The sequence below is a fragment of the Malus sylvestris genome, chromosome 10 (genome assembly GCF_916048215.2).
Source record: "Malus sylvestris chromosome 10, drMalSylv7.2, whole genome shotgun sequence".
In the NCBI taxonomy this organism is placed as follows: domain Eukaryota; kingdom Viridiplantae; phylum Streptophyta; class Magnoliopsida; order Rosales; family Rosaceae; genus Malus; species Malus sylvestris.
In genome coordinates this window covers 36,747,799-36,891,977 of record NC_062269.1, presented here as the reverse complement: position 1 = coordinate 36,891,977, position 144,179 = coordinate 36,747,799, and the positions used below count along the sequence as shown (strand labels likewise).

Below are 144,179 nucleotides of genomic sequence, written 5' to 3'. Positions count from 1 at the left end.
TGCTCTCTATACTGTTCACTTTAACGAAAAATCATATTTTTACACTAAAAAGTTAATCTTGATACTATTCATTTTACTTTTTATTTTGTCTTTATCGTTAAAACTCAAAATTTTCAAGTCATTTTCATTAGTTTTCCATTTTTTATATATTGTGTGTGGCGGGGGAGGTGAATATCGTAATGTTAGGGAATGCAATAGACAATGGCTAGCTAGGGTTAGAGTGCCAAATATATATGGAAAATTTTCATTATTCATCACATTTATGTTCACTACTATATATTATTTATTTGAATTACAATAAGAATTTTGGCAATCAAGTTAAGTTTTATGTTAAACTTGAGTTGTAAAGAAATGTTTTCTTCACTAAGGTAGATTAGAATGGATAGCGGGTGGATCGAAGATCAAATTGAAAGGATCAAATCAGGCAATGAAGTTCAATTTTTGTAAATTTAGGTTTCAATGTTTCACATGGGCAAATTCTTCGCTATTTGGAAGTGACATCGTCACATGTGCAAGTGCAACTCACCGCTTTGTTGTGATATAAGGCTTTTCTTAGGCCAAATCAATTTAAGGAATATTTTAATTTTTTTTTCTCTAATTCGTTTCTTATTTGAACTAAAACCTAGGGTTAAGAGGCATTATATAAACAAACTTTTTATTTGTCGAATATAAGCAACCTTTAGACCAACTCCAAACTTGGGCTAAAAGCCAAATTCCCCCCAAATTACCCCCCCCAAAACACTCTCCAACCCATGTTAAAATTTTGGGCTAAATGCCAAATGTTATTTTTGGGCCAAATACCCCCAGCTTTCCCCCCTCGCGCGACTGGACTCGCTAGCCTTTGGGCCACTCTCAGCCCGTTCACGCTCCAATGCGCCCCACTCAGAGCGCCTGCATTTCGTTCCCGACAGCGTGGGACCCAGCGTCAGGGCCATGTCGGCCACTTGCCCGAGCCCAACGACTATTTTCCGCATCTGACGGCCATCGTTTAAGGACCGTTGGTTGATCCAACGGTCCATATTCAAATTTCATTTTAAAAAAATATATTATTTTAAAATACATTGAATCCAACGGTTGAGATTGAATATACTCAAATCTAACGGTAAAAAAAGATCTAACGGTCCAAATTAAAATCTAACGGCTAAAATAATTAAATAAATTTATTTAACACAAAATTTACCCAAAAACTCTATAAATACCTATGTATTTGTTCAAACATCCACACAAAAGTCAAATTTCTCCTACAATTCTTCCAATTTATCTTTCTATCATTTCTTCCATTTCCAAATTGTTCAACATGGCAAGAGAGCATGTTAGAGGTCGTAATTGGACCTTTGAGGAAGATGTTTCTTTATGCTTGGCATGGGTTTCTATTAGTGAAGATGGTGCAGTAGGCACAAATCAAAATAAAAAGGTTTTGTGGGATAAAATCATTGCAAAGTTTCAAGAAAACTGCAACGGTGGCGGGCGGGACGGTGGTGGTGTTTATGATCGGTGAAAGACTATCAACAAAGCATGCACTTTATGGAAGGGAAGCTTGGAGAGAGCCATGGTTGGCATGCCTAGTGAAAGGAGCGCCATAGAAATTGTGAGTTTTTTTCTTGATATTTTATTTGTCATGTACATAATATTATTTTGCAACTAATTATTTTTAAGTATTTTTTTGCATAGGGTGACTAAGCAATGGAAATTTACAAGACAAGAGTAACACCAAAAAATCAAGTTTTTAAGTTGCAACATGCTTAGGACGTCCTCAAGGATTGTCCAAGGTGGGCAACTGATGCAGACCAACAATGGGGAAGATTATTTCAACGTGAAGCCGCATCGAGAAATGAAGGTGTCGATGAAATGACCCCATCTCATTCTTTAGCAAGGCCCTCGGGAAGAGATAAACAAAAGGAAGCAAAGAGAAAAGGGAAGTCCCAAGATTCGACGAGTGGAGACTTTGCTACCGGAATTGCAAAATTGCGCGAAACTCATAGCGGTCGCCAAGAAGAAGCGGCCCGAATGCGTTTGCAAATGAAGGAAATCTCGGATAGGGAGGAAAATAGGTTTGAAATTGAATTCATGATGAAGGACCTCAACAAATACACTCCAAAGAGGAAGAAGTTCTTACGTGATAAGCAAAAGGAAATTATGCGAAAATCTGCCTTAAGGAGTATGTTTCAAGATGATGAATCCTCTAAACCCTATATCCCAACATTTCAACGAAGTCCATCACCAAGTGAAGATGGTGGATATGATTGTTAAGTTTATGTAGTGTATGAATTATGTGCTTTATTAATTAAGTTTATTAATTGTCGTTTGTATTAAATTTATGTTGTTTATTATGTGGTTTATGTACTTTATTAAATTTATGTCTTATTAATTATTGTTTCTATTTAATCTAGATGTCTTCAATAATTGTTGTACTTATTATTCCACACTTTGATGTAGAATAGATGCCTTTATTAATTCAACCTCCATTCAATAAATTATCCAACGTAGTAGAAAAATAACAATATAGTACACTTAAAATTATTACATAAATGCTCAACCAACATCATCAACGTTCACCTTTTCGGCGCCACACATGCTCAACCAAATCTTTGCGGAGTGTGTCATGAATTTGAGGAGCTTGAATTCTATTTAAACGTCTCATATACTCACCCAAGGTGACCCTATCATGTCGGGTCTCATATGTGGTTGGAGCGAGATATTCAACATTTCTTGCAATAGCTCTTGCATGTGTTGGTTGGTCATCATCCACATCTTCATCTGAATCTTCTTTAATTTTGATGTACTCATCTTCCACAATCATATTGTGCAAAATTATGCACGTCATCATGATTGAATGGAGGTCTTCGGGTTGCCAAAATCTTGCAAGCCCTCTAACAATGGCCCATCGAGCTTGTAAGATCCTGAACGCTTTCTCCACATCCTTCCTATAAGACTCTTGCCTCTGCGAAAATAATTTCTTCTTTGCACTATCGGGATGAGAAAAACTTTTGACAAAGGTAGACCAACTAGGATAAATACCATCAGTTAGGTAGTAACCTAGCTCATACCTATTACCATTTACCTTGTATCGAAATTCTGATGCCCATCCATTCACAACCTCATCGAACAGAGGAGAAGACCAAATAACGTTGATATCGTTGTTTGATTCGGGAGAGCCGAAGAATGCATGCCAAATCCATGTGTTGTAAGATGCCACAACCTCCAGCACGATGGTTGGCTTGTTATGACGGCCCTTGAATTGGCCAGCCCAACCAATAGGACAATTCTTCCACTCCTAATGCATACAATCGAGACTTCCTATCATGCCAGGGAAGCCTCTTTTGTCTGCCTTGCGTAAAAGCCTTTTCAAGTCTTCACGAGTTGGCTTGCGGAGGTATGTGGCTCCATAGATGGCTTTAATTGCTTGACAGAAGCACTTCAGGTTCTCAATAGCAATACTCTCCGCAAGTCGGCAATATTCATCAGTTGAGTTAGCAGAGCACCCATTAGCTAGCATTCAAAATGCAGATGTGAGCTTTTGATGAGGTGATAGACTTTGTCGGCCTACGACATCTATCTTCCTTGCAAAGTAGTGGTCATGATTGACAACTGCGTTTAAGATGCCTTAAAAAAGCTCTCTCCTCATCCGAAACCGCCTCCGAAAATCATGAGCAGGAAATCTCAGCCGCTCAATGAAATAATCTTTCATCATTTGGTCATGACACTCTTCTCTATCACGCTGCACGAATGAACGCCCCGTGACAGAACCACGATGGCTAGATTCGCCATGGTGCTCATATTGCATAAACGAGTTTACAAGTTCAGCTTCGACCTTGATCAGTTCTGAATCCTCAATGTCAAGCCTTGCTTGGTATTGTGCCATCTCCATTGCCCTACTACGCCTTCTTCTATCACCCATTGATGAGATTGGCGAATATAGAGGATGACTGAAGGTTGAAAGATTGTGTGATCAACTAATATTAGACTTGTGTTTATATAGAGGATGATTGATGAACGGTTGGTGAAAGTTGAAAATTTGGTGTTGAATGGTTGGTGAAAGTTGAAAGTTTGATGTTGAAAGTTGAAAGTTTGGTGTTGAACGGTTGGTGAAAGATGAACGGTTGGTGAAAGTAGCTTGCTTTGTGAAAAAATTAATGATTTTTCAATATTTATCGGAATTTAATTTTTTTTTAGATTAAAATGTTCATAAAATTAATTTACAATAATCTACATATTTATTTAAAAAAAAATTGATTTAAGAAAAAAATTAGCCTAAGTTCATTCTTTAATAATTTCGGGCTAAAATTTTAGGTCAGAAGGATTGGAGCAGAAAAGATGTTTCTGGGTTAAAAGCCAAATTTTCCGGGCTAAAAAATTTGGCTTTTAACCCAAGGGTTGGAGATGGTCTTAGGGTGGTCATATTTTTTTTTTAAAATTCATTAACTTTAAGATTTTCCCATATTTTCTGATGGATTCTAATTTATTTGTGTTTTAAAGCTATAGTTTAATATTCTCTTTATCAAAATCCGTTCAATTATATTAAACTGTTATATTGAATCATCGATTAGGTTGACCTTGCAAAAGTCGAACAAGTGTGGTAACAAGTAAGAAAGCATTACTCCGATTTCTGGTGTGTATTGACGAACAACTAGTGAAACATGTTGGGATATATTGTACACTATATATGCTAACAATTAACTGCAAACACTACAGTATAGAGCAATATATATATATATATATGGAGATAGTGGATGTTGCAGAGAGAAGACTTGTCAACTAATGAAGAAAATTTGACCGACCGCAGAACACGATTATAATTAAGGCTGGAAAAAAATCCCAAAAATCCCAAACCGAACCAAAAAATTCTTGAAACCAAACCGAAAAAATCCCGAACCGAAATTCCCAAAAATTTCGGTACCCAATACCGAACCGATCCCGAAATTTCGGTACGGGAATCGGTCTCAAGTTTTTGGGATTTCGGTATTCCCAAACCGAACCAAAAAAAAATTATATATATATATTGTTTAATTTTTAAATATATATTTAGATTTTTAATAGCTGTCGGATTCTGTTGAGATTTAATCTCAACCATTGAATATAAATTTGATTATTTGATACCTTGCCCCTCCTTAATAATTCTTCATCTAGATGGTTCACATATGCATTGAGATGAAAGATTCATGTGCTATATAGAAATTTAAGCTGGCGTATTATTTTTTATGCTACAATTGTACTTACTGGTGTACACAGACTTTCTTTTTCCTTCCATCCATTATTAAATCCATTTTTACTTACTGGTGTACACGGACTCAAATTTGTGCACAAATTAGTACAAACATGCCTTGCCATTTGATTGGCAGATTAGTAGAAACAAATTGGCAAATTGAGCTCAAAAGCATAATATGTCAAATTTTAGTCCAAAAGCCCAAAAGCCCAAAACCATTTCGGGATTCTTGATTTGTCCCGAAATCCCGAAACTATTTCGGGATTCCCAAAAATTGGGATTCCCGAAAATTTGGTTTGGGATCGGTATTGAAATTGGGATTCCCGAAAATTTCGGTTTGGGAATTGGGACAAGGGTTTCGGTATGGGATCCCATACCGAACCACCCCTAATTATAATCCCCACATAAAAAACAGGAGCCACTTTATCATACTCACTCTTGAAAGAAAGAAAGATCGGCGACATGAGAGCAGCGGGGGTAGCTAGCAATTATTAAATGGGAGTTTTAACAAAACATTTTCGGTATTGTTTATTTTTAACGAAAAATCACATTTTAATCTTTAATTGGTACTATTTACTATACTTTTAAAAATGACTTTTCGTTAAAAAAGAAGTTTTTGGACTTTTCGTTAGTTTTCCTTTATTAAATTGTTATGTTTTGTAGTCGACAGCTCTAGGGCCGTTTTATATCAAAGATGTTTTGTTTCTGTATTTTGATGTGGGGCTGTGGTATTAACTATATAATTGTTCTTCCTCCTTTTCTTCTTATTATTTATTCATTTCTTGTTTTCTAATTAGAAATTTGTGTTCTCTATAAAGCTATGTATGGCCAAGGAGCAAAATAAAAAAGCTATGGTTAAACATAAAGGAAAATTTGTCATATATTGACCCCTCTGCTTAATTAAGCTTGGCAGATATGTATTAGCTACTTTGATTCTAATACAATCCCACTATCTGTATTATAAGTCGATTAAAGTATTAATCAACGTTTATAAAGGGTGATCCCAAGTCAACAAAAACTTTCGTATTGCAAGGGTCTGAAGATTGTATATCAAGGGAAAGTAAATGATGCAATAATAATCTACACCAGCTGGGAACAAATTTATGGGCTGTGAATATACCCAAATGCAAAACTACAAGATATCATGCTAATATCAAAATCTTAATCATGCAGTAAATTAGTTTTGTTTGTTGTCCCATGCATGAACGGTTAAAAAGATGACCGGATTCACGTTAGCTAGACACATGTTGGCTGTCTGGGAATCCTTAATTTCGCATAGCAGCTTACATGATAAGTTATGGTTCTCAACTTTAATTAAATTGGAGTAATAGTCCTTCAACTAAAAATCTATTACCATTGGTCCCCCAATCCTTCAAAATGTGTAGCTATGGTCATTTTCATCAACTTTGTTAGAATTTTGTCAAAATAAGTTATGTTGGAATGACCATTGATACAATTGGGGTCCCTCAACTCATCAAAACGTGTAGCTATGGTCATTTTCATCAATTTTGTCAGAATTTTGTCAAAATGAGTTATGTTGAAATGACCATTGCTACAATTGGGTTAAAGTTGAAGATCATTGCTCCAATTGTGTTAAAGTTGATGGACTATTTCTTCAGTTGGATTAAAGTTAAGAGACCAATAATAATGGATTTTTATTCGATGGACCATAGCTGCACGTTTTGATGAGTTAAGGAACAAATGATAATGAATTTTTAATTGAAGAACGATTGCTCCAATTAAGTTAAAGTTAAGAGAACATTACTATAATTTACTCAATGTTGTTATTGCAACGTCATGCAAATGATACAAGACCAAGTGAAGGGAACTTACTTATATCATATAATATTATTGACACGAAAATTTAAGCTGGCAGTGTAATCCTTTTGCAAGCTTTAGCTAGTAGTCGTATGGAAGTTAGCTAGCTAGCTAACTTGAAACTTAAAGATGATTTGTCTCTCTTTTATCATCTGCACTACCCTCTGGAAAACCCTAGCTAGCTGCTTGCAGTGTGATTTTACTGGTGAACTGTCATGGTGGACTGGATATGTGTGCCATTTCCAACAATCGGAAGCAAACTTAAATTACTTGATATATACAACTAGGAACGAATACAAAAAATGCAAGGGATTTCCCTTTTCTTTTTATATTGTATTCTCTTCAAAATGGAACTTTGCAAATGGAGATATTTTAGCATTTACTTGGACATTTTTCTAAAGTTCAGATATAAAGTCTGAATCATTATCTCACAAGTTTAAAGATAATTAGTCACGAGATAAAACAAAACTATTTTCCTTTTAAAAAGGTGAAAGATGGAATCAAAGTTGTTTTGTTTGGTAACAAAATTCAAATTTGATAACAAAGTGAATGGAAGTGATAATTTGTAACATATTAGTTATTGATATAGTGGTACTTAATTGTATTTTTAATGCTAAAATAAATTTTAAGTTCGAATCTCACAGCTCATTTTTTTAAAAGAAGTTTATAATTTAATTAGAATATAGTGCTATCAGCTATATTTTTCACTTTTTAAGTTTTCGTTAATTTATAATACGGATCACGAAGTTTTAATTTGTTATATTACATCGGAATAATTCTTCAAATTGATGCCACATGGCCCACATCCGGACAGAAAATACAAATAACATTCCGATAAGAAAAGATTGAAACGACAACGCAAATTACATTTAAGGAAATATGACCAAATTCGTAGCGTTTTCTTCCCTCTGTACACACATGCAGAACATGTGAAACCCACGTGAAACAAAGACTAGAAGCCGAAAACCAGTGAGCAAACATCCAAGGAAAAGGAGTCCTCAAGACGAATAAAAATGGGTCAAACTTCGAAAACAAATAAAAGTAAAAGTAAAGAAAGAAGAAGAAATTCGAAAAAGTTCACAGAAAAATAAGTAAAATAAATATCAATAAAGAAGAAGACTGTAAGCTTGTGGTCGCGTCTGAGTCCGACAACGGCCGCCATTGCTAGGCAGGTGTTGCCTGGTCCTGACAAAGGCCCAAAATCTCAGTGATTGGAATCTCTCTCTCTCTCTCTCTCTCTCTCTCAACTCACAACTCTCAAGTATTTGTGTGTAGCTGCGGCATACACGTCCTTGCTTTCCCATGTACGTCAGAAATTGTAGACAGAGAGATCAAAAGATCAAGGATTCAAGTGGGAGGGAGTACGTAGAAACACGGGCAGCAAATTAGCCATGAGTTGTATGAAGTTTTGTGTGGACTATATATGTATGTGATCCGGGCCGGTCCAAAGATTTTTGAGGCCCGGGGGCGACGTAAAAAAAAAATGCCCTAACTTCATGTAAAAAAATTATTTATTTTCACACATAAGACATCGAAAAAATTATACTTAGAAAAACACTTTAAACTCAATAATTTAGAAACACAGAAAGACTAATTTATTTTGTATTGAGAGAGGGAAACAAAAAAACTGCGGGCTTACAAGTAGATAGATGATGAGTTTTGTTTTCCATTTGAACTTTGAATGTGTTTTTGAATAAATCGTGAGGTGTTTTTTTCTTATTTACTAAACTTGTCAATACTGGACTAAAAAATAATGATGTTTTCGAATCTTTAATTAATATGTATTATTAATGAATGGGTACTAAATTAAACATTTTGATGACACGTCATATAATTTGCAAATTTGGTCTACGTATTATTCTTTGTTGAAGATTAGACTTGAATTAAAACGAATATTTAAAAATAACAACCCACATAGCTACTAGATAGTAACTAAAAATAAATTACCAACCAAACAAAAATTTGTAAAAATTGAAAAGAATAAACATGCATATAGCATTTCGAACTTAGGACCACTTGTTAATTTTAAACAACAAAAATCATTGTTTCTAATTAAACTTTTTGATCCTTTAACCAAATTTTCTAAATTTATACTCTTATAAAAAAAAAATTTGTAAAAAAAGGAAAGTAAATAAGCACACATGGTGTTTTGAACCCAAGACCTCCTTATTATTTTCAAATGACAAACCACCACTTCTAGTTAAATTTATGTGTCTTTGAATCAAACTTTATAAATTTATACTCTTATAAAAACATATGTAAATATACCACCCTAATAATTTTGGTGCCCCTAATTTTTTTGGGCCCTGGACGGTTGCCCCTCCTGCACTGGGCCTGGGCCGGCCCTGTATGTGATGTTAGATATAAGTCAACAATCTGTGATTTAAATATATTTGCTAATAAACAATAAATGCAATAAGAATTAACAGAATATAAACTAGAATACGAATTATAAAAACAGACAACTTGAAGATCGAGGCTTGCGTACCGCAATGTCCTTGAAACAGAAATTTCGTCCCTACTCAGTGCTTGTAGTTCTACGGACGTCTGCTTCACCAGGATTCAACGATCTAAGTCAGAAATTCCAGCACCGGAAAATTGACTTCTGGCGAATATTAATGTGGTTCTCTCAGAAATGATGTTTATGATTGCAGGAGAAGATTTATGATTTTTCTGTGTGTTCTAAATGCCATGCAGATGGATGTATATATAATGTGATTATACCTGTTCGCAACAGGTATGAGGAAGGGATGCATCTGTTGGGAGACATTTGTTGAAAATGGTGTTTTTGTTTCTGCGTTTTCACACTTCAGACTTCATCTGAAAAGATGAGTCTGTTGGTAAAAATAATTAATTAATTTCGAAAGTAATTAATTAATTTAATTATTAGAGCCCCAAGGCCCATCTTTTGACAATTAAATATATATTAATTATATATTAATTATAATTAATTATATATATTAATTACCAATTAATTAGTACACCCCAAAGCCCAACCCCAAAGGTGAGCCCAATTTTAATCTCCAGGTCTATTACTCCAATCACTTTCTATAAAGGACAAAGCCTTATAAAGTGATAAAATCTTTTGGGAATGGCCAATGTGGGACAAAGAAATTTCTACTCAAACTATTCAAATTTCCAACAATACCCCACATTTGAGTTGAAATTTCATTCAAACTCCAATAATTACCCCACATTTGAATGCAAATGTAAATGCAAATGGATGATTAGGCTGCCTAAAACTGAGAGAGAATAGACATGATATGCATCGGGTGAAGTGTCTTTTGAACTTGAACTTACCCTAGTGAAAACATATCGGGCTTACTTGGTGACGCAATGGATGTGGAAGATCTTGAACTGTTCACCGCAGTAGTAAACCGAGACAATATGCTACACACATATCATGGCTGCCACACGTCAATTCATACTGTTGTGTTCATTTTGGCCCTGAACAGATCCCGGATTTCGTAGGAGCTTTAGATAATTTAGCCATGTTAATTCTCATAAATGTGGCCCCATTTACTCCTATATAGGTGACATTAATTAAGAATAGTCTGCCATATTCCTTTTGATAACAAGATATTAATGTCATTAAATGTATAAAACATAACCCCTTAAACATCAACAGACAACACACATTTTATCATAAGAATGGGTAAGTTGTGTGTTCAACTTTTGAATCAAACTCAACCAGTTTGCCTATTGAACCTAGACCATGGGATCTCCAATCAGCTAGGTTAGGTTTCCGTCCAGTTCGATTCATTGAATTGGCTTGAGACCCATTCCCCTCGATGTAAATAATATTTGCTCTTTTGGTAGGCCTTTTGTCAAAGGATCAGCTATATTTTCCTTTGACTTCACATAATCAATGGATATTATTCCATTGGAGAACAACTTCTTAAGAGTATTATGTCGACGCCTGATGTGACGTGACTTCCCATTGTATACATGACTTTTGGCCCTTGATTGTGCGGTCATACTATCACAATGTATACATATATCCGTTACCGGCTTTGGCCACATTGGAATATCCTCCAGAAAATTTTTGAGCCACTCGGCTTCTTCGCCAGCCAAGTCTAAAGCTATAAACTCGGACTCCATGGTGGACCGAGCTATACATTTCTGTTTAGAGGATTTCCAAGATATTGTTGCACCTCCCAAGGTAAAAACATATCCACTTTTCGACTTGGATTCAGTAGTGTCAGAAATCCAATTGGCATCACTGAAGCCTTCTACAACAGGTGGATATTTTGTGTAGTGTAATCCGTAGTCAAGTGTATTTTTCAAATACCTTAACACTCTTACTAAAGCATCCTAATGCTCTTGTGCCGGATTACTTGTATATCTACTAAGCCTACTTACTGCATAAGCTAAGTCGGGCCTAGTTGAATTCATCAAGTACATTAGACTTCCAATTACTTGAAAATATTCAAGTTGAGATATGGCATCACCTTTATTTTTCTCCAACTTGCATCCAGCATCAAAAGGAGTTGCAGCAGGTTTGCAGTCAAATTGACCAAACCTTCGTAATATTTTTTCTGCATAATGGGATTGTGTAAGGACATATCCTTCACTATTTCTCTTAATTTGAATTCCTAAAATGACATCGGCTTGACCTAAGTCTTTCATGTCAAAATTGGAATTCAACATTTTCTTTGTTTTGTTTATGACATCTTTATTGCTTCCCATTATGAGCATATCATCCACATACAAGTAGACAATAACACAAGTTTTATCATTACTCTTAATGTAGACACATTTATCAGATTCATTTATTTTGAACCCATGTGTCAACAAAGTATGATCAAATTTCTCGTGCCATTGTTTTGGTGCTTGTTTAAGTCCATATAATGACTTAACTAATTTGCACACTTTGCTTTCTTGTCCTTTAAGCACAAATCCTTCAGGTTGTTCCATGTATATTTCTTCATCTAGTTCTCCATTCAAAAATGCTGTTTTTACATCCATTTGATGTATATCAAAGTTGTATACAGCCGCAATCGCTATTAACGTCCTAATTGACGTTATGCGAGAAACTGGAGAATAGGTGTCGAAATAATCCAACCCTTCTTTTTGGCGATAACCTTTGGCTACTAAACGTGCCTTGAACTTATCAATGGTTTCATCCGCCTTAAGTTTCTTCTTGAAAATCCATTTATGGCCAATTGGTTTACTACCGGGAGGTAAATCAACCAATTCCCATGTGTTATTTTCCATAATGGATTCCATTTCACTTTTAATTGCTTCCTTCCATAAAGGAGCCTCAGAAGAAGACATTGCTTCTTTAAAAGTTCTAGGTTCATTCTCGGATAAGAAAGCAATGAAATCTGGTCCAAAGTTTTTAGAAACTTTGATTCTTTTTCCTCTTCTTGGTTCCACATCATTTCCTTGGACACCAGAAGAAGAGGCTTCATCATGACTATGATCATGAACCCTCTTTGTATTAGAACCAGATTCCTTTTCTTTGTAATGGAATATATCCTCAAAGAATTCTGCATCCGCTGATTCTAATATAGTGTTAACATGTATGTCAGAAATCGAAGATTTCACAACAAGGAACCTATAAGCAGCACTATTATTTGCATATCCAATGAATACGCAATCAATAGTTTTAGGTCCTAGTTTCGTTCTTTTTGGTAACGGAACTTGCACCTTTGCTAAGCAACCCTACACTTTGAGGGTTTTATAAGTGGGTTTATGTCCTTTCCATATCTCATAAGGTGACTCGTCAATCTGTTTGAGACCATATATGGCTTTGTGAAGTCTGCAAACCTTGTTGGGTTCATTTTCTCTTGGATGACTAGGAGGTAACTTCATGTACACTTCTTCTTTAAGATCCCCATGAAGAAATGCATTCTTCACATCCATTTGGAATAAGGGCCATGCATTATTGACTGCCACAGACAACAATACCCTCACTGTGTTCATTTTGGCAACAGGAGTAAAGGTCTCCTTATAGTCAATGCTATAGGTTTGAGTAAAGCCTTGAGCTTTTAACCGTGCCTTGTGTCTTTCAATGCTTCCATTGGAGTTGAATTTGGTCTTATATATCCACTTACTTCCCACGAACTTCTTGCCATTTGGAAGATCCACCACACTCAATGTCTGGTTGTCATTCAGAGCTTGAAGCTCTTTAGTCATAGCATCTTGCCACTCATGCATGCATGTGGCTTCATGAAAATTCCTTGGTTCGAAAGTGTGGGACAATTTGTTAAGGAAAGAAGTATGAGAAGATGAAAATCTGTGATAAGAAATGGCTGCAGAGATAGGATGCCTTGCAGTGTAAGTAACATACTCTTGTAACCTCACTAGTGGATGTCTATCTCGTGTAGGATTTCTTCTTGGTGCACTTATAGCTTGCTGATTTGGTTGAGCTTCTGATGGTCTAGATGAGCTTGGCACTGCATCAATTACACTCTCAGTGAGTTAAAAATTATCAGTGTTGATATGAGCAGGAGTGACTTCATGAATTTCTGCTGGAATAGGTAGTGGAAATAGGTCCATAAGATATTCCATATTTGCATTAGTCTCAAACCCTTTGTGGAAATAAGGTGAATATTCATCAAATCGCACATCTCTAGAGACTGTCAGCTTCCCTGTGTTAGGGTTGTACACTTTGTAACCCTTTTGAGAACTGGCGTATCCCATAAACACACATTTGGCAGCTCGAGGATCGAGTTTGTCACGATGGAGAGCTTGAATGTGCACATAACAAGTACAACCAAAGGTCCTGAGGTGAGACAAGTTTATAGGTATGCCCTTCATGACTTCAAAATGAGATCTAGTATTCAACACTCGAGTTGGCAGTCTATTAATGATGTATATGGTAGTGAGTAGGGCTTGAGACCAAAATTTCTTACGAATATTCATTTGGATCATAAGTGATCGAGTCTTCTCCAATAAGTCTCGATTATTTCTCTCAGCCACACCATTTTGTTGTGGTGTACCAACACAACTAGTTTGATGCAAAATCCCATGATTGCTCAAGTAATTACTCATGTTATTGGAAGTGTACTCGGTACCATTATCTGATCTTAACATATATAACTTAATGAAAATTGATTGGTGATTAGGTTGTGAAAGTCCTTAAAAGCATCAAACAAATCACTTTTAAGTTTTAAAAGATACAATCAGGTTACTCTAGAATAGTCATCAATAAATGTAACATAATATCTATACCCATCAAAGGATTCTACACGAGAATGACCCCAAATATCAGAGTGAACAAGCTCAAAAAGTTTACTAGTTCTAGAATTAGAGGAAACAAAAGAAAGTCTAGTGGCTTTTGACATTTAACAAGTTTCACACTCCAGTGTGTTTTTACAAAAAAAGGGAAAAAACTTGGTCATCACATGTTCTGAGGGATGGGCAAGGCGTTGATGCTAGAGTTGGTGTTCCTGAAGTTGACTTAAGTTGACACTGAGCTTTTTGACAAAATTGGACTCTTTTGAGAGATAGTAGAGTCCATTCAAGAAAAACCCTTCACCAATCTTCTTCTGAGTAACTCGGTCCTGAAACACAACATTGTGAGGGGAAATATGGCAAGACAGTATAAGGTTTTTATGATTTTTCCTATTGACAAGAGCTGAAAAGGAAAATAAGGTACATAGAGAGCAGTGAAATCAGTATGCTCACTTAGCAATCTAATTTTTCCCTTCCCTATAATAGGTTCCCATTTCCTATTTGCAACAGATACATGAATTGGATCAATAGTTTTTTGAAAATCGTGGAGACTAGATGGTTTATTAGTTATATGATCAGTGGCACCAGAGTCAATAATTCAAAAATCATGTGTAACATTTGCATTAAGAGCAGTGGAAATGGCACTGATAATACCTGAAATATTGCCTTTCGATGTGTTCTCCGAGTCAGCCAAGAATCTAGCAAATTTCCCTAGCATTTCAGTAGGGTTTTTAAGTGTCATTTCATCAGGCTCAGTGCTTCTTTGCTTCTTTTGAAGAAAAACAACAAACTCGTTGATCAAGGACATATGATTTGTTAAGAAATTGGTCATCCCATCAGTTGAGGAACAAGCTGAATGAAATGCTTTTGGAGTGACTCCACCCTTCCCATCTTTGATCATCCCGCCTTCCCTATTAAACTTAGGCTTTAACTCCGGATGAAGAATCCAACATTTTTCTCTCAAATGTCCCTTCATGTTGCAATAAGAACATTTCCAATCTGCTTTCTTGCCAAGCACCCTATCACCAGTTGCTTTGTGATTTGTCGTGAAAACCCTAGCTTTAAAGTTGGATTTGGGCTCAACGTTCGTCACTATTCGTCGAGTTTCCTCTCTCTGGACTGCATGACACACACTGGTAAAAGATGGCAGTTCTTGAGTCATTAACAAGTGACTACGCAAGTCTTCATACTCCGCTCCCAAGCTTGTTAAGAGTTGAAACACCTTGTCTTCATCAGCCCTCTTGAGTAGCACAGCGGAATTAGTCGTGTATGGACGATACATATCGAGTTCATTCCACATGGATTTCATACTTCCAAGGTGTTGAACAAAGGAGTGATCACCTTGCTTTAAACTAGCCATACTCTTTTTCAGTTGAAAGATGCGAACTGAGTTGTTTTGGCTGCCATACATATCTTTGACAAACTCCCATAGGAGAAGGGAAGACTCTGAGTAGCTGAAAAGCTCAGACATTTTTTGCTCCATGGAGTTAAGTAACCAGGACATGACCAGCTGATCAGTAGCATGCCATGCATCGTAAGTTGGTGAAGTGGATTCTGGGGGCTCAAAGCTTCCATTGATAAACCCTAGTTTCGATCTTCCTCTTAGAGCAAGTGACACAGCTCTTGACCAAGGAAGGTAGTTGAACTCGTTTAGTAGCATCGAGCAGAGTCGTTGATTTGGATTGTTCTCAACCCCTTGGGTTAAGTTTGGGGAAGAGGATGAGGCACTGTCGGCACTAGACACATTTTCTTCTACCATCTCTATCGATGATGAGCAAATGAAGAAGTAAAAAAAAAAGAACAGAGTCAGGACCCTATGGTTCCTACTCTGATACCATGTTGAGTTTTGGTTTCAATATTTGTTGTATATTTCAGTATGAAGATTACAAGAGAGTGAAGACAACTCTTATAGAGAGCCAAAAGAAAGCTACAATAGATTGTAGGATAACTACACAAACACAATCCCTAAAATCTACCATAACAAGTGGAAAAGTAAAAACCAAATTACAAGTAAAGAAGTTTTTACAAGCAACTAAGAAAGGTTGATGTAAGGTGAATGACAAGCTATGGAAAGTGATTGGTGAATGACAAGCTATGAAGAAAGGTTGATATAAGGTGAATGACAAGCATGGAGAAAGGTTGATGTAAGGTGAATGACAAGCTATGGTGAGGATGACAACTCATACATACAACCTATTTATACTTTCAATACACTCGTACATGCATGTTCTAACATTGACAATTGCCTAATCTTATGGGTAATGCTAGAGAGACTAAATTTGTAGACCAAATTTTGTAAACTAAATGATATGAAAGTTGATGATGAGATTATTTCTCAAGTGTTGGTTAACGTAGTTATTTTCTATTGGTGACACATCATTTAGTTTGCAAATTTAGTGTACAAGTTTAGTCTACTTAACATTACTCTAATCGAGTGACGTGTTTATTAGCTAAGGCTACACGAATAATCTTTTAGGGTGACATGTTGAACAAGTTAAAAATGATCATTTACAGATGTACTTCGCATCTATATTTTTTGAAATACATTCCTATGATCATTCATCGAAGTACCCAGAATAGAGCCAGAAAACAAACAGTAAAAAGCTTAGTCAGTTGCTATATATGTTATGCAGGACGTCAAATTCTACCAAATTACCAATTCTGATGTCCCAATTTCTCTCACATCCACAAGCATAAATATCAATTGTCACATACCAGGGCCACTCGTTTATCCAATACCATGTCCAATCCCAAAGAAAATTTAATCGAGACTAAAAAAAGAAAAATGGATCACATTGCTTTCCGGCCAGTCAGTGACTACACTTATATCCCGATTGCTATCTGCGGGACCACTATATCAACTACAAGGAATAATGCGTGACTACATGCAGAAAGAGGGACAACGATGGATATTTAGGGTCCTTTTCGTGGAGGATTAAGGTGTCAAGCTCCAATTGGTTCCCCAGATCCACAATGTGACATTGCCTTACTGTGTAATGCACTATATGTCCTCATCCACGTCGAGCCACATCCATCCAACATTCACTAAATGACTATCTGCAAGTCTTCGTATTCGTATATACCCCTAATGCGACAATAAAGTATTAGTGTGTTGGTCTAATCGCGCACAGTCTTTATTATATTGAAAAAAATTACGATCAGTAAGGTCGCATGAACGATAATGGTTTAATAAAGAAAACAGAATATTAATTTTCACTTGTATATTCAGTTCAAATCACACCATCAAGTTTCAATTATTGTTAAAACTAATTGGTACGCTTATGTTGATTATTAAGGGCAGCAGTGCAAAGTGAAAGAACTAAAAATAATGCAGGTTGCAGGACATTTGCAAGGTGGAAAGCATGCGTGATGTCTGAAAACTATATGGTTCTCTAACCTAGCATATCTATAAGCAGATCCCAGAATTAAGGCAGAAAACGAAACACGTTTACAGTTTTACTATGAGATGAACGACAGGAAAAATGCCAAAAGCCATGCCAGTTTAATGAACAAATCATATCCAATAATTATGATAATATATACTGATTAATGCCAATAATTTAGCAGAACGAGCATATCATATTAAAAAATCTAATGCCATCTCACCCCACATTCCAACTTCGATTCCTCCTCCACATAGTTGTAATTAAATGAAAATTTAGGCGGCGCCCATGTCTGAAAGAACAACCCGAAGACAAAAGAAAAAAATTTGAGCTCAACTAATTGCATGCCCTGTACCCACCATATATATTGTATGTATATACTGATATGTTCATGCATGCGTATGGTTCAACTTAATGGTCTTTGCTCCTTTGTTTCCTTGATTTGCCTAGGTATGCAGGGAACTAATATCCAAAGATTAATCACACTAGTGGCTAGGCCTCGGATTTATGTTAGCAGATAACACAGCATGCCCATGTTCATGTGTGACAAGTTCCACGAGAAACATGTTTAAGCATGTTTTTATAAGGATCAAAATCATCATATATTAGTAGGGCTGACATGTTTATCAATTGTTCAGTTTGAAAAACAAGCACTCTCCACTGTTCTTTGCCTCTGAGGGCATACCCGGTTCGACCAATATATTATCACTATATATTAAGTTCTGCGAAATTGTTATTAGCACTCTAGCTAACATAATTATCTTTCACTTTTCATAATTAAAAAAAGATGAAGGAATGCATGAATACTATTTTGGCATGTCAATAACAAATGAAGAATAATAGTATGTATCAAACTTGTTATCCAAATAAGGGAAACTCGAGGTCTCTCACTTACAAATGGAGAATAAATCACTAAACTGTAGTGCTAGTGACGATTTTAAAGTTGATTTTCATTAGTTTGGAAATTAAACTAATAACTATTTTATCTTCACATACGAAGATTTTATAATTTTTCTTCTTCTCAATTTTATATGAGTATGTTGAGATTAGTTGAGACAACTGGAATATAGAAACAAACAAATTGAATAGGTACCAATACCATTAATGTAACCCTATTGGTTAGGCAGTACAATATGGCATTGTTCTGCTACAAATCTAGGCGAGTTTGATTTTGTTCCAACCATTTCACATGGGTGGATCTTGTTGCGGATTTATAAATTATAATACAATTACAATTAATTCACAACAATTTTGCTGAAGGATTCATTTCCCTGATTTTGGGTATGAACATCCACATGAGAAGCAGAATCCCCAGTTGTCAATTTGGCATGTTAATTAGGAAACAAATTCACGTACATGCATTGCAAAAACATGATCGCTCACAAACTTTGTGTATTTCTTCTGGTTAAAGCTAAGTTTTTGATCATTTATATTTGGATGTGATATGTTCAACTGTTAATTGTTAATATTGAATTCCAGAATGAGGAATTGTGCATTCTTTGATTGATCTATTTGTCAATTTGCCTCCCAAATTTGTATAGAGTTGCCAAATTTCCTCCTGAACTTTAACTTTACCCGATTACCCTCTGAGCTTTTATAAATAGTCAATTTCCCCTCTCACGTTACATTTTGAAATTTTCAATCAAAAATTGTACGGAGTCAACTAGCGGAAGAGAAGAAGAAAAAACAATAACATCATTGAAAAATTGACTAATTATAAAAGTTCAGGCGAGCAACTGAATAAAATCAAAGTTCATGAGAAAAATAAGCAACTCCTCACAAAAATAAAATGACAAATACCTCTTCTTTGATCAGGGTTCAGCTGGCCTAATGGGCAAGTCAAATTGAACAAACCAAACCATAGTAGGCCTGTTGCTTGGCCCATCTTTAACATACGGGCATCCAAATAATAAGAAAGCTCATCAAGTTCTTCAAAAACTCAAGGAGTCGGGCCTAGTCCCAAGTTGCCTCAAAATCGTAGCCTCAAGGAGAAAGAATGTTTAGTTGAGCAGAAAAAATTTAAAAGCGCTTCTAGGAGTTTCTGAATGTTACTTTTTTAGGAAACACTTTCAAGTGTTTGAAGTTTTGGTAAAATTTTCAACATACTTATAATAGAAGGGCTAATGATGAAAGTGTTTTCCATAGAAGCAATTTCAAACAAATCCAAAATGTCACCAACAGAACATACCATGAGGAAACAAGGGTGAAAATGTTCACGTAATTTTTCCTTCATTTTTTCTCAAATCATCTAACGACAACATTTATGTCCGATACTGAAACTAAACTACTTGAATTTGCTCGTGTAGTGAAAATGTTTGGGGTAGAATGTTCCTAATTTCAGAGGAGCAATGAAGCACTCACCGAAGATGCATTTTGATGCGAGTTTGATTCCCACTAATCCCCCTCCCCTTAACATTTAATAATTTAACCTAATAACATCGTTTGTCATAAAAAAAAAACCAAAAGATTGGAACCCACAGTCAATTTAGCAATTTGACCTATCTATTACATGGGTAAATTTCAACTGCTAATCCTTAGTTTGAAGCTTCCTACAGGTTAAACGCGATCTTACATGCGATTATGATTAATAAGAAAACCAAGCTTGTACCACTTTGAACTGTTTCAAATTCAGACTACACAAAACTGCTAACAAAGTCTGAAACTAACTGGAGACTGCTAGAAAAGCTGCTAAAAAAGAGGGGTAATTTCATGCTGCTGCAATTACCTACTGGCAGAGCTGCTCAACCGCCGTCACAATCTGGGCAGGTTGAACAACAGTCACTTCCTCCAATGTTGCAGCATATGGAGTGGGCACATCCTGCGAAGACAAGCATATAATAGGGGCATCTAAATAATCGTGGAAGTTCACAGTGATTGCGGCAGTCAAACTAGCACCAATTCCACCCGTCCGCATGCACTCCTCCACAATCAGCACGCGGTGTGTTTTCTTCACTGAGTTCCCGATGGTGTGAAGATCAAATGGCTTCAACGACCTAATAAATCAATCACTTCGGGATCGTAATCCTTGTTCACCAAAGTTTTGGTAGCCTGCATTACATGGTACCTCATCCGAGAATATGTCAAAATAGTGACATGGTCCCCAGGCCTTACCATCTCAACTTCCTCGAGATTGCACACATACTCTTCATCTGGAATTCTATCCTTGAGATTGTATAGCAACACATGCTCAAACAGAATCACTGGGTTATCACTTCGAATGGAAGCTTTCATCAAGCCTTTAGCATTGTACGGGGTCGAGCATGCAACCATTTGGATCCCGGGAATAGATTGAAAAAATAGGACTCAAGACGTTGCGAGTGCTCAGCCGCAAGTTGCCCTCCCACTCTACCCGGGCCACGGATAACTGCTGGGATTTTAAACTGACCACCAGAAGTGTAGTGGAGCATGCCACAGTTGTTGGAGATCTGGTTAAAAGCTAGAAGGAGAAATCCCATGTTCATACCCTCAATAAGTGGTCTGAGACCAGTCATGGCAGCTCCAATACCCAAACCCGTAAAGGCGTTCTCGACAATAGGAGTATCAAGAACCCATCCCCATACTTATCAGCCAGGCCCTTGGTCACCTTGTACGATCCTCCATAGTGGCCGACATCTTCACCCATTACACATACAGTGGGATCCCTAGCCATTTCTTCTTCCAATCCTTCTCGCAAGGCTTCAAAAAGCAGAAGTTCATGCCTACGGAAAGAATGTGTTTATGCTGTTAATTCCCTCCTCAACAATTAACAAAGGAATCAAATAACTAACAAATGAATACAATGAACCTACAATTGTGGTTGTATAGTGTTGTCCATATATATAGCGAAGTGTTATTAGCATTCCAATAATCTCATTCTGCACTCCTCATAAGTATATTTTTTTTCTAGATATAAAAAGTTTGAAATGTAGAATGAGAATTTTGGAATGCAAATAACAATTCTCTATATATACACCTTATGTTCCAAAAGATAAGTCAACCTAAAAGGAAACATCCAGTACGACTATTAACAATCATTTATTAATGTACATTGACCATGATGAAATTAGCGGAAGTCGAGGGCCATTAATAACACGTAGAAATTTACAAGGTTCACTAAACCGAAAATTCAATGAGTAAAGTAGAACGAGTCCCCCAATTCAATTCACTTTAATAGGTGATTATTAGCTCGTTGGAAATCCATAGTTGAGAAGAGAGTCGTTGAAATGCTCTATTGCATACGCTGCAGCAGGGCCGATCGCTGCAACTCTTGTCGGCTCCCACTCTCATTTGCGCCTGCAATACACGTGTCAAACACAACAAGAAAAAGAAAAGAGTTAATCCAGTTTACTATCTTGAAGTTTCTTAGTTTTCAACATTCGACACATAAGTTTTTTTTTTTGTCCCAGTTTAGTACCTAAACTCATAATTCTGGGACACTCTCATACTTCTATTAAGGTTTCCGTTAGAAACTCTGTTAACTGATGTGGACAATAACTGAGCACCACGTGTCAATATGGGCTCACGTGAATATTACAATTTTTAAAAATTAAAAAATTAAAAAATTAAAAACATAAAAAATAAAAACCAAAACTCTCAGGGTGTGTTTGTTTCCCTTCACTGGCCCTCACTGGACTAGACTAGACTAATAATTAGTCCAGTCCCATGTTTGTTACTTCACGGGACTAGCTTTAGTGGGACTAAGCCGGACTCGCCTCGACTACGGACCGTGCTATACGGTCTTAGTGAGAGACGTCGCAAACCATGAGACTAGCTAATCTATTCGATCGCTCTCTACTCGCGTTCTCTCATTTTCTCCTCGTCCCCAACCCTGAATCATAAACAAAGACCTCGATTCAAACTTCAATCGGGGAACTCACGGGCTCCGTTGTCCAATTCACCTCCGCTCACACCAAGCTCATTGGTCGCGCCCTTCGATTGGGCTCCTTCCTTCTAGACCTCAATTTTCGATGGCAAGGACTTCGAGCTCCGTCCTCCTTGACCTCTTCCACTGCTACCTCTACTCCTCTTTGCCCCTCACATCTCCTTCTTCCCTACTTCCCACAACCAGAAAACCCATAAAAATTGAACCCAGGAAACCTAGAAAACCCAGAAAAGGGAAAGGGGAAAGAGACAGTGGCACATATAAAATGGCAGAGAAAGAGGAGAGGGGATGGATGCAGTGGGCATACAAAAAAAATGAGAGAGGAAGATAAAATGGCAGAGAAAGAGGGATGCAATGGGCAGACAAAAAAATGAGAGAGGAAGATGAAATGGCATAGAAAGAAGAGAGGGGAGGGATGCAGTGGGTAGACAAAAAAAAATGAGACAAGAAGATGATTCTAGAAAGGAAAATGATAATTTAATAATAAAATGTTAGTATATATAGATTAAATTAATGATAAAAATATTGTAAATATAAATTTAATAATATAATATATGAGTCATGCTTTTTAGTTCGACACAACACCAAACGCTTCACTAAATCTGTCCAGCTTAGTCTATTCTAAGTCAGTCCAGCTTAATCCCTGAAGCTAATCTAATCCAAGATAGTCCGGTGCAACAAACGCACCCTCAAAGACTCTCACAATTCTCACCCCCAGCATCCACATTTTCAAAGCCTCTTACATCTCTGAGATTTCTTCTAACCCTCTCACCTCTGACTCCCAATTTTTCAAAGCCTTCCCTCTCTCTCTCTCTCTCTCTCTCTATCTCTTTCTTTCTCTCTCTCTCTCTCTCTCTCTCTCTCTTTCTCTATATCTCTCTCTCTCTCTCTCTCTCTCTCTCTCTCTCTCTCTTTCAAAGCTCTTCTACCTTTGTCTCCATTCCAAAAATCTCCTATCTTCAACTTCTATCACCAAATCCAATCAATTTCAACCATCCAAACTTCTTAAATCCACCCCCAGAAAACCCTAAAATTTGAAAAAGGAAAAAAAAAACCCCAAATTTAGAAGAGATGAGGAAGAAGAGGATGGAGAAATTTAGTGGGCTTGTTAATGGCAGTTATGGCCTTTGGGATTCCAGCGCACGTGATGGAATAAGGGATAGAGGTTCTGGTGGTTGTGGACCATGGCGGTATGAGGGGTTGGGGTTTTGGAGGTCGTGGTGGCATAGGGGATGAGGGTTTTAAAGTTCTCTCTCGAAGCTCTTCTCTCTCCTCCGCATCTGTATCTTCTTTTTCTTTTTGGGCTTGTTCTTGTTCGGTGATCCTTAGCCGTTGATTTATGGCTGCATACACAACAGAAGTTTTGGGGTCCAATTTCTTTGATATCTTAACTTGTGGGTTTTTAGAGAAATGGGGGAAGAGAGAGGTGAGTTGGTTTTGGGTTGTGAGGAAGTTGGAATGGCTGTAATGGGTGAGTTGGTTTTTCTTGGGAAGAGTTGCAGACATGCGCATAGCTGCTGAGAAAGTCATCAGCTCTTAACATTTAAAATTTTTTAATTAATAGAGTTTTAATGGAAAACTTAATGGAAATATGAAAGTGTCCTAGAATTATGACTTTAGGTATCAAACTGAGACGAAAAAAACTTGATGTATCAAATGTTGAAAACTAAGAAACTTCAAGATAGTAAACTAAAATTAATCCCAAAAAAAAAAATCAAAACATAATTGACATCAAGTTAACGTCAACCTTGCTCGCTAGCTCAATGTCATACTTAAGATGCTTGAGTTTTGAGCTGGCAATACTTGGCCCACCGTTTGCCCTCATCCTTTTTGGGGTTTGGAGGTTTTATGCGATCATTAATACGTCTCGTCACCTTCGTCTAAAAAAATTAAAAAAAAGATAGTAAAAAAAAATTTAAATATATATATATATATTTCCAGACCAACCAATCCCCTAAAAAGGAAATAAAAGAAAAAACAGAGAAAAATGGCGCGTGAACAATGGAGCTATTCTATCTGTTATGCTCAATCCTCTCCACCTTGCTCACTTCCCTCACTCTCTCCCTCTCTCCCTCAGCCTCCCTTTCCACAATCTCATCTGCCGCTTCTCTTCACGCGCCGCCTCTTCCTCTTCCTCTTCCAGCGTCCTCTACGAAGGTACCGTCTGGCACGAGCGCCGCCCGTCCTGTTCACCACTCTTTTCGCTATGCAGTCCACTACGCGCTCATTGACCTGGACCACACGCCGCAACCTCTCCCCAACCACCTCTCCGCCGAGGAAGCTCGCCGCATTGCCGGCACCGACGGCCGAACGTAATTATTAGCTTAACTATCACTGAGTTTTGGTTAATTAAACTGTTAGAAATTATTGTGTTAGTTGATTGATTTGGTGTGTGATGAATAGTTAGTTTGCTTTTGACAATTCCGCAAAGCGTGGGATATGAACAGAACCCACTGAGCTTGTACTACTGCTATGATTTGGTGACCAGCTTTTGAAAAAGTGCATTGCTGAGGTTTGCTTTTCCACTTTGCTGCTCGATTATGATTAATTAGATATCGCAGATTTACTAGTGAATCACAGTTCGATGAGTGTATATTTATTTATTCGATGCTGATCCTGTTGAATGCTGATATGTATCTGAATTTAGGTAACAACACACCATGGGGAGAAAGAGTGACATTTTTGTTCAACCCGAATTCTGACTTAGGGGCAAAACCATGCCCTTTCATGGTATTTTACTGTTTTTTTTGGTAGTAATTTGGTGTGCCTTACTGGTGTTTGACACTTCTTGGTATTTTTGAACTGATTCTGTTTTGAAATGGATGAAATTATCTATAGCTTTTGTTATAATGTTATGTCATTCGTTTAGTAGTAGCGTTGATTGATTGAAATGGCAGTGTGCTGATTCAGAAGTTTAGATACACAATGGATGAAGGGTGCATTGAAATAGGATCTTTCCACGTTCTGACTAGAGAGGGAAAAGTTAAATATCATATTGCGCAACGAACGAGACTAACAAAATAATAATATTATTAAACGAACGAGAATACCGAAACAGCTACAAAACCCTAAGATATTACATTGTGAATGACTTATTATTCTACGAGCTACAAAGCATCATATATATAGAGAACAAACCTAACCCTAATAAGTAAGAAAACGAAACCCTAATACTAATGGACTAAGCCCAAATTCAAACAATAAAATAATCCTAAATTCCAATACCCCCCGTCAAACTCATGGCGGTACACGTCATGAGTTTGCCAACAAGCAGATGTGGATGCAATCTCCGTTAGGCGGACAAGACAAGACAAACTCCGTTAGGCGGACACGATAAGGCAAGCTCCGTTAGGCGGACACGACAAGGCAAGCGGGCGAGCAGCAAACGAACAATCCATGCTTCAATCAACAAGGCCCAACCAATGGCCTCCAAACAAATCATAATAGCCCAACAGATTGTGAGCTCCATACTTTTTTTTTTCTTTCCTTTTTTCCGTTTTCCTGTTTTCTTTTTTGTATTTTTCGGCTTCTGTTTCCTTATTCCCTTCTTCTATCTGGGCAGTGTTCTCCAGAGAAAACAAATCTGAGTGCAGGTATGGGATCTCAATTCTGGGATTCTTGATGCGATGGGATAGCAGCGGCGGTGAAGTGCTGATCAAAGTGGCGGCGAGGATGCTGGTACGGTGCGAGGGCAGCGCAATCAGTGGTGGGTAAACGATTTCACGGGTCTGGTGCGGAGGTGCAGGTGGTGCGGATCAGATCAAAGGGTGCAGATGCAGTGCATGAAACAGTGTGGTGATGCGGCTTGTGTTGAACTGCAGGTCGGGTTCTGCTGTAGAAGAAGACGATGACGTGATGCAGCAAACAGATTCAATTTTTTTTTTCAAAACTAAACCAACGACAATCTAAACAATGAACAAGACTGATAAACAAACTGATATGAATCAAGGGCAGATTAAATCCCGAATGATCAAACCTACTCTGATACCAAGTTGAATATTAGAGTGCGCAACGAATGAGACTAACAAAATAATAATATTATTAAATGAACGAGAATGCTGAAACGGCTACAAACCCCTAAGAGGTTACATTGTGAATTACTTATTATTCTACGAGCTACAAAACATCATATATATAGAGAACTAACCTAACCCTAATAAACAAGAAAACGAAACCCTAATACTAATGGGCTAAGCCCAAATTCAAACAATAAAATAATCCTAAATTCTAACAAAAAAATGCGCAAAAAGCGCGTTGTGCATTTTGAAGCTGGATATAAAGGAAGCTAGGAGCGGTTTTTGGAATTCCTCACAAACGGGGTTGTAATTCCTGGCTTCTGATAGATGTTATCAATCGGAAAAAAAGTTCCTGAAAACTCTCTGGTCAATTGAATTGTCAACTGTAGTGATCAACCATTTTAACTGAGTATTACTGATAAGTCTTGCATTTTTTTTTATGGTTTTTAGGCTTTGTTCACTATGCAGATATTAACTTAATCCAAAATCTAATAAGCAAGAAGATTTCCAAAATCTATTAAGCAAGAAGATTTTCGCTCTTTTGAGAAACCGCTTATGACATTAAGTTGCAGGATATGTTGGGGAATTGGAGTATCAGAGCAAATGCTCCTGCAGATGATCTATTTGTTTCAATCTCAGTTCAACACCCAAACCTTGGCAATTATTTCACAGCTACCCTTAAAGCCAAAAGGGTATCCTCATCTTTAGCGTCTGATCACGCACTGTTTTTCTGGTTGAAGCCGCATAAAGTTGCAGTGTGGATATATTGGCATGTAAGTATAGTTTGTTAACTTCTTTATTTGGTCTTGCTCGGTTGCTAAATGCGGTTGCTAAAACTTAGGAACTCAGTCAAGATTTAAAATGACTCCCAAATCGAGATTATTCAACAGGATGTGTATCCTTCAACATCAAAACAACTGATGTTTTTCCATTACCATTTCTTTCCCAGGCTTTCAAACTGTGGTGGAAAAATGTGTCATTTGTCCAACATCCAAGGTACTCCAACCCCGCATATAGGGAGGAAGCTTTGGTACGTGATCAAAAACTTAAATGCTGTCAGGCTGTTGGATATGGCGAGGATAAACCGCATCTGCAACCCAAAGGAAGTCGCCAAGGATGTATAGCTAACGGGAAAAGTGAGGCTCGTTTTTGTACATGGAGAGATGCTAAGGCTATCTCCAACCGAAGGAGTACCAAAGAGCTCGTTTTAGCCCTATAGCCTCCAAGAAATTAATATTTTAATGAACAGTGCAGGAATATATTTCTTACCATCTCCAACCGAGGGGCCGGAAGGTCATAGGCCAAACATAACCCTATGACAAAAAATCATCTCCAACCGAGTGCCAAACATAATTTATTATTTTAATTTAAAAACTACTACAACTTAAATTTAAAAACTACAACAACTTAAATTTAAAGTTTATAATCATCATCATCTTCATCATCCGCCATTGTAGGAGTATAGTTGGAGGTAAACAATTGCCATCGGGCCATAGTTTCCCTCTTTTTCCTATCAAAATAAGCCTTACTCATTGGAGTGTAATCCGAAGTGTTCCTTTTGCATATTCTTATCATCTATCTCTTCTTGTATTTGTTTGACTCGTTGTTCATGCCTACGGTTCCTTTCTTCCGCGGCAATGACATTTTGCTCTGCCATTAATCGCAAAAAGGCCGCCATTTCCTGTTGAAAGGCGATATCATCCTTTGCCTTGCCATTTTCCTTCAATTTTCGGGCCTTGTTTCGTCCCATAGCCTCAGGTATGGAACATTCACCTGAAGACGGATTTTCTACCCTTGTTTCTTGAATGATAGGAGATCCATCTTCATCCCCATCTACAGTTAAGGATACAATTGCGAACACCGGCGTAGGACCTACTCTATGTTGAGGTGGATCTTCAAATAACACCCACTCTTTACAAATTTTCCAACAACCGTGATGTTGAAAGGGTTTGAGCTGCCCTCCATATACAATTCCTCCGCTTGGCGTACCTACAAAATATAATTACAAAATTATAGGAAATTAATTTATAAAATTAAATATAATATAATTAAATATTTAAAATAAATTTTGAAAACACTTACTTTGTCGAAGTAATTGGTGCCGCTTTCATGTCTACTTGCGGCTGTTAATAGTGCTTGATGCAATTTATTCAAACTTGGATGAATATGTTTCTTCCATCTTGAAGAACAACTCTCGTGGTTTCGGATATTCGGTGGAATTGTGCCTTCGTAGAACTCTAAGTATTTTTTGGACACAGGAGTCTAAACATCTTCACTTGTTTGAGAACTCCCCATCACACTATCTTTCAAGACCCATCAATAAGGCTTGCAAAGAGCTTCATCTTCTTTTCGGGTCAAATCCTTACCTTTCATTGCAGATGTATGGCCATTTGAAAATTATTGAAAAAATAGAATGAAAGATTATTGGTAGATGTAAGAAAATAGAATGTGAAGAATTGAAATAGAATGAAGTGAGATAGCATGGAATGGTGAAAATTATGTGAGAAATGGTGTAGGAATGGCTTATGTATTTATAATAAAAAAATTTGGCCAAAAACAAAAAAATCAAATCCAACTATAACTGATGTCAGCTATCTGTTGGTTTCAAATTTTGGGCCGGCCCGGGGCTAGCTAGCTGGCTCCTTTAGGTCAGCCGTTTAGCTTGATTCCTCTTTTTTGGCCCTGTGGGGCCCATGAGCCTTTTGGCCTAGCCCTCGGTTGGAGATGATTTTTGTGTCATTTCAGGCTATTTTCGACCATCTGGCTGGATTAGTTGGAGATGACCTAAACCAAAAGAGGGCCAGAGGGCTCTCTTTGGCCCTATAGCCTTCCAAGAAATTAATATTTTAATGAACAGTGTCAGGCCATTTTTCTTACCATCTCAAACCTAGGGTCCAGAAGGCCATAGGCCAAACATAACCCTATGACAAAAAACCATCTCCAACCAAAAGGGCCAAAAGGCTATAGGGTCAAACATAATTTGTTATTTTAATTGAATTACTATGGTTACATAAATTAAATTACCTCAATAATTTACGTCTTGGATTTCGAGTGCCACGTGTCAATGTGTGAGTAACTTTGCAAATTTCTTGTTGCTAAGGAATCTCAATAATTTTACGTCTCAAATTTCGAGTGCCACGTATCGATGTGTGAGTAACTTTGTAGATTTCTTGTTGATAAGTAATCTCAATAATTTTAGATCTCGAATTTCGAGCGCCATATGTCGATCTGTGAGTAACTCTTTAAATGAGTACATGAGGCGCCATAGGATGATACATTCTCGTGCCACAAACAAGTACCTACAACATGATCTTGCTGTACATCTTTGGGCCAAAAGAAGCATGGAGTAGGCGTTTAAGTTTTATGTTGTTAAATGTTTTTTTTTAATGTTGTTTAAGTTCCATGTTGTTAAATGTTTTTTTTATGTTGTTTAATGTTATTTAATGTTATTTAATGTTGTTTAATATTGTTTAATGTTGTTTAATGTTACTTAATGTTATTTAATGTTGTTTAATGGCTTAGGTAGTTATAGGAAAAAATAGAACTTTTATCTTTTTTTTGTAAAAAAAAAAAAATTGTAAAGAAAACAAAAAATTCAAATATAACGGCTAACTGATGTCAGCAAGTAGCCATTGGATTCAAACTGCTAGATCAGCCCGGGGCTGGCTAGGTTGGGCCAGGTGGTTGGGCCTTTTCTCCTTTTTTGGCCCGGTAGGGCCCATAAACCCTTTGGCCTAACCCTCAATTGGAGACGATTTTCATGTCATTTCGGGCTATTTTTGGCCCTATGACCCTCTGGCTTGATCGGTCCAACTAAAGGCTGACCAGAGGGCTCGTTTTAGCCCTCTGGCTCTCCAAGAAATTAATATTTCAATGAACAGTACATAGTCATATTTGTCTCCATCTCCAACTGAGGGCCAAACATAATTTATTATTTAAAAACTACAACTTAAATTCAAATCCAACGGCTAAGTGACGTCAGCATGAGTACATGAAGCGCTATAGAATGATATGTTCCCGTGCCACAAACAAGTACCTACAAAAGGATCTTGTTGCACATCTTTGGGCCAAAAATAGCATGGAGTAGGCGTTTAAGTTTTATGTTGTATAATTTTTATGTTGGTTAATATTATTTAATGTTGTTTCATATTATTTAATGTTGTTTCATGTTACTTAATTTAATTTAATGTTGTATAATGGCTTAGGAAGTTATAGGAAAAAAATAGAATTTAAAAAATATATGAAACAAATTTTGTAAAATAGAAGTTATAGGAAAAAATATAAAACAAATTTTGTAAAATAGAAGTTATAGGAAAAAAATTGTGTAAAAAATATAATAAAATAAAATAAAACTGTAAAAAAAAAAAAAAAAAAAAGGCTAGCTGACGTCAACTAGCCGTTGCATTTGAAATTTGGCCTAGAATATCTGTCATTTATATCCGACAGAAATGCTAGAATTTCTGGCCCAGCCCGAGGTTGGATGGATTTGGCCAGCCAATTGGCCCTTTGGCCCTTTCAAATTATGTGGGGCCCACGAGCCTTCTGGCCTAGCCCTCGGTTGGAGACGGTTTTCGAGCTATTGTCGGCCCTCTGGCCCTACAAGATATTAATATTTTAATGAATAGTATACGGTCATATTTGCCTCCATCTCTAACCGAGAGTCAAAGGGCCATATAGCTTGTTTTAGCCCTGTCACAAAAAATCATCTCCAACTGAGGGTCAAACATAATTTATTATTTAAATTTAAAAACTACAACAACTTAAATTTTAAAAATTACAACTTAAATTTACAAACTACAAATTGGTTAATGTTATTTAATGTTGTTTCATGTTACCTAATTTAATTTAATGTTGTATAATGGCTTAGGAAGTTATAGGAAAAAAATAGAATTTAAAAAATATATAAACAAATTTTGTAAAATAGAAGTAATAGGAAAAATGTCACATCCCGCCCCAGGCCCCCACCACATCCCGGGCTCAACTCCGCCGTAGCACGATATTGTCCGCTTTAGACCCGGACCACGCCCTCACAATTTTGTTTTTGGAAACTCACATGAGGCCTTTTGGGAGCTCACTGGCTTCGGGTTCCATCGGAACTCCGAAGTTAAGTGAGTTCGCGCGAGAGCAATCCCATAATGGGTAACCCACTGGGAAGTCATGCCTCAATTTAGGTCGGGGTGTGTTAAAAAAAAATAGAATTTAAAAAAAAAATATGAAACAAATTTTGTAAAATAGAATTTATAAGAAGTTATAGAAAAAAATAGAAGTTATAGGAAAAAAAATTTGTAAAAAATAAATAAATAAATAAAAACTATAAAAAAATAAAATTCAAAAACAACAACTAGCTGACGTCAACTAGCCGTTGTATTTAATTTTTTTACCTAGCATTCCTGTCGGATATAACCGATAAGAATATATTATATTGCTGTTAGTTATATTCGACAAGAATGCTCAAATTTATGGCCCAGCCCGAGGCTGGCTAGCTGGATTAGGCCAGCCGGTTGGCCATTTGGCCATTTTAGATTCCGTGGGGCTTACAAGCCTTCTAGCCTAACCCTCGGTTGAAGATTGTTTTCGGACGTTTTTTGGCCCTCTTGATCCTTTGGTTGGAGATGGCCTAAGTGGCCTTGGTCTTGACTCCGAAAGTGTGGCAAAGAAGTTTGGTGTTTCTATATCTGGCTACGTATCTAAATAAGTTCAGCTCGCTCCTGAACATGAGCTTCTTCATACTCACACTTCATATGCCATGTACCATGACTCTCTACTTAATCACTCTTGTTTATACCATATTTGACCAATCCCGAAACTACTGAGCACCGGTCAACGTTCTAACTAGGAGGCCAATCGCAGCGCGACACGTGTCGACATCAGAAGCCAATCATATCGTGACATGTGTCAACATCAGAAGCCAATCACAACATAATACGTGTCAATGTCAGAATGAAACTAGAAACTCTCTTCTATAAATAGAGATCATTCTCTCACAATATTTCCGAATGTCATTTGTACTAAATCATTCACTTGTACTCACTAAAGGAGAGTTTAAACCTATGTACTTGTGTAAACCCTTCACAATTAATGAGAACTCATCTACTTCATGGACGTAGTCAATCTGGATGAACCACGTACATCTTGTGTTTGCTTCCCTATCTCTATCCATTTACATATTTATCCATACTAATGACCGGAGCAATCTAGCGAATGTCACAAACTTAACACTTTCTGTTGTACCAAAGTCCTCACTGATTTTGTGCATCAACATTTGGCGCCGTCCGTGGGAACGACACTTATTCCCACTTTCTTCAGCTCTGTCAAGCTGGTTTCCACCATTCGTACACTCTCTTTTAACCAGGCATCCCTCTCCAACATGAGGAACGAAGGAAGCCACAACACACAGAATGACACCCACATCGCACCTGGTGTGAAGCAACAAAAGAAGGAAGGAAAGAGGGTTGCTCTTCAAGCTAAAGTCGATGAGCTAGAATCTCAGAACAACAAGATAGAAATGAAGAATGAGGTCCTTCAGGAGCAGCATGAGAAGCTCTTTGAGACGCTCTACGAAACTAGGCGTACTCAAACACGCGAGCTCGTTACCCTTATTGACATCAACCATCATCTGGATGCCCCCCTAACATGGAGGGTTACCTTCCTTCGACATGGGTATCCCTGATGAGGAGCGAGCTAATCATCAAAAAATTGATCAACATGAGACTTCTTTCAACCCAGCTGATTCGACCCGAAGTAGGAGAAGTGGAAGAAGATACATCCTTACAGAAGGAGTGGAATGATCGAAAGCCGTCTTTCACGACTGTCGAGATTTACTAAAGCAATGTCGAGACAATCCCATCCATGTAAGCTCGAAGATCAATGACCCAAGGGTCTCTGAAAGACTCGGTCCCCTCCTATGCCCCAGGCCGGCTACCAATTTGGGGAAGAGGCAACAAGTCTTAGAGAAACACAAAGGTATAGGGGACTCATAGATGTTCCGACAGACATACCTTGGAAGTCAGTACAGTGAGTCCAAGGAAAAATCACATGCTCTTGATCAAACCTTCATACTTCCAAAAGGAGATGGAGATTTACGAAAGAAAGCTCCAGTGGTACAAGACTCCACTCAGGACCCTCTTGTCCTACAACTTCTTAAGGAAGTAAACAAGTTGAAGGCAGAACGACAAGCTGAGATACCTAATTGGAACCAACCTAGGCCTGGCCCTCTTACAAGGAGGATCCTCGACACCCTCATCCAAGCAAAGGCAAAGGAGAAGCTTCGCTTGCAACTCTATACTGGAAAGAAGGACCCGATTGAACACCTTAACCTTTTTTAGTCCACTATGGCATAACGGATGCACACCGATGAAGATCGATGTCTTCTCTTCCCTTCTACCCTATCTGGTGGAGCTCTAAACTGGTATTGCCGTCTTCCACCTGAGACGGTAGACTCATTTGAGGAATTGAGGAAACTGTTTATTTCTCAACACATTTTCCAGACCGATCGCTTGCACTCTGCGGATGACTTGTACACTATTCACCAGAAGCCAGACGAGTCATTACGTATGTATGCTGGCCACTTCAGCCATGAGTATTCCCGTTGTACTGAGGTAGATGACAAGACTACCCTCAAAGCCTTCATGGCAGGCCTACGTGACTGTTTCTTCAAGTACATGATCAATGCCAACACTTGGAAGACTTACTCTGAAGTGATGGCACAGGCTTACAACCATGCCTCCGCTGAGGCAAGGACATATCAAGGGAAATTTCCCACAGCCGCCCCTTATCAGCAAGTAGGGAATATAAGCCAGATCCAACCAAATGAGAAGACCTCGACCTTCCAAACAGAAGTGGTGCATCTCACTGCCTTACTTAATACTTTGCCAAGTCAACAGACATATCAATCTCAGGGCAAAAAGAAAGATTTACATCCTCACCAGTCTTATTTTAGTAAAATGAGTAAGGGACACTAACGCGATAACCAAAGGTATCGCCATGATAATCCTCGACCCTAGGTAGTCAACACAATAGGTCAAGCATGTCTCAGGACAGCCCCTACCCCGAGGTATGAGGCATACACACATTTGAACGCCACATGCGTGGCCATTTACCCCAGCATAGCACACCTGATTCCGAAGCCAATGCCGAGGCAGTCGGGTTACAAACCCACGAAGAACACAGGCGCGTTTTGCTGCTACCACGAGCATAACGGTCATGACGGCGAGAAGTGTATCACCATTCGTGATCATACTGAAGTTTTGGCACGTGAAGGAAAAATTGATTAATTCCCCCTTCACTCTCCAAAGGGTAACCGTAACCAATGCCAGGTGAATGTGATATATTCCATAAGTGGTGGCACACCCATATCTAAATCTTCTAACAGGGCCATGAAAAATAGTAAACGAGCTTTAAGGTCTGGCCACCAAGTGTTTCACGTGGAAGACATCAGGGAAGGCAAGTATCAAAAGCCTAACTGGGATCCAATATGTTTCTACCCTGAGGAAGAAAGAGGTATCATCTACCTTCACAATGACCCACTAATCGTGGAAGCTCACATAGCCAACTTTGAAGTACGACGAATCCTGGTAGACACGAGGGCTTCGGTCAATATCATGTTTGCTGAAGCTTTCAGGGCACTTAATGTAGCTGAACACTTGCTTGATCGCCCGATTTCCCCTCTGATAAGCTTCTCCGGTGACATCGTGCAACCTTTGGAGAGCATACATTTACCTTTCACCATTGGTACAGGCCCTTACACAGCTACCATTACCACTAACTTCCTGGTGGTTGATTGCCCAACGACATACAATATCATCTTCGGACGCACATGCATCAATGATCTCAAGGCCATGGTATCCACACATATATTGTTGATGAAATTTCCAACCCCCTATGGCAATGGTTACATCAAAGGAGATCAACTTAGTGCACGATCATGTTACAACACTTCGGTCAAGCAACAACATCTGCCTGTGCCCAAGGAAACCCTTTCTATACATGACCAAGTCATAAAGACTAGCCCAGACGAAGCCAACTTGGATCTTTACAGTGGCAACAGTCAACCCGACGACCCTCGAAATGACTCTTTCACCCAGCAAGCACAACTCGCTGAAGAGTTGGAGAAGGTCTCTATCTCAAAAGATTATCCGAATCGCATGGTGAAGATTAACACCACCTTGTCACCACCCATTCGGTTGGCATTGATCTTTTTTTTGCAAGAGAACACTGATGTCTTCGCATGGTCATACGAGGACATGCCAGGCATCTCTCCCGATATCATATGTCATCATTTAATTATTGACCCCAAGATCAAGCCAGTAAGACAGAAGCGAAGATCTTATGACGCTGAACGATACGAGGCAATGAAGGCAGAAGTTGAAAAACTCAAAGGCATAGGCTTCATCCGCGAAGTCAATTATCCAACGTGGGTAGCAAATGTTGTCCTTGTTAAGAAGAATCCGACCAAGGAAAGTCTCCTGCTCCAAAAGGTCTTGTGGAGAATGTGTGTCGATTACACCGACCTAAACAAAGGATGCCCGAATGATAGCTTTCCTCTTCCTCTCATAGACATACTTATAGACTCTACGGCAGGGTGTGAACTCCTGAGCTTTATGGATGCTGACTCAGGATACAACCAAATCCTTATAAACCCTTTGGACCAAGAACACACAACATTCACTACTGACAGGGGACTATATTGCTATAAAGTCATGCCCTTCACCACTGGTCAATTCAATGTTCGCCGAACAGATTGGGAAGAACATGGAAGTTTACGTTGATGATATGATAGTCAAGAGAAAACATATTGACCATCACATCACCAACCTATCTGAAACTTTCACCATTCTGAAGAGGTATCAAATGTGGTTGAACCCCAACAAATGTGCCTTCGGTGTAGGCTCTGGTAAATTCTTAGGCTTCATGATAAGCTAACGAGACATTGAGGCTAATCCTGAGAAGATCAAAGCAATCCTCGACATGAAGGAACCGGTAACTTCAAAAGACATCCAGAGCCTTACTGGCAAAGTGGCAGCCTTAACTAGGTTCATCTCTAAGGTCACAGACAGATGTGCTCCTTTCTTCAAAGCACTTAAGGGAAGTAAAAAGTACATTACATGGACTAATGAATGTGCAGAGGCATTCAAGTTCCGTTCTCATTCGAAAGAATGGTAATGTCGAACGGTCTGTCTATTACGCTAGCAAGGCCTTACAAGATGCGGAGACACGATACTCCAACATTGAGAAATTGGCTTTAGCATTGGTTATGTCTGCTCAAAAACTTCACCCTTACTTCCAAGCACACTTTATCATTGTGCTTACTAATCATCCTCTTCAACAGATACTCCAAAGTCCTGACACTTTTGGGTGAATGATCAAATGGGCCGACTTCACATATCTTGTTGACATTGTTTCTACGCCTAAAGAAGTGGTTTTATTACCCTCGGAAGCCCAGAAAATAGAACCAACAGCCCCAACATGGAGTTTATATGTTGATAACTCGTCCAACCAACAGGGTTATGGAGAAGGACTAGTCCTTACAACCTCTGACAAAGTGGCGATGTAGTATGCTATTCGTTTCAAATTCAAGGCGTCGAACAATGAGGCCGAATATGAAGCCCTTATAGCAGGCTTACGTTTGGCCAAATACCTTGGGGTTAAACGAATTGATATCTTCAGTGACTCCCAATTGGTGGTTAACCAGGTCACTAATAACTTTGATGCTAAGGATAGCTCCATGGCAGCATATTTGGCACAAACACAATTATTGCTCAAGCACTTCCACTACCAGATCACCCAAATTCCTCGAGCAGCTAACAGTCTTGCAGATGCTTTGGCTTGCCTCGCCTCAGTGGTGGAAAACAAGATTGGGAGAAAAATTCAGGTCAAATTATTGGTAACACCAAGCACCATGGCTGCGGAAGCGTGCAACTTACAACAGTGGGATAGTTGGATTACCCTGATTTATAGATTCCTTACTCATGGCACCCTTCCAAATGACAAAGTCCAAGCTAAGCAGATTCGATACAAGGCTACCCGTTACTTTATCATTAATGACCAACTTTACAAGCGGGGTTTTAACCTACCATACCTAAAATGCCTTACACCCGCAGAGGCGAAAACTGTCCTTCGGGAAATACATTAAGGAGTCTGCAGAGATCATGCTGGATCTCGATCCCTAGCACACAAGGCTTTTCGCCAAAGATATTACTGGCCAACACTCCACCAAGATGCCATCAGAATATCCCGCTCATGTGATAAGTGTCAACGCTACGCAACTCTTCCGCATTCCCCTCCCGAGCCGCTCACTCCTATGATCAGCCTTTGGCCCTACGCTCACTCCTATGATCGGCCCAATGCATGTAGGGAAGGGCAAGGTTGGCTATGCAATCGTTGCAGTTGACTACTTCACAAAATGGGCTAAAGTAGAACCCTTGGCAACCATTACTGGGGCAAAAATAGAAGACGTCATATGGAAAAACATCATTTGCAGATTCGGCATTCCCAATGCGATAGTCACTTACAACGAGCGACAGTTCGACAACAATAAGTTTAGGATGTTCTGCTCTAAGTTCAACATCAACTTATGTTTTGCCTCCCCAGCTCATCCCTAGTCTAATGGACAAGTTGAAGCCATCAACAAAATAATCAAGCGAACTTTGAAAACCAACTTGGACAAGGCTAAAGGTTGTTGGCCAGAATTTGTACCCCAAGTTCTTTGGTCATACCGCCTTTGTATCGGACATCAACAGGAGAAACACCATTCTCCAAAGGCAGTTGTCCCAGTTGAGCTTAAGCAAGCAACGTTCCGAGTCCAGAACTACGTGCAAAGTGAAAATGACAAACAACTTACCCTCAACTTAGATCTAGTCGAGGAACATAGAAACCAAGCTCACTTGAGGAATGTCGCCTACGAGCAACGCATCTCCAACTACTGTGACTCAAGGGTCAAACCTCATTATTTCAAAGTGGGGGACTGGGTATTGAAGAAAAGATTACTCTGCGATAGAGTCCCGAATGAAGGAACACTTAATTTAAACTGGGATGGACCGTTTGAAGTTATTGGCATCAGTCGCCCAGGATCCTGCAAGCTTAGAAGCTCCGATGGCAAGACCCTTGGCCATCCATGGAACGCTAATCACTTAAAGTACTATTACAAGTAAACTCACATTGTACAAGTGTTAAGCTTCAGCCATTCGACATTCTATGTAACGAAGACTATTTAGCATGAATTCAATAAAGAGGTGATTTAGACAACTCGGTCTTAATCCTCTTACATTCCTAGCAATGAAACACTCGGGTTCAAAGCTTCAACATGAATACTTCCAACATGAAACAAAGTTTAAGTATATGTCAACAAGACTATACAAATAAACGAGTAGCTTCACAGTATATTCGTTCAATCATACATTCAAACACATTCATACATAAGCTAAATGTGATGTGAAAGGGTTCAACATACTTTGTGTCATTCGACACTTGCTACAATGTGCCTAGACACCTTGCCCTTATTCTCACCAACCAGGTGATGAAATGTACAGAAGAAACTTGTTTTCATGCCACCAACCAGGTGATGAAATGTACAACCCATACTCTAATATCATTTGGCAACTTGCCATTCATACCACCAACCAGGTGAAGAAGGAACTCATCTTCATGCCACCAACCAGGTGATGAAATCTACAACTCGTATTCTCCTTCATGCCACCAACTAAGTGATGAAATGTACAACCCGTACTCTAATATCATTTGGCAACTTGCCATTCATGCCACCAACCAGGTGAAGAAGGAACTCATCTTCGTGCCACCAACCAGGTGATGAAATGTGATGAAAGGTGATGAAAGAACTCACCTTCGTACCACCAACAAAGTGATGAAAGCAACTCACCATTCATTCCACCTACCAGAAGACGAATGGTACAACTTGTACATGTGAACTCCTAGCATTCACAAATAATCAAAAAACCTCAAGCTTGACAACTCAACTAGGAGAGCACTTATGCCTAACAAGAGTTATAGTCACCAACAAAGTCTTATTGCAAGCCAACAACAACTTCAGTGCATGGCATACGAAGATCAAGCTATTCAGCCCTCTTGCATCTGCTTCAGACATTTCCCCTCTGTAACAATGCAAACACTATAACTTGTAGAAAGCTTCACACACTCTTGATCAAGGCAGTGTGAAGTAAAATCAATTTATGGTGCCAATAAGAGCTTAATCAAGGGAGTTCAACCACAATTCTCAAAAGCTTCACACACTCTTGACCAAGACAGTGTGAAGCAAAACCAATTTATGGTGTTAACAAGAGCTTCATCAATGGAGGGCAACCACAATTCTTAAAAGCTTCACACACTCTTGATTAAGACAGTGTGAAGCAAAACCAATTTATGGTGCCAACAAGAGCTTCATCAATGGAGGGTAACCACAATTCTCAAAAGCTTCACACACTCTTGATCAAGACAGTGTGAAACAAAACCAATTTATGGTGCTAACAATTTTTTCATCAATGGAGGGCAACCACAATTCTTGAAAGCTTCACACACTCTTAATCAAGATAGTGTGAAGTAAAACCCATTTATGGTGCCAACAAGAGCTTTATCAATAGAGGGCAACCACAATTCTCAAAAGCTTCACAGACTCTTGATCAAGACAGTGTGAAGCAATACCAATTTATGGTGCCAACAAGAGCTTTATCAAAGGAGGGCAACCACAATTCTCAAAAGCTTCACACACTATTGATCAAGACAGTGTGAAGCAAAACCAATTTATGGTGCCAACAAAAGCCTCATCAAAGTAGTTCAACCACAATTCTCAAAAGCTTCACACACTCTTGATCAAGATAGTGTGAAGCAAAATCAATTTATGGTGCCAACAAAAGCTTCATCAATGAAGGGCAATTACAACTCGTAGAAAGCTTCACACATTATTGATCAAGACTATTTGAAGCAAATTCAATTTATATGGTTCATCCAAACCTTCGACTACTACAAGGTATGACTTGCATCACAATCTCTTGCTCAACAGTGTGGAAGCAAAATTTGTATGTGTTGTCTCTCTCACATTTTCAAATTTCTAATTTTTCAAAAAAAAAAAGGGAAATTGGGAAATTCAACAAATTTCTAGTTTTTCCAAAAAAAAAAAAAAGGAAATTGGGAAATTCAACAAAGTTTCACCACAAAAGTTTCACCAACAAAAGCTTCATTAATGGAGGACAACTACAAATTCTCAAAAGCTTCACAATATCTTGATCAAGATAGTGTGAAGCAAAATCAATTCATGGTAACCAACAAAGCTTCACCACAAAAACTTCACCAACAAAAGCTTCATCAATGGAGCACAACTACAAATTCTCAAAAGCTTTAGACTATCTTGATCAAGATAGTGTGAAGCAAAATAAATTCATGGTACCCAACAAAGCTTCAACTTCAAAGTTTCACCTACAAAAGCTTCACCCACAAAAACTTCACCCACAATAGCTTCACCTACAAAAGCTTCACCCATAAAAGCTTCACCAACAAAAGCTTCACCCACCACAAAAGCTTCACCCAAAAAAGCTTCATCCACCATAAAAGCTTCACCCACAATAGCTTCACCTACAAAAGCTTCACCTATAAAAGCTTCACCCACAAAAGCTTCACCCACAACAAAAGCTTCACCCACCATAAAAGCTTCACCCACAAAAGCTTCCCCCCTTCCCACAAAAGCTTCACCCACCATAAAAGTTTCACCCACAAAAGCTTCACCAATAAAAGCTTCCCCTACCACAAAAGTTTCACCCACAAAAGCTTCACACTATCTTGATCTAGATAGTGTGAAGCAAAATCAATTCACGGTACCCAACAAAGCTTCAACTACAAAGCTTCACCTATAAAGCTTAATATATATATATATATATATATTTTCGGAAATTCGAAAATTCAAAAATTCAAAAAAAAAATGCCTAGGCCTTCTCTTCTTTAGGTCTAACAACTTTCATAACAAATACATATGAAAGAGGAGTTTTGGGCTACCACTTAGAAAGGAAAATGGTGAAATTCTGTTACTTTGGAAACTTGGCTACTAGCAAGACACCTCCTTTGTCAACTCCCTCGACCGGAGACTTTGGGGACTCCTACCATATGCTACTGCACCTTGATACTTGGAAGTCTCACGACCACTCAGTGACTTGGATTTTTTCAAGTCTCCAACTGAGAAGTTTTCCTCACTTGGGAAATTAAGGGAGCACTACCTCAACTTACATGCTTCACTCATAAAGCTTTAACATACAAGTTTCAACAAAAGGAAAAATTCAAAGAACTTAATGAAGAAGGCATTGGTGTATTTAACACAATACGTTGAAATGAAGCAAAACTTGTTTATTGATATTTCCGATAAGTTACAAATACGTACATATACATGAATCAAAATAAATAAACAAGAGGGAACCTTCACAAAGGTTGCTCAGGAGAAGTCTCAGCAGTCGGCAGAGCCCCAAAAAGAGGAGGCACCAGAGGGTGATTATTCAGAGCCTCAGTACTAGGTAGAACCCCAGAAGGATGAGGCACCGAAGGTTGATCATTTGGAGCTTCATTAAGCGGTACAGCCCCAGAAGACGAAGGCAATAAATGTATTTGGAACAAACCCACAAACCTCTGATGATCGAGTAAAATCTAACCATCATATTCCTGCAGCTGGTCGAGCTTTCTCTTCATGTTTGTAGCATAGTCATGTGCGAGCCAGTGCAACTGTTTATTCTCATGCTTAAGCCATCTGATCTCCTGTTTGAGACTTATCACATCAGCCGCCAATGATTCAAATTTGGTGAGTTTGAGAAAATAGGCGTTAGACCATATTAGACACAGAACCTGCACACTAAACACTGAGAGCCAGAGAATCCTTAACAGCCAACTCATCAGACAGTTTGGAAAGTAGTCTGTTATCTTTGAGAGTGAGAAGGTTCCTGGCCACCACCGCAGCGGTCATAGCATTCTTCATCACAGAGTCCCTAACGGTAAGAGGACCAGTAGGGGATAAGAAGGATGGGCGCCATATGTTGTCTTAAGAAGGCATGGCTGCCTCTTCACTAAAGTTCAAGTCAAAACGACGGTCGGATGGGCTAGACATTCTCAGAAATGATGAAGGAGAAATGAGGTGCAATAAATCTCTGAAGTAAGGGAAAAATTCCTACAAGCAATAACTCTCTGAATGTACTTCTTGCACACAATTGGTGCCTTTATAAAAGAAAGGGCAATAGGGTCGTTGGTTCAAAAATCGAAGAGGCGCCACTCTCCGGATTCCGAAGAGGCACCACTTTCCACACGCAACATCAGCTCCTCAGGTACCACAGATAACTTTGCCAAATATCTCTGACAAAGTTTAGACACATAAATTTTGAAGGTTCAGCTACCCTAGTATTACCCACAAGGGTAAAAGAACAACACCACTGCTTGATAACTAAACAGTCCCAATGTGTGTCAACCTCCGTGCTTCGTGGCAAGGCAGACTGGCAAAAATGCCCAACCTTTACTCATATTCGAGAAAACACTCCCAATAAGATTGCTTGCTCAAAAATCAAAGAGGCACCGCTTTCTGAATCTCGAGAGCCAGACTCCCAACAGGATTACGTGTTCAAAAATCGAAGAGGCACCGCTCTCCGAATCTCGAGAGCCAAACTACCAACAAGATTACTTTCTCAAAATTCGAAGAGACACTGTTCTCCGAATCTCGAAAGCCAGACTCCCAGCAAGACTACTTTCTAAAAAATTGAAGAAACACTGCTCTCCGAATCTCAAGAGTCAGACTCCCAACATGATTGCTTTCTCAAAAATCGAAGAGGCACCGTTCTTTGAATCTCGAGAGCCAGATCCCCGACAGGATTTCTTGTTCGAAAACCGAAGAGACATCGTTCTCCGAACTTTGAGAGCCAGATTTCCTTGGATAAAGCTTGTCTGTAATCTTCACACGCAACATCAGCTTTCCAGATACCATATACCACTTTTTCAAAGTGCTCTGACAAAGTTAAAACACATGAAGCTTGCAGCTCCCACTACATTGCTATGACCAAGAAGGGTAAAGGAATAACACTACTACTTGTTGTTAGGGAGACTCCTATATATGTCGACCTTCATCCTCCATAGCCAGGCAGACCTGCGAATAAAAAAAATGCCAACTTTTCTTCACATCCGAGAGGGCACTCTCAGCAGAGTCTCTCGAAATACTCAGCTTCTTTTCCTCCTGATAATACCTCTGTAAACAGGCCACACCAGAGCAAAAGTATCTCATATCATCAGGGTTAAAAGCAAGAGTATCCCATATCATGCTTTTTCCCTGTCTTTTCCTTTGGCCTTGTTCTTACCTGCAAGACAAGGAGAAAGAAAACAATCAGTCAGCACTTGGAATCAAGCTTCCAGTCAGAAATTGACTGCCTGGAACCCCTTGCCTGATTACTTACCTGGCATTGCTCTCGAGTACTTATCTTCAACATCTTATGCTTCCAGAGAAGATACCACATCTGCCTGAGGAACATATAGGGCAAGTAAGAAGGATACAAGAAAGCATGTGGAGACAAGCGTAACATACACGTGCCGATACATCCACTACTTTGTCGACACCAAAAGTATCTCATATCATCAGGGTCGAACGTACTTTAGATTTAATGGACTTGTTTTGACCCTCAAATTCTTGAGTCGGCCTTATACTTTGGAGGAAACCAGAAAACCTTCCAGCCCAGTTCAAGAATAAGCCTGTGGAAAGTTACTTCTTCAAAAGCAAAAGTATCCCATATCATCTCATCTCCATTTGCTTCTCCTTATCCTTGTTGCTGTTTACGACACAAGGAAAAGGAGAACAATCAACCGGAAGCCAAAGTTGAATCTACGATCCAGGTTGCTTGCTTGGAAGTCTGATTGCTCACCTTGTTTGTTACCTCCTTCGGCAAATCTCCTAGCTCGGCGACTTGGGGGACTCCTACTATAGGGTTTGTATCGCACTTGACCAAGCCCAAAACTACAAGTAAGCTTCAAGTGAAATTGATACATTACCTTATGCATCTTCATTGGTTAAAGATACCACCCCTGGATGGAGGAAAAGTACTTCCACAGAAGATGTCACATCTACATATGAGACAGATAAGGCAAGTATAAATGATATCAGACTTCGATATTTAGAAGTTTCGTGATTACTCAATGGCTTGGATCTTGCAAGTCCCCAACCGAATAGCTTACTTCACTCGGAAACTTAGGGAAGCACTGTTTGTACCATACTTAACCAATCCCGTAACTACTGAGCACCGGTCAATGTTATACCGTCAATGACCCAGAAGAGTTTCCCTCCAACTAGGAAGCTAATTACAGCGTGACACATGTCGACATCAGAAGCCGATCATAGCGCGACATTGTAATATCCCTCGTTTAAATTAAGAGTGAAGTGTGATTATAATTGTTTTTATACAAAATTTTAGTCTACTTAGTGTTTATTTGTTTAATAGCTTTTAATAATATACTTTTTATTTATTAGATTTCCTATTATTGTTTAAAAAAAAAATAATAATAATAAAAAAATAATATTCTACAAAAGAAAGGAAAAGACCATCCTTTCATACCTTTCCTTTCTGTACGATGGAAACAAGGAAGCAGGGAGGAGGTGGCCTTCCATATCTTTAGGAAAAAAATCTTCTTTCTTCATACAAAAAAATTGGATAGGGATTAGGACACCTTGTGATAGGTCGACCTTTGATTGGTCAACGGAGTGTGTCATAGAGAGTTGTTCATCTCCTATTTCACCAAGGAGTGTGTTCAGCGGAGGGTGAACGGAGAAGAGACACAGAGGTCTATAAGCAGGAGGTGGACGACCTAGGAAGCTAGGTTTTTATTAGGACTCTGATAGGAGTTAGTAGGATTAGAGAAACTATAAAAGGGGTTGCAGAGAAGTGGGAAAACATCAGAAATCGAAAAGGGGTAGAGAAATTGAGAGTCAGAGAACGTGATTGTGAAGGAAGGATTCAGAGATTTGAAGGGTAAACTTCTTGTTCCTTGATTATTTAGATTTTTCGAATTTAATTTTCCTTAGTTGAATTGAAATTGCCATGAGATATATTTGGAATTCTTAGTTTTAATTAGGGTTTTCTACTGTTCAATGAACTAATCTGAACTTGAATTAGAGTTGGGTAATTCGGATTGGGTGTGTAGATCAATTTTCTTGATCAAGGGTTTGGTTAAAAAAAATCAGTTTCTTGTTAATGTTGAGTCATGTTATATTTGGGTGTTGTATACATGATTTCTGGATTACTTGGAAATATTTTGGGTTTTATTATATGAATTGGAAGTGTACTGTGATGTAAGTTGCAGAAAATTTCAGTGAAAATTCAAGTTTTTAGTGGTCTTATTTTGCTCTAAATTCGTAGGTCTTTGTGTGCTTCTTTGGAGAAAACTTTTATGGTGTTGAAAATATATATGTCCATGATTGTAACCCAATTGTTTTCACTCAGTTCCGTTGAGTTTTGGTTGATCAAAACCTTATTTAAACTTGGGTCGCGAGCTGCCAAACAGCAGCAGAAAACTGGGTTTCCAGTTTCAAGACTCCATTTTTCTCTTAGCATAACTTCCAATTTAGAGCTCCGTTTTCTGCAAAATTTATATGCTTTTAAAGTACATAACACGAACTTCAAAACCCATGTAATATTACACGATTTGGTTTAGTTTTGAAGGTTTGAAAATGAGTCTAAACTTGGTTCAATAGTGCTGTTTTTCTGCAGATTTTGTGAAGATGCAAAGTTCTGTTTTTAGCACACCTAATTTCTTTCCCAGATTCCTTTCTAGTCCTCTTGACTTGATTTGAGTGACATTATTTGAGTTATAAGATTCCAGAATTTATGTACTTTCTTTAGATAATATCAATTTTGTGGTTGAACACTTAGTTTGGTTTCTAATATGTGTTACTTGTATATTTTTGGTTGTATTTTTGCGTTCTGATTAGGTTTTTCAGAGAAGCAAAATTAATCGAATTCAAGGTAGGGGGTTCTGGGAAACCTTCTATATATATATATATATGAATTTAAATATTTCTTACTTAAGTATATATACAAGTTTGATATACATGTTGTTATTGGAATAATGAATGTTCGAAATGAAATTTGGGTCCATGATGTGGGAGTAAAGTGGGATTGTTGGAAAGAACTTCAGGAATCTAAGGTGGTGACTATTAGTTTTGTGTAGTTGAGCCAAACTCTTAGTAGGTACCAGGTCTCAGGCGAGCCCACAGTGCACAGATTCTTTAAGGGTAATTCGGGACTGGAGACGAAGAGTTTAGGCAAGATGACTAACAAAAAGGGGAGTTCGGGGATGTTTAGGGATGGGGGTTAGTTCATATATTTAAACACTCGGGATCAAGTGGTATAAGTACGGAATGGGACGTACAAGGTCTGGGTGTTTAGTTATGTGGATTAAAGGGTATAGTTAAGGCATTTGCATTGCATACTTATGCACCATTCTGATTTTGGTTTTAGTTCTGTTATCTTAATTATACTTTATTATTTTAGTAATGAAGGTATATGTCCCTACTGAGCTTTTTAAGCTCACCCTAATGAAATTTTACAGGTACAGAACCAGAAACCTAAAAGTCTGCTTGCTGTCTTTTGTGTAATTATGTAGAAGAAATAAAAAGATGAGCTTGTTGGCTTTTGCTCTCTTGTTTGAATAAAGAACTACTTTTGTGTGAACTTTGAGTAGTTCATAAGTTGTAATTTTGGCTGAAACTTTCAATAATGAATATGTTATTCAGTTAATTTTATTTCCAAGTGAGTTATACATGCTTTTATTTCATGTCACATTCTTAATTATATTAGTTAAGCTTATAATTAAGGTGTGATTCACGTTCTAAACCAAGGTTTACGTTAATCCTTGGGTTGGGGCATGACAGACATGTGTCAACATCAGAAGCCAATCACAACACGACACGTGTCAATGTCAGAATGAAACTAGAAACTCTCTTCTATAAATAAAGATCATTCTCTCACAATATTTCCGAATGTCATTTGTACTAAATCATTCACTTGTACTCACTAAATAAGAGCTTGAACCTATGTACTTGTGTAAACCCTTCATAATTAATGAGAACTCCTCTACTCCGTGGACGTAGCCAATCTGGGTGAACCACGTACATCTTATGTTTGCTTCCCTATCTCTATCCATTTACATATTTATCCATACTAGTAACCGAAGCAATCTAGCGAAGGTCACAAACTCAACAAATCTATAGTTTCATATTTTGTGATGGGCAGCCTAAAATGCCTTAGAAACCAAGGGTCTTAATTATTCAAAGCAACAAACAAGTGAAAGAAATATTTGAGGAAACAAGTTTATTCTCATTAGGAAAATGTTTGGTTGCTTGTATGGACAGAATCATTTGTCTTTGTATGCAAATTATAATTTAACATGCGTGCATAAACTTAAGAGTTAACATTTTGTATTTTTATCGAGTCTTTTTTAATTTTTTTTTTTTGAAATTGTGAGACTATGGTTGACATGTAACAAGGAATACCTCGTGCAAAGAAGCATTTTCCCACTAAGTGGGGTTAGCTATATGAATCCTAGAACGTCATTGCGCTCGGTTCTGTGTCATGTCATCCGTTAGATCCAAGTACTCTAAGTCTTTTCTTAGAGTCTCTTCCAAAGTTTTCCTTGGTCTTCCTCTACCCTTTCGACCTTGGACCTTTGTCCTGTAGTCGCATCTTCTAACCGGAGCATCAGTATGCCTTCTTTGCACATTTTCAAACCACCGTAACCGATTTTCTCTCATCTTTCCTTCAATTTCGGCTTCTTCTACTTTACCTCTGATATCCTCATTCCTAATCTTATCCTTTCTTGCGTGCCCACATATCCAACGAAGCATCCTCATCTCTGCTACACCCATTTTATGTACGTGTTGATGCTTCACTGCCCAACATTCCGTGCCATACAGCATCGCCGGCCTTATTGCCGTCTTATAAAAAATTTCCTTGAGCTTCAGTGGCAAACAACAATCACCCAACACGCCGAATGCACTCTTCCACTTCATCCATCCAGCTTGTATTATATGGTTGATGTCTCCATCTAATTCTCCATTCTTTTGCAAGATAGATCCTAGGTAGCGAAAACGGTTGCTCTTTGGTACTTCCTGATCTCCAATCCTCACCCCTAACTCATTTGGGCCTCCATTTGCACTGAACTTGCACTCTATATATTATGTCTTTGATCGGCTTAAGTGAAGACCTTTAGATTCTAACACTTTTTTCTAAAGGTTAAACTTCACATTTACCCCTTCCTGAGTTTCATCTATCAACGCTATATCGTCTATGAAAAGCATACACCAAGGAATATCATCTTGAATATGTCCCGTTAACTCATCAATTACTAATGCAAAAAGGTAAGGACTTAAGAATGAGCCTTGATGTAACCCTACAGTTATGGGAAAGCTTTCGGTTTGTCCTTCATGAGTTCTTACGGCAGTCTTTGCTCCATCATACATATCCTTTATAGCTTGGATATATGCTACTCGTACTCATTTCTTCTCTAAAATCCTCCAAAGAATGTCTCTTAGGACCCTATCATACGCTTTTTCCAAATCTATAAAGACCATGTGTAAATTCTTTTTTCTATCTCTATATATTTCCATCAATCTTCATAAGAGATGGATTGCCTCCATGGTTGAGTGCCCTGATATGAACCCGAATTGATTGTCCGAAACCCGTGTCTCTTGCCTCAATCTATGCTCAATGACTCTCTCCCAAAGCTTCATTGTATGACTCATTAGCTTAATACCCCTATAGTTCATGCAATTTTGTACGTCGCCCTTATTTTTGTAGATAGGCACCAAAGTGCTCTTTCGCCACTCATTTGGCATCTTCTTCGTTTTCAAAATCCTATTGAAAAGGTCTGTGAGCCATGTTATACCCGTCTCTCCCAAGACTTTCCACACTTCGATCGATATATCATCTGGACCCACTGCTTTTCTATGCTTCATCTTTTTCAAAGCTACAACCACTTCTTCTTTCTTGATTCGGTGGTAAAATGAGTAGTTTATACACTCTTCCAAATAGTATTCACCAATTAAAAAATAATAATACATCTACCACACGGCTATATAGCCTATATTGTGTTATAAGTTTATTAATATTATAACACATGCATCTATTCATTAATATTTTATAAAATATAAGGACTTGTTTGAAAGTGTTCTTAAAATGATTGAAAGTGTTTTCAGAGAAAATATTTTTAGGTTCCAAAAGCATTTGAAGTACTTCATAGAAAAATCATTAGTTATGTGTTTCTTTCATGAAGTACTTCAAATGCTTTTTCAGGATTCACTTTTGTAACTTTTTACTAAGGATTACAAAAGCATTTTCACAAAAATCGTTTTCAGTCATTTTAAAAACATTTTCAACATACCCTAAATTTACACATTTGCCTATATAACAACACGTGAATTAAAAATTCCATAGCGCCACGATGATCCCACCGTTCCTCTTTTATTTAGAATGTTCATTTATGTATAATATTTAGTTTAAGATTCCCCATAATAATGTTGGTGCATCCAAAAGGAAAAGCCAAGAATATTAGTTGTTTTGGGTGAAACCTTTTACGTATTTAAATGTTATAACTCAAAACATGTTTTTGTTTGCTTTATTAAGCTTATCGTTTGGCTTAAAATGATCATTGTTTGCACTTATAATTATTTAAGGAAACTTTAAAAAAAAAAATATCTATCAATTGTTTTTTCTGTGCTTGAATTGTCCATCAATTGTTAATAGAAAAAAGTATTGTATTCGGAGCCTCTGCTTTTTAAGGTGAGATGCTTTTTACTAATAAATTATTTTCTTCGTGCAAGGTGCTAATTAGCAATTAAAAACTAGAGACTTACTTAACATCAATGGGGGAGCTAGAATTTTTTTACCGGGTGGGCTAGCTTAAAGATTTAAATCTTTATAAGCAAAGAAAAATTTTCACATTATCAGCTAGCTTAAGAAAATTTTCACAAGATGAGCCAAGAATTTTCGTTATTCAAACAAATTCAAACTTGTGCATGTACAAGAAGGGATGAGAAAAAAGATATGAGAAAAATAGATGGTTTGTAAACTGTATTATATAATTAAACCAAGAGAATTCGAATCAATAACTAAATATATGGTGGGCCACATTCGAAAATCAGTAAAAACTACATGTAAAATTTTATTTTCTACCGAAAGCTATCTAGGCTACAGCCTAGGGTAGCCCTTAATGTGGCTCCACCGGTGCTTAACACATAAATGAAGAAATAATAGAAGTAATATAAGAACTAGAGACTTAGGGGGCGTTTGTTTGCCCTCACTAAATTTCCTTGGATTGGACTGGCTTAGCTGGGATTGCTAGCCAGTGTTTGGTGCGAACAAGGACTACCGTTAATGAGACTAAGTCGGACTCGCACCGACTAAGTCTTTCGTTAGGTCGTCTTAGCGAGGATCCCCAATAGGTATGGGATTGCTAATCCCGTTCCCAAATCTGATTCGTTTGCCCGTTGCATCGTCTGCAAGCGTTCTTCTCTGCAACACCGTTTGCCCACCCCCCATATCTGAAACAAAAGCCTCACCCACTGCCTAAATCTCAAAATCCAACCACAAAATTAAAAAAATAAAAAACGCAAAACAATAACAACAACCAAATCCAACCACCAAATTCAAAGTCCACCCCGTGCCAGAAAATTCTGAGATGGCTTTGCAGGCAGAGAAGCCAAATCATGTATCAGATGGAAGAGAGATCCGAAAATTTTTGGAAGAAAAAAAAATGAGGAAGGTGGAGATGCTTAATGGCGGCAAGAGGGTGAAGATGATGAGCTTTTTTTTGAAGGATTTGTGATGAGCTTCACACCTGCGTTGTGCAGGAAAATGAGGGAGAAAAGAAGAAATGGACGGAGCCAGAAGGAGAAAAGAAGAGATGATTCCAGAGTGATAGTTTTCCAAGAGAAAAAAAGGTTAAAAGGTTGATTAAATAATAAAATATTATTATGTATGCATCAAATAATATAAAATATTACAATATATACATTAAATATTATAATATATTATAATATATGCATTAAATAATATAATATTATAGTTTGTTTATTATCCGATTTTATAGTCCAACACTGCACCAAACGCTTCATTAAGTTAGTCCAGCTTAGTCTAGTCTAAGCCAGTCCAACTTAGTCCCAGCAGCTAGTCCAGTCCGAGACAGTCCGGTGCAACAAACGCACCCTTAGTTCGCTAATGAAGATATCAAAGTCAAACAATTTTAAGTGAATGAAACTGAAAAATTCATAGACCAAAATATATCGCTTTCGTCAATTGTTTTCAGCAAAAATTAGCATAGTCCCTCCGCTTGTTCTATTTTTCTTTCTTTTTTTTTTCTTTATATTATTAATAAAATCTAGTAGAGAGGTGACGAGCGCAGGGTTTCTAGGTGCAACGGTTATTTCTCTTTCGATGGAGGGTTGGTGCTTTGCACACAATTGTTAACGAAGAGTTAAATGTCGCCTATTCCTTCTCTACAAAATTCATGTAAAAAAAAAAAGATATGAAAGTCAAAGAAAAGTACAATTAAGATAGGCTAATTATATTAACACTCCACAAATTGTTGAATACACCCCACAAACTTAATACACCTCACATTTGCTTTTTCACTTAAAAATTATCTTAATACACCTCACTTACTTTCCCATAATACCCCCACACCCCACATTCTTAGTATACATCTTATATTTTGTACATACACCCCACATTTTCTTTACACCCCACATTTCTCAAATCTTATAACACTCATTTTTAATTTTCAGGGATTGAATCTAACCATATGAACACTAAAAGATGAATATGAATATAGAAGTTTAAATAATGCAGGAAACGCAAGATTAAATAATTATCGATGTCATCGAAATCACTAAAACAATGAAAACTATGAAGTCTTACCTCATGTGAAACTCCTGAAACATCGATTTCATGTTCCATTCGTCAAAAATAATTTTTCTTAATCAACATGTTTGATAGTTGAGAAGATAAATAATACGCTAAAAGTGATTTAGGGTGTATTTAAAAATCTTTATTTTTTTTTAAAACCTAATAAGGTCAAAATTGTAATTGCATAGTGGAGTAAATAAGTTATTTAATATTAAATTTTAATGTGTGGTGCATTCAACATTTTGTGGGGTGTTAATATAAAAACCCTTAAGATAAGCACTACGTTATTAATCTGTCCTTATTAATATTCTCTTTTGTTAATCACTATATACTAATAAATTATTACGTATTTAACGTTTATCATGTGAATAATATGAATAGTATAAACAACGGTTGATTCATGATAATATTATTAGTCCTCCTATTATGACGTCTCTCTCGGGGATATGATGAAGTCGATAACCATGCCTCAGTATTTTTGGCGCATTTGGCGGAACGTCTTGATCCCACAATAATCACGCTCAAGGAGAATCTTAGATTAAAGTTGAAGAGTATAATATAATGATGTGACTATAAACACTTCCATACACGTTCTCCTCGTTCTAATCTTATATATAAACAAAACAACAAGCTTTTCCAAGATTCCTAATTAAAGATTAAGCAATAGGTCATTCATTCCATTAAATTAAACAACAACAAAGCTTTATACCATTAAAGGGTTCGATTGTATGAATTATATAACTCTATTGCGCTCTGTTTTACACCAAGTCTTCCGTTAGCTTGAAGTACTTTATAATTTTCTTATAATCATTCATAGTCTTCCTAGATTTTCCTCTACCTCTTTTGCTATGAGTATTCGTCACATAGTTGCATCTTCTAACCGGAACATCTGTAAGTCTTCAGTACAAGTATCCAAACAATCTTAACCGCCTTTCTCTGATTTTATCTTTAATTACTCTCACTCCTACTTTAGTTCGTATATCCTCGTTTAATCATATCTTTTCACGTGTGCCTACACATCCAACGAACCATTAAATTAAATTGATGTACCAAAATGTAATTGTAATTTTTTATATAGGAAACTTCATTCTAATCCTTGGCAAATATGACTTTTAAACTAAAACCATAAGAAGATCAAAATCTAATTCTAGTCCCATTATACATTAATCACCTCATTTATTAATTATATTTTGATGTTTTAATTATTTCTCTTTTTCTTCCTAATTTTAATGTATTAATTATATTTCATTTATAATTTTCATTTTCATTTCGTTCATCATAATATATTTTGTTGTAGACATTTAGATAAACTAATTTTTGTTATACAATATATTTCAATATACTTTGTCTTCTTCATTTAGGTACATTAATTCATTTCATATATTTTAGTATATCAATTTCGGTACACACATTTAGGTACATTAATTCACTATATACATTTTGGTAAATAAATTTCGATACTAATATTTAGGTACATTAATTCAATATAATATATTTCGTACTAACATTTAAGTATGTTATTTGAGACTTCAAGTATGAAGAATGTTAAATAAAATTAATAAATTTAAAAAACATTTTTTGGTAAAAAAATAAATTAAAATGTATATATTAATAAGTTCAAATGTTTAATGGGAGACATTGAATGAAATACTCATTAATTAATTTGAATTAAGAACACATCAAGGAAATATAATCAATATGTAATCTAACATTAAATTTTTATTATTTTTCAATTATTTTCAAAAATTGAAGTTAAAAACTCCTGTTTTATATCGGGTCCCATGCCGTACAAACCTTTGCCAAACCATGCCAATTTTAAATCCCACCAAAATATTCTCTTCTTTGCCATTAATTGATTTAAATTAAGAAAAAGAGCTTCTACTTTTTTCATGTGAAATCCGAGTTGTAACAACTTGATGTGTAATGACCAATACAATGATGCCACGCCGGTGATGTGTAAAGACGAATATGATGATGCCACTAAGTTTGGACTCTCTTTTTAGCGTTTATTTTTTTTGGTTAAACGATAAATTTGTTTAATTAGATGTTAATTAGAGAGCCAACGGATTCAAACTGACGTTGTGATACAAAAGTAATATTCATCTTCACTATTATAGTAAATGATCACTCGGCATTATTTTTATTAATTATTTTTAGGATTTGTTTTTTACTAGTTTAATTGAAGATGAGAAAAAGGGCGATATCGTTAGTGGCCACGTGTTGAAAGATTATAGGCTGGCACGAATATGGTCTACAGAACCCACCCCACAAGTTCCGGTGTTTCGTCGAGGCATTCATCACGTGCATGAAAATAACAAGTTGAAGTTGCATTTTATTTAGGTGGACAAAAACGTAAACCGCCATCGTTGGGAGAAATTTTTGATTGTGATGGGAACATAGATAGTACATTACGTGTTCTTGGTGAAAAAATTTATTTTTTTAAGTTATTAACTTTTTAACACACATATCCTACTATTTATATAGTGACACGTGATGTACTACCTCGTGTGCCGATCACATTAAAATATCTTTCGAAGGTTGGCAACTGAATTTCTAGGAAACCTGCACCGCCGCCAACCCATGGTCCAAATCCTCCTGGCAGGTTGGGCTGCACCGCCGCCAACCCAAAGTTGACCGTAAAATTATAACTAAAGCTTTTGATTTTTTTGGATAATGCGAAAACAAATATTTTGTAAATAAAAGTATGTAATAGTATAGTACTCAAATCTTGATACAAGCAACTGAGGTTACTATTCCTTTTTTCAATCGTGCAATTCCAAAAACCATATTACCATGGCAATATTTGAATAACATTTTAGACTATACCAAGAGTTGTTACACTATACCAACAATACTTAGACTATTCTTCTTCTTCTTCCTTCACACAACCTTCATCGATGTAACTTATTCAGCTATTTCCTCCTTCCTCAACACCTAATCTCGAGGTGTTGCCCCAAAATCTTTCGTAGAACCTTAAAAATTGATCCCTCAAAAGTTTAGTTATCGTATTAAACCGTGCCTACTAACTATTTTAGAAATAGTTTTTGTTGTGAAGTACCGCCTATGCCTTTTCTTTTTTCTAGTGCTTTTTATTTTAAGTGAAAGGATAAAAGAGAACAACACCACCATTTTAACATCTAAGGTAAGCTTTAACCTATACCGTTTTAATATCTTAAATCGGTCCCTGCATAGGTTAAAGTTTTTCAAAGTGCAGACCATGTCTAACCACGCAAATTGAACCCGCAAAATATTATCTTCTCTACCATTTAATTCATGCAAAATTGTTGAATGAATATTTTCCACACTTTTCATGCAGAAATGTGTAGTTGATGTAAAGATGGATAGGATCACTCCTAATTAAACTGGTGCCGTCTCCGGCTCAGCACAACTTTATTCATTGAGGATTTTGATCGCGTGCATGAAAATAAGAAGTTGAAATTATATTTTTCTCAGGCTATACACACACATAGATGTTACTAGCTAAAAATCAGGGACATTGCTAGCTAGAAATTTCTTCTAATGGAAGCAACCGGAAAAACAACTACCAAAGTCTTATTATGGTTATACCCAGTATGACAATGGAGATGATTTCAAATGATGCTATATCACAATTTCAATGTTACAAAAGTTTCAGTGTAGCAATGGAAAGAAACAAAGTGTAGAAAAAATAAAATAATACAGAAGAGTTTTCTATTTGAATGTCGAACAAGTGCACTTTTGCTTACATAATGTTTAATATCAGAGTATGTGTGATATTTGATACTTATACTTTCTTCAAATATTGCAAGTGCAAATATATATATCTGTAGTCTGCACCTTGACAATAAATTACTTAAGTTAGAGCATCTATCCCAAGTAGGCCATTGTTTGCTCCCTCCATGCTAAAAACTTGGTTTACCAAAACTGATGCTTAGAGATACAAATTTTCTTTTTTCCGGAAATTGTCTTCCAATTTTTAATGTGGTGATTCTTTTCTTCTGGTAACATGGAAGAAGAAGAAAAAAGAAACACCAAGGAATTAGTCTAGTTCTAGCGACTCCAGAGCAGTCATTTGAAAGAGTTTGAACTATACAGGAAGGAGACTATGCAAACTCTTGAAAATACATCTCACTATTAAACCCAATTTAGCTAAACCACTAACTGCAAAATTACGTTCTCTACGAACATACTGCAAATTACAACTCTAATCCTCTATAATCAAATTTCTGTACTTCAAGACAAAACCATAGAAAGAATGATTAAAGCTACACGAATTATGAATACGAGAGATCACCAAAGCAAAACCATCCTTCACAATATGGTGACTCTTGTGAGAATGTAATGTCACATCTTACTTTAATTTCCGCTACAATGTTACAATGTTGAATTATTGATAATGATGTCGGGGTGGTGGCATGCATAATGCGAAACACATGATATATATGTTCCTCATTTTAGTTGTCAAATTCTTTTAGCTTGTGTCAAAATTTGTTACAAATAATCGGTTACAGCAGTAGTACCGCTTTTTCGGTTTCTGGACCAGAAAGTGGATAATGTTCCCGGATCATTTTCTTAGGAATCCTAGGGATTCTGTGATCTGAATCGTCTATCGTATATCATACGGTCAGTTTTCATTATGTACTATTTATATTTAATTTTAAATTTTAAAATTATTTTTGACCGCACTATATACGATGGACGGTTCAGATCACATGATCTCTAGGAAAAGATCCTCTCTTTTCCAATGTTCATAACATTTCATTAAATACAACAACAGACGGATCCTTTTCTTAGGGATCCCATGATCATATGCATTTATCGTACATCATACGGTCAGAAATTATTTAAAATTTAAAATTAAATATAAATAGCATCTAACGAAAACTAACTACACGATGAATAGACATGACCACTTGATTTCCCGAATCCCCAAAAAAAGGATCTGGCAAGGATCCTTTTCCCACAACAACTATTTCTCCACAACAATATAATCACAAGTATAAATTTTTTTTATTTTTATGTTTTGACTTATATTAACTTTTTGGCATCTTGCAGTTACAATTGATAAAAAAAGTATTCGTTAAAATTTTAATTTGGAACTTCAACGAAAAGTTACCGTTATTGTTCACTTTAATGAAAAACCACATTTTTACACTAAAAAGTCAATCATAGTACTATTTAATTTACCCTTTATTTTATCCTTATCATTAAAACTCAAATATTTTTTCATTAGTTTTCCTATTTTAATAAACTCTGATGTATTTTATATGATAAGATTTTAATTATTAAATTTTAATAATTGAATTGTTAATTAATAAAAAAATCTAACGATAAAAACCAACTGTGTATAACTGCACTATAGCATATTAGAAAATCTCAAAAAAATAGAAACTATTTCATTAAAACTGACAAATAACAAATATAGTATTCAAGAGAAGGAGCCACTTAAACTACGGTACAGTGATATTTCTTTTCTCTCATAAGTGAGAAGGCTTAACTTTGATTCTCGCCAAAGGCAAATTTGAACCAAATCATTGCTAACCATTATGAGACTAAGCCCATCATTTCTCCTTAGTGTAGATAATATTGTTTGTTAAAAACAAAAAATAAATAAAAAAGGAAAAAGGAAAAACGTGCCGCTATTTAGAATCACGAGCTTGATTTTGCATATCAGAGATTTGGAGACACCACCACCTTATGTCAAGCGTGGCCACCAGTCATTGTTATGGTCAAGGGATATACAATTCAATTACATATTGAAGAAAGTTGAGGTGCTATTGTAAAACTAATTGGTAAATGCGGAGTAACCAAATTACTTTTATGCACACTTAAGGCAATGTGGTATTCATACTCTCAACACGCTCTCTCATGGGTAATGACGGAGCTAGGTAGAGAGCTACATTGGGCTCTAGCCTAGGGGAGTTTTATGCTCTAATTTATTTTACCTCATATAATTTTTCATTTTTTTTTTCCAGTTTAGCCACCTCTAGCCCACCCATATTCACATTGAAAAGCTCAATGTCATTGATCATACAACAAACTTCCTTGATCCAAATGAGTTCAATGTTATATATATTTTTTTTGTTTTTATTATCATAAGTTGGTTCAATACTGTTATTCTTTTTCTTTTTAAATTGCTTCATAGTTGTTTTTCTCATTAATTGGACAACAATAACATCTCATTTGATCATTCATTAGTCTCCTTATAGAAGTTAACTTATGCAGTAAAAATAAATAAAAATATTAGCCCATCTGATAAAAAATTCCTGACTCCGTCCTTGCTCACGGGTGGTAAATTTTCAAGTCTAACAAGTTAACAAAGGATGACGTGGATCATGTGTGGTCGTTGGACTTCACATGTGGGATAACCTGCTATGGTACCATGAAGAAAATTGAGATTCTACCATAAAACTAATTGGCAACGTGAGAGTAGTCCAATTACGTAGATCACATGTGGGACAACATGCTTTGATACAATGAAGAAGTTGAGATTCCACCATAAAATCAACTAGCAATATGGGAAGTAGCCTAATTAGTTATAAGCACATGCAAGATCCCTTTTTTCCTCTATGTGGGATTCATACTCCCAACACGCCCTCTCAGTTGTGGTGAATTTTCAAGCCTAACACGTGAATAACACATATTGAGTGACATGGATCACGTTGTGGCCGTTGGCTTCACATGTGGAACAACCTGCTATGATACCATATTAACTACATTGTGAAAAATCAAAGAATGCTGAAGAATTGAGAAAGATGACGAACTAGAAAGAGAGAGAATTGAAGAGGAAAATAAAGAAGAATGAACTTGCTTTTCTGTATTGACTGAATGATTCTTAGTTACAACAGATAGCTCATAAGCTATTTATACAAACATGCTACTAACTGACTGCTTCATAGACTTCGAATTATACTAGCAATCTAATGCACCAGATGATGTTACATGTCACCAAGTCAATTACATCACATGATAACATATGTCACTTAGAAGATTATAGGTTAATATTACAAAAGAAAGAAGATTTATAGATTAAGGTACAAAAAGATAATGAATTCAATACATTATGCACCCTATAATATAAATATATTACTAATTGTTTGTTGGAATGATGTATATGCGTTAATCGTGCATTATAAATCTTCACTCTTCTATTATACGTGCCAGTCCTCTTAGACATGAGTCTAGGTTTATCGTTCACTTTTAAAACAATAATTTGATTTGTATAAAAATAAGGAGAAATTAGGTTTACATCCTTCTTTTTTCTACTCCATTGATTAAAATCCTATTCATTTTCAATTTTTGATCAAGGTCATTGGATATTAATAACATCATTAATTATTTGAATAATAAAATATTTTTATTTTTAAATAGATTCCTTTAGTGTTAAAAATGTTACAATTAGTATATTTATATTTATGGCGAAATTTTTATCATATATTTTTATTTTTAGTTTGTACCTATTTTTAATCTATACCATTTTTTTTTTCATTTTTAATTTGTACCCATATATTAGTTTCTTTTTGTGCCCATATTTTTTAAAGTTTTATTTGTGTTTGTACCCATGTGTATACCGTCACGTAACATTATATATGTAATCAATGATTGAAAAATTACATATGGTATATTTATGTTTTATGCCTAAACTTTGTATCATATATTTATATTTTTAGTTTGTACCCACTTTTAATTTGCAACATTTTTTTAAATTTGTAGTATTTTCTTTTTAGTTTTATTTTGTACCCATGTATTAATTTCTTTTAGCGCCTATATTTTTTTTAAATTCATTTGTACTCATAATTTTTTAATCTTTTATCTGTACACTAATTTATTTATAATGTACTCATTCTTGTTTATTAATGTACCACTTTGTTCTATGTGAAATTGTTGACCCTAAAAACTACCAAGCCTACGTGGCGCGCAGGTCGAGTAATCTATGAGCTAACTACGTCCTTCGGTTGTGTGCGGGGCGTGCCAACTCGTCGGCCGAGGAGTAAAATATGTTGATGTCGTGTTGGGTGCACTGCTGACTTCTGGATCTTGCGATTGCGGCCAAGGAAGGAACTTGTCTTGACCTTCGGGTCCTAGAGCCTGAAGACAAGACTGCTAACTTAGCGAAGTTCAATATCAAATTCGGCTTCCAATGTGCCGAATGTAGTAACTCGTAACACCTCACTTCGCCAAGAATGCTGATGAGATGACCTCGACCAACAAGGATTCGGAAATCCTTCTCGACTGAGACTTGGATAAGTAACCAGTCGGCCTCGACGCAGTGCTATTTATGCCAACTGAAGATGTTGCGAGATCGGCTGATTCTACGGCGACAATGTTGTTTATGCCAACTGAAGATATCACCGGTTGCCTCCACAGTACTATTTATGCCAACTGAAGATGTGTCGGCGAAAAAGAAAATAAAAAAAATCTCAAAGTTGTTGAGATAGTTTGCGCATGGCCGTTTTGTGTGTTGAATTGGAGGTCTCTGAATAGTTGCACGGTGTCTCGTATTTATAGGAGAAAATGTTATGTGGCGCTGCTTCACGCTAGTATTTGATTTCAACTCAAACTCACTAGCTAGAACTTTAGTCAACGACTTCTCTCAAAGTAAATGAAAGCCTATCCTTCAAATACCATCATCCTCTGACTCTGTTTCAGAGACTCCTAGTCCAACAAGAACTCAATTTCCATCACATTGATCCATGTGTAGCCATGCACAGATAACAATAATCCCAAAAAGCACACCACGTGACCAAAACCACAACATCAGAAAGGCATATCCCATCTATACTTTAGATGATAATTATCCCATCTGCATCCATATTTATATGCTCCATTCACCATGACTTTTCAAACCTCATTTAAACCACCACCTCGGGATGCTAGTTCCTGGCACCTACACCAAAATGTTTATCCATATTTAAATATATAATAATCAATTTGCAGCATACAAATCATCCACACTGATCCCATCCACATATTCATACGCCAAACATCCAGATCAACTTGAATTATGCCACCGTATTCCCAGCTTGGAGATCTCTCATAATACATTATTATTAAAAGATTATGATAAAAATCATAACATTATCTTTTAATAATAACAAAATGATCTTTATCTTTCTATCTAACGGTTGGGAGCCATGCTCACTCAACGGCCTTGATTGCACGGGCCGATGGTGTAAATTTGGATCCAAACAGAAATGTACCAATTTTTTTGTAAAATGTACCAATTTTTTTAACACTATGGATACATTCTTTTGCCATTTATTATTTCTTATTTTTGCATAGTTTTTTTTATCCATTTATTCAATTAAAATGTTTGAATTTTTGTATTGTAACAGTTTCTAATAGTATATAATGAGGGATTTTAAATTTATAGGATTATAAATCTCATAAAATATCAAACAATTAATGTCAAAACTATAAAACTATAAAACTATAAATATTAATTGTAATATAATGAGGTGTACAAAGTCAATGGACTTTAATCAAACTTTGAATACCATTAAGGTTTTAGTCAAATAATGTTAAGGATTAGGGACCGCATCCAAAGTATCTCTAAAAATAATGATAATTTGGAATATTACATTTGAACCCGAATACCGAAAGGACCGTGCCAGACAAAATTGTGGTTTGATACATTTCAGTTTTTTATTGGTTTCGGTATCATACTAAACCGAACTCCATATAACCAATACGGATCATTTTGTGTTTCTGAAATCGAATCGAACCGAACTGAACTAAATGATTTGTTTTAATTTTGCTTTGAGTTAATCATTTGAAACTTTGTGCATAGCAACAACATAATTATCCCTCATAAAAGTTAAACATATTAGAACTAGTAGGTGTCATTGCCTTGCTGCTCTCCCTCTCATCTCCTCTAGTTAGCCTAGTGATTTCCTTCTCTCTTTTTTTATAAAAAAAGACCAACTGATGGTTTCGTTACGGCAGTCCACAATTTCAGAGACCAAGAAAACTCACAGAGATATTTTAGTTTGAAAATCCACATGTATGTTTTAAAATGATTTTAAATAGGCTAAAATTTTGACACTGTTCGATAATAAAACCATACCACAACTGAACGTTATAGTAGTAGTACAATACCAAAACTTAAAAACGACGAAACCGAACCGATAAAGAATTTCGATATTGGTATTAGTCCAACCGAACCGTACTATACCACGTCCAGCCCTACTAGCCATTAGTCTAATGGTCTTTTTTCCACACTGTTGAAAGAAGTTCCGTATCTTACTAACCAATTCCATTAGGAACACCCTAGTGTTGAATAAAAATTGGATTCTTCCTAAATGTCCCAAATTAAGCAACAGTTTTACTTTAAAATTCAGCAGGAAAAAGAATTGCAATGTTTTTTAATAGACCCCAAAAGAGAAAGATATATGCTGAGAAGCAAAGGCTTTACCTACGATACGAGGCTTATCAGCCCCACAGATACTTGTCTAATTTTAAATTATTTGTTAATTAAAAAGAAGAAGGCAAATATCTTAAGACGTCTAGTTGTAATTTTATATTTAATTGTCGCTTATGGTTTTGATTAATGAATTTTCTAGTATTAAAGTACGAGGTCGTAAATTATTAATATTATTATTGTTTGGTCAAATAATAGGTTTTGTTAGATTAAGTGTTAGATTATCCACTAACGAAGTTTAAACATACGTCATCATGCAAAAGCTCAGTATATTTGGCCACTTGCATGAGGTTATAAATTATTAGGTTACAAAGAATTAAAGAAACAACTGGAAAATTAAACCCAATTTATTAAAGCTGGTAAATGACGGATTGTGAGGCTTCCTTCAAACTAAAAATTGAAGATCTCGAGTTTGAAACCAGACTTGTGGCCAATGGAGGCTGAAATACTTATATGAGTCTTCTCCTCCAAAATAGATGAATAACCATGACTTACAACCCGTTGTCCATTTAAAAAAAAAATCACAAATATATTTTTCACACACACCGTGCATGTTCAATTCATCTAACCCTTTTTTATACACAGAAAACCAAATTCAAAGTCCCAATCCTACTCCGAAAGTCCCATCTTCTTTGTAATTTTGCACAAAATGTTTAAAATAATACAAATAAAAAAAAAGTGGCAAGTTGTTGCTCCTGATGGAGAAAGGTGGTGCCGACTCCGAGCACGTGCGTGAATAAGAAAGCGCTGTAAATTTCAGAAAACCAAAAACCGCACACGGAAAATAAAAGGCGGCAGCAGCAGAGCAATTTTTGGTTGATAAATAAAAGGAAAGGGCACGTTAAACTTATTAAAGCACGTTTAAAATACGCATATTATATTGGTCTTAAGTGTGTGTTATTGTAGGCCCCTTTTTATATCCCTTTTATATATATATATATATATATATATAAAGCCATATAATTCACAACCTTTTCCATAACTCACAATTCATCTTCAATTCTCTTAGATCTTGATTCTTCATCCTTCTTCAGAATCTTGGTTTTTTGGTAATTTTGAGTCTAAACCCTAAATCAACATGAGGAGGAACTGCAATTTGGAGCTTCAGTTATGTTTTCCAGGTGCTAATGAAACCCAGCAACAAGAACAGCAGCAGCAGATGACCATATTTTACAACGGAATAGCGTGCGTTCGTGATGTTACAGAGCTTCAGGTATGTCATGAGTTTGTTTAATTCTTTGTTTCTTAATTTGTAACCTAAAACGCGAGACGATCTAGTTTCGTGCATTTAGATTTCTTCGGTTAAGTTTCAATGTTAATCAACAACTGTTGTTCATGAAAATCTAGGAGTGTATCGTTAATAAAATATAGATAGAGCAAAGTAGGTTAGAATTCAGAGATAAAAGTGCTGTAGTGAGCCTTGGCTGTGTTATGGCTCATGCCAGTGCTGACTCTCTAAGATGATCTGCCAACCCCAATAACTATTAATCATATTAATGGAATAATTATCCACTAATAAATTAATAACTTGATTTGCTGGGATTTTGCAGGCCAGATCCATCATTTTTCTTGCAAACAAAGAAATGGAAGAAAGGGTGAAGAGTCCACTTACTCCAAGTGGATCATCAGAACCACCTACACCAACTGTGATGTCTCCGCTGTGTAGCCCCGTTGCCGGTATGTCTATGAAGAGATCACTCCAAAGGTTTTTGCAGAAGAGAAAGCATCGGACTCAAGCAACATCTCCGTACCATCACTAGGAATTAAGGCACTTGAATTTATTATTTATGATTGGTATTTTTTCGTTTTCAGTTAGAGGGAGAACGATTTATCGAAGAGAGCTTTTTGTAAATTAGTTAATTCTAAGCGCTTCAAATTATCGTGTTGGAGACATCATATATACAATATTGTATGGTTGATGTTAGATCTTTGTTGTCACATAGTGTTCTTTTGATATCGGATTACGACATGACTTCATTTTTTTTTTTTTTTTTTTTTATTTTTTTTTATTTTTTTTTGTTCTTTTGTAGATGAGGGAGATGATAAAACTGACTATGCTTATTTCTTATATTTTATATCATTAATGAATAATATTATATCCATCCTGAAAATTACACAAATAAATTACCTATTAGAATTTTAAAAATATAACAACTTCAGAATTCTTCATGGCTTGTTTTGGTCACATGATTCAATAATTTTCATTACAGATGATGCTTTACCGCAGTAGTGAAAAACAATTATGTCTATGCATCATGATGTGGATTTAATTCTTCCCAATTCTCCTTCCCCTAACAACTAACTGTTAAACTCAGTAATGCTATCGATTGTCGAAAAAAAATTTCATTCAGTGACCAATAAAAAAACAAGCATTATTCACAACATTGTATATTTTTAATGATAGTAAATTAGCAATCCTAGAGTGAAAAAAAAAAAAACAATTGTATGGACCCAAATAACATTTATGGCCCGAGCTCATAACCTACCTCGGCCCAATGTATGCAACATTAGGAATCTTAGAATATTCCCAAGAAGAGCATGGCCCAATAGAATTCAGCCGAGTCCTATCAGGAAATAGTTTCATCCGGATAAGAGAGACGGTCAAATCTTAGTGTAATAAGGAATCCTCAGAGATCACTTATGCTTCGAATAAGGGGAGATACCAAGAATCAAGGGTTGAATCTAGGTGATAATAATAAGGGGAGATACCAAGAATCAGGGGTTGAATCTAGGTGATAATAAAGCCATATTCATAGTCCTACATAGACCAGGATTGGCCGCAGCCTCTTCAGATTTGATGAAGGAATTGAAGTCTGAATAGAACTTTACTTCGGCCACAAGGAATTCCTACTATAAATAGAGAGGGGAGTGCATCATTCAAGTCCCCTCCAAATCAACACACAAATTTGCCATGCGCAAACTTTTGCTCTACACAAGACCTCTTAAACATCTTGAGATTTTTATTTTACCATTTTTCCCGCCAACATATTTTCAATTTGGATAAACAACACTGTGTTGGCAATCGACAACATCTTCAATTTGGATAAACAGCACTGGAGCCATAGAATCAGCCGACTAAGGAGCACTTTTAGTTTGGATAAACAACACTGCTTCAAGACCGACTAGTTATCTATCCAAATCTTGGTCAACAAGGATTTCCTGAGTCCTTGTTGGAAAAAGTCATCTCATTAGCCTTCTCGGCGAAGTGAGGTTTCACTAGGTTACTTATCATTCGGCACACTGAAAGCCGACAAAGTTCGGCATTCAGACGACCGAACCATATTTACAATCAAGACACACATCTGTTTTGAGTACTTGTGTCCTTACAGTTTGGTACCAATTCGACATACTTATATTCTCACAAATATAATTACAATCGTCGAACCCCACGCCAACGATTCATGAACTTCACAAAACTAGCAACCTTGTTTTCATGCTCTATAACCCAAAGGCCAAGACGTGTTCCTTCCTCAACCGGTCGCAAGATTTAGAAGTCATCATCGCGCCCAACGTTACATCAACATACATTTCACTCCTCGCCCGAGCTCAACCAATGAGTTGGCACTCCCCATTCAATCGAATAACGTAGTTAGCTTATTAGTTATTTGGATTGTGCTAGCACGTAGGCTAAGTAGTTTTTAGGGTCAACAAAAACAGACATAATTAAATTTTTTTTATATACATATAGATAAACACTATAAAATATACAAGTGGAAACACTATTCATAAATTCTCTCTATTAACTACATTGAAATATTTGAGAATCGAAGAGAAAATGGAGAAGAAAGAGTAATTGGGAAAAACTGAACTATAAAGAATTTAGAGAGAGAAATATGATATTTGTATATTAACTTAAAAGAATGATGATTACACACTCTGTTTTTATAAAATAGAAAGCTTAACAACTCTAATCAAATATTAACAAATTTGATAACTATATTACTAACTTGTAAAACTATTTAACCAATTGTCTAACTAATGATGTGGAACCTTTAATACTCTCTAGTACAGTAGTACATGGCATGGTGCAAAAGACAACATGATTTAAACGAAAAAAATTGACGTCTTCTAGATGTCATAATTTAAGTTGACTTCTGATTGCTTCTTAAATTCTATTTTTGAGGTAATATTGTTTAATCCTGACTGTCTTTTTACGTGATATGACCAATAGTTACATATTAAAGTCCCACCACACAGTACCATACTAAACTTTGACTTATAAATAGTTATATTTTTCATAATACTAATTAATTTATTTGTGGAACCTTCACTTCTTTCGGGGGTCTCTAAGCTTACATCCCTTTATTTGCAGTTGCATTTACATCTAAATTACCCCAAAAAAATTATAATGGACAATTTTTTTTTTATAAAGTTAAGAAGTACTCCAGTAATCAACTTTACTTTAAAATTGGTTAGAAAAATAATACAATATATAACACTTAAAAAATATTATATCATGCACAAATTTACTGTGGCAAAAAAATTATGATTTTAAATAATGAACTTTTTTAAAGTAGGACTTCATAAATTATTATAGTAGCCTAGTAGGATATATGTTACAAAGAAATAATGAGAAAAAGAAACCCAATTTCTAGCTCAAACATAAGTAACTCAGTTCATCTAACACCCTTGAACTACTAAATAGGATTCTTACCCTTACATTCTCTTCCCCGCCAGTCCCTTTCTCTCTTTTGTTTCTCTTTTAGTTTTCTTTCTTTAAAGGAAATAACACAAAATATTAATGTGACTTAATCTTAAATGTTCAAATAAAAGACTACTGATAGATAAAGAAAATAGAAAGGAAGAGAATCCGAATTCTTGAACTACACCCACATTAACTAGTATAAAATAATTATTAAAAGATTGTAAATTGTAAGACACGTAACCAGTATAAAATAATTACTACAAGACTTATAAAGCGTCAAAATCAAGGTCTATATAAATAAATAAATATACAGAACTTCTGTGTTCGGTTCAAGCGTAATCAAGCCGACAAGCAGCCAGGCATAGACCCAAATTCAAAGTCCCAATTCCAGTTTGGTATTTTACATCTTTGTTTTTTTGGACAAGGATTGTCTGCCATCCTTGTTTCCGTGTTCTTATGTGCCTTTCTATTTTATATGGTTATGATTAAGCCACGTCAATATTTTATATTTTTTTTATAGAGATAATAAGATAAAAATAAATAGTAATATAAAATCTTGATGTGACTTAACCATGACCACATAAACAAGAAAACATGAGAGGGCACGAAAATAAGAAGAGCAGACAATCCTTGTCCTTGGTTTTTTTCCTATCTATTGTCCCGATCGGTACTCCTTGTCGTTTACTTGCATCGTGCGTTGAAAAATACTAAATAAATGAAAAGAGATAGGGCAGGGGAGGCAAATTGATGTTGACGATGTGGAAATTGGTACCGACTGAAAGAACACGTGAGTGAATATGAAAGCAGTGGAAATTCATGAGAGAGGATCTCGCCGGATCCTCTTTGTGAGGATCTTAAAAATCCTTCAATTACATTTATTCATAGTACAAATCCTCTTTGTGATGATCCTAAAAATCCTTCAATTACATTCATTTATCGTACATTGTCCGATCAGTTTTTATTCAGTATTGTTTATATTCAATTTTAAATAAAAAAAAATTACAATGATTTTTTACCGCATGATATACTTGCATCGTGCGTTGAAAAATACTAACTAAATGAAAAGAGATAGGGCAGGGGAGGCAAATTGATGTTGACGATGTGGAAATTGGTACCGACTGAAAGAACACGTGAGTGAATATGAAAGCAGTGGAAATTCATGTGAGAGGATCTCGCCGGATCCTCGTGAGGATCTTAAAAATCATTCAATTACATTCATTCATCGTACAGATCCTCTTTGTGAGGATCCTAAAAATCCTTCAATTACATTCATTTATCGTACATTGTCCGATCAGTTTTTATCCAGTATTGTTTATATTCAATTTTAAATATAAAAAATTACAATGATTTTTTACCGCATGATATACGATGAACAAATGTGATTGCAAGATCTTCAGGATCCGGCAATAATCAAATTTTCTTTAATTGTATGCAGCAATTTTATGAAAATCGAATGATTTGGATTGAAAATATAAAATATAACAGTTGTGAAAACCAAACCTAAAGATTAAAATATCGTAGCAGTGCATTAATTAGTTATTTTTGTTAGATATAAATTAGGGGTTCCCACTTAGTACCACAGTGGTATTATTCTTCATTTATAAGTGAGAAGTCAAATGTTTGATTCTCGCCAAAGACAAAGGCAAATTTGAATCACATTATTGCTAGTCCATTGTGAAACTAAGCCCACCCCCTCCCTTTATCTTTTGTTCAAAAAAAGAAAAAATTAGGGGCCTTGCTACACTAATACTAGTTTTATGCAAGATTTAACTTGGAGAAAGACTCATTAATTCCTTATATGCAAGATCAAACTGTTAATTTTCCGGTCCACTAAGTGATACATACCATAAAAGTCAAATTCGTAAGTTAGAGAAATTGCAGTTGTATTCACAAAATTAACACAATTATTGAGAAGTTTCCCAGTATATAAACGGGTCTCGCGCACAATGACAGAGTCTTGGTCTACCAGAATAAGCCCACATAATATTACTGTATAAACAAATAGAATTAAATGATGAAACCTAAAGAAAAAACCAAGTTTAAAAATCATGATACACGTGATTAAATGAAAAGAGGAGCTTTTTCGCCGCTAAACAGTATCTTGGTGTAAAGTGCGTGCGTTTCGTGTTTGAAGGGGTCTAGACTACAGTCACGTCTATGTGGGGCCCTTCAGTCCGCATGCTGCATGCATATGGCAGTTTTATATATAAAGTCACTCCACATCGATCTAAAACCCACTCCGCATCTATCTTCATTTGTTCTCTCTTCAATCTTCATCATCATCCTTCATTCTCTTGGTTTTGTAGTAACTTTGATTCCAAACCCTAAATTACCATGAGGAGAAACTGCAATCTGGAGCTTCAGCTTCAGCTTCATAATCCTTCTGCTGATTCCAGCTTCCCTAACCCTAATGAAACCCAGCAACAAGAACAACAGCAGCAGCAGCAGCAGCAGATGACAATTTTTTACAACAGAATGATGTGCGTTCGTGATGTTACAGAGCTTCAGGTACGTCACGTTCTTCTTTTAAAGTTTAAGATAGCTTAATCATCCAAACGTATTAAATAAGTGGACGGTTCATCATAAATATGTTATTTGGTATTTATAGGGTCGATTTTTTCAATACATTTGAGTGACTAATTGATGAATGAGCTCATCTTCCCAAGGGGGAAGTGTAAGTATTATTCAGATATTAATCATATTAATGAATAGTTATCCTCTAATAACTTATTAAATTAAACCAATAATTAATTAAATTTGTTGGTACTTTGCAGGCCAGATCCATCATTTTTCTTGCAAACAAAGAAATGGAAGAGAGGGTAAAGAGTCCATTTACTCCAAGTGGATCATCAGAACCACCTTCACCAAATTTGATGTCTCCGCTGGGTAGCCCAGTTGCTGGCACGTCTCTGAAGAGATCACTCCAAAGGTTTTTGCAGGAGAGAAAGCATCGGAATCAAGCAACATCTCCATACCATCGCTAGGAACTAAGGCACGTCAAGTTTATTATTTACGTAAATTAGATGGAGATCGACTGATCGAAGAGAGCTTTGTGTAAATTAGTTAATTCTAAGCACTTCTAGTCATCGTGTGGGAGACATCATATATACATTGTTTGGGTTGATTTTAGATCTTTAATGTTAGATGGTGTTAATTGGATTATGGCAAAACATTTTTCATTTGTTGTTCTTTTGTTGATGTGGGTGGGAGATGATATGACTGAGAAGATTACATCCATTTTGGCTAATAATTTTCCTTTTTTACACAAGTAAACCATTAGAATACAATATGTTTTAAAAAAATTGCAAAAATTCAAATAATATACCAATTTCGACATGGTTCACTAATTTCATTGGATGATAATTAACCAACTAAGAAAACAAGAATATTTAAGATGTTTTTATATAAAATTTTTTGACGAAAGTATCAGTTTAACTATACAATATACATTATATTTTATTTTGTTAGATGTTTTTATGCCAATGTTTTTTTCTTGTTCTTCTTCCGGTACAACAATACTTAGGCCTTCCATTGTAGGTCGGAAAACAAAAAAGTGTGATATCAACATATTGAACTCATATAGAAATCACACTTCTATAGTGAGCTAGAAAATTTGAGTGTGATACCAATTTATTGAACTCATTAGTTCAATATATTATACTCATGAGTTCAATATATCAAACTCATGAGTGTGGTATAGGGAAGGCAATTCAAACCATCATACCCGATAACCATGGATAACTGCTGAATGGAATGGATTTGGGGATGAAAATTTTGTTATATTTCGGATATGGGGAAAAACCGAAAATATTATTCGGTTATGCTTTCGGTTATGGTTATAGGGGTCCCTGATCCGTATTCAACCGGAATATTTCATATTATATATAATATAATTTATATATTCACTGCACCCCTTACCTTGATACCAAAAGTTGCATTTGTGGGAAAGTTCACAAGTTTTGAATCAAAACCAATGAGAATTTAATGGTGCTTATGAGAGAGATCAAAGATCAGCCAACATCATCAATGTATCTATTATATTATAATGATGAAATTAGTATATATAATACATCAATTGAACGAATATATTTTTGGTATTGATGAAGATGGATATAACCGTTAACCGATGGGGAATCTATTACCCCTGGGTATGATTATGGATAATTTGTGGTTATGGAAATGGTTAATTTTTGTGGTTATGGGGTGGATATAACATTTTACGTCCTTTGTAAGATCCCACATCGCCCAGGGGAGCGATCCTTAAATGTATATTCGTATCCCTACCTAGCACGAGGCCTTTTGGGAGCTCATTGGCTTTGGGTTCCGTAGGAACTCCGAAGTTTAGCGAGAAGGAGGTCAGAGCACTCTCAAGATGGGTGACCCACTGGGAAGTTGCTCGTGAGTTCCCAAAAACAAAACCGTGAGGACATGGTCGGGGCCCAAAGCGGACAATATCGTGCTACGGTGGTGGAGCGGGCCTGGGAAGTTGTACGCCCCGGGCCGGGATGTGACAAAATGGTATCAAAGCCAATCCCTGGCCGAAAGTGTGCCGACGAGGACGTCGGGCCCCTAAGGGGGGTGGATTGTAAGATCCCACATCGCCCAGGGGAGCGATCCTTAAATGTATATTCACATCCATACCTAGCACAAGGCCTTTTAGGAGCTCATTGGCTTCGGGTTTCGTAGGAACTCCGAAATTAAGCGAGAAGGAGGCCAGATCACTCTCAGGATGGGTGACCTACTAGGAAGTTGCTCGTGAGTTCCCAGAAACAAAACCGTGAGGGCATGGTCGGGGCCCAAAACGGACAATATCGTGCTACGGTGGTGGAGCAGGCCCAGAAAATGGTACGCCCCGGGCCGGGATGTGACATCCCCAAACCGAACCGTTGCCATCCCTAGTGATACAAATATATTGAACTCACACTAGTGTAGCAATAGTGTTATAGAAATGAAACTCAAGATGCTTGATTACTATCTATATGTATCACACTCACATAAACGATTGTGAAATACCTTATACAAATGATATTTTTAAAAATCAAATAAAAGACAGAGGTTGCAGATACGTAATTGTAATTTGAGCTATAATCTTGAACAAGGTCATGCCAATTTCAGCCCAACATTGACAAATGTCTCAGTATATACAAGCTAAATGAAAAAATATATATTGGAGCTAAAGAAAAGATGGCAATGAGTATCTTTCACACGAAATTGCATGGCAACTTCCTGGAAGGTTTCGTAAAGTTACAAGGCGATGGGGATTAGCTTGCTTGCTACCACTAGCATTCATACAAGGGATTCATACATATTCCCGATTGGTTGTATATCTCTTTTTTTTTTTTTTTTGTGAAGAGAGATGGAAATAGTTTTATGAGAAGTACTAAGGAGACTTTCTAAATATGAAACTCTGTAAAAATGGAGCTCTCTGTCATTATGTTTTTAACTGAATACTTTATTGTTGAACTGTAATTAACGTTAAAATTATGAGGTGACATAAATGTCATAAAAAATTTTAAAAACAGTAACCATAATTAAAACGATATAAAATGTCTAACTGAAAAAGATAAAATAAATATTAAAGAAGGTTAAGTGTTGCAGCTTCTTATCATGCCTTCATTTCAACGTTACAAACTTTCTGAGCGAATCAAGCTTTTTCTTTTCCGTCTTGCCTACAATATTGAAGAGACAAAAACGTTTTAAATGTTTTTACTAATCTTCATTTTTACGCTTAATTAACGGCTGTGAGGATAATTGAGGTGACATGACACGACTTATTTGGGACTGGATCAGCCCTGTCATGCTTATCTCCCCTTTGGAATTTGGATTCTCTCCGCCTCTCAAACAACTTCAAAAAATTTCTGGTCCAATATTTTGGCTCTAGCCAGGAAAAAAGGAAGTATGCAATGCGCGGGTATTTCAAACCGACGCATTTTAAACCCTGTAGAAGAAGATAACAAAACACATGTCAGTTGCTTATAAGTTAGGGTGCATACCCCTATTTACTTTCTACACAATTTATGTTAATTTCAGTTCAAGAATTTTGTCTCAACTTCCAGAAGGCATGCTCAATTAGTTTTCTGTTCAGTTTAAAGATTTTCTCTTCTACTGTTATTTATCAATTTCTCACTTATCTCAACTTTCAGTCAGCTTCAAAAAGATAATCAGTTTTCTGTACAGTTTAATAATTTTCTCTTCTACTGTTATTCATCCATTTCTCTTTATCTCAACTTTTAGTCGGCTATGTAAAAGGTAAAAAAGGAAATGTGGACAACACTACCCATAAGTTAATCCCTGAAGGATAAACTAATAGACTAAAAAATCAAAAATATGGTCTTTGCCAACCATTACTTTCGGTCTGGTCTGGTAGTAGTCCAAGAAAGAAAGTACCGTTTGGTGCAGAAACAAAACTTAAACCAATATTGACTCCATTTTATTCCCAATACAGAAGTTGAGTTCTCAAATATATTTAGTTCAAGACAGAACAAAAAATTGACAGTTCAATCATTGCACAAAAAATAAATGTGATCATCTTATAATCTCGGTGCAATGCGAGGACGATCCCATTCAGTTATAATGTGGTTCCGCGTGATCTCCTTCAGCGAACGGCAACCACTTAATGCCATGGTTAGCTCAAACTCGTCACGAAGCATTTGAAGAACTTTCCTTACACCAGCCTCACCATCTGCTGCTAACGAGAACACCACCGGTCTACCAATCTGAGCAAAATTGAGGTTTAAAGTATCAAATTAGAACTCGTAGGCTAATTAATTATACGGTTCTGTGGCAATTAAGGCATTGCTTTAAATTCGTTGTCTTAATATAACAGATATTAGAGGCAGGAATGAATCATAGTTGCTGTATCTTGTTTCTGCTGTATGTGTCAAGTAATATAAGCTTTACTCACAAATACGCCCGATGCACCAAGGGCCAGAGCTTTAAAAACATCCGTTCCTCGCCTTACTCCACCATCCAAAAACACAGGAATTTGGCCTTGTGCCGCTCTAACGACCTATAAGCCATGACAACAAAACCATAATTTAGAATATTACGATTTACAGTTCTATACACCAAAGAAAGTGACTTGGAATTTAGAATGATTAAAGTTTCAAGAATATGAACGGTTGAAGAGAATACTCAACAACTTCAGAACCTCGGAAGCATTTAAAAAAAAGAAAAACTAATGAAAATGATTTGAAAACTTTGAGTTTTAATGATAAGAACAAAATAAAGGGTAAAGTGAATAGTACCAGGTTTAACTTTTTAGTGTAAAAATGTGGTTTTTCGTTAAAGTGAACAGTATCGTGAGCTTTTCGTTAAAACTCCCTTTAAAAAATCGATAAAAGCAGAAAATATGAAGCAAATGTACCTCTTCCAGTGCCATAATAGTTGCAGGGACATAATCGAGTTGGCGAGCTCCGTGGTTGGAGACGATAATTCCTGCAGCTCCATATTGTACAGCTAGTCGTGCTACATTTTTCAGCACACACGTCATTGAATTTGTTGTAAACTATCAATAATAGACCAAGCAGGGGACTTGGCTTTCCTTTGGAATGTGGAGTCAGGGATATGGTTGCTTACCATCCTCCGCAGTAATTACACCCTTAACAAGAATTGGTAATTTGGTGATTGTCTGAAGCCATTGTCTATCCTGTGTATGTGGCCAAGAAAATCGTTTGAATTCTTACTGCACATGAAATGTTTCAACTATCATGTATTGAAGCAACCATTACCTTCCAGCTGAGAGACCGGTCAATTTGTCCAGCAACATACGATGCAAGTCCAGAATCATTGGTCTGAATTTTCATTACCAAAACGGTCAAGAAATGTGTGTATTAATATCAAGTTACTTATTGTCTGATACTGAAAGTTGTATAGGTCAGTCACCCACCTTATCCATCTTTCCGAGATCCAAATCCTCAAAGTTCTTCAATGTTAAGTTTGGCGGCAAAACAAATCTGTTGAAGACCTTATAATGAGATTTTATTGCATAATAAAACAACATAAAATGTTTCTAGTAACTGTCTTTCTTAGTTTTATAAATACCATTTTGAATCAATGCTCACCTGTTCTTGATATCTGCCTCCCTGCGCCCAAGCCTCGGAGCGTCCACAGTGAGAGCTATTGCCTTGAAACCGGCCCTCTCAGCTCTTTTTACAAGCTGTGCAACAACATTTCTGTCATTGTGCACCTAAACAAGAACCAAAGAAATCATTGACTATTAGGTTTACAACGCATGACAAACGATAACCTTGTAAGTATCTATTTGTGTTAGGCCTTTATCAGCTTTTATAATGCAAATTACGCACAAAGACCACTTAAATGGAGGTCAAAGATCTTAAGACAGTATGTTAAAAGAGTGAATTTAGCTAATATAAAAGGGCAAATTCAAAACTTACATAGAGTTGGAGAAAGCGAACGCCAGGTCCTGTTGACGCAACCTCTTCAACACTGGAACTAGCCCAAGACGACAGTGTCTAACAACCAAAATTGCATATATAAGATGAATAAGCCACACATTCAAATCATTGATATATAGGAAAACTAACGAAAAGTCCAAAAAAACTTCCCTTTTAATAAAAAACTCTTTTTAAAGGTATAGTGAATAGTATCAGGGAAAGGTATAAATGTGGTTTTTCGTTAATAGTGAACAATACCGGGAGTGTTATGTTAAAACTCCCTTTATATAAGTTGAATAAGCCATGCATTTAAATCAATGATGAGAAGTCAAACCATAATTGTGTCAGCTGCGGATGCTGCTCTTGCCGTTGCATACTCACCTGATTAAGAATTACCTAATCAAATTTAGCTATCCCTGCTTTATAGGAAAAACTTTGCAAAGATCACACTTCAAGAGCGTTTTTTCATTCCAACTGCTGTTAAGTTAACTTAAATTTGTTAATGCAACTTATAGAAGGAGCTTATACCTTCAGGGTGAGCCATCTTCTGCATGGCTGTTGGAGCAATCATGATCGGCATCGAAATGTTGAAGCCCAAAACAGTTGTTCTCAAGTCTATCTTGCTTACATCTATAAGAATACGAGGTCGAAACCTGGTCCATCAAAAAAATTAAAATCAAAACACAAAAGTCTATCTTGCTTACATCTATAAGAACTTTAATCGATTTTTTTTATTATGAGGGAATGAAAATCAAACCCCAAAAATCAAAAACAGAAAAACTACTTTTGACATGATAGTCCAAAAGCAAGAGAAGAGCTTACAAAATCCGCGAAAATGCGCTTTCATTCTCCTTGAGAGTCCACTGGTCCTCTGCACCAGATGCATAGTAGTCATAAATCATCTTTGGCAATTTCTCCTTAGCAATGGCTTCATACTCAGAAACATTGGTTATCTCCACCATCTCTGCTATTTGTTTATGCTATCCCCGCGCTATTCTGAAAGAAATTAGAGTAGTGAACAAAAATCACTTGAATATTATGTTATGTTAGATCCTTTCGAATTCAGATATCAAACAATTGACCGAAAAAAGCTGTCAGAGAAGCTAAGTTAGCGGCTTACGACGATATGTATAAACGACTAGATACCAAAGAAGGAGAGTTGGATATCTATAAACTAGCTAGAGCAAGGGAAAAGAAGACAAGGGACCTAAACCAAGTGAGGTGCATCAAGGATGAGGATGGAAAGGTTCTTGCTACAGAGAACGCGGTTAAAGACAGATGGAGAGGTTATTTTCATAATCTTTTCAATGAAGGACATGAAAGGAGTGCTTCTTTAGGGGAGTTGAGTAACTCAGAAGAGTGTAGAAACTACTCCTTTTATCGTCGAATCCGGAAGGAAGAAGTGGTTGTAGCTTTGAAGAAGATGAAGCATAGAAAAGCAATAGGCCCAGACGATATACCAATCGAAGTGTGGAAAGTTTTGGGAGAGACAGGTATAACATGGCTCACTGACCTTTTCAATAGGATTTTGAAAACGAAGAAGATGCCAAATGAGTGGCGAACGAGCACTTTGGTGCCTATCTTCAAGAATAAGGGCGACGTACAAAATTGCATGAACTATAGGGGTATTAAGCTAATGAGTCATACAATGAAGCTCTGGGAGAGAGTCATTGAGCATAGATTGAGGCAAGAGACACGGGTTTCGGACAACCAATTCGGGTTCATGCCAGGGCGCTCAACCATGGAGGCAATCTATCTCTTACGAAGATTGATGGAAAGATATAGAGATGGGAAAAAGGATTTACACATGGTCTTTATAGATTTGGAAAAAGCGTATGATAGGGTCCCAAGAGACATTCTTTGGAGGATTTTAGAGAAGAAAGGAGTACGAGTAGCATATATCCAAGCTATAAAGGATATGTATGAAGGAGCAAAGACTGCCGTAAGAACTCATGAAGGACAAACCGAAAGCTTTCCCATACCTGTAGGATTACATCAAGGCTCATCCTTAAGTCCTTACCTTTTTGCGTTGGTAATGGATGAGTTAACAGGACATATTCAAGATGATATTCCTTGGTGTATGCTTTTCGCAGACGATATAGTGTTGATAGATGAAACTCAGGAAGGGGTAAATGCAAAGCTTAACCTTTGGAGAGAAGTGTTGGAATCTAAAGGTCTTCGCCTAAGCCGATCAAAGACAGAATATATGGAGTGCAAGTTCAGTGCAAATGGAGGCCAAAACGAGTTAGGGGTGAGGATCGGAGATCAAGAAATACCAAAGAGCGACCGTTTTCGTTACCTAGGATCTATCTTGCAAAAGAACGGAGAATTAGATGGAGATCTCAACCATAGAATACAAGCTGGATGGATGAAGTGGAAGAGTGCATCCGGCGTGTTGTGTGACCGCCGTATGCCACTGAAGCTCAAGGGAAAATTTTATAGGACGGCAATAAGGCCGGCGATGCTGTATGGCACAGAATGTTGGGCGGTGAAACATCAACACGTACACAAAATGGGTGTAGCGGAGATGAGGATGCTTCGTTGGATGTGTGGGCACACGAGAAAGGATAAGATTAGGAATGAGGATATCCGGGGTAAAGTAGGAGTAGCCGAAATTGAAGGAAAGATGAGAGAAAATCGGTTACGATGGTTTGGACATGTGCAAAGAAGGCCTACTGACGCTCCGATTAGAAGATGCGACTATGGGACAGAGGTTCAGGGCCGAAGGGGTAGAGGAAGACCTAGGAAAACTTTGGAAGAGACTCTAAGAAAAGACTTAGAGTACTTGGATCTAACGAAGGACATGACACAGGATCGAGCACAATGGCGTTCTAAGATTCATATAGCCGATCCCACTCAGTGACTTGGATTTTCCAAGTCTCCAACCAAGAAGTTTTCCTCACTCGGGAAATTAAGGGAACACTACCCCAACCTACATGCTCCACTCAGAAAGCTTCAACATACAAGCTTCAACAAAAGAAAATTCAAAGAACTTAGCGAAGAAGGCTTTGGTGTATTTAACACAATACGTTGAAATGAAGGAAAGCTTATTTATTGATATCCCCGATAAGCTAAAAATATGTACATATACATGAGTCAAAATAAACACACAAGAGGGAGCCTTCACAAAGGTTGCTTAGGAGAAGTCTCAGCAGTCGGTAGAGCCCCAGAAAGAGAAGGCACCGGAGGGGGATCATTTGGAGCCTCAGTACTGGACAGAACCCTAGAAGGAGGAGGCATCAGAGGTTGATCATTTGGAGCTTCATTACGCGGTACAGCCCCAGAAGACGAAGGCAATAAATGCCTTTGGAACAAACCCACAAATCTCTGATGATCAAGTAAAACCTGACCATCAGTTTCCTTCATCTGGTCAAGCTTCCTCTTCATGTTTGTAGCATAGTCATGTGCGAGCCGGTGCAACTGTTTATTCTCATGCTTGAGCCCTCTAATCTCCTGTTTGAGACTCATCACTTCAGCCGCCAATGATTCAACTTGGCGAGTTCGAGCAAATAGGCGTTGGGCCATATTAGACACAGAACCTGCACACTGAACACTGAGAGCCAGCGAATCCTTAACAGCTAACTCATCAGACCGTTTGGAAAGTAGTCTGTTATCTTTGGGAGTGAGAAGGTTCCTGGCCACCACCGCAGCAGTCATATCATTCTTCATCACGGAATCCCCAACGGTAAGAGGACCAGTTGGGGAGACGAAGGATGGGCGCCATATGTTGTCTGGAGAAGGCGGGGCTGCCTCTTCAACAAGGTTCAAGTCAAAACGACGGTCGGAGGGGCCAGACATTTTCAAAGGTGTTGAAGAGAGAAGAGGTCGGACAAATCAAGATCTTAGAAGTGCAAGAATGAAGCTTCTACTGGTGGAGATTCAAGTGTGCTTTGGAACTTAATGCCAGCCTCTATAAAAATCTGCACTCGACGGAGCTTCAGAAATCAAAGAGGCGCCTGCTCAGAAATCGAAGAGGCGTTTGCTTTCTCAAAAGTTGGGCTGCTTAGAGATCACGAGGGTTGATCTCAGAAATCGAAGAGCCGTTTGCTTTCTCAAAAGTTGGGCTGCTCAAAGACCACGAAGGCCGATCTCAGAAATCGAAGAGGCGCTCGCTTTCTCAAAAGCTGGGCTCCCTAGAGACCACGAGGGCCGATCTCAGAAATCGAAGAGGCACCTACTTTTCCAGCCTTGTCAGCACCTGTCACACGCACACTCAGCTTTGCGGAAATTATGGGCATTCTGTCAAAGACTTCTGGGGAAGTAGAAAACACATGAATCTTACTGTTCAATCACCCACTTCCCACACGCAACAATAGCTCATGGGTACCACAGATAACTTTGCCAAAGTTCTCTGCCAAAGTTGAGCACGTGAAGCTTGCAGCTCCCACTACATCGCTCTGACCAAGAAGGGTAAAAGAATAGCAAAGAAACAGCACTAACAAAGTTTAGACCCATAAATTTTGAAGGTATAGCTACCATATTATTACCCACAAGGGTAAAGGAACAGTATCACTGCTGGATAATTGGAAAGTCCATGTATGTCAACCTCTGTGCTTCGTGGCAAGGTAGACTAGCAAACATGCCCAACCTTTACTCACATTCGAGAAAACACTCCCAATAAGATTGCTTGCTCCAAAATCGAAGAGGCACCGTCCTCCGAATCTAAAGAGCCAGACTCCCAACATGACTACTTTCTTAAAAATCGAAGAGAGGGTAAAGGAACAGTACCATTGCTGGATAATTGGAAAGTCCCTGTGTGTCAACCTCTGTGCTTCGTGGCAAGGTAGACTAGCAAACATGCCCAACCTTTACTCACATTCGAGAAAACACTCCCAACAAGATTGCTTGCTCCAAAATCGAAGAGGCACCGCCCTCCGAATCTCGAGAGCCACTCTCCCAACATGATTACTTTCTTAAAAATCGAAGAGACACTGCTCCCCGAATCTCGAGAGCCAGACCCCCAGCATGATTGCTTTCTCAAAAATCGGTGAGGCACCGTTCTCCGAATCAATCGAAGAGGCGCTCGCTTTCTCAAAAGCTGGGCTGCTCAGAGACCACGAGGGCCGATCTCAGAAATCGAAGAGGCATCTACTTTTCTAGCCTTGTCAGCACCTGTCACACGCACACTCAGCTTTGCAGAAATTATGGGCATTCTGTCGAAGACTTCTGGTGAAGTAGAAAGCACATGAATCTTACTGTTCAATCACCCACTTCCCACACGCAACAATAACTCATGGGTACCACATATCACTTTGCCAAAGTTCTCTGCCAAAGTTGAGCACGTGAAGCTTGCAGCTCCCACTACATCGCTCTGACCAAGAAAGGTAAAAGAATAGCAAAGAAACAACACTAACAAAGTTTAGACACATAAATTTTGAAGGTCTAGCTACCATATTATTACCCACAAGGGTAAAGGAACAGTACCACTGCTGGATAATTGGAAAGTCCCTGTGTGTCAACCTCTGTGCTTCGTGGCAAGGTAGACTAGCAAACATGCCCAACCTTTACTCACATTCGAGAAAACAGTCCCAACAAGATTGCTTGCTCCAAAATCGAAGAGGCACCGTCCTCCGAATCTCGAGAGCCAGACTCCCAACATGACTACTTTCTCAAAATCGAAGAGAGGGTAAAGGAACAGTACCATTGCTGGATAATTGGAAAGTCCCTGTGTGTCAACCTTTGTGCTTCGTGGCAAGGTAGACTAGCAAACATTTCCAACCTTTACTCACATTCAAGACAACACTCCCAACAAGATTGCTTGCTCCAAAATCGAAGAGGCACCGCCTTCCGAATCTCGAGAGCCAGACTCCCAACATGATTACTTCCTCAAAATCGAAGAGACACTGCTCTCCGAATCTCGAGAGTCAGACCCCCAGCATGATTGCTTTCTCAAAAATCGAAGAGGCATCGTTCTCCGAATCTCGAGAGCCAGATACCACAGACCACTTTTTCAAAGTGCTCTGACAGAGTTAAAACATGTGAAACTGGCAGCTCCCACTACCGTGCTATGACCAAGCAGGGTAAAGGAATAGCATTACTACTTGTTGTTAGGGAGACTCCTATATATGTCGACCTCCATCCCCAACGGACAGGCAGACCTGCAAAAATGCTCAACCCTTCATCATATCTGAGAGGGCACTCCCAACAAAGCCTTTCGAAATATTCAGCTTTCTTTCCCCCCGATAATACCTCTGCAAACAAGCTATACTAGAGCAAGAATATCTCATATCATCAGGGTTAAAAGCAAGAGTATCCCATATCATGCTTTTTCCCTGTTTTTTCTTTTGGCCTTGTTTTTACCTGCAAGACAAGGAGAAAGAGAGCAATCAGTCAGCACTTGGAATCAAGCTTCCAGCCAGGAACTGACTGCCTGGAACCCCTTACCTGATTACTTACCTGGCATTGCTCTCGAGTACTCATCTTCATCATCTTATGTTTCCAGGGAAGATTCCGCATCTCCTTGAGGAACAGATAGGGCAAGTGCGAAGGATACAAGGAAGCATGTGGAGACAAGCGTAACAGCACACGTGCCGATACATCCATTACTCTGTCAAAAGCAAAAGTATCCCATATCAGCAGGGTGGAACGTACTCTAGATTTGATGGACTTGTTTTGACCCTCAAATTCTTCAGTCGGCCTTATACTCTGGAGGAAACCAGAAAACCCTCCAGCTCAGTTCAAGAATAAGCCTGTGGAAAGTTACTTCTTCAAAAGCAAAAGTATCTCATATCATCTCTTCTCATTTTTCTTCTCTTTATCCTTCATGCTGCTGCAAGATGGGGAGAAGGTGAACAATCAGTCGGAGCTCTGATTGCTTACCTTGTCTGTCACCTCTTTCAGCAGACCCCCTAGCTCGGCGACTTGGGGGACTCCTACTACATGGTTTGTATCGCGCTTGACCAAGCCTGAAACTACAAGTAAGCTTCAAGTGAAATTGATACATTACCTTGTGCATCTCCACCAGTTAAAGATACCATCCCTGGATGGAGGAAGAGTACTTCCAGAGAAGATGCCACATCTACCTATGAGACAGATAAGGCAAGTCAAGACGACACCACACTCCGATACTTAGAAGTTTCGTGATTACGAGATCATTCTCCCACAATATTTCCTAATGTCATTTGTACTAAATCATTCACTCGTACTCACTAAAGGAGAGCTTGAACCTATGTACTTGTGTAAACCCTTCACAATTAATGAGAACTCTTCTATTCCGTGGACGTAGCCAATCTGGGTGAACCACGTACATCTTGTGTTTGCTTTCCTATCTCTATCCATTTATATACTTATCCACACTAATGACCGGAGCAATCTAGCGAAGATCACAAAAAGCGACCGTTTTCGTTACCTATGATCTATCTTGCAAGAGAACGGAGAATTAGATGGAGATCTCAACCATAGAATACGAGCTGGATGGAAAGAGTGCATCCGGCGTGTTATGTGACCGTCGTAGGCCACTGAAGCTCAAGGAAAAATTTTATAGGACGGCAATAAGGCCAGAGATGTTGTATGGCAGAGAATGTTGGGTGGTGAAGCATCAACACGTACACAAAATGGGTGTAGCGGAGATGAGGATGCTTCGTGGGATGTGTGGGCACACGAGAAAGGATAAGATTGGGAATGAGGATATCCGAGGTAAAGTAGGAGTAGCCGAAATTGTAGGAAAGATGAGAGAAAATCGGCTCTGGTGATTTGGACATGTGCAAAGAAGGCCGACTGACGCTCCGGTTCGAAGATGTGACTACGGGACAGAGGTTCAGGGCCGAAGGGGTAGAGGAAGACCTAGGAAAACTTTGGAAGAGACTCTAAGAAAAGACTTAGAGTACTTGGATCTAACGGAGGGCATGACACAAAACCGAGCGCAATGGCGTTCTAGGATTCATATAGCCGACCCCACTTAGTGGGAAAAGGCTTTGTTGTTGTTGTTGTTGTTGTATAGTAATAGAAACTATGAACCAACAAAAGCAACCTAGTAAAGGGGAATGAGAAAAACCCCACTGCCTAATTAGGCTTTGAGATATCTACTCTGGGATAGTACAACCATGAAACCAGTGGCTTCCAATTTTCCAACTTTCAAGATTTTAACTTCAGGGGATGTGATCGCCAACTTCAATACATTCTTGGGACATCTTAGATTGGCAAAGAACTTACTTGCAATCGGAAAGCTAAGGTGACAGTATCCCAAGCATTTACAATAACAGAGGGGGGCTATGAATGATCAAACTCATAAGCTATGACTGGTGATCCATCCTAGACTGATGGGGCTTTTTATGTTAATTAAACTTCTGATTAGGCTCCCTAATAAAAAAATCAGGATTAAGCTTTGAACAAATCGAACAATAACCCAACAATCCAAACACAGTATCGGATTCAAAGAATCAAAACTTTGTTGCACTCATGTCTCAAACTCCGCTATGTCACTTCAGAAAAACATTGATTTCGATACAACAGTAAGAAAAGATTTCATTTGTAATACATCATACATGATTTTGATCAAAACCCAAGTCGAAATTCAATCAAATAATCTAAAAAAGTCATCAAAGAGTGCAATCCCAGATGCAAAAAAAAATGAAACTGCATGAATTGTGAAGCAAAAGAACACACCTTGTGGGATTGTAGAAACAGAGAGGAGCTGCAGAAAATGGTGGCTGAAGAGAAAACGAGAGGAAAATGAACACTCAAATTCCCACTTGGATACTGATATACAATTTTTTTTGCAAAAAAAGAAAGAGAGTGATTGGAGGGATTGGAGAAAATAATAAAGAAGGGGTGAAGACAAAACATGTAAGCATCAGGTGAGAATGTTGAGTTGGTTCGGGTTTTCAAGGTGAGAGCAATATCGAAACAGATTATGTGACCAACACTCTCACTCCACCATGCTCATCCCATTATTATGGCAAAATAATAATCTTATGGGTTAATAATATTTTAGAAAAAAAAATGATAATTAGAATTTAAAAATATCAGCGTCATTAGTAATAGAGCTATTTATATACGTGTAACTTATTTTGTCAAGTTTTTGATGGGAGATTATTACATTCTCTATTTTTGACCGGATTTTGCTAAAAAATTGCATTTTAAGCAAATCACGTCGTGTAGTCTATTATTATTTTTTATTTGTATAAACACTGATCATAAGGTAATATGAGTGAATTTTTGGTGTGACGGTGTGATTAGTAACTAATAAGAATTTTGCTTCAAAAAATTAAGAATTAGAGAAATTTGGGACTTATTCACAGTATGCGGTTCCCCCCTTGGAAGATTGTATGATGTTGTCTTATTGAACATTTCCAGCACACAGAATCACACAATTACGTGTGCAAATTTTTTATTTTTTTTTATTTTTTTTATAAATAAAGATTTGGGTAGAAACAGATGTGGAATCAAACATTCTGCAACCCATGTATATAGATCATTTTAATAAATATTAACCCTAATTAAAAGAAAGTATTGCTAATGAGGTGATGATCGTGCAGCACTACTATCAAAATTGGATTTTACAATCATTTTATTAATGATCATCCTAGTCACCACCAATTATCTTTTTCTTTTGTAGGCCCACACCAGGTGCAAGTGGAAAAATGAAACAAAAAATACTTTGCTATTGGAAAAATTGATGCAAAACTGAACACAGTTGTATAATTTGCGTTCAAGGATTTATACAATCGACCGCACTTAGTAGAATAAGAATTTGTTGTTGCTGCTGCTTTCCCTTGTTCTTGTTATTAATTTATGTGATGCATGTATGGGACACAAGGAGCTGCATAAGGAACGGAGTATATGCAGCTTTTGGACAGTTTTCAAGCATTTGAATTTGGATGTTCAATAAAAAATTATAAAAAGAAAGGGGAAGCCTTTCTCTTCTACCATGCTATCAAGAGCCCAGCCCAACTTCCCTGCAACTGCAATTCCTACACCTTTGTTCCTCTTCTTCTCTTCTTAATTGCTTATAAGATTCAGTCCCAACTGCATTACAAATATTTGGTGTAAAAGTCAGAATTTTGTAAATGTTCAAGGCATCTCTTCAATGCTTGACCCTTGCCAGCAAAAGCCTGCAGAATATATAGACAAGTGAGACAAATTTTGAACTTGAGTTTAGAAGGCTTCTTCTTTTTTTGTCTCTCTATAAACAACTTGTTAGTTTTCTTCAAATGCGATATTATACTTTAAATTACACTAATTTATGGGGACAAATTGGAAGCGGGCATTCTGCGAACTTTGGCTCGTTTCCTATGGCTTCAATTTTCCAGGAAGATCAAAGTGGACTCATGAACCCATGAATGAGCTAAGCTAATTCAAATGAAAACAAGTTCATCAAACTGGCCTAAAATTTAACTAAAAAATAAGTGTTTTTTTACAAGAAGAGGCACAGGAAAAATACAACAAAACCAAAAGACATCATCTTTTCATTTGACAAACAGAAAACCGGAACTATTATTCTCAACAGGGTATTGACCAAAGGGCTTCATTCTCTCAGACACATTTGGTTCTTCTTCTTCACCAGCCAAGGCCGTGTCATTTGTTGCTTCACTTGCATTCAAAGAGGGGTACTTATCAGATTTGCCGAAGTGCCCTTCTTCTTCTTGTACAATGGATTGATTGCACAAAGCCCATTATTTCCTCTCACATCCAACCTCTTCCCAAGCCTCTCAATGAAATCCTCTGGAAGTGACAGGGCCCCACTCAGCTGGTTGTTGCTCAGGTTCAGCCGATCCAAACTTGGGAGTGTCCCTAAACTTGTAGGGACTATCCCATTGAGTCTGTTGTTGTCCAGAGAGAGAGCACTGAGATTTTTCAAGGAAGGTAGAGAGTTAGGTAATTTGCTAATCAACCCGCATCCTGAAAAGCTAATAACATGTTTAGTACTTGAATCTAACTTTTTAAACTTCAAAACAATTTTCAAGTTTTAGGCCTTAAAAACTTGTTCGGTAGGACTATTTTAAAAAACTGAAGTCAAGATTAACTAAAAAATATAATCTATTATCTAAAAACATAAAAAGTGAGTTTTTAAACTTAAACTCACTTATTTCTTTTCTTTTCCTCCTCCACACTCTCACTTCAAATCTATCTCTCTTTTCTTATTTCTCTCCTATATTTTTTTTACCTTTTTCGTCTTTCCTTCAATCCGTTCTCTTCATTCTCTCGGTTATTTTCTCACTTCTCTTCCTCTCTATCTCGTCTAATCCTCTCTCTTATTTCTCTTTCCTTCAATCATATCTTACTTTCTTTCCTCCTCTCTCTCCTGTGACCTTCCCTCCTTTTAGATCTCTTTGTCTAGTTTAAGTCATAAGATTTTAAAAAAAATTCAATTGCAAACCAATCAAGTTTTTAAATTTTAAAGAAAATTGTTTTCAAAAAATATTCTTAAGAAATGTTTTAAGAAATGATAAAAATTTTCAAATAAGATACCAAACAAGTGCTAAGAAATTTGAGATTTTTTTAGTTTCCCTACAAACTGAGGAATTTCTGAATTGATTGGGTTTTTCTCAGCTACCCAATACTCTAAAATCTCCAAACCTGAAAGGGAGTCTGGGATTGGCCCATTGATCAAGTTTTGACTCTAATCAAACAACACCAACCTCTTGAACTACCCTACATCTGGAGGGATCGGTCCTCTGAGCCTATTAGAGCTCAAATCAATCTTTTGGAGGAGCTGAAGTTGCCCTACAGAGTTAGGCACCTAACCTTCTAGAACATTCCAGCTCAAATCCAAGATTGTCAAACTCCCCAACCCTCCAATTTCTTGTGGGATTTCACCACTTAGGTTGTTGTAACTTAGGTCAAGCTGCTGTAGTCTCACCAACCCACCAATTTCCCTAGGGATTTTTCCTTGTAGGTTGTTCTGCGAGAGGTTGGGAACCCTTAAGTTTTTATTTTTTGACGAGTTTGGGGGGATTTCTCCTGAGAGAACTGGATTGGAAACAAGGGCTAGGGTTTCCAAGGAACAATGCACCAAATAGTGATGGAGAGAGAGCGACTAGTGTAGTTACCAATTTTTCAAGTAAGGTAATTTGAGGAGGGAACTTGAAAGGGAAGCAGAGGATTTGCAAGAAGGGGTGCGCGTATCAGGGCCAATGAATCTTTGTGACATGAAAAATTGGAGGATTTTCATCACCAATCTCACATTGAACACCAGGCCATGGAGTCTCATCACAGGGCTGTGGATGCTCTTGGGCCTAGCTGAGGTCCTCTAGAAGGGCACCCAAAACTTCATAAAGTCCCAAATGCTCCTCCCTTTCTATCTATCATCCTTTCTGAGTTTTGCTGCCCTGAAATCAACCCACCTCCCAAAATGAGAAACCCAAGAAAGAAAAGAGGCAAAGAAGCCATGAAAGGGATTAGTGGAGAGCAATAGGTACCGTTTGGTATATGGGATGAGATGGAATGCAGTGGAATGGAAAGCACTCGTCCCACATTTGGTGCGCCAAATTGTTTAGGACGCACTGTCTTATGAAACGAATTTTAGTCATTTTTTTTGTTCCACTTTCCTTTTGGAATGACTTGTTCAAGTTCGTGGAACACAAAATTATAATTTTTTTAGACAACAATACCCCTTTTCTTTTTTATTGATTCCACTGTCTTACCCTCCCTCTCCCTCTTGTAGCCTCATTCTCTCCTGTAGCAGGCTCTTCCTCCACCACAAACCCAACAACCCAACTATGGCTAACCCAATCCCAACAAACCCAGTTTCTTCTTCTTCTCCGCTAGTATTTTTGAGTGCCATTAAAGAGATATCCAAATCGAATCGACAGAAATGAGAAATGAGATGGTGGTGATTTCAGTGAAGCCCGTCTTCATTGCAGGAGTCCTCACTCCCTCTCTGTCCTCGCCGTCCTCCTCTTATCGGCCCCTACTTCCCCTTTCTACAGAACCCTCTCTTTCTCAATTCACCCATGTATGTGTTCGTTAGCTCTTCTGCAACTACTTATTCTTACCATTCTTTTACCTTTTTTTTTCTTTAATTTTTCGACTGGTTTTATTGGTAAAGAAGTAGCAAGAAAGTTTAGATATTGAATGGTTTTCATATTTTATATATGGGAAAGAAATAGATTCAAAGGTCTTCCATGTATTTTTTTTTTTTTTGGTATTAACGGGTGATTTTCTTCTTCTTCTTTTTTTCTAGGGTTTGGTGTTTTTTATGGTGTTTGAGGAGAGATTTTTCAGTGTGATCGGTACACGGAATGGTACATCACGTGTTATTATACAAATAGTGAGATATGTGTGCTAAAAAATTAATAACTTAAAAAATAAAATTTCTCACCACTCCTATTAAAACACGTGGTGTACCACTTGTGTTCCCGTCATAACTAAAAATTTCTCGTGTCTGAGTTGGGTTGCTGTTAAAATCTGAGAAATGAGAATTACGATGTGATTCAGGACTAGTTTGAAGTGTGGATTTGCGGTTACTTTGGGACAAAAAACTGCGAAAAGTACGAGTTTCTGATTGACTTTGTGAATGCAGAAGCAAATTGGATATATGGAGTGTTGGGATGATGGTAGAATGGAGACCTTGCAAGTGGTGGCTATAAGGGCACCTCACTGGTACATTCCAACTACTTATTTTGCTTCCATTGCATTTAGCTATGATTGTAGGAATAGAATTAGGATTGAGGTGAGGTTACTGCATAGTTTTTTGATATTCTGAGTCAGTCGCCTTAATTAACTATCATTGCAGACAATTGCATTGGTTTTCTGCAGCTCTGCCATCAAGAGTAATGGATTCATTCGAGTGGATTGCTATGGGGGGCCTTAATCAGATGAGAAGAGATGTGAGTGATTGAAGCAACTTTGTGATTGCTTGTATGTATGCTCAATTATATATTGCCACTTTGCTAAGCCTGAAAATTTATTTATGTGGAGTGCAATTATGTGATGGTGTTGGTATTGCCTATCTTTTAAATGCAATCAGACGGGCAATACCAGGGCTGCTTATTGGAACGAATCTAGGTAATCCGTGTTTTACATATCATATCTCGGTGAAGTCTGGAATATAACCTCCAGGTTCCGAAAGGACTGTAAATGTTGTGGAACCTTCCAATACGGCACTCAATTCCAAAGTTTTTTTTTTTTTAAGGATAAAATTTCATTACCGTAATCAACCATTTACAAAGATGCTAAATGGATACATATGCTCCAGTGATCAATTTCTTGATCTGAAGATAATAAGTACAAATTACAAATTACAAATAATTTTAAACTCCTATAGGGCCATCACACAAATCACACCACTACAACAAGAAATTCCGAGATTGATATATCCCATAGACAACGTGACATACCAAGCACCGAAACCTCACCAAAACCATCGCGAGACAGCAAGGCATCCCATAGATTTGTGTGTGTTGTACAAGTGTTATTGTTTTAGGGAAATATTTTAGTTAGACATATTAGGTATTAAAACTAGGGTAAATTACACAGTAACCCCTCAAGTTTGAGGTCTATTACAACCACATACAACATCTTTAAAACATTTCACTTTCATACCTCATGTACTATTTTATTTCAAAATAATACATCCGTTACATTTTCCATCCATTGATCGGTTAAATGCTGATGTGGCTGCCAAATGTATGCCACGTGGCATAAAAAATAATTTTTAATTTAAAAAAAAAAAACCTTAATCTTCTAAATTAAAAAAACCAAAACAAAAAAACAAAAACAAAAACAAAAACAAAAACAAAAGTTGAACCCGCAACCCCCACCCTTACCCAACCTGCAACCCAGAAGAAGAAGAAGAGGAGAGGAAAAAAAAAAAACCCATCTCTCTTTCCCTACAACCCAGATCATGTCTTCCCCAATGAGTGTGGATTTAAGGCGGAGGGTGGGTGTGCTGGGTTTTTTTTTTTCTTCCTTTCTGGGTTGCAGGTGGGTAGCGGAAGATGGGAAGATGGGTGCACGGAAGAGGTGGAGATGGGTGCAGATGAGGAGGTGGAGGATGGGTGTGCACCACGGATGGAAGATGATTTGGAAGGGGCATTGCTGAGATCTGGACTTCGCCGTCTCCGGGGGGGGGGGGAAGGGGGTTTTATAGGATCTGGGTTCGCCCGAGAGAGGGGATAGGCCTCGCACGGGGGCCGGGGGGGGAAGGGATCTGGGTTAGGCTCCTTTTCATTGCCACGCTCTCTGTTATCCTCACCACAAATCCTTCAACTCCGCACCACGACTCTGTATGTATTGCCCCTTCTTCCCTAAATCCATTTTCTCCCAATTATTTATTTCATTAATTAATGTTTAGATTGAAATTTCGAAGCTTTAGCAAAACCCAGATGTTAATTTCACTGATTAATCACAACCCACGTTCTAATTTTCACATCTGAACAATCCCAGATTGGAAACAAAAAGAAAACCCATGTGAAAATCTTGGAGTAGTACAAAACCCAGATGTTAATTTTTCAATTAGATAGGATTGAAGTTTTAATCTTGATGTTTAATTGATTGCGGGCACTTTCAACAACTGGGATATGGGTTTTGCCGACGGGATCAGGGTTCCAAGTTTTATGGTTGTTCTCCTTCTTCTTCTTCTTCCAGGTTCTTCTCCTTCTTCTTCTTCTTCTTTCAAGGTTCAGGTACAGGGTGATGGGATTTGGATCTTCTAACCTTTTTTTTTATTATTTATTTAGAAGATTAAGGTTTTTTTTTTTAAATATTTAATTTTTTTTGCCACGTGGCTTACATTTGGCAGCCACGTCAGCACTTAACGGATCGATGGATGGAAAATGTAACGGATGTATTATTTTGAAATAAAATAGTACATGAGGTATGAAAGTGAAATGTTTTAAAGATATTATATGAAGTTGTAAAAAACCTCAAAATCTAAGGGGCTACTATGTAATTTACCCTTAAAACTAAGATTTGTGGGTATGTTTGCTGAATAAGACACTTAAACTAAGATTCCTCTGTATTTACGTCAATCTTTCAGACTATCAATGTCTCAAAAAAATAGAGATGCTATTAGGAAATTATCCAAAGTCATTACGAGGTTACTGATTGTCACACTTTGCACGACTATCAATCACACCATCGATATTATTTCTTTGTTTTTCAACTGAATTAGCTCAAGTTCGGTGGTATTCTATCGTATACAGTGATTTATTCTTTCTTGATCTCTACCTCTTACATTTGGCGACCATGCGAGAGATATAAAAGGAGATATGAATGCAAATGGATAAAATGTGGTGTTATCCACACACCTCTTTTTACCTAGTAGTGTTACGACGATAATTGCCAAGATGTGTGAATAGCACCACCTTTTGATGACATTATAGACTTCCAGTGTCTATATCAACTAAATAGGCTGATACTGATACCCATTTTAATTAGGCATGTTAAACCTAGAAGATGTGTGTGTGTGCATGTATAAAAGGTGGTGCTATTCACACACCTCTTTTTACCTCCCACACACCGTTTGGTCTTTTGATTTTCTTCAATTCATTCAACCCAACGATTGAAACTAAATGAGTGTGTAGAAAGTAAACAATGTGTGTGGATACGTATAGCACCACCTATACATATATTCCATTATTTTTGGCTTCTCTGGAAACGGGAAAGCTAAGCATTGCCGGGTGTGTGGATGTGAACTTGAAAATGCTATAAATGCTGCTTGAAGACAAGTACCTCATGCAGGTGGATTATAACGAAGATTGACCAAGGAGGAGGAGATGTATGTTAACGACGAATTAGAGAAAAAAAAGAACAGAGATTCAAAACCATGTATACTGGTTTATTTGGTCTTAATTAGAGACAGAAAACAGATTCAAAGCCAGGCATACTGGTGTATTTGGTCTTATCTATTTTTGTTTGGATATTAAAATTAAAAGTAATGTTAAGGAGCCTTGTGAATCGCAGTGCTTCCTTTACAAGGAGGTAGTGGTATCCTGAGAGACGAGCATCATCAAACAATAAGCATCAATGTGGGGCGAAATTGTCTTAAGATCAAAACATCTAATGCTTGCCTCTAGTGGCGGATCCAATGTGGGGGAGTTGGCTGCTGTAGAACCTAATAGCATATAAAATCCTCCTTTGAAATTTCGTTTGACCCTTATACTAGCTGGACAAATGAAATAAGGAGACCTTTAATCAATATTGTTGTAAATAATGGGTATGTTTGCCCACAGGTGTATAGTAATATGTATAATAAAGTACCACATGTGTATAGTAAAGTACCACATATGTATAGTATAGACTCACAAGTTTAATAGTGTCATTTGTTTGTTTCCTATGAGGTTGCTCTATAAATAGAGCACTACATTTGATCAAATGAGACTTGGAAGAAAAAAACATTTAATAGCAATAATATACATTACTTCCTCTGCAACAGCTTGTGTTGGTATAATAATTTGTAACTGCTTCGTTCCTATCCAGAGTAAAGGTTATCTCTCTAAATTTTGCCTATTTATAACAAATATTCTTTAGATTGACATAAACCAAAACTGTTATGTATTCTGTTTCACTTAAAAATAAAAATAAAAATAAAAGTTTAGCATGCTATTTCTTAAACAAGCTGAACACTTATCAAACACGCAAACCCCTTCTCCACTCAGACTTCATATCTCCTAAATTAAAGTTTCTCCGGTGGTCAAGTTCGGTTAGGCCCCCTTCATCTCACTTGGTTGTATCTCTGAATCAATCATATTAGTATTTTTCTCATCTTCAGCTCATTGGGATTTTTAGGGTTTTTGTATTGATTGATTGATTTGGAATGAATTTTTTGCAAAATAAATTATAAATTGGCAATTATAAGTAAAAGTATGATCAGTTTTTGGAAGCTTCTGTTTTATGACCCCATCGTTATAAATTTCTAGCTTCGCCACATGCCTCGGCTCAATTTGAGATTTTTCTATTTTTGTTCTATTGTGTACACATTCACATATTTAATTTCTATTTATTGTTTGTAGCAATTTAACACCTTTATTTCTTACAATTTTATGCAAAATTTAAGACGAAAAAAATTATGAAAATTAAAGCAATTTTTATGTGTCCATGTCAACACGATCATGAATTCCTCGTATCGTTCATCGATGATAGAGAACATCAGCAAACCCCATAAATTGACTGATTAAGATTGAGTTAGGACGAGTCATCAAACTCCAGAAGATGCATGCAGCCCAAATCATTGCCCTTGTTCCGTGATCAAAGCGGTATATAAATATTTATTTTATAATCAGATGAAAGTAGTGTATAGTTTGGCAAATTAAAACCAAACTCGTTTTTGTTTTTGTGTTCTTGGAGTGTCCCTCTCGTTACTACAAAATCTAATTACATACATAGAATATGACTATTTGGCTAATAATATCTTCCATGATTCGATTGCGAAACAGAGAGATATTGAAGTAACCAATCAGCAAATGACAAGCCAGGATCTCCACGAGTGATTGTTCCCCAGCTTTTAATTAAAATAAAGCAAGTCACAAAGACACCACCCAAAAATTTGTGGCCAGAAAAGTGAAATGTAAGCAAAGTTACGGTTTATTATTTTTATAAAATGATCCAATATTACAGTTTTATCAATTTAGGAATTATATTTTTATAGGCACCACATGAAATATAGTATATATAAAGTTATATGATAGCTGTCATTTGTTATTACGGTCTAGTAGTATTATTCTTTATGTGTAAGTGAGAGGTATTCGTTTATTGTTAAAGATAAATTTGAATCATATTATTACTAGTTCATTGTACGGCTTAACCTACTCGCCTACCTTCTTAGTATAGATAATACTGTTTGTAAAAAAAAAAAAGTACATATGATAGCTTCCAATTTTATACATTTCTAAATAAAATAGGAGTCAGATGTGAAACGCGAGTTATCCAATGTCTCACAATAGGTTGATAACGGGATACACGTCTATATTGTCATTATGATTCTATGATTAATCATGCTTAGACTTTTAGATAAGTTCAAACTTAATCTAGACCTAAGAGAATATTTGGATTTCGAAAAGGTGGATTATGTATTTTCGGTTTTGTTCTCTGATACAAAGACTCAAATCTTAAGACTCATTTTGAGTTTAAGATTTGAGTCTTTGTATTGGAGAATAAAACGTTACACTCAAAACTTGTATTTAAAATTTAACAATTTGATTAGGTTCATGATTACACTCAAAACTCATATTTTAGTTTTAACAATTTAGTTATGTGCATTTGAGTTTTAACAATTTGGTTACGAGTCTTAAAACATTGATTTATTAAAAAGCTGAGGTGTCAAGGATTGACCCACACCCACGAAAAATTGTAAACTTGTGTAAAAGATGAGTAACCGAAAGTTCAGGTTTTTGATTTCGATATCCAACTACCGTGAATGGAAACACTTGTAGAGTTTAAAAAACACATATACACAGAGAGAGAGAGAGAGAGAGAGAGAGAGAGCTAATTTTAATCAATTGCTCATAAGCACAAGAAACCACATAACCTAGAAAGGTTCACTTCTGTAATGGTAATACCTACCTTCCTACGTTTTCCCAAAAAATAAAAAAAATAAAACCTTCATACGTGGCCCTAATAATCCAGAGAACTGCGGGCCATGCATGCATGCACGTCACAATCTGTACATATCTGTACATATATACAAGACGATCGATCTTTAGCCATCAAATGCCACGCGTCACGTCATTTTCTGACATGGATTTTGCTATTTGACTTTAACTCCTTTATGTGATTGGCTTTTGTGGTGTTAAAAACGCACAAGTGGCAGCTTGTTTTTAGGTAGCAAGTTCCAACCTTCTCAATTAAGGTTTCTACCAAAAAAAAAAAATCTTCTCAATTAAGGTTCACTTATCCAAATGGTTATACAAATACAAATCCAATTCTTATTTTCACTTTTATCCGGCAAAAAAAAAGTATATAAAAATGCAGAATTTTCCATTATTTTGGCTATTTATGGAAGCAGCCAATATTCCTACGCCAAGCCCAATTCGGAACCCTGGGGGCATACCTGGTAAATCACTAGAAAGCCAAGGTGACATCTCTAATAATTGAAGTGTCTTAATTATTGATCAAATATCCGGCAGTGCCCTAATCTCACAGTATTAAAACCCCTTCATTTGGAACTTCTTTTACCAACCAAATATAAAAACCCACATTTCGCCCCACAAGCATCTCAAGCACTGCCGCTTCTTCTCTCTCCCACGTAAGATGGCCAAACTTCAACAAAATCTAGTGCAAGATTTAGCGAAACCCTACAAATCCAGAGAATATTATCCTCACAAAGCTAAAGGGATATCCATCTTGGCCTTTTTCTTCTCTATGCTAATTTACATTTGCATCTTCTATATCTTCAACATCTCCCTCTCAACTGTCTTCAACAACTCCAAGTTCTGGTTTGCCATATCCAACACCCTCATCCTCATTATCGCTGTCGACTGTGGCGCATTCTCTTCGGCCTCCAAAGACCAACAAGACCATTTTTACCAAGAGTACATGATGCATAGCCAAGCAGCTCGTAGTGCTTCCTCATTTGTTTCTCAATACCCTCAAATTGTCAACAAAAGCAGTCCTAAGCAATTAGAGGCGGGAAACAATAGGAAAACAAAGAATGAAGAAGTACTCCTCGTACCTCAAAATACAGAAATCGTCCAAGAAAAGAGGGTAGTCCACGTGTTGAAAGGCGATAATGATCAGAATAAAAGTTGTAGCACTGGAAGAGAAAATGTTCGGGAAAAAACTTATCGGCGAAGTAAGTCTGAGAAAGCGAAAAGAGGAGTGATCAACAATGAGAGGAAGAACACTCTAAGGAGGTCAGAGACGACTTATCAGAAGCACAAACCAACTGCTGATGAAGACAATGAATTTTCGACCATGTCTAACGAAGAACTAAACAAAAGAGCCGAAGAGTTTATTCAGAGGTTTAACAGACAAATTAGGCTTCAATCAACAGCTACAACCTTCACTTAAATCTAGAAATTATAGTTCCATACATACATACATATATATATATATATATATATATATCAAAGAGAGTTAAGTAGAGATCTTTCAAAATTTTGATGCCTTCTTTCTTCAACTTTTTTTTTTCTTTTCTTTTTCGTTCATCTGTCAATAATATGTAAATGCTTTGGACTTTTTAGTTTAGTATGAATATATATATATATATATATATATATATATATATTTGTACCAATGTGTATCTAGCTATTCATTAAGAATTTTCCTTTTTCCTTGAATTCCTTCTTAGTATATTTGTCCCATACTTATATTGTCATTTTAATGCACTTTAGAAACATCTGAGCACTTCTTTAATGCTTCATAAGCAAGAAACCAGAAGGGTACATATATATGTAAGTATGTAGAGGTGACAAATCAATCTATTGAGTTGTTACATGCGTACCCGATAAGACCCATTTAATTTGATATCACCAAAATATAAGGGTGAAATTGGTGTTGGTGATGATGATGTAAAGTGAATTCAAACTAAATGTTAACAAACCGATGGGTTGATTGCCACCTCTATATGTATGTATGTACCATATAAGATGTAGGGTTGTTGAATTCTTTCTTGTGTCTATCTTCAAAATTAAAAATTGTTTCTTGTAATGCTGAGAAAGTTAGGGTGGGTTAGTTCACTCGAAAAATAGATACATAAATGGGAGGGAGGGACGGACGGAGGCCATAGCTAATTAGCTCGAGAGAGAACCAAGAAACAGATCTAACCAAAGTTTTTTTTGTTTGGTTGATAACGACGGAGAAGCCGAATCTATTTTATTAGGGCGGATGAACGTGGACGTGTGAGTTGTTGCTTTCACAGAAGGTGCTAATTAACTGGTATCTTCTATAAATGATTGCAACTTTTTGCAATCCACAAAGATGATTCTTCCTGTATTGCTACTTGCTTAATTGGTATCTCATGTGCAACTTCATTACCAATTTCAGGGGCATATTCTACGAAGATGAGGAATTGTGTAGTTGAAATTTTACAAGTCCGATAATGATATATGTTGTAATACTAGATATTTTTTAGGGTGATGCTATTCACACTTTTATTTCTCTTCCACATATCTCTCAATTTTCGGCCGTCAAATCCAATTAATTGAAGATGATCAATGGATAGAAATTAACAAGGAGTGTATAAAAGGTAAAATGAGTGTGTGGATAGTACCACCCATATTGTATATCCTTATATTTTATTGTCCTCCATAATTTTTTTTAATAGAGTTACAGCGTTAGTTGGTTAAATAGTTAGTTGTTAGAGAAGAGGAGAATCGGTGAGGAATGAACTCACACCAAGGTGCATAGACACGATTGCTTTTCGTAACTGCGGTAAAACGCTATCTGTAAGTGCTTAGTAAATCTTCTTTGTAATATAAGAGAGAATCTGCTCTATGTATAGTGGGAAAAAAGATCTCATATCTATTGTTTCGTACCTTTTTATTTTTATCTCTCTCATCATACATGACTATCCATGTAAACAAGAAAAACTCATAATTGATATGATAGTTTTGCCATGATATATAAGATCATAAACTAATCAGTTTGTCGGCTAGACAATGACATAAGGCATCAATCAAAGCTTAACAATGACATAAAGCATCAAAGCAAATCAGATCTCATCTTTCCGACCACGAACGTCGGAAAGAGAAATGTCAGTCCCCATCTCCATTTGGTTCAGGAGTACTCCTTTTCACAGTCGAATCCCTTTCCTGTTGTAATTTTCATTTAGCTTTAGTTACAACCTTAGTATTGTTGTACACTTACACTTCAGCTTCAGCTTCTGTAATTTTCAAGTTAATTATATGGACTAGTGAAGGTGGCCACAAATCAGAAAGTGTGGATAAAAAAAAAATAGACTCAACCATGGAAGCAATCAACACGTAGTGCCCAATCTTATATGCACTTTAGCACACCACTTTTAGACTTTTTTTTAACTTAATTACTAAAAATATTAGTATTAGAGACAAAACCATAAGAACCAAATTCATTTTAAAATTTTGAGAAATTCGAGTGAATTTGAGAGATTTCATGTGTATTTTAAGCATTCACAAATTTTGTTTCTCCCTCTGAGAATTTGAGGGAATTCACTCCAAATTTTACTTAAAATCTCTAGAAATCAATTAAACTCCATTAAAATCCATAAATTTATAAACAATCTTGCTCTCCTAAGGTTCTCATTTTTAGGACCTATGAGGACTAAATGTATATTAGCCACAAAATTATATTAGTTTAGATTCCAAAGCTTAAAATATTTTGACAACTTAATAAAGTAAAACCAACTTAAAATCCATAAACCATTAGAAAACCCATTTTCTTGTTTTGTTTTATTAAGTTGTCAAATATTTTAAGACTTTGTATCCAAACTAATATAATTTTGTGGTTAATATGCATTTGGTTATCAAAAATCCTGAAGATGAGAACTTTAGGAGAACAAGACTGAATTTCATATATCAGTTAAAATTCTTCAAAATTCTAATTAAATAACACCCAAACTTTAATTACAAAAAACAAAAAAAAAAGCCCATTTAAGAGTAGGCCCAAATTGAGTAGATTGAAATTTGGTTTACAAAAGCACATTCAAGTTCCATTTTAGAGGTAAATAAAGCTCAAAATTCAGTTAAATTCCCGGGAAAGAAAAAGAAAAACGGTCAACCGTCATTCTTCTTCTTCCTCAAACCCTTCACACAATTCACAGAAGAACAAAATTCTCACAAGGAGAAGATCCATAGTGCTTGCCCCAAGCCTTGTGCGGCTTCCTTGCTCCATTTCTATGACCCCATTTCCCCACACCTTCATCTCGCCTTGCACTTGCTCTGCAACAAGATGATGAGCTTCTGCAAGACAAAGACCGCGCCGTCAATCACTTCCAGGTCTCACACTCTCTCTCACTCTCTCTAAATTCACAATTTTTTATTTTTTGTGTGACTTTTTTTCCATTGAATTGAATGTAGGTCTTAGAATTGAGATAGATTATGTTAATTTTGCTAATTTGATCTTACCCATTTGGTTGTTTATGTGGTTAGTTGAGAAAAGATAAGAACTTGGATGGTGAGAGCAGCTTTTTTCAAGGGAATTGTTGATATTATACAGAAACTGGAGCTGGGTTACTGGAAAATTGTCAACTTTTTCTTTTCTAATAATTTTTTGATCAATCTGTAGCTCAAAATTCATAACTTTTTAGTTATTTTACACCTCAAATGCACCTTTTTAACAATAACAATGACACTGTCATACGATCATTCAACCTTAATTTTTTGTGACCCATGTGGCTTCTGATGTGATTAATTGGTAGTTTTTTATGGCTAGGTATTGCTTAATTTTCTGAAATCAGTTTGAAAGCTTTACAAACTTGTTGCCCGGATCTCTGGGATTTGCTTGGGGTGGGTCTCGTGGTTGTTTGTGTATGAGTTTTGTGCTCAGAAGACTTTATTCAAAATATGGAACAATTAAGTTACAGATAAACTAGAAATTCACACTGATGAACCACCTGTGCATAAAATTTAGATGGTTTCGGAAACCCGTTCCTTCTTAGAGTTGCTCCCAAACAAATCAAACTCTATGGTTTATAGTCATTGCTTCTCAAAAACCGCTTCCGTGTAAACCAAACTCTGTGTTATGTTTCTAGGTGCATATGTTATTAACATTAACTCGATGAATTGTTATTTTGTCGTTGTAAGATTTTCAAAGAACTTAGTAACCTCGTCTCAATGAACTGGTGATTTCAAACATATGATTTCTTTTTTCTCATTCTTCACCAGTTGTAATGTGTTTTTGCAGGAAACTTCTCCATCAGTTGTACTAAGGAAGAAAACACAATCTACAAACTTGTACAGGCTTAGTTTTGCTAATAAGATTTTTCCAGCAATGATGTAGCAGTTTTTATACGCATCTGCAGCTGTGCTTTAATTTCGATGCAGTAAAGACAGATTTTGTCTATTGGTTTGCATCTTCTCCCAGATCATTACCATGTTCCTAAACTCAGTTAATCCGTCGTGCCTCCGGGTCACAGATTACCATGTTGCAGCTAAATTGGCTGCAGATCAAAGCGGATTACAGCGTTGTAAGGTTTTGCCCTTTTATTAGATCTAAAAGCATTGTCCTATACTTACCTTCTTGTTCTGAATGTTATCGAATGGTTTATTTTCAGAGGAAAACTAATGGAAAAGGCTTGAAAACTTTGAGTTTTAACGATAAGGACAAAATAAAGAGTAAATTGAACAGTACCAAGATTGATTTTTTAGTGTAAAAATATGGTTTTTCGTTAAAGTGAACAGTATCAGAAACTTTTTGTTAAAGTTTCCTTATTTTCGGAGTTCATGTCATTTCGTTTGAGTTTCAAAGTTTCTTTGGTGCCCTTCTTGATAGGTTTACCTTGCGGACGCAAGAGGCAATGGTTTTCACAGTGAAGGAAAGATTGTTGGTGTAGATCCAACCTACGATCTAGCTGCTCTTAAGGCGTTCATATTCGTTCATGGACGATAGATGATCATTGACAGCTTAAGTTTCCGTTTTATTTTCGGTTGCTTTTGCTTGAAACCGTTGGTGGACTATGCTCTTGAAGTGTTTTGCACATGTAAATTCCAGGTTTACAGCCTTCAATGGTGGAATTTTTGCTGGGAATCCAGGAGGGGCCGTTGATTGATTCGTATGGGCATATCATTGGAGTTAACACAGCAACTTTCATTCGCAACTTTAATCTTTAAGCTTATTCCTCAGCATCAAACTAGGAAGAGAACTAGAATCAAAGTGGCATCGCCCGAATGCGGTAACTCGTTCTTAGTTAAGACTTTTGAATGCTTGTATACTCTCTCTTCGTATCGCAAATGTGATATGGTACATTTGCGATACGAAGATAAGATTTTGATCAAAACTTGCCGTTGTACGTATTCATCATATTCAAATGTCTCTATGAAAAACAATGTGCATAACATTTCACAGAAGAAAAGATAAATCACAAGACTTTAGCACATGAGATATCTCAAATGCGAAAAGAAAGCTTCATGCCAATCTGTTCAAGAAACCCTTCTGATGAACGAAAACATCGATCTTCGAAAGAAAATCGAATTCATTCATGGGTGGCCACACACACAATGCAAGTTCTAAGCAAATTGACATGAATACAAAACAGTTTCTATCATTCATAGAACCAAAGGCTTACCTGCAGATTCAAATTAGAGTAGTTTCGAATATCGTCTTGTCAAAACAACGAATGCAAAACATCCCAATACAAAACACTATTTTATAAATTGTTTTGCTTCTAGAACGAAAGCAGAGACAACTGTTCTTCAACAGAGCAACCAACGTGACAAGAAGCACGGCAAGAAGAAGGGATGAGAATGAGACCGAGGCAGCGCTGCTCCATCGGAGACGGCGAGGACCGCCGTGTGCTCCGATACTCCACCGCATCCTGAAGAATGATGTTGCCCTGTTTGTCGATGCAGTGAAAGGTCCCCAGGAAAAACCGGCCGTCCCTGATCCCAACTAGCATTCGCCGGAACAGAAGCTTCCTGGCGCGGTTCACGGCCGCTGGCTCCGACCCATCTGAGCTCGCCACCTGAATCAGCGTTTCCGCCGCTTCTTGTTCCATGTTCGGGATTCCGGGTTTAGAAAGATCGGATTCGAATCGGCCACTGCTGCTGGGGAAAAGAAGGAGAAAGATGATAGTTGAAAAAAGGAAATTTGGGGCAAATGTAATATAAAATAAAACCTCAAAAAAGTTTGAGGCAATTTTAAATTTGCCCCTTGAATTATAGTGATTGGTCCATTTTCGTCCTCAAATTTGTTTTCAAAGCAAGTTAGTTTTAAGAGTAAATTGTAACAATAATCCCTTAACTTTAACTCAATTGGAGCAATGGTCCCTCAACTAAAAATCAATTACCATTGGTCCCTCAACTCATCAAAACGTGCATCTATAGTCCTTCAACTAAAAGTCCATTACCATTGGTCCCTCAACTTTAATCCAACTGGAGAAATGATCCATCAACTTTAACCTAATTAGAGTAATGATCCCTCAACTTTAACCCAATTGTAGCAATGGTCCTTCTAACATAACTCATTTTGACAAAATTCTAACGAAGTTGACAAAAATGATCATAGCTACACGTTTTGATGAGTTGAAGTACCCCAATTGTAGCAATGGTCCTTCCAACATAACTTATTTTGACAAAATTCTAATAAAGTTGTTGAAAATGACCATAGCTACACATTTTGATAAGTTAAGGGACTAATGGTAATGAATTTTTAGTTAAGGAACCATTGTTCCAATTTGATTAAAGTTGAGGGACCATTGCTACAATTTACTCTAGTTTTAACTTAAAAAAATTGTTTCATACACAGTCGGTTACAAAAATTAGCATAACTACTGCTAGTGTAATTTAACTTTGTCAACAAAGAAATATAATATAATTTTGTTCAAAAGGAACCAGCTAATGGCTTTATCACGACAGTCCACCTTTAGAAGGGTCGGAAAGACTGACAGAGCCATTTTCGCCTCCCTTTGGGCATCATCATGTGATTCATCAACGCCATGAATTAAACTCATGATGTGTTGGGTGCAATACGGGCTTGTACTTTATCCTGAATCACTATGTCACCCCATGGTGGTTCAATGAAGAAATTTTTTATTGGTTTTTATTTGGTTACTTTTGTTCCATTTAATTTAGTTAGTTTAGTAATTTTAGTTGATACAAAGTTTGAGGGAAGATTTTTGCTCACCACTTTTAAATTTTGAGATCTATATAGTAGATAGACACAAATTTCAAATTTAAAATATAAAATCATCTAACGTTGATAAATAAGTAGTGAGTGTTACTACCACTTAAGAGTAGTAAGCAAAAGTGCACCCCAAAATTTGATGAATAAAAAGTATCCAAAAAGATTCCCCCTTTTAAGAGTGATGCTCACGGGCTCACCTAAGGTCCTCATTTTAAGGACATGTGAGGATTCATTTTATTATAGTCATTAGATTTAGTCAATTACCCCCTTTTTTTTTTACCCGACAACCTGTTTCAAACAACCTTATCTTCCTTGTCCTACCATATCTTTCTCAAGCAGTGTTTAAAATAACAGTTTTGGTGGAAATATCAATAGCACTAGCTTTCGAGAAAATGATGAAAATTTAAAATGAAACTTTAGAGAATGTCAACCATTAATTTAAACTTCACTTCATTTCACTTCTCTTTTCATATCTTTCTCTGATTTTTTCGATATTTCCATCGCTTTGGAGTCCCTCCTTGCTTGAAAATTATTCAAAATTATGAGCAACTTAATGGGGAATCCAAAGATCCAATGGGCTTAACTGTTCTGTCTGTTTTTATCTTGGGTTTGGGCCTAATTGGATCCAGAAAACAGCAATTATAATAATAAAAAGATGACGAACTAACTGTTCCTCCCTAAGTCACATATCAGACTGCAAAGCGCAACGAGAAAAAGACAAAAAACCAAGGAACTCGACGACCGCTTCCAATAGTTTCTGAAGCTCCTCGTATTTCAACAGGTGAGTTTTCGACCAAGGTTTTACCCATTCGATCAGAAGCTTTGATTCTCTGATTTTCTGCAAAGTTTATTCCTTTCCGCTGCAAATAAACCCTACTTTGTCAATCGAAGAAAACCCAATTTTTTTTCTGTTTCTTTTGGTACAAAGATTGCCAAGGGAAGGCAATCCAATACAATTTCAATCAAATTTTGTTCGTTCTTTTATCTGCTTATTGTTTTTCAGTTGTAATTTAGGTGAGTGCCCAGTTTTTTATTTTATTTTATTTTTATTTTGGCGTGGTAGGAGGAAAAACCAATCCAGAGGAACAATGGGGGAGACGGGTAAGCGGTATCGGTCGCAGAGAGACCATGATGGGGGAAACAGGAACCAAAAGAGACGATTCAATGACCGAGACGAAAAGGGTAGTGATGATTTGGTGGTTTATAGGATTCTATGCCCTGGTGGGGTTATTGGGAGTGTTATTGGCAAGAGTGGGAAAGTCATCAACTTGATTCGCCAAGATACTAGAGCGAAAATCAAGGTTGTGGACCCATTTCCTGGTGCGAAAGAGAGGGTAATAACTATTTATAGCTATGTTAAGGATAAGGAAGAGGTTGAGGTTGATGATGAGTTCAATGATATGGAGCCTTTGTGTGCTGCCCAGGATGCTCTTCTTAGAGTTCATTCTGCAATTTCGAATGCATTGGCTAGTGTTGGGGATTTGGATAAGAGACGGAGGGATAGTAGGGAGGACTGCCAAATTCTTGTTCCTTCTAGCCAGTCTGCAAATATTATTGGTAAGGCGGGGTCGACTATAAAGAAACTGAGAAGCAAGACGAGGACCAACATTAAGATTGTTGCAAAAGATGCCACTGATCCAACACATTCTTGCGCTATGGACTTTGACAATTTTCTTATGGTTAGTATTTGTTATTAAATAAGAATAATTCCTCAATGTTTTGCTTGTGCAAGTAGGCATTTTAATTCTTGTTTTCAAAGGCACCCAGTCAGTACAGTAGCTCTTTAGTTCATATTTGCTGCCTTGCCCTTGGTATAGAATTGTTTTCATATTTCTTGTGTTTATGAATTATTTGGGTATGTTTACACTCTCATAGTAGCATACAATAGTCGGAATGAACAGTCTTTTCTAGACGGTGTTAGAAAATTTTAATATGAAGTTCCTTAACTGGTGTGCTAAATGGACCTTCTTTGTGCATAAAATGTAATATGTTTACACGCTTGCAAATTTTGCTCCAGATGTTTCACTTTTCTGTTAAGTTAACTTCTTATCCAGTAATATTTTTCTGTAAGAGTTCATTTCCCTTTGCAAACAGATAAACGGAGAATCAGAAGCAGTTAAAAAAGCATTGTTTGCAGTTTCTGCAATTATGTACAAGTTTGCTCCGAAGGAAGAGATTTCTCTTGAGACATCAATACCAGAGGCCCTGCCAAGTATAATTATCCCATCGGATGTCCCTATTTATCAACCAGGTGGACTATATCAAAGTGGAGATCCTATTGTCCCTTCTAGAGCTGTACCTCCAATCATAGGTGCTACACCTTTACAGGATCTTCAGGGTTACACGGATAAAGGGAGTACATGGCCCCTGTATTCATCTGCCCTTCCTTTAGTTTCTGGTTTCGGTGTTGCCTCTCGATCTGAGGAGTTAATTGTGCAAGTATTGTGTCCCTTTGACAAGATTGGTCGTGTAATTGGCAAGGGTGGGGGCACCATTAAAAGCATAAGGCAGGCGAGTGGTGCTCGTATTGAGGTTGATGATACCAAGGACCGTGATGAGTGTGTAATCAGTGTTACTGCAACAGAGGTATGACCATGATAGAATACTATTACTATTACTGCAATGGAAGTATGACTGCGATGGTATTCTTATTCTTTATGTTTTGGTAGATTTATAAAGAACAAAATTTGGGAAGAGCTCGGTATAAATGCATTTTCCACTAAAGGGTTCAGTATTTCTATTTTTGTTTTGTTATGTGTCTGCATAGTATTTTGCAGGACAAAATAACCTGGAATATTCTATCAATTTTTTGCTATTGTTGCTGGTTTTGTGCAGACGTCAGCAATTCCAGGATCTTTCTCTGAGCATGAGCTCATGTTTATTAACCGTTAGACTGTCAAAAATATAGATTTCATTGCAAGAAAGACTTATTATAATACATTCCTCAACTTTTAAAAGTTAAATGTCAACATTGTGTTGGTTTATTAAATTGTGAATAATCTGAACTAGTATTTTTCTATGGGCCTCACAACAGCGCTTGGCATTCATCTTCTTGGACATGTTGATCATGTTGGGTTTCTTTTTTGGCAGTCACCTGATGATCTAAAATCCATGGCAGTGGAAGCTGTTCTTTTGCTGCAGGAGAAGATAAATGATGAAGATGATGACTCTGTGTCAATTCGGCTTCTTATTCCATCTAAATTTATTGGTTGTATTATTGGAAAAAGTGGTTCAATTATAAATGAAATCCGAAAAAGAACAAAAGCTAACGTCCGTATTTCAAAGGCTGATAAGCCTAGGGGTGCTGATGCTAATGAACTTGTTGAGGTTGGTTCTACATAAATCTTTAACCTTTGCAATTCAATTTTTTCTTGTTGATCACCTCTTTATCAATTCTTTTTTCCTAATATAGGTGGCAGGAGATCCCAGTAGTTTGAGGGATGCGCTTATTCAGATTGTTCTAAGACTCAGAGACAATGTCTTGAAAGATAGAGATGATGGTCTTAACACCTCTGGTGGTGCTGAATCCATGTACTCGGGTGGCCCTGCTCTCTCAATGCCATCTGTCCTGCCTTCTGTCCCCCCAATTTCTTCAATGCGTTATGATCAGAGGGCTGAAAGTGGAAGTGGCTTGGGCCTGCTTTCTTCTGGTAGCCTCTATGGATATGGATCTGTGTCGGTATGTCCATTTAAATAAGTTATTTGTAGCTGAATAAACTCATAAATAAACCACTGATAGTACTTGATATATGTTTTCTTTTCTTTGAGATGGGAGAAAATGGCTATGGATCCATGTCTTCGTATTCATCCAAGCTATATGGAGGATCAGCGTATGTAGTTTCTTCTACCTTGTTTTGAAGCTTGTCTAGTTCAGCTTCTATTCATCCTCAAATTGTTTTTCAATAACATTATGCAGGTTGCCACCCCCTTCAACACTTGAGATGCTAGTTCCTGTGAATGCTGTGGGTAAGGTGATGGGCAAAGGCGGGGCAAATATAGCCAATATCCGGAAGGTGGGATGACCTTTCCTTTTGGATCTGTATCTACTGGTTGGTTATCGTGTAGGGATGTCAACACGAAAAATCTAGCTAGCTTCTGCCTAAACATGTAGGCTTTGTGTGTTTGAATGTCATTCTCATTCATGTTTGTGTCTTTTCCAGATATCGGGAGCAATGGTAGAGATCTCTGAGTCCAAATCTTCCCGGGGTGATCATGTTGCACATATATCTGGCACACCTGAACAGATGCGTACGGCAGAGAACTTGATTGAGGCATTTATAATGGCCCCCTAACTTTCCAGGCTGATTCTTGCTGTTTAAAGGTGAATAGTCCTTTAAGCTAATATATGTCTGGTGTGTACAACAAAGAATCTTGGACATCTCTCCCTCATGTTTCCTCTCCTAGTTCTTTAGGTTTGGTTCTGGGGAAGGCTTCTTCTCTAGGCTTATTCAACTCGACTCTTCCTGATTCTCCCACTAAAGCTGGTATTGAGACTGCCAAAGGGATTTGCTGCAGGGTTTATGCTTAGGCATGCAGCCCCCATCTTTGTCACCGAATCTATTCTTTATCTGCAATATTAGTTCCTTTCTTACCTGTCGCGTCGCTTCATCTGGTCTTATCTTTACTAGTATGGAATTCATCTAATTTTCGGTATTGTCACACTCTATAGTCTATAAATTGATGTTCTGGCCAGAAGATTATTCGGTAATGACCATAATTTTCAATCTTATAGTATATGCTTGTTATTTCTCTGGCCATTGAACTCTTGCTCTCAGCTTCTTGCTTGGAGCATCTTCTAAATCAATTGTGCGAGTGAAATGCTATTCATAATGATCTCTTCTTTGTGCTGTTCTCCTTAACTGACATGCACATTGCAGACGGAGAGGAATCACTTTCTGCAATTAGATAAACCACAGGGAATCTTTTTGCTTCTTTATTCTCTATCTTTTTGCCTCTCCCAGACCCTGCGTAAAGCGGGAGCCTTGTACACTGGGTACGACCTTTTTTTTATTCTCTATCTTCTGTCTTCATCTTGGTTATCTGAAACGTCACTGAAGAATCAAAATTTTGAAATCACTGTATATATGTTAAATACTAATTGATCTTTGGGCTCGTTTTTGGTGCCATCCTCGTAGTTAAAGTAAGTCTCACAACATTTCTCTAATATTAATCCGTGTGCCCCACACAAAAAACTCTCAGGGAGGCATTTTGTAAATTGACCTCCTGGGACTCCTTAATACCCTTGTTTAGTTTCATGATATCGTTGGATAAAAGTTAAGATTCACAACTATGGGGCTCTCTTTTTGACACTTAGAGTTCATTGTATCCTCTTGATGGCAATGGTTTCGAACAGCTATAGGATTTTGGATTTCCCATTTTAATCTAATCCATGAGTGAGCTACTGTGCTTCTAGCACCACTTACTCTCTTTTCTCAAATTCAACTAAGCTAGGTATTCAGTATCGGTAAATACCGATAACAGATAATCTTCGGTATCTTCATTGGTCATATTAGACTTGTAAGCAGACTCTTTACCAATATTATCCCCTCATGGATCAAACTACTCGCTTATTGAGATACCATCTTCTGGTTCTGGTGCAGATTGAGTTATCATCTTCTGGTTCTAGTTATTCATTCTGTCGGCGAATTCTTTTCTGCAAATAGGGCCTGATTGTGTAGTAGTGTTGCAGTTTAAATGATGCTTCCCTAGAAGTCACACGCTTTCATTACCATAATGCCATTTTTGATATGTCCTAATCGTTGTTGTAGTGGTTTAGCTTCAATTGTTTACAATGCATAAGCTTCTAGTTTCATATAGAGGAAGATATGGTACACAGAAATGTAGAATTTAGGTGACTTCCTTCCTATAGATTACAATGGAACATTCATGTAGGTGTTTGCTGAATACCGATCTCATCAAAAAGCTCTTAGGCGCGTGCTAAGGACCCGATCTTTTTCAGGGTCTGGTTACTTCAGCTCCGTTTCTACTCTAGATTTTTGTCGAGCCACTCCCTTCCGAATACTTATTATCGAACACATTCTACTCTCGTCTCTTTGAACTTTAAGTATATTTCAAGTAGTGTGAGTGTGAGTTAGAGAAATCGAATTAAGATGGTGTTTCACCGGTGCTGGGGGCTTGTGTTGAATCAGTGGTATCCCGGAGCTGTGGCCGCATTTTACAGGCTATTGATTGCTTGTGTACTGAAATTGATATGCGATGCTTCGAGATTGAGATTGAAACCATCGGAAGGTGGCGGAGGGATCGGTTTGATAGCTTGGGAAGGGGGTTGTCAAATGTACTAACACTGACTATAACTTACATTTGTCTGTAAATGAAGATTTTGTTTGAGGTTTGCTTGTTGCTTGTGAATTTATGAGTGGAGTTGATGCCTTGTTCGTTTTGCAGCTAGTTTATACGAAAAACTTACATGATACGATGCAGATGGAGAGTTGTTATTAACACTAGAAAAAAAAGGGCGCACATGCGCCCGCTCTTGTTTTCTTCATTTTTTGGCACTTGGGAGTGTAGATGACATTTTAGAATGCTAATAACAATTTAGTTAATTGACTCAGGAATCAAAGGCGTAGAGAAATTAGGAAAATTAAGATGACTAAAAGGGGGTGAAATTAGGAAAAAATAATGAAAAATGAGTGGAAAATTAAAACATATGATTTGTGTTGTGACTGTCATATTAGGTGGTTTTCCTATGGAGTTTGAGACCAATAATTGCATCCCACTCAAAGGAAAGATTTTTCAGTGTGTCAAGAACTCGGTTTGGTATATCAACTGTGAGAATACATGTGGTTAGATATTTGAAAATAAACTTCAACCATTTGTATTATGATATTAAATGTAACGAGCAGTATTCTTGTCATACTGAAGATCAAAGGCCCATGGTCGATTGCTCGTTTTTCCAATGGGTTCATACGTGTACTCAACTTATTCTGTCCACTCACTAATCACTATGATTAGATAACTTATCAAAATAACCCAATCAATTTTCATATGACATTGTCAAAGCATTCAAATAATTTAAGTTTAATGCTAAATAATAAATAGAAAAAGAATTGATTATTCACTTAATTTGTGGTGTTGGATAATTGCTTTAAGATGAGTGATTTAATTTATTTTACTATTCAAAGTTTGAAATTTAAACGTATTTAATGGAAATTAACTTCCAATCTTGTCCAAATTCATGACATATGATAAATTACCGATTAAGTAAATTTCAATCCTAAGAGATAAATTGGCATCTGGTTTGTACTATAAGTCTCTCGCAATAAGTTTAAATGAGTGTGATACTTATATATAAATAACAAACAGATTGAGTTTGTACCTGTGAGTTCAATAACTTGAGTTATGCTATACAAAAGTTGGTATAAGTATTCCATGAGTTTAATATACTTAACTCATGGTAACACACTCAAAATTTTTGATCCAATATACAAGTGTGATTGCTATATAAGTTCAACAGTATCCCACTCTTTTGGAGCTACTATGGAAGTCCTAACTTATCTGATAGAATAGAAGCAACAAAACGAGCGAAGTGTAGATTAGATATAGTGTAATGCTAAAAAGATAATCTACTTGAATCATATTTTGTAAACCACATAATATGACAATTGATTCTTCTTCAAATTAGTGAAATGCCTCTGTGAGTCTTTACACCTTCAAAAGAGTGAACTGTTGTGACAAAATCATCAATTGATTCTATTTTTTTAAATAAAAATAAAAATTCAACCATCGACATATGATCTAAAAATATCGTCTCTCTGATGTGACGTGAGTAGTATTGTTTTCGGATCAAAGATGTCAAAACGCCCAAAAAAAGAAAAGGAAAACTAATGAAAATGGATTGAAAATTTTGAGTTTTAACGATAAAACAAAATAAAGAGTAAATTAAATAGTATCAAGATTTATTTTTTAATGTAAAAATATAATTTTTCGTTAAAATAAATAATACCGGAACTTTTAGTCAAAGTTAAAAAAAAAAAAAAAAGCGATTAAACATATTCTCCCATTCTTCCACAATTTTATCCGAAACAATTTGGAAAGTTGATATTTTTATGGCAGCAAACAAATAACAGAGTAACGAGAAGAACATCATCGTCGTCATCCATCAATGGCGAGCAGGAGATGTTTGCAGCGTGCGCTGAGCACATCGAGCTTGAAGAAGAGAGTGATTAGGAGGAGCTTCGCTGCTGTCCCTCAAGCCAGCTCCCCTTCATCTTCGCAGGAGCTCATCAACTCTGAGTATCAATACAGCGCCCACAAGTCATTTCTCTCTCTCTCTTTCTCTCTCTCTCTCTAAAATCTTCATGTCTCATCCAAAATTTCTCATTTCTGCTACTTTTCCCATTCTTCTTCATGTTCTGCCTTCTGGGTTCTCTGCTTGTTTCCATCTAATTCCTTATCTGCGGGTTCTGAATGCAGTTGTAATTATATAAATTGGGTTTTGTATGTAATTTCTTATTGTTTTGAGTTTAGTGTGATTAAATTCTTTGGATCTCCTGCACTTTCTGAGCCTGCGTTGATTGATCCGAGCCCACTTTCCTTTTTTTTTTTTTCTGGTGTGACTTTTAATTGTGATAATCATGGATGAACTGTATAAAATGAGGAATACTGGGATTGTCTGCACACTCAATTTCAACTAATTCTGTGTTTTGGCTGCGCTTTTCGCCTGTAACGAGCCTCCGGAAAAGCTAACTGTGTTAAATAATTGATTACAATTGTAAAGTCTCCTCCTTTTTTGATCGGGTTGTGTAACTTCAATGCTAAAGTCTCCTCCTCCCTTTCAGCTACCACCCAATTCCCATTGTGTTTTCTCAAGCAAAAGGATCATGTATACAGGATCCAGAGGGAAAAAGATATCTGGACTTTCTTTCAGCTTACTCTGCTGTTAATCAGGTATAAAATGTAAGTGAATACGTTACAGCACTTGTGCACACCAGCACGTGCACACACGCTTGCACATACAATGTGCACGCCAGCACGAACGTGCACACACGCTTGCACATACAATATGCATACATATTTGTAACTAGCCTATGATTGAAACTGCCTTATCTCTGCTTTCTGCACCAGATGACATGAATTTTATTTTCCATTCGAATTGCAAAATGGAAAATCCACTACAATGATGTTCAATTATTAATATGGCACTGGCTTGTTTCTTTAAATCCGAGTAAATTTGAAGCAAGTGAAGAAGCTTGTTCACATAAGAAACACCAATTCTTGAAGCAGATTTATAGTGAATAACACTTTTTTCTCATTATTCAATGGAATTTCCTGCTGTAGGGACATTGCCATCCAAAAATCATCAAGGCATTACAAGAACAGGCAGAAAGGCTCACCCTTAGTTCTCGGGCTTTCTATAATGATAGATTTCCAAGATTTGCCGAGTATCTAACAAGTATGTTTGGCTATGACATGGTGCTGCCTATGAACACTGGTGCTGAAGCTGTGGAAACAGCTTTAAAGGTGGCAAGGAAATGGGGTTATGAGAAGAAAAAAATTCCAAAAGATGAGGTAGAATTCAATAAGATGTATCTCGTATTTTACTTTTTTTACATAATCTTATTAGTTTTAGTTTGCCTTTTCTTGGGGTACTTCTGATTGTTGCACTCACCTGAATATGTATGCATGATTTATGTATCTTATAGAACCACGTAATCTAGGGAATTAGATCACACCTCAAAACAAGTTAGAACACAGATATTCTGACTTAGAAGCCTGATTTGTATGTACCTATTATTCTCCAACAATATTCAAATCGTTTCATTTAGAATTGTGCCATTCTAGTTTGGCGACTTGAACATTAGTAGGACAAGGGCAAGGTTATTGTTTCAGTTATGTCCCTAACTCAACTAAGCCATACACAGGCTATTATTGTCTCGTGTTGTGGCTGCTTCCATGGTCGTACTTTGGCAGTCATCTCCATGAGCTGTGACAATGAAGCAACCCGTGGTTTTGGACCCTTGTTGCCTGGACATCTTAAAGTTGATTTTGGTGATGCAGTTGGCCTTGAAAAGGTTTTTAAAGGTTTGATTACAGTTTTTTTTTCTGTTTAAGAATTTGTAGAGCTTGTTCGATATGTAGTGTACTCCACCCTTCAACTTAAAAGATCACATCCATTTAAATCATCAAATAGCTCGCACATTTTAAATATTTATTTACCAGATTTGTGTATTAAAATTGAACTGACAAATTTTTTTGTTATGGAGTGCAGAGAATGGAGACCGCATAGCTGGATTTCTCTTTGAACCCATTCAAGGAGAGGCTGGGGTATGTGTTTTTCGCAATTCAAAATTTGATTGATTTATGGTGTTCAATAGAAATGTGACCGACATGTATACGGTTGCTGGATGTAGGATTCTAACACATGTTCTAAAATTTAAACCATAAATTATTTCCATCTTCAATCAGTTCTTTTGAGAAAAATTGTATGCTGTGATCACAGGTTATAATTCCTCCAGATGGTTATTTGAAAACTGTTAGAGATCTGTGCTCGAAATATAATGTTTTAATGATTGCTGATGAAATACAATCTGGTTTAGCACGGTCAGGAAAAATGCTTGCTGTTGATTGGGAAGAAGTTCAGCCCGATGTAGTGGTGAGTTTCTTTAAGTATTGGGAAGAAGTTCGCCTAGCTCTGAACCATGTTTCTTCTTAATCTAAAAATTTGACAATCTGTTCTTAAAATATGGAAGCTGTTTTGTCTTCATGATTCGTGCACTGCAGACTCTGCAGTTTTGTTTATAATTTTACCGGATGCTTAAACAAGACTTTATGGGTTTTATTCAGATACTAGGGAAAGCATTGGGTGGTGGAGTGATACCTGTAAGTGCGGTGCTTGCAGACAAAGACATAATGCTTTGTATCCGACCAGGAGAGCATGGAAGGTTTGCTGGCTGCTTCCATTTATGATCTCTTGTAGTACTTTGCGAGTTCTCATCTCCATATTCATGTTTTGTACCGGAAAAGTTCTTATACAATTCTGAGTAGCTTTTTCAGATAAGATTGACTCATGAGCAATTTGCATGACCATGCCTTAGAAACATGATTGCCATTTTCCGAGAATTGTTTAATGGTTTCCGTAACTACTAATATTTATAATTCATTTTCATTCTTTCTCTCACTTGCTTGTCTTGGTTTCGGGCTTATATAAGAGGGCTAACCTTACTATTAATTTGGGGTCATCTGCAGCACCTTTGGGGGTAATCCGTTGGCTAGTGCAGTTGCTGTTGCCTCACTAGATGTAATCAGACATGAGAGACTTGCTGAAAGGTATCAAATATAAACCCTTTCACTATCCTCGCTTTATGGCCATATTATAAAATCATTGTAGAAATTATGTTTCTTGACGTTCAACTACCTATAGATCAGCTGAAATGGGACAAGAGCTTAGGAATCAGCTAGTCAAGATTCAGCAGCAATTCCCAAACTACATAAAGGAGGTTCGAGGAAGAGGTTTGTTCAACGCTGTGGAGCTCAATAGCAAGAATTTATCCCCTATTTCTGCTTACAATATCTGCCTAAAGTTGAAGGAGAGAGGAGTTCTTGCCAAGCCAACACACGATACTATTATCCGATTGACTCCTCCACTCTCGATAAGGTAAATACAGGTGTTGATGATCAATCATGTTTTAATCTCATTGAAATTAAATACTTGACAAGCATAACTATGAACCGGTGGTACCTTTTTCCTGCACTATGATCAGGGAAAAAGGGATTTAATGAGAGGGTATTTTTTTTTATGGATGAGGCATGATGAACACAGACGTGCATTTTACTTAAACGAGTAAGCAAAGTAGTCTGCTTAAGAGATAAGTCCGGTAGTTCGTTAAATAGAGTTTAAAAGCTACGCTACTGTAACAGTTTTAGCATTGGCAAGTCGTGGTCGTGGATTCAATCAGGTAGACTAGTACGTTCTATGTTACAAGCCAATATGTTGTATAAGATATCTCCTGTGCCACAGAAATGACAGCATGTTTACCTGCAGTTAAAATAAAAGGTTTCAGGTTATTTTCTATGTTCTAATCATATCACTTCGATGCGCTGTTTTCAGTTTGGAGGAAGTCCAAGAAGGATCAAAAGCACTTTCAGATGTTCTGGAACATGATCTACCAAAGATGCAGAAGGAAAAGCCCGAGAACACATCTTCGACTGCTTCTAACATATGCGACCGTTGTGGGCGAAACTTGTATGATTCTACACACAACGATCGCTGAATCATATGTTCCATGAATCCTGAGAATTTATCTTTGACCTTCTCAAACTATATACTTTCTCAATGAAGTATTATTTGTCCAAATACCTAACCTAACGTGGATGATACGTAACTTCGATATAAAAGAAACATCATAGGCCTACGTTTTATTTTCTATAGCTCTAGTTTTTCACGGTATCATGACAGTTATATGGACTGTTTGGATGGGGAGAAATAGCAGAATCTTGTAAGAAATAGTAGATTTTCGACGTGCTTTCAGTGTCATATTATTCTGTGGACATTTCCTAGAGCGTGATGTTTTTCCCTGTAATTTTCTGAATTTGTACTTTGAAGTAGACATGAACATAGCTTTGTTGGTACTGGTATTGTGCTTCTTAGTTATTGTCAAAGGTTTTGTTTTTAAGAGCATTAGCTGGAATTTCCTTGTGAAGTTTGTCTTTGCTCAAAGTTTAACCTAGCTTCTGTGATGAAATTTGTCTTCTCCTTTTCTGGGGAACGTTCTTTGTTCTGGACTGGTGGTGTGGCAAATCCTCCCCCTAGATCGAGGAAAACTTCCATGTCACGGGGATATGTTCTCACAGTCTCCGTCTTGGGTGTCACTTACCTTTTATCTTACTCATCAATTTTACGTGGCACATATGACCGAGAGAGAGTTGGAATATATTCTGATTATAAGTAAGTTAGTCGCCCCCTTACCAGATTAGACTTCACTACTAGGGCTACAGTTTAATGATATTCATCTTCACCTGTAGCGGAAGGTCTTAAGTTCAAACTCTTGTGAATGACGAGTTCGATATCTTACCCTTTTTGGTATTTTGTGCAGATTTTGTGATCACATTCACATGATATGTTTAGCACCTATGGTGTTGGTTTGGTGGTGAGTGGGGAGTGGTTGCTAATTTACTTGCAATTATGTTAAGAGTCTGCACTGGTTTCCACATGTGAGATGTCACGTGTTTACTTCCACATTATATCAATGAGGATCCTAGTATATATAATTTTCTCTTTAAATGAAGTTTATTTTAAAATCTTAAAATTTTAAATAAAGTTTTACAATAGTCTACTCTCAACTAACCAACTTTCAATATATTTTTCTTAGTTCAAAGTAAAAGAAAATATTTGATGAAAAAATGGGTAAAAAAATGTACTAGTTTCTTTTCTGTAGAATATTATTTTAATGCTCGTGACATGTATTTTTGCTTACATAGAATGAGAATGAAAATCGCGTTTAACATGGTGGGAAATCACCTTAATTCTTGACTTCCTCTATATTTAGTAATACATGTAAAATATAAAAAAATATACGAGTTCCACATTAACCGATGTCAAACAGCTAGAAGATCATGAACCATATCATGCAGTAGTGCTAGTTTACCTCATTACGGTTCTTCTTTTCCTATTCTACAACTCATAACTTTCTTATTCCAAGTAAGTAAACATATCGGGCCAATTAGCCGCATAAAACAAATTGTTCTCCCAATGTTTTCTTTTATTTAGATGGGGATATTGCAAGCTTAAAAGTTGCTTTGTTTTATTGGTATTTGATGGGTAGGAGGGGACATGGTAGAGACACAATAATGCAATACTTTTGGTTGTTACGTAATTATAAGGCAAGAGACAGATTCTTAATGACTTTATTAAATCAAATTAATGTAAACAGATCATGTTAACCCATGAGAGAGCCCTAGGAAGCTTATTATAATTAGACTTAATTATTAATTAATAATTACTAATTAACAATAATATTAGTCTAATCTATTTGCTAGGTGGACACATCACATAGTGAAGCTTAGCTGGATTTCATTAGCTTAGCTGTTTCGAATTCCACTAAAATTTCGATGTGCCCCAAAATACCAAGTGCACCTAAATATCTAGATATCAAATTGTCCAATTTCTATCGAATATTAAACCATATCATGTGATGTTGTGGCCACCATTTTTGTTGAGATTTTTTTTTTTGCAAGCACTAGTTGATTAGTGGTGGTTGTGTTTTCTTTTTTTAATAACAAGCGATATATTAGAAGCGAACACACCACCTCAAGCTGTATCAAATTCATATTGCAAGATACTTTTCAAAATTTATCAAGCAAGCTTGGACTGGCCAATTATTCAAACCCACCGGGAAACTTGCAAGGAGCTGCCAATTCCCCCAAAACTTTAATTATAGCCGATTATTCTTTTTATAATTGACCAATTCCCCCACCCCTTAAATTTTGATTTTAGCTAATTACTCCTTGAACTTTTATAATTGGCCAAATTCTCTCCTAAACTTTAATCCCCTTCCTAAACCCTAAAAATAGAAAATAAAAATGTATAGAGTGAACTAGCGGAAGAGAAAAAATATATATATATGCTGTCCACATTCAAACAAAATTACTTTTTTCCAATTATAAAGATAAAGTTCAGAGAAAGATTGACTAATTATAAAAATTCAAAAATAATCGACTAAAATTAAAGTTCAGCAAAAAGTTAGAGCTTTTCCGTTGGTTAATGCCCGTAAATACAGTTCAAATTTCAAATACGTTTACTTGAATTCTTTTGGTAGAGAGATCTTCATAAAAGCAGGCCCCATTGGCTTTAATTCATAAAGCTTGTACAAAGAAAAATGGGGAGAAAAGGTTAGATGATTGACCTAACTCCTGTCCATTCCTGATGTGGATGTCTCAGCATGCATGCTGCCTCTTTCAGCAAAAATGATGCTCTAATGGTAATTATGTCCCTGTTTTCCTTCCAGAATCGCCTCAAAAGAGACAACAAAGAAGGAATGAAGAGGGAAAAGCGGAAAAAAATCGATGCTGTTTCAGAGTATCTTATATTACAAAGTCTTTTAACGTTGATTTTGATTATCGTATATTTAATTAAGGATCTAAAAATTAAATGTCTCAGAATATAAGATACTACAGATTATGCTAGAAAATCCCAAAATGCGTTATACTTAATTAATGCTTACATGGAATTGCACAAATTAGGGCAAGAAAATTGACACAAGAGAAAGGAATTTAGGTCAAAGGCTGCAACAAAAGATATGGTTGCCGGAACTGGATCCTCTCCGAGGCAAACCCTAGGGATCCTGCTGAGCAACAAACACGGACTGTTGGATTTCGATCCAACGGCTACAATTATTATAACTTTAAGAGGGACCCCCTGTTTGTAGCCGTTGGATTTCGATCCAATAGCTCATGTTTGTCAATCAGCAGGATCCCGAGGGTTTGCCTTGGAGAGGATCCAGGTCCATGGCTCTATGCACCAAATGGTAATGGTGTTCTGTGTCCTTCAACTTTGAAGCAAAAGCCAATAAATAGGCGTATACGGTTGGCCGTGACTGGCATCGAGGAATGGTAAAGAGGAATAATTGTAGGAGATGAAATGAAGATCAAACACAACGCCTAATATGTAAACCTTTCTCACTGTCAATCTCAATAATTTTGAAGCGAATTCGAACACAAAATTGATATGAATTGAAGAGAATCAAACACAACCAACAAATAGATGAAAATGATGATATGGGATTTGAAATAAAGAGGAACCAAAGTAGCAAGAACTTGCAAATGCAGTCGGACTAGAAAATTTGTTCTAGATGAGATGGCTTTATATTTTTTTTTTACCTCTCACACACTATTTGTTCATTTATATCATTTGATATTTTTTTAATTCATTCGATCCAACGTCGAAAATTGAGAACGATATGAAGAGGTAAAAAAGGGTGTGAGGATAGTACCATCATTTTTAAAAATGGTGGGAAAAAACGAGGTTAATGAAAAAGGAAAACTGTCACATCCCGGCCTGGGCCCTACCACATCCCGGGCTCAACTCCACTGTAACACGATAATGTCCGCTTTAGGCCCCCACCATGCCCTCACGGTTTTGTTTCTGGGAATTCACACGAGAACTTCCCTGTGGGTCACCCATCCTGGGATTGCTCTCGCGCAAACTCACTTATCTTCGAAGTTCCAATGGAACCCGAAGCCAGTGAGCTCCCAAAAGGCCTCGTGCTAGGTAGAGATGAGAATATACGTATAAGACTTATATGATCCACTCCCCTGGACGATGTGGGATGTTACAATCCACCCCTTAGGGGCCCCGACATCATCGTCGGCACACTTCCGCCCAGGGATTGGCTCTGATACCAAATTGTCACATTCCGGCCCGTGCCCCCACCATATCCTGAACTCGACTCCACCGTAGCACGCTATTGTTCGCTTTGGGCCTCCACCATGCCCTCACGGTTTTGTTTCTGGGAATTCACACGAGAACTTCCTAGTGGGTCACCCATCATATGATTGCTCTCGAGCGAACTCGCTTAACTTCGGAGTTCCGATGGAACCCGAAGCCAGTGAACTCCCAAAAGGCCTCATACTAGATAGAGATGAGAATATACATATAAGGCTTACAGGATCCACTCCCATAGGCGATGTGAGATGTTACAAAAACTAATGAAAATAACTTAAAACTTTGAATTTTAACCAAAAGTCATCTAATAAATTTATTTAATGATAAAGACAAAAGAAAGAAAATGACAAAAAAAAAAAGTTTCAACCAAAAGCGCATGCAAGGGCATTCTAATCTGTGTTTAGTTTTATAAATAGTACCCGTGTTCAGTTTAAGAACTTGTGTTTAGTTTCAAAAATAATGAGTACTCAGTTTAAGATATAGTGATAGTACCTATATTCAATTTTCATAAATGATCAGTGTTCAATTTAAAAAATAGTATATTATGCGTGTTCAGTAAATAATCAATGTTCACTTTAAAAAATAGTGAGGAAGAGGAGAGAAAATGTGTAATGGACAGTCGGGTCCCGCATGCAAGTTTTTTATTTTATTAAACATTTTTCATGCTCATTAAAATTTAAGCTATTTTTATTAAATAAAGTTATTAGATGGTTTTTTGTTAAAATAAATTTAGCCCAAACTATTTTTATTAAAGCTTCCTTTCCTAGGATACACTACGAGTAATCTTACGAGTACTCTTCAATTGTCATACACAAAATTGCTATGCCAACTTAATATTAGTGAAGGGGTAGAATCTCGTTTTTAACAGTGTAAAATGGTCAGACAAATAGAAACTCATTCTGATTTAAGAAATAAGAGACAATTAGGCGATTGACAATGCATCTCAATCGCCAGGGTGTCTCACATCCCACTTCCGAAGCTGCCTCCACTCAACTTGAAGGATCTTACACAAAAGGCTATGTGTGTGTACATAAATGTGCACCTTATCTTGTTTGTTGGGGATATGCATGTTTCCTCTATTGTCACTATCATTAGATTGTCACGCATTAAAATGTGCTTATCATTGAACATCATTCACCTAATAATTATTAATGGGTAATGGAAATTTACACTCAATGGGATTCTCCATCACCACAATTTAAGGTAATTACTAATCATAACAAGGTATGGATCCAGATTATAAAAAGTTAGGGGACCATATCATTGAGATTTATGAATCCAAATTGAATCGAAACTTTATAAATATATTTTAAAAATGAGAGACATCAATTATATCGTCAATTGATTTTATAATATGTTGATGCACAAAATCAGTAAGGACTTTGGTACAACATAAAATGTTAAGTTTGTGACCTTCACTAGATTGTTCCGGTCACTAGTGTGGATAAGTATGTAAATGGATAGAGACAGAGAAGCAAACACAAGATGTACGTGGTTCACCCAGATTGGCTACGTCCACGGAGTAGAGGAGTTCTCATTAATTGTGAAGGGTTTACACAAGTACATAGGTTCAAGCTCTCCTTTTGTGAGTACTAGTGAATGATTTAGTACAAATGACATTCGAAAATATTGTGAGAGAATGATATCTATTTATAGAAGAGAGTTTCTAGTTTCATTCTGACATTGACTCGTGTCGTGTTGTGATTGGCTTCTAACTATGATTGGCTTTTGATGTCGACACGTGTCGCGCTGTGATTGGCCTCCTAGTTTGAGGGAAACTCTTCTAGGTCCTTGACGGTATAACGTTGACCGGTGCTCAGTACTTTCTGGATTGGTCAAGTATGGTACAAACATAATACATAAAAAATATATCACACAACAAGTGTTTCAGGTATACCAAATAAGGTTTTTTAGTCAAAATGATCACTGATATTATCATAACTCCTCACTTTGGCCCTTGAGATTAAAAGTCGATATAAGTGATCCCTGAGATTATTCACCGTCAATCATTTTGGTCATTCTATGAAAAATATCCGTTAAATTGAAGAAACCACTAGTTTCAGGGAAAGGGTTGATTTGACAAAAATACCTTCAATTTAACAGAAATTTCTCACTAAATGACTAAAATGGTTGATGGTGAACAATCTCAATGACCACTTCTATCCATTTTAAATATCAAAGACCAAAATAAAGAACCATGCTAGTTTCAAAGACCATTTTAGATAAAAAGTTAACGAACGAATTTGTCCCTTTTGCCCTTTGATTGCAACTTTTATTTATTGCTCAACTATACACTTGTTGTGACATGAATTCAATTCAATTTCCCAGGACCATTTTAATGCATTTTACAGTTTCTAACGAGTGCCATTAAAAAAGACAGCCTGTCTCCTTATGAATGGGTCTTTCATGGGTTGTGAAGATATGGTTGTTCTCTCTTTACATTATAAAGTTCCAAGGTAGATTTCCAAGCTTTTGTTTTAGGGTTCTTTTTTTCTCCCCATACATGACAAATCTAACCTTATGATGAAACCTAGATTTTGTTGCCCTACCCATGAATGATATAGTTCACTCTATCATAGATTTTGAGAAATATAAAAAAGAAATGCGCTCATGTTGAGAGTACAAATTCCACGTTGAAAAAATAAGGGACCTTATATGTGCTTATAAGTAATTGGGCGATCCCCATATATGTCAATTGGTTTTATAATGGAACCTTAATTTTCTTCATGGTATCAGAGCAAGTTACCTAATGTGTAAAGCCTATGCGCTAATAAGTAATTAAGTGACTCTCCATATTGACAATTGGTTTTATGGTGGAACCTCAACTTTCTTCATGGTATTAGAGCAGGTTGTCTATGTGTGAAGCCTAATGGCCGCATGTTCTCTACGTCATCTTATTTGTATTGCCCACGTGTTAAACTTGAAAATTCTCCACATATGAGGGGGCGTGTTGAACATATAAATCCTACATCTGGGAAAGGAGAGACCATACATATACTTATAAGTAATTGAACAACTCTCTATATTATCAATTAATTTTACGGTGAAGCATCAACTTTCTTTACTAAAAACTATGTATTTTATAGGGTAAATTACACAGAACTACATCAACTATTAGGTCATTAACAGTTTCATACCTCGTCTTTAAAAAGTTTCAATGTCATACCTCATCTACGAATTTGTTTCAATTTCATACATTTTGTCGGTTGTCTGTCACTTCCTCCTTTAAATGCTGACATGGCTTGAGGTATGACCCATTTTTTATTAAAACAATAAATGAATATTAAAAAAATTTATATTTAAAATTTTATATTTAAAAAAAAAACCAAAAAAATCTAAACCCACCCCAGATCCCCTTCCTCACCCCCCTTGGAAACTCCCCATCCCCTTCATCTTCCCCTTCGACCCGTCCCCCCCCCCACCCCTACCTCCCCCGCAACCTGACTCTTTCTCTTTCTCTCTCTCTCTCTCTCTCTCTCTCTTTCCTCACACATTTTCTTTCCCAAAAATAAATCGTGCGGTAAAGGGAGAAAGGGAGTGTAAGATCCCACATCGCCCAGGGGAGTGATCCTTATATGTATATTCTCATCCCTACCTAGCACGAGGTCTTTTGAAAGCTCATTGGCTTCGGGTTCCATCGGAACTCCGAAGTTAAGCGAGTAGCGCGCAAAAGTAATCCCATGATGGGTGACCCACTGGGAAGTTCTCGTGTGAGTTCCCAGAAACAAAACCGTGAGGGCGTAGTCGGGGCCCAAAGCAGACAATATCATGTTACGGTGGTGGAGCGAGCCCGAGATGTGGTGGACCCCGGGCCAGGATGTGACAAATTTGGTATCAGAGCCTAACCCTGGCCGTGGTGTGCCGACGAGGTCGTCGGGCCCTTTAAGGGGGGTGGATTGTAAGATCCCACATCGCCCAGGGGAGTGATCCTTATATGTATATTCTCATCCCTACCTAGCACGAGGCCTTTTGAGAGCTCACTGGTTTCAGATTCCATCGGAACTCCAAAGTTAAGCAAGTAGTGCGCGAGAGCAATCCCATGATGGGTGACCCACTGGGAAGTTCTCGTCTGAGTTCCCAGAAACAAAACCGTGAGGGCGTAGTCGGGGCCCAAAGCAGACAATATCATGTTACGGTGGTGGAGCAAGCCCGAGATATGGTGGACCCCGGGCTAAAATGTGACAAATTTGGTATCAGAGCCTAACCCTGGTCGTGGTGTGCCGACGAGGTCGTTGGAGCCCTTAAGGGGGGTGGATTGTAAGATCCCACATCGCACAGGGGAGTGATCCTTATATGTATATTCTCATGCCTACCTAGCACGAGGCTTTTTGGGAGCTCACTGATTTCGGATTCCATCGGAACTCCAAAGTTAAGCAAGTAGTGCGCGAGAGCAATCCCATGATGGGTGACCCACTGGGAAGTTCTCGTGTGAGTTCCCAGAAACAAAACCGTGAGGGCGTAGTCAGGGTCCAAAGTGGACAATATCGTGCTACAGTGGTGGAGCGAGCCCGGGATGTGGTGGACCAAAGGAATCGGAACTTGTTGCTGCCCCAAGCTACTCATGATGGCCTGGTTGAGCTCAACGATTTGGGTGTGCGAATGGAAAGAGGGGGATCGCCAGTGCCTGGGGGTGAAGGCTGGGTGGGGTGCGGCGGTGGTGGTGGATGAGGGACTGGATTTCTTCTTCCTGGAGAAGAGGGATTTGAATTTGAAAATTGGGGGAATTTTGTGGGTTTTTGAATTTGAAAATTAGGGGAATTTGAGATTTGTTTTTGGTTTTGGGGATCTGGTGGGGTAGGGGTAGGGGTTCTGGTTTTGGGTGAGCTGGGTGTGGATTGGGGGAAAATGGGAGCGGAGAAGAAGAAGGCTGAGGTTTTTTTTTTTTTAAAATATAAATTTTTTAATATTTAATTTTTTTTTTAATATTCAATTTTTTTTTTAATAGAAAATGGGACTCGTCTCAAGCCACATCAGCATTTAACGGATGAATTGACAGACAACTGACGAAATGTATGAAATTGAAACAAATTCATATATGAGGTATGACATTGAAACTTTTTAAAGACGAAGTATGAAACTGTTAATGACCAATAATTGAGGTAGTTATGTATAATTTACCCTATTTTATATGACTTCCATATGTGGCAGATAAAAATGTGCCACTTGAACATCCAAATTGAGGTGAAATAGATGTACTAAAAATGGTTATATTTACTAGCTATAAGCAATAGTGTCATGCATGGGAACCTTTAAAATTTGGTAAGGATTGGACTAACTGAATCTGAAGTCTAAAGACAAAAATTTCTGAGAGAGAGAGAGAGAGAGAGAGAGAGAGAGAGAGAGAGAGAGATATATATATATATATATATATATATATAGTGCTATTACACACCCATTTTACTCTGACGCGTTCTTATTAATTTTTGGGAATTGATCTTTTTCAATTTATTTTGATCTGACGGCAAAAAATTAAGAGAGGTGTGTGAGAAGTAAAATAGGTGTTTGGTTAACACTACCCCATATATTATGGGAGTTTTAACAAAACATTTCATGTACTTTTCATTTTTAACGAAAAATTATATTTTTACATTTCCCTATTACTATTCACTGCACATTTATTTGTCATTTTTCATTAAAACTAAATGTTTTTTTGGATTTTTCGTTAATTTTCCTATTGGGTGTTTTAAAAAACACTTATGATACTGTTCACTTTTAACAAAAAACCTTATTTTATATTTCCATAATACTATTCACTACAACTTTATTATCTGTATTCATAAGCCAAAAGAAGAAGATTATCTTCATTCATAAAATGAAATGAAATGAGGAGAAAAGTGCTAAATTGACAATGACACAAAATCACGTCAAACCGAAAGGCGAAATTCCAAATTTGATTGGGCAAAAGGAGAATTGAAGAATTTTATCACGGCGAAAGCAATTTGATAAACAACAAACCAACTTTAAATCTTGAAAATGATAGACTTGAGACAATTCTCCAACCTCCAAAACTTATTTAAATACGTTTACCCAAAAAAAAAAACTTATTTAAATACTCCAATATTCCCACCTATCAACTCTACCTCTAAAAGAATATTAAAAAGAAGGATAGTACTATTTACACGACTGTTTTTACCATTCACACAAAAAAAAAAAAAATTTTCGAAAGATAAGAAATTTATTAAAAGTTAAATTCGAACAATTACATTTGCATCTTCTGCTAAAATATTAAACAGGAACTCAGGACCTAATTCATCTCAGCCAAATCTCCCGCCATGCTTAACGACGTACGCCGCGATCGAATGGGCTGCACGATTGCAATGACGAGGGGTAAAGCAAAACCTTACCAACTAAAATAACCTAGTCATTCTCCAAATGTCTTGGATATAAACCTCAAGATTCACATCAATTGTCGTCTCCTTATTTAAGTTCACACAATTTTGTTAATTTTTTGTTTTTGATTTTCTTCTATTTCGCTCCGATGGTCGGAAATTGAAAGTGATGTATGAAAAATAAAAATAGGTGTGTAAATAGCATCATTCGAAACAAACATTTACAAAAATAACTAAAATCTATAAATGCACAATTGACATGGCAAAAGATATCGAAGTACCAAAAACGATTTAACTAACTGCAAAGACATGCAATTTGATCGTTTGTCATTTTATTCGAAACAATGTATTATAAGCTCACATCAGACAGTAATGCCTCCAACTTCATGAATTCTAAAATTTATTTTTCTCAAGTTTACGCCTGTCAAGTTGTTGAATAATCCGATTCGCATTGTGATTTACATCAATTTGTCAAGTATAATGTTCAACGTCCGTACCAATCTCGCCGTGAATTACACGACACAAGATGAAATGAAATAGGGGATTTCATGTGTTGTCGTTTGTACCATGATACCGTCTCAAGAGTACGGACGCCACGGCACGTGTGAAACGTTTTGATGAAGACACACATGCCATCCCACAAGGGCCCACAGCGTGCGTGTGTGATTTGTATTTTTCTTGGATCTGTTTTAATTAATTAAATCATTATTATGCTTACGTTCAATTAATTGCACTTGCTTAATCTGCATTTTATTCAGCCTTTCGAGGCCATCAAGTAATTAATTATATGGTATTTAGTATTACATGTGGAAAGTTAATTACTTTATGTAATATAAGTGGATTTAATTCATCTGAAAATAAATATTTCATGATATGGATTTAATTTGTTTGGGAAAGCTCGTGCTCTATTTTTTCACAACACATCATCACCAACTATTTTATGTAATTGGGTTTAGTGTATGCAACCCTATATAAATATAAAGCCATAGACGGATCCATACACATGACTTAGAGTATGCAATTTTTCTCGCTCAATTACTGGTTAAGATGACTAAGAAAATGCCTTAAAAGAGGCTAAAGGAAGGTATGTAGCCAAGGGCAACTAGTTAAAGGTGTCTTGCAATGGTTATTTGCTACGGCTTCGTGTAGATGAGTTGCATCCAACAACTTGAATTGAGGGCGGATTTTGGTAATGTGCTGGGTCTTGTAGGATGGCGAACCTTTGTCTGAGTCGGCAGCAAGTGTGTCGCCCGAGGTATTAGAAAAATGATGAGCGGTCATCATCCCCGCCTTCCTCATGATGTGTTGGGCAATGGGGGATGTTCAACTGGGGGTTCGGTCCTCTTCAATTGCTCTAAGTGAAAGATGAGTAGGTTGGTTGAAAGAATAGTAGCCAGCGATTAAGCTCAGGTGTGTAATCTTACGAGCCTAACTTTATGTGGCCCCAAGTTAATGGGAAAGAAGAGGTTCCCATACTTTGCTTTCATCTGAATCAAAGTTACCATTAAGCTTTAAGCAAATCCCAAAGCGTCATTTAAGGTACAAAACAGCAATAAAATTGTTTAAAAGGACGGGAAAAGCAAACTTGAGAGCACAATTAAAAAAGGTGAAAAATGAAATAGGGCCGGACCGAAGCCTTAAACCAACAAAACTTGACCTACTTTGCGGCCTTATGTTGCGGCTTTTCACCGTCTTTACCCGACCATATAATCATCATAAGATCACAAGTTGTGGACATCCCCTACCTATCCACCTACCCACCGTCTTCTTACTTTCAACCACCGTAAATTTTATTTGATTCTTACTAGTTACCAATTCAACCGACGTGGATTATTCGAGTTGGTCGGAATTTACTGTTTGTTCATTGTACTTAAGTTCATTTTCAATAAATTAGAGATATTTGTTTTGTAAATCACTATGGGGTGGTCTAGTGGTTGGGATGAATTTCAGACACGTATTCCATACGACACGTCTTATGTTTGATTTATGCAGCTGGTGAATCGCACGATGGTGGCTAAAGGGAGGCTGAAATGCTTCTGTGAGTCTTTCTGACTTTTGGAATGGTTGCCATAGTTGATCCCCTTTTAAATAAAAAAAAGAGATATATTTTTTGGTAATGTTAGATGTTTTATTAAAACCTTCGCTAGATGAAGCTCACTTATTATGTGTGTAAATATAAAATTTTATGAAAACAAATATGTGGGAAAAAAAAAAGAAGAGAAATGTGAGATAAAGAGAAAATGAAGGTTTTTGTTTTCTTTCTAAATTTTGGATGTTATAATGACATGCGTGTGAGGTTTTATTATTATCTTATTTTTTATTTTTTTAATCAAACGATATTACATACATTAAGGTGATGGAAGAATGGGCTAAGTCTTACAATTGACTAGCAATAATGTGGTTCAAATTTATCTTTGACAAGAATCGAATCTAAGATCTCGCACTTACCAGTGAAGAGAAATGCCACTAGACCGTAGTACTAAATAGCGACATGTGTATGAGGTTTGAAAAAAAAAAAAGAGTAAAATTTGGTTTGTATGAAATTACATTACTACCCATGATTTTATTTTGTAATGGAAGACAATGTTGTCTTCTCACCATCTTTTAATTGACAAGTAACTATTTGTCTAGTGATACTTTTTTTTTTTTTTTAAATATTGTAAGCGTTCAAGTTCGTGCTAATTATTTTATTGCAATTAGCAGAAATAATCACTGATTGATATTTGATTGCAAAACGATAACATAACAATCACATAATGATGACATACTGACACTTGATTACATTTGCAATCAAATGCCAAAAAGTGATCATTCATGCTAATTATTTAGCATGTTTTTTAAGGATATTGTTGGGCAGTGGAATTGAGACTGGTCGATTGCTGAAAAATTTGATCAACCGGTTGCAAGAAAAATTGGCCGGTCATCAACACATACAGCTCTCGTGGCCCCGACTTTTGCCTATATCACGGTATGTTTGAGCGACAATCATGTCATTATTTTGAATTATAGCAGTATATTTTGGTTGACTTTTTCAGTGATACCAAAACTAAAAACAAGTTATATTAGCTAAAACTTTTCGGACTTGGATTGTCTGCCCTCCTAGTTGTGGTGCCCTTCCATGCCCTCCTATTTTGTGCGGTCACGGTTAAGCCACGTCAATATTTTATATTTTTATTATTTTTTGTCTTATTATCTTATTAAAATTAATATAAAATATTGACGTGGCTTAACCGTGACCGCACAAAATAGGAGGGCATGGAAGGGCACCATAACTAAGAGGGCAGACAATCCAAGTCCAAACTTTTCTTAGAATTGATACTTTTTTTTTAGTACGAATCGGTACTTAAACTAAAAGATCCCTAGCCAAAAATAAATAAATAAATAATCTCTCCACAGTCCTCTCACAACTCTCTAGCCTCTTCCATGCATGTGGCTTTCGTTTACAATTGAAATTAGGATGGAAGGATTAAAACTCGAGACCTCAAGTGTACGGGTTAATATCTTACCAATTAAGTTATAAATTTTTTACAGTAATTATAATTGAGAGGACACAATTATTGTTTATAAAAGAATGAGAGGGAAAAAAAAGCGTACACGTTGATAAGAAAAATTGAAATAAAGAACAGTACCTCATTTTACACTTAACATATTGCTATTCCTTTTAGACCATCTCCAACCCTTGGGCTAAAAGCCAAATTTTTTAGCCCGAAAAATTTAGCTTTTAGCCCGGAAACATATTTTCTGCTCCAACCCTTCTACCCTAAAATTTTAGCCCAGAATTATTAAAGAATGAAATTAGCCTAAATTTTTTTCTTAAATCAATTTTTTTTTAAAAATAAATATGTAGATTATTGTAAATTAATTTTATGAACATTTTAATCTAAAAAAATTTAAATTCCGATAAACATTTTGCATTTAGCCCGGGGGGAAACCTGGGAGGTATTTGGCCCAGAAATAGCATTTGGCATTTAGCCTAAAATTTTAGCATGAGTTGGAGAGTGTTTGGGGGGGTAATTTGGGGGGTAATTTGGCTTTTAGCCCAGGGTTGGAGATGGTCTTAGGAAAAACAAATTATTACAATATTTCATGTTTTAAATAGTATTGGTTCATGTCAAAAATAATTTTTAAAAATAAACCCTTACATCCCCGAACCATGGTGCTCTATCGGCAGCGGTCTTACGCCAATGCCCAGGCGAACTCCAAAATTGGCATTGCCAGCTATGTCTACAGAGCCGAGAAATGCTAAGGAGAATCTTCAAAAAATCAGATTTTTTATAATCTGTCACCTTAAGTTTTTTGTACAATATTTTATAATGTTGAGAAATGAATTAACGTTAAATTATGAGATGATAGAGAATCCATGAAAAATCACACTTTGAGAGAGTCTATTTAGTATTTCTCCTATGAAGAGACGCTGCCATGCCAACGCTCAACATTCAATCACTTGCTATTCATGTATTGATGGCAACTTAATTAATTATCAGAAATTTTTGATAAAAAATATTAATTAGCAAAAATAGGTTAACAATAAATTTCTCAACTTGTAAGAGAAAAATTTCATATTCGATATTTATGAATGACGAATTCGATTTCAAGTTTCGTCTGACCTATTTGAGTCTAGCCTCACACCTTTTACATGCAAATGAATCTCACAAGACTATAGTACTAGTTTGTAAACAAAATATAGTTTTAAAAACATAAATGAAAATACAAAATAATTACGAAAAAAAACTGATTTGATTGTTTAGTTAAAATTAATGTATTTTATTACTTAATACTATGATCTAATGGATCTGAACCGAAACTTGGTATTTATTTTTATTTATAAGTAAAAGGTTTTAAGTTATCGTGAGTCAATCAAGTTTCTATTATATGTTTTCAGGGGATTACTTGAAATTATAAACTCAAATAGAATTTACCCAAGAGGGAAAGCAATCAAAGTTGAAGGGTGAGAAAAAGAAGGGTAAAGCCAGCAAAGTAGAAGACAAAAGTAAGAATATATTTTACAAACAAACATAATATTGTGCCGCGTCTCTCTCTGTCAATCCTCTCTCTCCTCTCTCTCTCTCTCTCTCTCTCCTCTGCGCATCGTAAAATGACAGAACAACAAGCCTAACCCATCAGCGTGGATATATCTCCTCCTCCCACCATTTCTTCCACCATCTCCCTCTCTCTCTCTCTCTCTCTCTCTCTCTCTCTAAGATTCTCTCCCTTTCTCTCTCTAAAATCCCTCTCTGCAACCTGCAATCTGCCATGCCGTTACCCCTCTCAGATCTACCGACCTCCACCCCAATCTGACCTCTTCCAACTTTCCTCTCCGTTTCTATCCGACCCAGAATCCCCAATCGAAACGATGTCCTCTGTGCGCTCAGATCTGACCTTCTCCTCTACAGTTTACCCGGAACCCTACTCCTCCGTCGACGACGACCACTTCGATCGCCTCCCGGACTCCCTCCTCCTCCTCGTCTTCAACAAGATCGGCGACGTCAAGGCCCTCGGCCGCTGCTGTGTCGTTTCCCGCCGCTTCCACTCCCTCGTCCCCCAGGTCGATAACGTCGTCGTCCGCGTCGACTGCGTCATCTCCGACGACGACTCCTCCCCCTCATCCGCCTCCTCGTCTTCCTCCTCCGACAAGTCCCGGGCCCCCTTCTCTGCCCTCTTCCGCCTTGTCCTCGGCGGCATTGTCAAGCCTCTGCAGGCGCTCGGGCAGTTACTGGGACCCAACCGGCGATCCCCGAATGGGTCCCACTCCGCTCTCTCCGTCGATGACCCAGATTCCTCCGCCACCGACAGCAACAGCCTCGACCAGTCCGGCGTCACCCACCACTCCCCGACTCAAGTCTTGAAGAATTTCAACGAGATTCGATTCCTCCGGATCGAGCTTCCCAGCGGCGAGCTCGGCATCGACGACGGCGTTTTGCTCAAGTGGAGGGCCGATTTCGGCTCCACCTTAGACAACTGCGTCATCCTCGGCGCATCCTCAGTCATCCACCCGGGACCCACCAAAGCATCGCTCTTTCCGGACACTGGGTCCGATGGGTTGTGCGCCACCAACAACGCCGCCGTGACGGAAGATAACGGAAGCATACCCGACTCGTTTTACACCAACGGCGGCCTGAAGCTGAGGGTTGTGTGGACGATCAGCTCGTTGATCGCCGCCTCCGCCAGGCACTACCTGCTTCAGCCAATCATTTCCGAGCACAAAACGCTAGACAGCTTGGTTCTGACCGATGCCGACGGTCAGGGGGTGTTGCACATGAACAGGGACCAGCTCGAGGAGTTGCGGGTGAAGCCATTGTCGGCCTCTTCGGCGTCGAAGAGGACGCTGGTGCCGGCCCTGAACATGCGGCTCTGGTATGCTCCCCAGCTGGAATTGCCTGATGGGGTCGTGCTGAAGGGTGCGACTTTGGTTGCTATAAGGCCCAGCGAGCAATCTCTGACCCCCAAGAAGGAGGTTTCCTCTGACCTGTCCTGGATTTCGACCGCCTTCGAAGAGCCGTACGGGACGGCGGCCAAGATGCTGGTCAAGAGGCGCACTTACTGTCTTGAGATGAACTCCTTCTGATTCGATTTCAGGTGTCTCAGGTAAATTTGCTGTTAATGTATTCGTGTATGAATGATTCGGATTGAATTGGATGATTGCTTGGGTTTTAATGCCTTTTGGCTGCAATTCAATGACTGGTTGGCTTCAAATGTTGGGCAAATATTTCTTGTGCATTAGAACCAGAAGTCATTCACTTCCTCATTGTTCTTGCTTGCAATCCAAAATTCCTAAATTTAATGGTATTACAGGGAATTGGGTTGATCTGCATGTTGCTCTCAGTCCAAAGTTCCAAACTTTAAATTGTATTAGGTATTGGATTGCCAAGACAATGTATCATAAAGTAGATTAGAAGCATATGTCATTTGATAAATAATTGAATAAGAGTTCGGATAAACAATCGAATGTATAATGTTAGGTAGCGATTTTGGCACGAGTATGTTTTCGGATTTCTTATTCCGTTCTGGTTGTTTCTATGATTGCTTAATGCTAATGTACAAGTTTCCATGTGATTACTCATTCATGGTTTGGTACTGATTTAGTTCAACCTGGGATTTTGACAGGGGAAACACAGTGTCCTTCGAGGGAAAATGGGGAGCTGCATAATTGAAAGTGGAGAAGGGAGGGGAGAAACAATTTTGCCTCATCGGAAGACTAAGTTAACTGCGGTGCCTCTCAATTGAAACGAATCTTGATTGGAACGACGCAGAAAGAGGAGATACACCGACGGAACATGCACTGCAGATCCTCCACTCTTCCATGCTTGAGCTGAGAGTTGAAAATGCTGCTGCATCTGCTGGATGTTTCTGTTTCGGGCATTACGCTTGTAAGAGTGAGTGCTCGCATGCAACTAAGATTGATGTTATGGAGATTTTGGGTTTGCAGTGATCTGGTTTTACCTTTCTTTCTTCCAAATGTATGTGAATATTGTAGGTATCATGAAACTGTTCTCTGGTTATGTGATGTATGTCAAAAGTTCATTTCAGCAACGACTTCCATTCAAAGTTTCCGTCCTTGTGGTAAATAACAGAAATGTACTTAGTTCACACGACTGCGGGTATAGAATCGATAGCAGGAACTGTCCGAATGGTGTAACGATTGAATGCTTTGTGAGAGAACTTCCATGGAGATAATGAAGTAATTGTTCCCTTTTCTTCTCCCATTTATGTGCTAGGATCAGTTTGTGAGATCCACAAAGGAGGACGAGTTCTAGGCGACCAATCCTCCTTTGTGGGTATCATGTTTGTGAGACCCACAAAGCAGGACAAGTTCCGGGGGACTGAACTTGCTTTGTGGATCTTGCAAGCACTTGCGATGGCGAGGATAAGAAGGAAATGTTCTTTGAGTCACTGTGTCGTTCACTCCACCTAAAAGGTATCTTGGCTTTTCAATTTCATCACATTAAGCCGTTTTTGCCGTTTTTGCAATCACCAAGAGCTTGGTTTAGTGAAAAAATTACCCATTAATTTTGGAATAAAACATCACTTTCTGGCTCCCAAATAGAGAGGGAATATCTTCTTCTCTTGGCTCGTGAACAAATGCTGTCTCCCAGTAGATAGAAGCAGCAGGTGGTTTAAAAATAAATACACAAGTAAATTTCTGTTCGTAGTGTTTTCATGTCATATCCGTTATCTTAACGGGTTCTTAACATATGATCTAATAATGACCTAATTCGTTAACGGGTCGTATCGTTTTTTTGTCAAGTTAACGGGTTATGCAAGAAATTATCATGCCTAATGTCTAGATCAGGCAAACAATATTTTATCGGATTCTTAGGTTGGTAACCGGTAATCCAAAATCTATTATTTTTATATCATTTCGTATCAAATTAATTAGTCGTGCAAAAAATAGTCAAGTCTATTATTAGTATTCGTGGCTGCCCCTGCCCTGCCCTACTAAAGGGAAAGATGCTTCGAAGATGTCATCGAACGTCGTCTTGTTCTTATTTATTTCAACTTGCATGCACCAATATAATCCTTGTTTTTTTATTCCTTTCCCATAAAATAGTATGTCTTTATTTAAAATGCGATATAATATTTTGACTATCCTTAATCAAATATTTAACGACAAACCAAATTTCTTCATTCGATCAACCTCCGAACATACTATTTTACAACGAATTTGAAAAAACAAAACTGACATAAAGAAAAGAAAGAGAATCGCAAATACCAAATAATCGATATTTAACGACTAACAAATCCTTGTGACAAAAAAATTCATACTAAAAATATATACAAAACACTGCAAACTAATAATGAAATTATTTTAAAAACGACGAACGAAAATTTAAAAATAACATAGTTGACTCTAGATTCGTATAAATCTCTATCCTCAAGCGTCGTTGTATTGCTACCTTCATCTTGTAGATCGAATTCAGCCACCATCGTGACACATTTTAGTGGGAAGAGTAACTTTCACTCTAAAACATTTATATTGTTTACTGGGAATATATTCCAAGTTATAGACGTATTTAATCGTATTATAACATCTAAATTAACAGCGAAAAAAATACCGTGTGATAATATTTCAATAAGAGTATAAATTCCAGAAGTTCTCCAATATCTTGAGCGGGACAAAAAAGGGGTTTAGGAAGTTTCAGGTAACGTTTTCCAGCCACATTATTTATTTAATTCAATTTATTTTGATTTAATTTAAAAATATGAGCTGGTTGTGCTTCCACCTTTATCTGTTTATTATCACATGAGATTTATTTGCTTTGTACACCCACACAGTCACAATCCACGTGATTTAAATTAAAACCTGGACTCAAAACCTAACGCACTCCAAACACTCCACTCCATTAAAACTAGAAAATTTTAACGAAAAGCTATTGGTGTTGTTCACTTTAATGAAAAACCACGTTTTTACACTAAAAAGTCAATCCTGGTACTATTCATTTTACCCTTTATTTTTGTCATTTTCGTTAAAACTCAAAGTTTTCAAGTCATTTTCATTAGTTTTCCCTTAAAACTATGCTTATAGATTGACACCTATTGAAAAACTACTCATCTAAATGTTTTGATGTGATGGTTATGATGTCGCACGCTGTTACTAATTCATTGTTTTTGTAACAATCGTATGGTTAGAAAATAAAAACATGAAACTCAATAATCAATTTCAATAATTGAAGAAGTACACGTGCTCCTTGAATTTTCTTGCTAACAGTTGGAGGGTTTGTTGATTTTAATGAATGACATTCATTTTAGTAGTACTAATTCTTGTTTTTCTATTGTCCCCCCCCCCCCCAAAAAAAAAAGATATAAAGTTTGTTAAAATTGACAAAGAATCCAACAACCAAAATTTTTAATGCATACTATGCTTCAGTTAAGAGGTCGCACTTGGTGCGATGGCAAGTGCCTTCGTCCATGAGCGGTAGGTCTCGGGTTCAAGACTTGGGAGCAGCCTCTCCATAAATGGGGGCAAGGCTAGCCGACATTCATCTCTTCCAGACCCTGCGTAAAGCGGGAGTCTTGTACACTAGGTACGACCTTTTATACTATGCTTCAGTTCATACTAAAGTACAGCATTACGACAGACCCTGCGTATAAATATATTTAGGCATTATTGTCTGGGTACGTTCCGGATGAACTTTAATTGTACGTACAAAAGCAAAACTTACTCTTTGAGTGTGCTCTCAAAAGAATGAAAGTACTTTGAAGAAGCTTTCTGAAAAGTACAAGCGTTGCATTTGGACGTATGGATCTTTTCTTTTTCTGAAAAAGTACTTTCAACTATTAACTCTTAGATTATTTTGCCATAAAAAGTCCTGATGCTTATGTATTTTGGGCTTAATTCATGTGACCAGATTTTTGGGCTAGTTCATAGTTTTCGTTCTTTTTGAGTAAGGGTGAGTTTGGTTTCAGTCGGTTCGGTTGTTTGTCAAAATTGAAAACATTATTTAGTTCGGTTTTCTTTGGTTTTTTTTTTTTTAGTTCTATTCAATTCACTTTGATTTGGTTTCAGTTCGATTTTTATTTTATTTTTTTATTAAAGCTGAAAATTGTTTTTTTTCTTTTCGAATAAACAAATTTGAAAGTTGGTTCTTTTAAAAAAGGTAGATAACGTCTTTTGAGTATGAGCTTGAGCTTGACGCCTTTGAACTCATTTGACTATAATTTTTTTCTCTATTAATATACTGATTTTTCTTATTGATTGCATCAACCAGTTTGACAAAATAAAACAAACCGGTACAACCGTACAAAGAAGACGCACCATATAGAAACTAAGAACATAAGACCATTATTATTAAATACACTCCCCGGCTCCAATCTCAGAACCTCAAAACCATAGCAATCAAAATAAATAGCATACCCCCAATCGTTTTAGGGTTTCTGAGGTTTAGTTTGATTCGGTTTGATTCGATTTGATTCGGTTTGATTTGGTTTGGTTTGATTTTCAAATTCTAAAACCGAAATGAAACCAACAATTCAGTTCGGTTTGATATCACTAACATCACTAAAGAAATTGAAGTGGAACATCCCACTTGCCAGAGCAATCCACCACTTTCTCTAACTTTCAAGTTACGTTAAGCAAGATTTTATGTTTGATATGCGTATAAATCATGTGTGCACGAGTTGGGCAAGACCTTGAGCGCAAAAGAGCGGATACACTATCTCGGCCAACCAACCTAACTCCATATCGAAGACTACCAACTTAGCAAGCATGTCAAGTATATGCATGCACATTTTCCTAATCAACTTATTGGTCCAAACTTGAGCTTCAATAAAACCAAATACATTCAAGATCACTTGAAGAGCAAGAAAAGGAGAAAAGAAAATAACTTCAATCGAATTGTCAGTTGCATCTTCTCCAACACAGACAATGCTGTTGCACACAGACAAATAAAAATATATATCCGAAAATAAAGAAATGGAAAATGGTTAAAAGCAGAAATACCAACAATTCCAGAAGGATTATAATATTTAGTTATCATCCGATATGCAGAGAGAGGCACATGAATTCCCTCGCAGCTTCCCATTGCTTGTTTTAACTTCACCTTTCCTGCATAAGTATTTATGATCGAAATTATCATGCATGAACTAATAAATAACTAAAGAAATAATTCTAATTGAAGATATTGGTAATGATTATAGTCAAATACAAGTGAAGGACAAAGCCTGCAGTAAATTAGAGGGCAATTGGAGAAGATATTATGATTTGAGCAGTATAAATCGCAAGAAAATTGAGACTCTGCATGCAAATATCATTAACATCCGTCAATGTTCGAGGAACACGGCCCATATGTTATGTCATGTGATGTACCAGGCCGTGTTCCGGTAAAATAGAAAAATCTCCCCTAGTGAATAAAAGCAATCAACAAGAACTAAGCGTGACTACAGATTCTCTAAGATCCGACCAGTGAGCACCTTTAGATCACAGCAACAAGCAATATCTAGTACATGAAGAACATACTCGGTTAGACAACTCAAAGATTAAGTCTGCAAGTGATCCGAGGTCTCAAAGTCCAAATCTCGACCGCACTTTTAAAGGGACACTACGAAGCATTAAAATACACCACAAGGGTTGATCACTACTGAAATGGACTAGGTTTGAAATACTACAAGGATAATTCGATCCGACTAAGAAATTATACTATCCATGGAGCCTAATTATATCTTTAGTATTTGTCTTCCTCTTACCCTAATCCTTTAATCTGGAAAGATGAAATAAATACCCTTCACAGAGTCCTTTTTCGGAACCTGTTTCGTTTGCTTTAAAAGTTTTAAACCATGAACAGAACTGCAAATATTTGCCTTCCTGCATTACTTAATTAACTAGCAGCATCAACACAAATATTGAAGAAGAAGAATATTTAAACCATGAACAAAACTGCAAATATTTGCCCTCCTGCATTACTTAATTAACTAGCAGCATCAATACAAGCATTGAAGAAGAAGAAGAAGAAGAAGAAGAAACACAAACTTCATCTCTTTCCTCCAACTGCCAGTCTTGTGACACTAAACCATACAAAACAAAACAAAGAGGAAGAAAAGAACAAATTGGTCGCATAGACTGTTGAGCATAAAGATTTATGCACAACTAATTTCAAGAAATGTGTTTTGAAAGGAAGGAACCTACAGGATAAGAAATAACTAAGCAAGCAAAACTTAAAGCTGGAAAATCAACAAGTTCCAGTTTTGGAAAATTCTAAACCAAAGAGGGGCATATTTTCAGATTGATAGTCTAGCATTATATCATGTTAGATTTTTTTTACTAGGAGCAATATGTCCGCTATAGTTCTTGAAATTTTGTCATTAATGGCAGTTCTTCAAATCTGCCACCAATTTTTCAAATATGGAAACCCTTAAGGGGGGCCATTGTACAATGTCTTTCCCATTAACATAAACATATTAGTAAATATTCCAAAAGAGAAAAAGTATACTATTACTCAAAATATACGTATGGCAATTGAGGAGCTTTAACTAAATTGGAGTTGTGGTGGTGTGGCTCAATGCAAAAGCCAGAGATGGGTAACTGTGATCACACATAAAAATATCACAACAATCTATAAATTAAAAGTCTATTTTCCCTACAAATAACACGGAGGTCTTTTATAATAAGAGAAATATTAAGGAGATTTTCAAAAGTGGGACTCCCTATAGACTCTTTGCCACCTCATATGTTGGCACCATGTTTTATAATATTATCATGGAAATAAACGTTAAACTGTAGAGTGACAGAGAATCCATGGAGAGTCCCACTTTAAAAGAATCTACTTTTCATTTCTCTTGTAATAAAACACCAACTTAAAGAGGTATACTTCTGAGCCAGAAACAAACCACAAGATACCCAACTATTAGATTAAGTTAACTGCTATCTAATCACTTAGGATAGAGAGTCGAGAATATGCCCAATTGATGATTCATTTTAACTCTTATGTAATAAACTAAAACTAAATAAAATTCTATACAAAACATATATAGTTGTTATTTTATAAATTTTTTATTCCTTTCCCTTAACATCTATGACTTAAACATATTTCTTCTCCATTTCAAACCCTTTCTTTCTTCTCTTTGGTGTCTGATTTTCATATATACTCCTATTTTATCTATTTTCACTCATTGTTTTTTTTGTTTTGGTAATTGAGTAAAGAAAAAGTAAAACTAAAGTATAAAAATACAAGGACCCGCGAACGCATAAAATGAGTGTCAAAATCGCTCCAACTTTTCTGTAAATAGGAATTATTTTTTAAAATTCTTTTTCCACATATACATGTATTCTTATGTTTCTATTACATTTTAGAGAGAACAGATTGAAGCAACTTAGTTTATTAATGCCAATGCTTGCCTACGTGCATGGGATCCTAACAAAAAGGAACCAAAAAGTTAGTTAGGGCTCATGCTAAATGCTAAGCAAACATAGTTGAAAGTTAGCTCTCCAATACGATTCACCATGCTAATTTGCAAAAGACAACAACTCCTGCCAAATTATTCACAGGTAAAGACCGACAGGCCACCGAGCAGTTTGTCATATGGTGCAGCTTGGAAGGGCAGAAAACAACAAATTAAGTATCCGAAAAGCAAAGCCTCCTTCGAGTGACAAACGACATGGCCTGAGCCAAGTGATTGCCAACACCTGTCAAGCCTCCATGGAGGACCTCATATGCTAAGAGAGAAGGGAACCAAAACAAGAGAACAAACGAGGAGACAACCAGCCGATCCCCCCCATTCACTCCAATCCATGCAGGAATCAAAAGCAGACAGACAACAATATATTTTAAAATCTCCATGAAACCTTTGACCCGATTCCTTCACTTGTTTATGATTACCAAGAAAAGCAAGCAAACCCTACTTCTATGCAAAATTATAAACAAATTAACAATTACATATCAATAATGCTATAAAAAGATGGTATAAATAGCATTATGAGGCAAAAAACAAGCACAGAAATAGAGAAGCAAGGAACCAATGCAAAGAAAAGAAGCAGAAAATGTATATTATATGTGGAGAAAAAGAAAATAAAATAAAAAATCAGATCGTTGAAGGTTTACCAGAAAGAAGCTTAGATGGGCTATCAAGTACTGATCGTTGAAAAAGATCAGTTCTTTGCTTTGCCCTTGTGGTCTGAATGCCGGGTTCCGTCACCGTAGAGCTGCTGCAAGCGGCGATCAAATCCACCAGGGAATTGCTGCTGGTGCTGCTGATGATGGTGGTGGTGGTGATTCTCCATGGTTGGAGAAGCCGCAGCCGCGGCAGCTCCGATGAAGAAGGGTACATTGGACGTTCCGTCTATGGGAGAAAACCTCTGAAGGTGATGAGGCATAAGAGACGGTGAAGAGGAAGAATTGGACTGAAGGGTCCCCCTATTGAAACCAGCAAGGCCGCCGGAAGAAGAGATCGAAAAGTTCAGGTTGTAGTCAACGCCACTGCCCGGTTGCGACGAAGTAGTGACCGGGATGAGGTCGGGAACAAATGAGAAATGCTGAAGCTCCGAACTGTGATGTCCGTGGTGATGTTCCCCGGACACATTGAACGGGGAGACAACCGACATTGTCTGCGGAATCGAGTTCATCCCCAGATGGATTTGTTCGGAGAATCCGGAAGAGTGATGGGTCCGGGCCGAAGACGACAGCCCCAGAAGCCCGGGGCTGAAGTAATCCATCGGTGCTGCTGCCTTGTGGAACAAAATGGGCTCGCCGCCGCCGCCATGATTCTGCTGATGATGCTGAGCAGATGCGGTCGGAGAATTGTTGTTGTGAGTAGTGCCGATGCCGGCAGTGAGAAGCTCAGTGAAAGAAGCATTTTGTTGGGATATGTTGTTGTTTATGCTCTGTTGGTAACTTGACTCGATGCTCTCTTTCTCTTTGTCCTTGGCGGCTCTTTCCCTCGCTCGCTCCCGGGCCTTCGACCGGTTCACCCGAATCTCCGACCGGGAGAGGGACAGCCCCGATCCCTTGCTGGTCTCGGAAGTACTCGAGCAAGCAGATTTCGACAACGAAAGGTGCTGGCTTTGATTCCCGGGCTGGCTCTGATTCTGGTGGTAATTCTGATCGAACTCAATCTCCGCCGAATCAAATCCGCCACGCTCGCAGCTCGCCCTCTTCTCGTCGCTGAGCTGCTTCGGCGTGTCGGGGAACGAAGAATTGTTCAGAGAAGGGAGCTCAGCGATGGCATCGGCAGCGGCTTTGATCAGCCAGTCAACTGCTTTGCTGGGCTGGTCGTAACCCAACCGATCTTGGAGATCATAGAACTGAATACCGGTGGTTACAGACAAGCGGACCCTCCGGTCTCTCAACCCTTTTGAAGTCCACACCTTGCTGTGCCGATCTTTGCCGCCGGATGCTCTGGAAACGCGGATGATGCGGGAGTGGTGCCACCCACGGAGACGGTTTCCCGCATCAGCTGTGGCGGTGGCGGCGGCGGCCCTCTTGAGGTCTAGGCATGATGGGTTTTGATTGTCTTCGTCTTCGGGTGATGGCTTGTGATCTCTGCTGCTGCCATTTCCGATTCTTGGGAACTTGTTGCTGGCTTGAATCTCCTCCTCCTCCATAGCAGTAGTTTCATGCCTTTCTCACAAAAAGACTCATTCAATTCGGACACTTTCGCTTTTCTGCTTTGCTGGCTTCTTATCCTCTGCACCACTTAGCTCTTTCTAGAGAGAGAAAGGGGAGGAGAGAGAGAGTGGGAGAAAGGGGTTGAATTTGGGGAGGGAGAGAGAGTGGTTTTAGAGAGAGAAAGAAGGGGAGGAGGAGTGCAGGAGGAGGTGGGGTTGCAGTGTCCTATGCATTGATGACGATAACTCAGAGAAGGTACTTTGGCTGTGTAGTGATAAAAAGGCCTTTTTTACGCTGCTGATATATCACGGTCTAAGTCAGGAGAGAGAGGCTGTCTCTCTACTCTCTCTCTCTCTCTCTCAAGCTTTTTGCAGTCCCTGCAGTGTGCTTTCAAAAGCCGCAAACCAAAGCCTGCACAGTTTTACTCTTCACAGTCTCTCAGCTCTGCAAAAAACCACCAGCAGTAATTTTGATATTTCATTTCCATTTTTAATTCAATAAATGAAAAGAAAAATGAGGAAAATTTTCCCAAAATACACATAACACAAAAGCAAGTAAAAACAGCTGATCAGATGCCTAAATACAGTACATATTTACACTAAAAAAAACCAGCTTTCAGAGATCTCTAGCTAATAAAAGTTAAAAGCCTAAACCTAACAAAAGGGTTTTTAAAGAAGATGAACTTTTCAATATAACCAAGTTAGAAACCAAAAAAAAGTATAATTAGTATGTAATCCCTTTTGGGGTTTAGATTCAAGAAGAAGCAGCAGCAATAAATTTCATACAATTTTTTTCCTGTGCCCTAAAAAAGCAAGGCATATTCTTGCTCTCCTCTATAAATATTAGGCTCAATAAAACACATTAAACAATTACAAAACTATAAGAAAAGATAACTGGCAGCTTAAATAAAATATGGGAAAATTAAAACCTTGAACAATGTTGTGGGTTTTGATTGGGACAGACAGATGTCAAGCTCTCTCTGATTGTTAAAACTTAAACAAATGTAAAGACAGCAGAAACGGAGCAGTGTGATTCTTTGTCTGCAGATTCATAAGCAGTTTGAGATTTGGAGCACACAAAGCTCACAGATCTGCGCATTTAAACTTGATGGGATCAGTTCATTTGCTGCAAAAAATCCGTCAAATCAAGACAAAATGTTGAAACTTTATCCCTCCCGTTGCCTCCAATCTCAAACCCCATATTAATGACAACCTAATTAACACTAATTACAATTAAAAATGCAAAATTTAAGCTGAATCAAGAATATTAGACTGATGAGATGACCTAAAAACCTCCCAAGTTGCAAGAATTACACTTGGCATACAAATCCAGACTTCCTGAAACCAGAAAAGCACCACTAACTGGCCTAACCAAAGAACCCAGAAACAAAAAGTAAACAGATTTGAGCTTTATCTGCAGAAAGTTGAAAATTTGAGTGAGAAAAAGACTCACAGAAGCTGGATATGTGTTTGTGAGCTGAGAATTCGAGAGGGGTTGGGAGGTGGGAGCGGAGTTAGGGTTGATGTTTGGCGGGTAAGAAAATAATCAGAGAAAATGTGGGAAATTGATGGAAAGTGGAGGGAGAGGTTTCAAAACTGAAAAATGGAAAGTGGGGTTTGAGAGGGTCAAGTAGCAGATGAAGTGGACAGTGAAAGAAGAAGAGGAGAGAGATGGAAGAGGAGAGAGAGAGTTGTTTGCTTCTTCCCCATTTGAGCAAACCACCGGGCTTATCGGGAAAAGACAGCACACAGCGCCGTTCTCTCCACTTTATAGATATATATTGTCTTTCTCTCCCTTTTACCCCTTACTCTCCTTCCTTTTTACCTATATTGCCATTACCCTCTTTGTTTGTTAATTTTATTATTATTATTATTATTTAATTATAAATTCCGACAAGAAAACTAGAAAATGGACGAGTAAATATATTTTGTATTTTCTTTCATTTGGAGGGTTGAAGAGTTTGAACTA

General features: G+C 37.2%; 10 protein-coding genes, 2 long non-coding RNA genes and 1 pseudogene across 17 annotated transcripts; 9 read left to right on the top strand and 4 right to left on the bottom strand.

The window, feature by feature from the left end:
• Positions 1-20,027: 20,027 nt before the first annotated feature.
• Positions 20,028-21,439, bottom strand: LOC126587807 (pyruvate dehydrogenase E1 component subunit beta-2, chloroplastic-like; annotated as a pseudogene).
• Positions 21,440-24,409: 2,970 nt separating this feature from the next.
• Positions 24,410-25,297, top strand: LOC126587809 (uncharacterized). Of its 2 annotated transcripts, XR_007611228.1 has the most exons (3): positions 24,410-24,759; positions 24,851-24,959; positions 25,095-25,297. XR_007611228.1 is itself a non-coding variant. In XM_050252883.1 (2 exons), exons 1-2 carry the CDS (start codon positions 24,435-24,437, stop codon positions 24,940-24,942), a joined length of 417 nt encoding a protein of 138 aa, XP_050108840.1. In that variant the 5' UTR covers positions 24,410-24,434; the 3' UTR covers positions 24,943-25,021. The 2 variants fall into 2 exon arrangements, 1 of the variants encoding a protein (XP_050108840.1); XM_050252883.1 differs by lacking the exon at positions 25,095-25,297 and having other exon boundaries at positions 24,851-25,021.
• Positions 25,298-45,035: 19,738 nt separating this feature from the next.
• LOC126587813 (uncharacterized) lies at positions 45,036-47,216 on the top strand. Its single transcript, XR_007611229.1, has 3 exons — positions 45,036-45,443; positions 46,403-46,436; positions 47,023-47,216. It is a non-coding gene; the product is annotated as an uncharacterized LOC126587813 (long non-coding RNA).
• A 16,461-nt stretch (positions 47,217-63,677) lies between these two features.
• Positions 63,678-64,736, top strand: LOC126587811 (protein TIFY 5A-like). The gene is made up of 2 exons (XM_050252885.1): positions 63,678-63,985; positions 64,323-64,736. Exons 1-2 carry the CDS (start codon positions 63,851-63,853, stop codon positions 64,530-64,532), a joined length of 345 nt encoding a protein of 114 aa, XP_050108842.1. The 5' UTR covers positions 63,678-63,850; the 3' UTR covers positions 64,533-64,736.
• A 4,926-nt stretch (positions 64,737-69,662) lies between these two features.
• LOC126587810 (protein TIFY 5A-like) lies at positions 69,663-70,596 on the top strand. The gene is made up of 2 exons (XM_050252884.1): positions 69,663-69,925; positions 70,192-70,596. The coding sequence occupies exons 1-2, from the start codon at positions 69,752-69,754 to the stop codon at positions 70,399-70,401; spliced, it is 384 nt and encodes a 127-aa protein (XP_050108841.1). The 5' UTR covers positions 69,663-69,751; the 3' UTR covers positions 70,402-70,596.
• A 3,229-nt stretch (positions 70,597-73,825) lies between these two features.
• LOC126587805 (glycolate oxidase 1-like) lies at positions 73,826-84,661 on the bottom strand. 2 transcript variants are annotated; one of them, XM_050252880.1, is made up of 12 exons: positions 84,418-84,661; positions 76,636-76,804; positions 76,342-76,466; positions 76,148-76,194; positions 75,814-75,891; positions 75,481-75,605; positions 75,306-75,372; positions 75,148-75,210; positions 74,996-75,065; positions 74,784-74,884; positions 74,322-74,426; positions 73,826-74,133 (listed from the first exon to the last, which is right to left on the bottom strand). In XM_050252880.1, exons 2-12 carry the CDS (start codon positions 76,773-76,775, stop codon positions 73,948-73,950), a joined length of 1,107 nt encoding a protein of 368 aa, XP_050108837.1. In that variant the 5' UTR covers positions 76,776-76,804; positions 84,418-84,661; the 3' UTR covers positions 73,826-73,947. The 2 variants fall into 2 exon arrangements, with proteins under 2 accessions (XP_050108837.1, XP_050108836.1); XM_050252879.1 differs by having other exon boundaries at positions 76,636-76,809; positions 84,418-84,660.
• Positions 84,662-95,838: 11,177 nt separating this feature from the next.
• On the top strand, positions 95,839-96,971 carry LOC126586058 (uncharacterized). The gene has a single exon (XM_050250764.1). It carries the CDS (start codon positions 95,944-95,946, stop codon positions 96,700-96,702), a length of 759 nt encoding a protein of 252 aa, XP_050106721.1. The 5' UTR covers positions 95,839-95,943; the 3' UTR covers positions 96,703-96,971.
• A 2,347-nt stretch (positions 96,972-99,318) lies between these two features.
• On the top strand, positions 99,319-101,702 carry LOC126586060 (uncharacterized). Its single transcript, XR_007610729.1, has 3 exons — positions 99,319-99,605; positions 100,513-100,800; positions 101,101-101,702. It is a non-coding gene; the product is annotated as an uncharacterized LOC126586060 (long non-coding RNA).
• A 147-nt stretch (positions 101,703-101,849) lies between these two features.
• Positions 101,850-102,417, bottom strand: LOC126586059 (uncharacterized). The gene has a single exon (XM_050250765.1). It carries the CDS (start codon positions 102,320-102,322, stop codon positions 101,993-101,995), a length of 330 nt encoding a protein of 109 aa, XP_050106722.1. The 5' UTR covers positions 102,323-102,417; the 3' UTR covers positions 101,850-101,992.
• Positions 102,418-104,106: 1,689 nt separating this feature from the next.
• On the top strand, positions 104,107-109,801 carry LOC126586057 (KH domain-containing protein At4g18375-like). 2 transcript variants are annotated; one of them, XM_050250763.1, is made up of 9 exons: positions 104,107-104,230; positions 104,513-105,128; positions 105,544-106,035; positions 106,540-106,776; positions 106,862-107,128; positions 107,218-107,279; positions 107,366-107,462; positions 107,610-107,770; positions 109,599-109,801. In XM_050250763.1, the coding sequence occupies exons 2-8, from the start codon at positions 104,538-104,540 to the stop codon at positions 107,739-107,741; spliced, it is 1,878 nt and encodes a 625-aa protein (XP_050106720.1). In that variant the 5' UTR covers positions 104,107-104,230; positions 104,513-104,537; the 3' UTR covers positions 107,742-107,770; positions 109,599-109,801. The 2 variants fall into 2 exon arrangements, with proteins under 2 accessions (XP_050106720.1, XP_050106719.1); XM_050250762.1 differs by lacking the exon at positions 109,599-109,801 and having other exon boundaries at positions 107,610-108,183.
• A 1,680-nt stretch (positions 109,802-111,481) lies between these two features.
• Positions 111,482-116,037, top strand: LOC126587438 (ornithine aminotransferase, mitochondrial-like). The gene is made up of 10 exons (XM_050252507.1): positions 111,482-111,723; positions 112,248-112,356; positions 112,747-112,977; positions 113,331-113,490; positions 113,678-113,733; positions 113,909-114,061; positions 114,253-114,350; positions 114,655-114,735; positions 114,830-115,063; positions 115,517-116,037. The coding sequence occupies exons 1-10, from the start codon at positions 111,572-111,574 to the stop codon at positions 115,677-115,679; spliced, it is 1,437 nt and encodes a 478-aa protein (XP_050108464.1). The 5' UTR covers positions 111,482-111,571; the 3' UTR covers positions 115,680-116,037.
• A 15,183-nt stretch (positions 116,038-131,220) lies between these two features.
• LOC126586740 (F-box protein At5g46170-like) lies at positions 131,221-133,707 on the top strand. The gene is made up of 2 exons (XM_050251680.1): positions 131,221-132,762; positions 133,282-133,707. Exon 1 carries the CDS (start codon positions 131,531-131,533, stop codon positions 132,740-132,742), a length of 1,212 nt encoding a protein of 403 aa, XP_050107637.1. The 5' UTR covers positions 131,221-131,530; the 3' UTR covers positions 132,743-132,762; positions 133,282-133,707.
• Positions 133,708-137,436: 3,729 nt separating this feature from the next.
• LOC126586536 (transcription factor TCP2-like) lies at positions 137,437-143,962 on the bottom strand. 3 transcript variants are annotated; one of them, XM_050251391.1, is made up of 5 exons: positions 143,664-143,962; positions 143,496-143,548; positions 143,140-143,301; positions 140,709-142,655; positions 137,437-137,719 (listed from the first exon to the last, which is right to left on the bottom strand). In XM_050251391.1, the coding sequence occupies exon 4, from the start codon at positions 142,205-142,207 to the stop codon at positions 140,756-140,758; it is 1,452 nt and encodes a 483-aa protein (XP_050107348.1). In that variant the 5' UTR covers positions 142,208-142,655; positions 143,140-143,301; positions 143,496-143,548; positions 143,664-143,962; the 3' UTR covers positions 137,437-137,719; positions 140,709-140,755. The 3 variants fall into 3 exon arrangements, with proteins under 3 accessions (XP_050107348.1, XP_050107347.1, XP_050107350.1); XM_050251390.1 differs by lacking the exon at positions 143,496-143,548; XM_050251393.1 differs by lacking the exons at positions 143,140-143,301; positions 143,496-143,548.
• Positions 143,963-144,179: the final 217 nt, after the last annotated feature.

Coding starts and splice junctions, on each gene's coding strand:
- LOC126587810 (XM_050252884.1), top strand. CDS start 69,752: ATGAGGAGAAACTGCAATCTGGAGCTTCAGCTTCAGCTTCATAATCCT. Junction 69,926..70,191: donor GTGATGTTACAGAGCTTCAG/GTACGTCACGTT, acceptor GGTACTTTGCAG/GCCAGATCCATCATTTTTCT.
- LOC126586740 (XM_050251680.1), top strand. CDS start 131,531: ATGTCCTCTGTGCGCTCAGATCTGACCTTCTCCTCTACAGTTTACCCG.
- LOC126587811 (XM_050252885.1), top strand. CDS start 63,851: ATGAGGAGGAACTGCAATTTGGAGCTTCAGTTATGTTTTCCAGGTGCT. Junction 63,986..64,322: donor GTGATGTTACAGAGCTTCAG/GTATGTCATGAG, acceptor GGGATTTTGCAG/GCCAGATCCATCATTTTTCT.
- LOC126586536 (XM_050251391.1), bottom strand. CDS start 142,207: ATGGAGGAGGAGGAGATTCAAGCCAGCAACAAGTTCCCAAGAATCGGA.
- LOC126587438 (XM_050252507.1), top strand. CDS start 111,572: ATGGCGAGCAGGAGATGTTTGCAGCGTGCGCTGAGCACATCGAGCTTG. Junction 111,724..112,247: donor TATCAATACAGCGCCCACAA/GTCATTTCTCTC, acceptor CCTCCCTTTCAG/CTACCACCCAATTCCCATTG. Junction 114,351..114,654: donor CGACCAGGAGAGCATGGAAG/GTTTGCTGGCTG, acceptor GGTCATCTGCAG/CACCTTTGGGGGTAATCCGT.
- LOC126587805 (XM_050252880.1), bottom strand. CDS start 76,775: ATGGTGGAGATAACCAATGTTTCTGAGTATGAAGCCATTGCTAAGGAG. Junction 76,467..76,635: donor AGCGCATTTTCGCGGATTTT/GTAAGCTCTTCT, acceptor TTGATGGACCAG/GTTTCGACCTCGTATTCTTA. Junction 75,066..75,147: donor ACCGGTCTCTCAGCTGGAAG/GTAATGGTTGCT, acceptor CCACATACACAG/GATAGACAATGGCTTCAGAC.
- LOC126586058 (XM_050250764.1), top strand. CDS start 95,944: ATGGCCAAACTTCAACAAAATCTAGTGCAAGATTTAGCGAAACCCTAC.
- LOC126586057 (XM_050250763.1), top strand. CDS start 104,538: ATGGGGGAGACGGGTAAGCGGTATCGGTCGCAGAGAGACCATGATGGG. Junction 106,036..106,539: donor TCAGTGTTACTGCAACAGAG/GTATGACCATGA, acceptor CTTTTTTGGCAG/TCACCTGATGATCTAAAATC. Junction 107,280..107,365: donor AAGCTATATGGAGGATCAGC/GTATGTAGTTTC, acceptor AACATTATGCAG/GTTGCCACCCCCTTCAACAC.
- LOC126587809 (XM_050252883.1), top strand. CDS start 24,435: ATGGCGCGTGAACAATGGAGCTATTCTATCTGTTATGCTCAATCCTCT. Junction 24,760..24,850: donor GCCGGCACCGACGGCCGAAC/GTAATTATTAGC, acceptor TGTGATGAATAG/TTAGTTTGCTTTTGACAATT.
- LOC126586059 (XM_050250765.1), bottom strand. CDS start 102,322: ATGGAACAAGAAGCGGCGGAAACGCTGATTCAGGTGGCGAGCTCAGAT.